This window comes from Dryobates pubescens, chromosome 35, assembly GCF_014839835.1.
Source record: "Dryobates pubescens isolate bDryPub1 chromosome 35, bDryPub1.pri, whole genome shotgun sequence".
NCBI lineage: Eukaryota > Metazoa > Chordata > Aves > Piciformes > Picidae > Dryobates > Dryobates pubescens.
In genome coordinates this window covers 1,250,637-1,385,291 of record NC_071646.1, presented here as the reverse complement: position 1 = coordinate 1,385,291, position 134,655 = coordinate 1,250,637, and the positions used below count along the sequence as shown (strand labels likewise).

The 134,655-nt window shown below is 60.0% G+C and overlaps 3 protein-coding genes across 7 annotated transcripts; all 3 read right to left on the bottom strand.

Annotated features, from left to right (window-relative positions):
* Window positions 1–20,153: 20,153 nt before the first annotated feature.
* SNRPE (small nuclear ribonucleoprotein polypeptide E) lies at window positions 20,154–22,062 on the bottom strand. The gene is made up of 5 exons (XM_054176453.1): window positions 21,948–22,062; window positions 21,721–21,747; window positions 21,044–21,106; window positions 20,769–20,847; window positions 20,154–20,323 (listed from the first exon to the last, which is right to left on the bottom strand). The coding sequence occupies exons 1-5, from the start codon at window positions 21,999–22,001 to the stop codon at window positions 20,268–20,270; spliced, it is 279 nt and encodes a 92-aa protein (XP_054032428.1). The 5' UTR covers window positions 22,002–22,062; the 3' UTR covers window positions 20,154–20,267.
* Window positions 22,063–23,758: 1,696 nt separating this feature from the next.
* ZC3H11A (zinc finger CCCH-type containing 11A) lies at window positions 23,759–36,231 on the bottom strand. Its single transcript, XM_054176471.1, has 16 exons — window positions 36,041–36,231; window positions 35,720–35,839; window positions 34,479–34,602; window positions 33,506–33,709; window positions 32,684–32,800; window positions 31,936–32,016; window positions 31,505–31,615; window positions 30,536–30,598; window positions 29,479–29,574; window positions 29,123–29,188; window positions 28,258–28,758; window positions 27,535–27,608; window positions 26,393–26,723; window positions 25,487–25,656; window positions 25,005–25,072; window positions 23,759–24,587 (listed from the first exon to the last, which is right to left on the bottom strand). Exons 1-16 carry the CDS (start codon window positions 36,092–36,094, stop codon window positions 24,323–24,325), a joined length of 2,445 nt encoding a protein of 814 aa, XP_054032446.1. The 5' UTR covers window positions 36,095–36,231; the 3' UTR covers window positions 23,759–24,322.
* Window positions 36,232–53,361: 17,130 nt separating this feature from the next.
* Window positions 53,362–107,803, bottom strand: ATP2B4 (ATPase plasma membrane Ca2+ transporting 4). 5 transcript variants are annotated; one of them, XM_054176403.1, is made up of 22 exons: window positions 107,679–107,803; window positions 85,422–85,885; window positions 80,515–80,712; window positions 79,351–79,608; window positions 77,963–78,088; window positions 77,710–77,835; window positions 75,742–75,777; window positions 73,872–74,033; window positions 73,553–73,767; window positions 72,872–73,114; window positions 71,856–72,097; window positions 70,817–71,051; window positions 68,736–68,915; window positions 67,646–67,733; window positions 67,410–67,516; window positions 65,898–66,089; window positions 64,919–65,132; window positions 64,020–64,231; window positions 62,596–62,703; window positions 61,503–61,685; window positions 59,256–59,345; window positions 53,362–53,804 (listed from the first exon to the last, which is right to left on the bottom strand). In XM_054176403.1, the coding sequence occupies exons 2-22, from the start codon at window positions 85,615–85,617 to the stop codon at window positions 53,496–53,498; spliced, it is 3,720 nt and encodes a 1,239-aa protein (XP_054032378.1). In that variant the 5' UTR covers window positions 85,618–85,885; window positions 107,679–107,803; the 3' UTR covers window positions 53,362–53,495. The 5 variants fall into 5 exon arrangements, with proteins under 5 accessions (XP_054032378.1, XP_054032375.1, XP_054032374.1 ...); XM_054176401.1 differs by having other exon boundaries at window positions 53,666–53,804; window positions 59,153–59,345; XM_054176399.1 differs by lacking the exon at window positions 59,256–59,345 and having other exon boundaries at window positions 53,363–53,804.
* Between the last annotated feature and the right edge of the window lie 26,852 nt (window positions 107,804–134,655).

Genomic DNA, 134,655 nt, shown 5'->3' with positions numbered 1-134,655 from the left:
ACCACCACGGCTCGGGGGGGGGGGGGGACAATGTTGGCACGGAGCAGCGGTGGGCAGCGCGCAGATGGACAGACAGACAGCCAGCATTCACAGAACTTGGCTGGGAGCTGGGGGGCCATCACCGGAGGAGCGGGAGCCTGGCAGGGTCTTCGCTGCCATCAGGCACTGAGGAGCTGCCCCCTGCGCCCCGCATCCCACCCCGCGGTTCCCGTCGGGAACGCCACCGCCAGCTGGCGAGCGAGGGGGGCGGTTTGGGCAGGCAAATGTTGACAAACAGTCCCTCTCCTTCGTGCGTGTGTGTCATGAAACCGCTCAAACGCTGTGTCAACACCGAAGGAGAGCTGTTTACATTTCCCCGACAGGGATCGTTCCCCTTTGCCTCCGCGCCGCTTCCTCCCCCGCGCCCTCCTTCCCTTCCATGGGAATTGCTTTTGTCCAAACATTGTTTTCACCCAGTCTCGGGAGCAGCAGACAGAAAAGTTCAGGCTCCTGGAGCTTCCCAGAGCTCTCTCACACCCCCACACACCCCCAGCCCACCAGGCACCGAGTGGGGAAATGGGGGCTCTGGCAGAGGTTCGTGCACCCAGCCCCCCTGCCAGCACACAGCCCCTCCTCAGCCTGTCCCCATCCCACAGCAGAGAGCAAAGCCAGGCAAGAAGTTATCTGGGAGGGTTTCCCATCTGGCATCTTCAGCCAGAGGATTAAACTCAAGTCATGGCAGTGTTTGGAAGCCAGAGTGGTGAGTGGGCTGCACCCACAGACCCCAGAACACAAAGCAGCTCAGTGACACAGGTTGCTCCTCCCAGATGGAGAAACTGAGGTCCAGCAAGTCCCAAACACCGAATCATGGAATCTTGTAGCTTGGAAAAGACCTCCAGGATCAGCAAACCCAACCAGCAGCTCTACCAAGGCCACCACTGAGCTGCACCCCCAAGCACCTCAGCTCCACAGCTGAGCACATCCAGGGGTGGGGACTCTGCAGGCAGGAGGCAGAGTCAGCTCCCCCCTGTCTGAGCCCCTCCAGTGCCCCCTCCCCAGTTAGCTGGGACTGGCTGCCCCTTGTATGCCCACCCAGTGCCACCTCCTATATGCCCACCAAAGGCACCAGCCCCTCTTTGCTGGCTGCCAACGCTCTCACCTCCAGCCTGGGAGAAGCCCCCAAGAGGGCACCTGAGGGAGATGGTCAAGCAAGTGCCAAGCTCCCAGAGACCTCCAGCTCCTCCTGGGGCTGCCCCAAGTTCGCCCTCAAGCCCCTCCGGGGGCAGGAGGAGGGGGGAGGCATCCCCCAAACTGGACAGGGAAACAATTAACAAAGGGGCCGAGGACCGGGCCAAAAAGAGAGGGAGCAGGAGCTTTGTTCAGGTCGTCATGGCAACAGCCAGGCCGGAGCGGCAGCCACCGACTTTCACTTTCCTTTCCTTCCTCCCTGTCCCCAGCGGCCGCGGTGGCCGTCCCTGGCCCGTGCCCGGCAGGTTCCACCAGGTGCCGGCCACGTTGTGGTCTCCTGGCTCCAACATCACTTCCCAGATGAGAGCCAGGAGGTGGTGGCCGAACTGCACATCCCCAGGATGTCCCTGTGCCCATCCTGGCTCTGCTCCTCCTCAGGTCCTCCTCTGAGTCACACCAGCTCCACCCACATCTTCCCTCCACCTCACTGCCAGGCATGCCCAGCGTCCATCAGGCATCCCCAGCGTCCATCAGGCACCCCCAGCGTCCATCAGGCACCCCCAGGGTCCATCAGGCATCCCCAGGGTCCATCAGGCACTCCCAGGATGTGCAAGGGGCATCCCCAGGACCTGCTGTGCCTCTCCAGGGCCCAGGAGGGCATCCCCAGGACCACAGGAACAAAGTGTCAGGACGGATGTGATGGCACAGGCACAGCTCCTGCCCTTTCAAGATGGGGTCACACAGGGTCCACTCCACCTCTCCCTACTTGGTTCCCCCTGGGTGAGCAACCAGCTTTGCTCCCCCTCTGCAGTCCCTGCCTTGGCTTTCTGCTTGCCTCAGCAGAAGGAAGCCAGGACAATGGGTGGAGGGAGCAGGAAAGCTGATGGGGGCAAAGATCCTGCTGCTGCCAGCACGAGGGGCAGGGAGGGGGAAGGCAGGGCCAGCATTTGCCTTCCTTTTCCCAAGCCCCCCCACCCTGCAGTGCTGCTGGCCACAGGAGCCTGGGCCTCCTGCTCGGTGCTGGCTGCGAGTCCCAGCCTCACCATCGCAGGATACTGGTGAATGAGTCATGGAAATGGCTCAGACAATGGCTTGGCCCCCTCAGAACTGGCCAGAGGGGGGCAAAGCAGGGAGAACAAATCCAACCTTGCTTCCTGCACGGAAGTGGAGCCATTGTGTGGAAATGGGCAAGTGCTGGGCTCCTCACCTGCCTGGGAAAGCTGCAGAGGAGCAAGGGAGCAAGCAGAGGGGCTCCTGCCAGCTGCCCCCATGGCTGCCAGCTGCCCCCATGGCTGCCAGCTGCCCCCATGGCTGCCAGCTGCCCCCATGGCTCCCTGCTGCCCCCATGGCTGCCTGCTGCATGTGAGAGTCTGGGGAAGGCCCCAGAATCCCAGCCTGGTGGGGACTGAAAGGGGCTGCTGGAGACCATCCAGTCCAACCCCACTGCTAGAGCAGGGGCACCCAGAGTAAACCTCAGGAAGATGGCCAGGTGGAAGCTCTGCAGGGAAGGAGACTCCACAGCCTCTCTGGGCAGCCTGCTCCAGGCCTCCAGCAGCCTCACACCCAAGAGGTTTCTCCTCCTGTGCAGTTGGAAGCTCCTGGGTTAGTGCCCACTGCCCCTTGGTCTGTCCAACCCCACAACTTATCCCACTCATTCCAGAGGCTTTCCCAGCAGCTGGGAGCTCTGTGCTGCCTTCTTCCCTGGCACTGGCAGTGCCCAGCTACTGCAGGGAGCTGGGGCTGTGTGAGAGTCCACCCACAGCGTGCCAGGCTCTGATCTGGGCATTACAAACCCAAGAGTGCTCCACGGGGAGCAGCTCCCTTCTTAGCCATGGCTCTGGGAGAGCTCCTCAGGAAAGTGAAGTTGAGCAATGCAAGGGCTCTGCAGCAAGGCAGAGCTGGGGTGAGCCAGGCTGGGCTTGCAGGAGAGCTCCAGCTGGGCCATGAGCAGAAACAGCTCAGAAGAACACTTGGGAATGTTCCCCATGGCAGGCACAGGATGGACACTGCTGAAAGCCTGCACCCCACTGCCCTGGCCCCCTCCCCACCCAGCCAACAGCCTCTGCCAAGGGCAGTGTGTGGCAGTGGGAGGAGGGTGGCTTTGGCCAGTGCTGCCTGGAGGCAGGACACAGAGGAGATGCCACCACCTGGCCTGGCCCAGAGAAGGTGCTCAGCCAGGGCAGGTGGTAGAGAACAGCCCCAGGATCACAGACTGGCACCTCCAAAAGAGACTGAAATAGAGCCACAGAGTTGTTTGGGCTGGAAAAGGCCTCCAAGATCCAACCCAACACCACCATGGCCATCAAACCACAGCCCCAAGGGCCATGGCCACAGGCATGGGGACTCCACCACCTCCCTGGGCAGCCTGTGCCAGCCCCTGAGCACTCTTGCAGCAAAGAAATTCTTCCTCATCTCCAACCTGAGCCTCCCCTGGCACAATTTCAGGCCATTGCCTCTCCTTCTATCACCTGAGACTAAGGAGCATCACCTGCTGCATCCAAACCCATCACAGCTACCAGCAGCCAGAGCACCCCCAGGTGCCAGCACCCCAGCTCCCAGCCACTGGCACCATCCTCACCCCTCACTGCCTGCTCAGCCCTGGGGGTTCTTGCAGCCTCCCCCCTGGAGAGTCAGCACCTGTAACACAGCCACAGCTCCCTGCCAGGGACTTCCAGCTCCAAAGAGGGATTTAATAGGGAGAGGAAAGAAAAGCAGCACTGCAGCACCTCATCAAACCCTCATCCAGCCTGGTCTTGAGCACTTCTGTGGCCACCTCATCCCTGGAAGTGTTTAAGAGCAGGCTGGAGGAGGCTCTGAGCAACCTGGACTAGTGTGAGGTGTCCCTGCCCATGGCAGGGGGTTGGAACTGGCTGCCCTTTAAGGACCCTTCCAACTCAAACCATTCAAGGATTCCCTGATCTCCAGGACTCTCTCTTCCCACCCTGGCTGCTGCTGTTGGCTTTGATCCAGCTGATGAGAATCTGTCCTCGCCAGGAAGGCTGAACCAAAGTGAGCTACACACACAGGGCACCGGCCCTGGCTCCTCTCGAGGGATTAGCCACAGCCTGGCAAGGATGCAGCCAGCCTGGGAGCACCTCCAGAGGTCCCCACGCCACGGGGTCGGGGTGGGAGGCAGGACAAGGGGCTGGGGAGGCTGTGGTGGAGGGGCGATGCTGAGCAGAGTGTGCTGGGGAGACGGCTGGGGAGGGAGGGAGGCAGGCAGGGAAAGAGGGAGGTGAGAAGGGAGAGATGAAGGGAGGGAAAGAGAGAGGGATGGAGGCAGGGAAAGAGGGAGGTGAGAAGGGAGAGATGAAGGGAGGGAAAGAGGGAGGTGAGAAGGGATAGATGAAGGGAGGGAAAGAGGGAGGTGAGAAGGGAGAGATGAAGGCAGGGAAAGAGGGAGGTGAGAAGGGAGAGATGAAGGCAGGGATAGAGGCAGGGATGGAGGCAGGGATGGAGGGAGGGATGGCCGGACCACACAGCAGGATGGGAGGAGGCCACGGCCGGAGGGCAGGCAGGAGCAAAGCCACATCCCCAGGCTGCTGCCGACCTCCAGGCAGCGCCTGCGACAGCAGAGCACTTGGCGGGGGGGAGGGGGGGAGCGCCGAGCCCATCGCCTCCAATGCAAAGGCCAAACTGGGCTGCCGGGGGTCATCCCTCCCAGGCTCTATCACCCTCCGCCAGCTCGGCTCCGGCGGGGACCCCAGACTCCACCCGTGCCACCCACCCACCCCCCAGCGGGCAGGGACCCCGCAGCTCAGCCCAGCCGAGGGGGCTGCCCTTGTCCCCTGCCTTTGTTTTCTATTTAGTGCTTTTGTTCTCCCCTCTTTGCTCCTTTGTTCCAGCTTGTCCTTTGTTCCGACGCCTTTGGTTTCTCGTCCCTTTGATGCTTTGTCCCTCCCTTCATCTCGGCGCTTTTCTTGCCCCGGGTTTTTGAAGCCGGGGGTTTGGTTTTCTCTGGCGGGCTCTGCGCTTGGCAATTTTTTTTTGGCCTCTTTTCTCCTGCCTGGTCCACTTCTTGGGGTCACATGGAGCCGGCCCAGATTGTCTTCAAATCCCCATTTGTCTTGTTTCGGTGCCTGGGTTTCCCTGCCTTTATGTCCTTTCTTAAGAGACTCTTTAGCGATTTCTTCTCCTCGGCGAAGAAAGTGGTGCCGGGAGGGGACGGGGAGCGAGGGGCGGGGGGTGGGGGGGTGGAGGTCGGAGCTTAATTAATTAGCGAGGGTAATCTTTAGATGGGTGGCACCGCAGGACGTGTGGAGCAGCGTTATTATTGTCATTAGGCTGTTCAGGGTTAGCGAGGGTTTAAATACCAACTAATTGCGACCCAAAGCGGGGGGGAACCAACCCCAAAACCACCCAAAAAAAAACCCTCCCTCCAACTTCACGAAAATCGGCTCAGACAAAAAGAGGCAGATTTGGTTTCTCCCCCAGCAGGGCTCAAGAGAAGAGAGAAATTCCTCACTCAAGGCAGAGAGAGCTGAAGGATGCAGCAGAGGCAGCGCGTCCAGCCCCGGCCCCCTGCAGGCTGGGTGATGGCTGGAAGGGGCTGCGCGGAGCGAGGGAAGTGCTCCCGAGGAAGACCACCGAAGAGCGCCCAGCCTGCCTCTGGGGAGCCGGAATCCAGCGCCCGGTGACTCAGTGGTGCGGCTGAGCCTGCCGGGAGCAGCCGGGGTGGGGGTGGGAGAGCAGAGCTGCTGCCCTGGGGAGGGAGGAGTGAGCTCCAGCCCCTGCGGGCAGCGGTTTCCACTGGTGTCCAGCACGCAGCAGAACCAACTCCCCCCTCTGGGAACGAGGACTTGCAAAGGCTTTGGCCATGCCATAGGCAGAGCAGGATTCACAGATCCACAGAGTCACAGAATGGGTTGGGTTGGAAGGGACCTTCCAGATCAGCCAGCTCCAACCCCCCAGCCATGGGCAGGGACACCTCCCACCAGCCCAGGCTGCTCAGAGCCTCATCCAGCCTGGCCCTGAGCAGGGTGCAGACCATGGAGCTGCCTCTCCAGCAAGCCACAGAAGGTTTGAGGGCTTTAAGCTGGGGAGAGCACGTTTTGGTAGAAGCATTAAAGTAGGGAAGGACCTCTAAGGTCATGCAGCCATGAAGCCAGCCCCACCTCATCCCCAGGTGCCATGGCTGCAGGGTTCTGCACAGCTTCACACCACAGCGGCTCCTGGGCTCACTTGGTGCCTCCAGACAGCTCAGAGCACAAGCTCAGACCACAGCTGAGCAGGATCTCATCTCCCTGAGCAGGACTTTGCTGCTCCTTTGCTTGCATTTAGTGCCCTGAAGGAAAGGGCAGGAGCAGCCCTGCTCACTGCAGCACCTCCAAGGTGTCAAAGAACCCTGGAATGGAAGGGGCCTCAGAGCTCATCTGCTCCTCACTGTGGGCAGGGACAACTCTCAACTAGACTCAGCTGCTCAAGGCCTCATCCAGCCTGGCCTTGAACACCCCCAGGGAGGAGGCATCCAGAAACCCATTCCAGAGCCTCACCACCCTCCTACTGCACAACTTCTTCCTCAGCTCCAGCCTAACCCTGCTCTGCCTCAGCTCCAAACCATTCTCCCTTGGCCTGTCTCCAGACACCCTCATGGAGAGTCCCTCTGCAGCCTTCCTGCAGGATCTTGGTCACCAACAGTCAACCAAAGCCCAGGATCCATTCTGAGGTGCTCCAAACCCCCACTCTGACACCTGCCATCCCCCCCCCCCCCAGTCAACCAAAGCCCAGGATCCATTCTGAGGTGCACCAAACCACCCCCACCCCCCCTCCCCATGCCCTCCCCAGCCCCACCAGGCAGGTTGAGAGCAGCTGTAGCTGCACACCAGCTGTTGATGGGAGGAAGCAGCCAAAGTTAGCAACAGGATGTCCCCTCAGATAACGTGATCAATATCAGGAGGAGGCAGCCTTTTATCAAGTGAGAGCTTCAACCCCTGAGCTAAACCTGGCTGGCTGAGATGGGCACTGATATGGGAAGCCTTTGAGTTGGTCTTCACAACACCCTGACTCCTCCTCTCCCATTTATGGTAGCTGGGTGAGGTGCCCAGGGTGGGATGGCATGAGGAGGGATGCAGGACTAGAGGGGGGAGGGGAAAATAGGCATGAGCAGGGTGGGAGCTGCAGGAAGGGATGGGTGTCTTGTGGGAACAGCACTCCCTGCCCAAATGGACAGATCCAGCTGGATCAGGAAGTGTCTGGGTGCTGCAGCCCCTGGTGCTTTGATAAGGGCAAGGAGGCTGGGGAGGGGTCTGGAGCACAGCCCTGGGAGGAGAGGCTGAGGGAGCTGGGGTTGCTTAGCCTGCAGAAGAGGAGGCTCAGGGGAGACCTCATTGCTCTCTCCAACTCCCTGAAGGGAGGCTGAAGCCAGGTGGGGGTTGGTCTCTTCTCCCAGGGAGGCAGCACCAGAACAAGAGGACTCAGTCTCAAGCTGCACCAGGGGAGGTTCAGGCTGGAGGTGAGGAAGAAATTTGTCACAGAAAGAGAGATTGGCCTTGGGATGTGCTGCCCAGGGAGGTGTTCAGGAAGAGCCTGGATGAGGCACTTGGTGCCATGGTTGAGTTGCTCAGATGGTGCTGGGTGAGAGGTTGGACTTGGTGATCTCAAAGGTCTCTTCCAACCTGGTCAATTCAATTCAATTCAATTCAATTCAACTCAATTCAATTCAACTCAACTCAACTCTATTCAACTCCTATTCTATTCCATTCCATTCCATTCCATTCCATTCCATCCTATAGCACTGCCAGCAAAAGCAGCCCCTTGCTGCTGGTGGTTGGGCTGTGCCCACAGCTGCATCACCCTGGGGTGTACCAGGCAGGGACCAGACATCAGGAGACAGCCAGAAAGGTCCCCAGGGAGAGTTTTGCACACAAAAGCTGGCTGCAGCCTCCACCAGCTCCACTGAAGCCCATGAACCATCACAGCCCCAGCAAGAGAGGCCTCCCCCACGGGCTGGGGAAGCTGTTTGAGGGAGCAGCCAAGCTCCTGCTCCCACAGCACATCCCAAGGGGCTGCCACTGATTGACACCAGCCCAGGGTGGGTACTGGGGACAGCAGGACAGAAAGGGCCCAGAGCAGTGCCCTGCCCTGCCCCAGCCCTGTTAGCCATGGCAAGAGAAAATGAGGGGCAGCTGCCCAGCCTTCCCCTGGCTCCAGGCTGAGCACAGCTTGATGCCTGGCAGGAAGAGGCTGGAGGGGTTGGGAACATCCTCACTCAGAGTGGACAGACTCAGGCTGAGGTAGAGCCATGACCTGCAGCTTAACTCCCTCCACACTGTGCCCACTGGGGCTGGGTGGCTCCCACAGTCACCAAGCAGGGCAGGGGCACAGAGGGATGGGGCACAGAGGGATGCCAGGGAGCCATAACTGGCAGCAGCTCTGCCAGCAGCCAGGGAGGGAGCTCTCAGTCCAGCTGGCACCTCCTTCCCTGCTCTCACACTTCAGAGGTTGAAAACCTGAAGGGCCTGTATCAAAAGCAGGCAGCAAAAGCCTTCCTCCTGCTCTGCCCAGTCCTGGGTTCAGGCCTGCAGCTGCCCTGCTTCAGAGAGCCCTGGACAGGAGGCATGAAACCTTCTGTCCAAGAGCCACCAGCTCCTGCTCAGCCTGGGCTGCTGCTCCCCACAGCCACCAGCTCCTGTTCACCCTGGGGTGCTGCTCCCCACAGCCACCAGCTCCTGCTCAGCCTGGGCTGCTGCTCCCCACAGCCACCAGCTCCTGTTCACCCTGGGGTGCTGCTCCCCACAGCCACCAGCTCCTGTTCACCCTGGGCTGCTGCTCCCCACAGCCACCAGCTCCTGCTCAGCCTGGGCTGCTGCTCCCCACAGCCACCAGCTCCTGCTCAGCCTGGGCTGCTGCTCCCCACAGCCACCAGCTCCTGCTCAGCCTGGGCTGCTGCTCCCCACAGCCACCAGCTCCTGTTCACCCTGGGGTGCTGCTCCCCACAGCCACCAGCTCCTGCTCAGCCTGGGGTGCTGCTCCCCACAGCCACCAGCTCCTGCTCAGCCTGGGCTGCTGCTCCCCACAGCCACCAGCTCCTGTTCACCCTGGGGTGCTGCTCCCCACAGCCACCAGCTCCTGTTCACCCTGGGGTGCTGCTCCCCACAGCCACCAGCTCCTGCTCAGCCTGGGGTGCTGCTCCCCACAGCCACCAGCTCCTGCTCAGCCTGGGCTGCTGCTCCCCACAGCCACCAGCTCCTGCTCACCCTGGGCTGCTGCTCCCCACAGCCACCAGCTCCTGCTCCTGCCAAGCTGCTGGCCCTCAGAGCCACCAGCTCCCCCTCCCCCCGTGGTGCCAGCCCTGCCAGGGCTGCCCAGCAGTGCTGCACTCCCAGCCTGCCCCTTGCAGGAGCTGGCATCGACCTCTGCTCATCCACCAACCAAGCTGCACCACCCCTCCCTGGCATCACCGGCTCTGCTCTGCCAGCCCTGTGCCCACCCACCCAGCTCTGCCCAGCTCTCCAAGGGGCTCAACCTGGTTTATATCACAGAGCTGGCACCGGGAAGGCCACAAAACCAAATGAGAGAGAGAGAGAGATGTTGGGGGGTGGGGGGGAGCAGAAAGAAGCAGCCCCAAGCCCCCCTCATCCATCCCTCTGCAGCCATGCAAGGAATATTGTTCAGCACAGCACAAAAGCATCCCTGAAATAGCAGCGGCAGGGCCAGGGCTGGCAGTGGCTGTGTGAGATAACGTCTGCTCGCAAACACTGCGGCTTTGTGCCGCTGTCACTGTCCCCATTGTTCAGGAGCCTATTGCCTCGGGGATATTGTTCCCTCCTTTTGTCTCAGCCCCGGCTCCTTTTTGTTTGACTTTACTTTACCATTTCATTCCTCTCCTTTGTGCCGGGGCTCTTTTCTTTTGTCTCCCTCTTTCTCTCTCTCTCTCTCTCCCTCTCCCTCTCCCTTTTCTCTGGGTGATTTGTATTTAGCGATTGTTCCCCCGGCCCCGCTGGCAGCACAAAGTGCTCCGCGGCTCTTTTCTCTCCTCCGTTCATTACCTATTCAGGTAGGTTTGGCTGCCCGTAGGTAGCTGGGAGGAGGAGGGGAAGGGGGGGGGGGGGGGTTCTAGGAGCTCCCACGAGGTTGGTGGTGGCCTTTGGGGACGTCAAGGGGGTCCCCAAGCCCAGCGCTGGGTTCCTCTCTCTCTGAAAGATGGACACAGGGGGAAAAAAACCCCCACAGAGCAGAGCCCAGCTTGCTGCTGTCCCACTCCCAGCAGATGAGACAGGGATGTTGGCACAGTGATGGGCACCCTGTGCCAGGGCCACATGCAGAGCTGGGACATGGAAGCACAAAGAAGTGCCCAGGTCCAGCAGGACACAGAGAGGTGCCCAGAGCCAGCAGCTCCTTGAGGCTTCAGGGTGGGCACCCATCCCCTCTGCTGCCAGCCACCAGTGCCCAGGACTGGCAAAGCAGGGAGGGGGATTCACCCCTCTGCTCCAGGACAGCTGCTGAGGATCACAGGCAGGCAAAGAGCAGCTGAGGGCCTCACCCTTGGGAGGGTTGGATGAAGAGAGCAGAGGCACCCAGGAAGGAGCTCAGAGGTCCCTGAGGGTGAGGTTGGCCTCGATGGTCTCAGAGGTCCTTTCCAATCACAATTCTGTGACTCTTTGGGGTGCCTCAGCTCCCTGCAGCATGGTGGAGTCCCCCCACACCCCACTTCCCCCCCAGGACCACCCTCCCATGGAGCATCTTCATAGAATTGTCTTGGCTGGAAAAGGTCTCCAAGAGTCCAGCACCAGCCCAGCACCACCATGGCCACCAACCCCTGGCCCCAAGTGCCATCTCCACACCACCCTTGAGCACCTCCAGGGGTGGAGACTCCCTGGGCAGCCTGTGCCAGTCCCTGACCACTCTTGCAGCAAGGAAATTTCTCCTCACCTCCAACCCAACCCTCCCCTGGTGCCATTCCAGGGCATTTCCTCTCCTTCTCTCACCTGCCACCGGGAGAAGACCCCAGCCCCCACCTCACCACTCCCCCTTTTCACTCTCTGCCGGTGGCCAGGGTGGACACAGCCACTGAGGTGGTTTCTAAGGCCACAAGGAGGAGGAGGAGGAGGAGGAGGAGACATCAGGCAAGCTCCAGGGAGCACCGGGAGGGACGAGTGGCCACCCCCGGAGACAACAAAGCTCTGCTGTTCCCGGGGGCAGGCTCCGCCTGGCCTCCCCCTGGTGAAACCCTGAGGACCACAGCCTGCTAGAAGCCACCACCACCTCCTTCTCCTCTCAGCCACAACCCAGGGGACCCCAGGGGGACACCCCCCCCCCCATCAAGACTCACCTCATGAGCCAGGGATGGGAGCCACGCAGGCAGGGGAGACAAGGAGAGCAGCGGCGGCAGGTCCTGGTCCCCCAAACCTCAGCCAGCCCCGGGGCTGCAGGACAGGGCTGCGAGGGGAGGGGGCTGGGGGTGTGCCTGGGAATAAAGGGAGCAGACTGTGGGCCATTGTTTCATTGTTATGGCTTCAAAGGACAATGGGGCATTGTTGTCTCTGGGGATCCCATTGTTTGCTTTCGCTGCAGATCCCAGCCCAGCCCCGCACTGCGTGGAGGTTTCCCGAGGGCCAGGCAGGCTCCGTGTGTGGGACACTGAGCGAGCAGGCAGGCAGCGTTCCCTGCCCGCCCCCTCCCTGCCCACCCCTCCTAAAAAGGCAGGGCACACACTGCAGCCAGCCTGTGCCCGCACAGCCCAGGGCACGGCCTGGCACAGCGTGGGCACAGGCATGGAGACCACACAGCCGGGCAGGGAGAGCCACACAGACCCCCGGAGGAGATGGGGGGAGAGCAGGGAGGGCTCAGCCTCGGCGGGGGGGTGGGGAGCTGAGGTGGCTCCCTCCACCCCTGTGGACTCCAGGCAGCCTCTGCTAGGCTGGGGGGGCAAAGATGCCCCCTGGCATTTCACAGGGTGGGAGCTGCAGCTGCCAGGAGCAGGAGGGAGGCAGCGTGCTGCCGGCTGGCAGGCCAGGGAGGTGCCAGGCTCCAGCCACGCTGGGGGAGGCTGTGGCCCCTGTTTGCTGCTGCTCCTCTCTCCATAGCCACTGTGGCCACCTTCCAACACCCTCTGCTGCCACCTCTCCTCCCCCAGCACCCCCTAGGGACCATCATCCCCCCCAGAGCAGAGCAAGAGGCACTTGCTGGTGCCCAGCACCAAAGGAGAGGGAGATTTGGGACAGGACAGCACAGCCCTGGGGCCTCCCTCCCCTGTCTGTGCAGCCCCCCCCCCCCAGCTCAGGATTTGTGTGCAGAGCTTCCTGCTCTGTACAAACCAACCTGGGTGCTATGGAAAAGCTGGGGGAGGCAGCAGGGAGCCAGCCCCAGCCCCCAGCTGAGCCCCCCCAGAGCTGCCCCAGCACATCAGGAGGTGCTGGGGGTGGGCTGGGAGAGTGGTGGAACAGGAGTGAGAGAGGCTGCCCCCAGAGACAGCATCAGGCTGCTCACAGCAGCTGGGGAAGGGAGTAACCCATCCAGGAAGCCCAGGCTGAGCCCCAGGAGGGGTCTGGGGCTGGGCAACGCTCAGCTGAGGGAAGGAGGATGACCACCCTCAGCAAATCAGGAGATGAGGCTGGACCTTGGACCCCAGGTGCCTTGAAGACTGATTTCTGGAGGGAAAGAAAAAGAAATCACCAAGGGATTTGTTTGGGGATCAGCAGAAGCTCCCTGGGCAAAAGAGGTGGTGAGAGCTGCTGGATCCTGGCACTGCTGGAGCCTAACCACATCCCTCTGCTGCCTCTGAGGTGCAGCCAGGGGATGTGTGCTCCCCCCAGGAGCTGGGCTGGAGCCTGCAGAGGCCAAGCTCATGGATGCCACAGAATGCACTGGGGGGGAAGGGTCATCCTGCCCAGGGCCATCCCCAACCAGATCAGGTTGCACAGGGCCCCATGGGGCACCAAGGTGCCCATCCTGCTGCTGCTGGGCCTGCTTCTGGCATGAGCCCTGGGGACTTGCTCTCACCCTCTGAAGCTGCCAGCCCAGGGTGGGGTGGCAGTGCTGAGCTCCCCATGGGGGCTGGACCGACCCCAGCCTGGGCACTCAGAGTCCTGGTGGTGTCTGCAGCGTGCCAAGCCCAGTGCAGGAGCTGGCAGTGTCCCTTGCTGGGGACTCTTTCATGCCCCTGGCAAGAGCTAGTCACACAAGTGTGCATGCTCAGCCAGCCAGCCAGATGCTCTCTGCCCCTTGAACAGTGCAGCTTCCTCTCAGATAAGGAGCTCCTACCACAGCCCCCCTTGCCCTCTCCCCCCAGCCTTGTTGCCTGTCTCCTGCACCCACCTCGGAGCCCACCCTGGGCTCTGATCTTATCTCACTTCCCCCAAGTGAATATTAGCTCTGTGGCTGATGGCTGATAAAGGGATGGGCTCCAGAGCAGCCTGCTCTGGGGGGAGGCTCCACTGTGCCCCAGCTGAGAACAAAGCCTCTGCCAGGCAGATGCTGCTGCTGCCTCCTGTGTGCCTCAACAGCTCATCTCCACCAACGCCTGCCTCCCTGTCCCCCCCTCCCCTGACACCTGCAGCTCAGTGCCCCACGGGGTGACAGCAGCTCAGGGGGCAGAGAGCAGCTCTGCAGGTGCCACTGGCACAAACCATGGTGAGGCTGGGGCAGGGCAGGCTTAGGATCACAGAATCCTGGGAAGGGCTGGAAGGGAGCTCCAAAGCTCACCCAGCCCAAGCCCTCTGCACTCAGCAGGGACATCCTCCAGCAGATCAGGTTGCCCAGAGCCCTGCTGAGCCTCACCTTCAGCATCTCCAGGGATGGAGCCTCCACCACCTCCCTGAGCAACCTGCTGCAGTGTTCCAGCAGCCTCCTGGGGCAGAACTTGTTCCTAGATTGGCCCCTTCCAACCTAAGCCATTCTCTGATGACCTTAGGTGTTGGACTCGATGCTCTTGGAGGTCTTTTTCCAACCAGAACAATTCTGTGGGTCTAGGAGGGACAATTTATTCCCCCAAAGGGTTGTCCAGCCCTGGGGCAGGCTGTCCAGGGGCAGAGGTGGAGTCACCATCCCTGGAGGTGCTCACAGAGCCTCAGGACATGGCACTGGGGGCCATGGATTAGTGGGGGCCTGGCAGTTGGACTCAGTGCCCTTAAAGATCCCTTCCAACCACAGCAGCTCAATGGCTCTGTGGCCCTGTGCAGCCAGGACCTTGCAGTCTGGGTCAGAGCCTCAGGGGCTGGGGGCTGCCCAAACCTCTCCTCTGTTCTGCAGCATCTTTCATGTCCAAAGCACCACTGAGGTCCAAAAGAGCCTCTGAGACCCCTCAGCAGCTGGGCCTGGCCTGCTCCTAGCTCAGTTCACAAGATGACAAATGAGCAACTTGAAGGCTCCTTAGCTCCTACCCTGCCCAACAGGGAGCCTGGGCAAGGGCAGAAGTGTCCCCAGAAGACTCAGACTCGCTGGGGAAGCAGCTTGGCTGGCAGCAGGAGAGCTGCAGGCAGCAGGGTGGTTCCACTCAGCTGAGGACATCATCACCACCCCCCCTCCATCAGCCAGCACCCCCCCAGGGGACCATTAGAAGTGGCTCCAATTCGGCAGACAGGAGGCTGAGGAGCAGCAGATAAGGAAAGACTCTGAAGAGCAGCAGCCAGGAGCAGGGCTGCAGCTGCAGGGGAGCTCAGGCTGCTGTGGGAGCTGCAGCCCTTGCAGCACAATCCCTCAGCAGAGCCTGACCTCAACCACCTCCTGTGCTGACAGAGCCTGGAAGGACGTCCTGGGGCTCCATCAGTACCCATCCCAGCAGCCCAGAATGGTTTGGGTGGGAAGAGCTCAAAGCTCATCCATTCCAACCCCCTGCAGCCAGCAGGGCCAGCCCCAAGCAGGGCAGGCTGCTCAGAGCCCCAACCAACCTGGGGCCAGGGAGTGACCATCTCCCTCCTCTCTGGGCAGCCTGGGCCAGGCTCTCCCCAGCCTCAGCATGAAGAGCCTCTTCCTTCCCTGCAGTCTGACTCTCTCCTGCCCAAACAAACACAAAACCAACTGCCCAAGCCTGAAGCCCTCTCCTGCCTTTGTCCTACCAGGTCTGGCAGAGCTGCCACATCCCCACCTCCACCTCTGCCACAGGGCAGCTGGCATCGTGGTGGCACCAGCCCAGAAAGCCTCACCCACCACGGTGCTGTGCTGGGCAGGAGCAAGGCCCAAGGAGAAGTGCAGGGGAACTGAGCTTAAATATGGCAGGGGGAGGGAGAAGACCTAAAGGAGCAGAACTCTGTCCTCTGAGGGGTGGAGGAGGCTGTGACAGGCAGGGAGCAACTGATACCAAGTGAGAGGGGGAGAGGAGATGGCCTCAGGCTGCCCCAGGGGAGGTTGAGGTTGGACACCAGAAGAAACTCCTTCCCTGAAAGGGTTCTCCAAGCCTGGCCCAGGCTGCCCAGGGAGGAGGCAGGGGGCACAGGCAGGGCTGCTGGCTGGGGAGCAGCAGGGGCACAGGGCACGGGGCACAGGCAGGGGCACAGGGCACAGGCAGGGCTGCTGGCTGGGGAGCAGCAGGGGCACAGGGCACAGGCAGGGCTGCTGGCTGGGGAGCAGCAGGGGCACGGGGCACAGGCAGGGGCACAGGGCACAGGCAGAGCTGCTGGCTGGGGAGCAGCAGGGGCACAGGGCACGGGGCACAGGCAGGGGCACGGGGCACAGGCAGCACTGCTGGCTGGGGAGCAGCAGGGGCACAGGGCACGGGGCACAGGCAGGGCTGCTGCTGCTGCTGCTGCTGCTCATGTGGCAGAGCTCCCCTGCCGCGGGCAGGCACCGTGCCTGTGACTCATTTTTCCAAGCGCTGTCACAGACAATGGGAAGGATGCCCCTGGTGGGCTTGAATGTGAAAAGGCCCCGCGGGGGGTGGGGGTAGCCCTGCTGGGCACCTTGTGGGTGGGCTGCCAAGCGAGGGGACTGCCACCACCAGAACCTGCTGCAGCCAGTTCCTTGGCATTGTGTGAGAGAAGCCTTCTGCAGGGTTTTTCGGGGGGGGAGGGGAGAAGAAGAGTTGCCTGGCAAACTCCTCTGCCCACGGCGGCTCTGCTGCTTGTGGTGGGTACCAGCCCCCACCTCCAGCCAGCCTGGGCGTTGGGCTTCACGGTTCAGGGAGAGAAAAGAGCAGAACCGACCCCGAGTGGTTCCATCCCCAAGGTGCGGCTGGAAGAGCAACAGGGAAGGGACTTAGGAGAGCGGCAGAGTGCCTGCAGGCTGCTCTGCTCCAGCTCCTGCCCCTGCCCTCCGCAGGAGCTCTCCGTATTCAGATGCTGCCCTAAGGGGACAGCTTCTAAGCCGCTTGGGAGTCGCTGACCTTCCACTGTTGTCACTTTGATGCCCTTATTTTTAGGCACACAACCCTTAAACCATAGCAGCACTTGAAACAAGCTCCCCAGCAACCTGCCCCAGAGCAGGAGGTGCTGAGGCTGTGGGAGAAAGGAGCTCTGAGGAGGGGAAGGGGGGAGGATGAAGGCTGCAGGCAGAAGGTGAAGGAGGATCTTCCCCTGCACAGCCCCAGCAGCTCCACACTCACTGCTCAGACACTCAGAAGGTTACAGAGCTGAAGAGATCTACTTACAGATGTCCCTGCTCATTGCAGGATGGAATCCCAGAGTGGCTCAGGTTGGAAGGGACCTCAAAAATCATCTCCTCCAACCTCCCCACCCTGCCCAGGGACACCTCTCAACGAGACTCAGCTGCTCATGGACTCACCCAGCCTGGCCCTGAGCACCCCCAGGCAGGAGGCAGCCACAGCCTCCCTGGGCAGCCTGTGCCAGAGCCTCAGCAGCCTCCTACTGCAGAGCTTCTTCCTCAGCTCCACTCTGCCCCTGCTCTGCCTCAGCTCCAAACCCTTCCCCCTTGGCCTGCCTCAGACACCCTGAGGAAAAGTCTCCCTGCAGGGATGAGGACTCCAGCACCTCCCTGGGCAGCCTGCTCCAAACCCTAAGCCCTCTTTGAGCCAAGAAACTCTTCCTACTATCCAAGCTAAACCTCCCCTGGCACAGCTTCACCCCCGTGCTCCCCCCAGCCCCACAACCCCCTCCCTGCACCTCCCAACCCCACACCCCCCTCCCTGCTCCCCCCAGCCCCACACCCCCCTCCCTGCTCCCCCCGACCCCTGCCCCGGGGGAGAAGCAAGTTGCAAAAGCCAAAGGCAGCAGCAAAGCCAAGCCAGGGGAGTCCTCCAAACACAGAAGCCGGCTGGAAACGCTCACTCTACCTTGCTCCTCCTCACTGCCTGTCGCTCAGCACCTTCTACTCCTCATCCCCTCCTGCAGCACCCCAGGGGCTGGCACCAGCCAGGGGAGGTGCTGGCATCCAGGGCATCCGAGCGCCCTGCGCGGCCGCCGCAGCATTTGAGAGCAGCCCGGAGAGCAGCCCGGAGAGCCGCCCGGAGAGCCGCCCGGAGAGCCTCCCGGCCAGCAGCCCGGAGAGCCGCCCGGCCAGCCGCCCGGAGAGCAGCCCGGAGAGCAGCCCGGAGAGCCTCCCGGCCAGCAGCCCGGAGAGCAGCCCGGAGAGCAGCCCGGAGAGCAGCCCGGAGAGCCTCCCGGCCAGCAGCCCGGAGAGCCTCCCGGCCAGCCGCCCGCTTCGCTCTCCTCCAGCTCGCTCAGAAGCCAATAAAGCTGCCGGGGAGCGCCGGGCGCCTGCCGGTGGCAGTCGGCAGCGGCCACTGGCCGAGCCCGCAGCACCCTCTCCTGTCTGCTGCACCCTTCTGCAAGCCGCTTCCAGCCCCAGCCCTGAACCTGCGGCTTGGAGCTCCTCCTGCGACCTGCAGCTCCGGGAAGGCTCAGGAAGCTTGGGAGGGTTTGGGAGTTACAAAGCTGAGGCAGAGTTCAGAGGAGTCAATGCCGTGGGGTTTGGTGAGGAGAGAAAAGTGCTGCGTGGGGAAGGCAGAGCCAGGGGAGGGCACAGCCAGGGGAAGGCAGCTTTGGCACAGCCAGGGGAAGGCAGCTTTGGCACAGCCAGGGTGGTTCTGTGTGCTGGCTATGCCCAGAAGCCCCTGCAGCACAACACTCCAGGAGCTCCTCAGACAATGAGGTTTTGTTTCCTCCTGGACATCCACACACGCCCAGGCTCTCCTCTGGGCTTTCTGCAGCCTTCACAGCTTCCTGCTGGGGAGCTTCTCCTCTTCCTCTGCAACTCCCTCCCTTCCCCCAACATAATTAGTGCCTATTTTGGTACCTTATCATGAGATGCTTCAGAGCTGATTAGCACAGACTTCCTTCCTCCCATCATCAACCTGCCCCAATATCGACATCCATTTGGGCTAATCTGATGGCATCAGGCAGCAGAGCAGCTTCAGGAGGCATTAAGGTGCCTTGAAGAGGACAATCTGGAGCTGGCAGCAGCCCTGCTGATAGCAAGGAGCCATTTCTCCTGATGCCCAGCTCTTCAAGGGCAGCCTCCTGCCAGGCACAGAGGAAGGAGGACAGATCCAGGGAGGCTCCCAGCCAGGTCTGTGTCTGTGGCCCTGGATGAGCCAAGCAAAGGGATGTGACACATCCCCAGCAGGGCAGTGAGGAATTAAGAGGCTGGTTGGACTTGATGAGCTTAAAGGTCTTCTCCAAGCCCAGCTCTATGGAATAAACACAAACTGGCAGTAAAGAAAGGTTGACACTGGGAAAGAAGTCCTGGAATGGGCTGGGCTGGAAGGGACCTCCTGCACCCTGTGCAAGCCCCCTGCAGTCAGCAGGGACATCCTCCCCTAGCTCAGGTTGCTCAGAGCCCTGTCCAGCCTCATTCCTTCCAAGAGAGTCTGATGTTTGGGGAGCCTCAAGGCCCCAACCTGCCTGTGAGAAAGCAGAGATGCAGGCAGGGTGATTCTACAGCCCTGCATCACAACCTCCCTCCCTGCAGCACCTCAGCGAGAGAAACTGGGCCCAGTCCAAGAGGAGGAACCACAGGAGAGAGGCCACAAAGCTGCTGAGGGGCCTGGGGCAGCTCTGTGAGGAGCAAAGGCTGAGAGCCTGGAGAGGAGCAGCCCCAGAGGGGATCTGCTCAGTGCTCAGCCAGGGGTTGGAACTGGAGGGTCCTTAGGGTCCCTTCCAACTCAAACCACTCTGTGGTCCTCTGAGTTCTGCCCTCTGCAGGAATTCTTCCCTTGTTAAGCCACCTGCCCAGCCTGCAGCTCTCCTCCAGAGCTCCTCAGGCCACCACCTTGCTTGAGACAACTGAGTCACTGAGGGCCCTCAGCCCTGCCCTGCCCCAGGCATTGTTTGGAGTCAAGAGAGGTCTGAGCCACCACATTGCAGCTCCTGGCTCAACCCCTTCCCTGTGCTGCTTCTCCCAGCTTCCCCCCTGGGGCTGGAGATGTGACCACAGTGCCCAGGGAGAGAGGAGGCAGAGGAGAAAGCCACCAGAATGTGGTGAGCAGAAGTGATGGAACTTGACAGAAATCATCTTACCCAGCCCAGGAGTCTCCAAGATCTTCCAGCAGTGTGGATGGTTCAGCACCAGCTGGGTGCTCTGCCTGGGAGAGTTCTTTCACCTCATGGAATCCCAGAAGGCCTCAGGTTGGAAGGGACCTCAGAGCTCACCTGCTCCAACCTCCCTGCCATGGGCAGGGACACCTCTCAACTACACTCAAGGCCTCATCCAACCTGGCCCTAAACACCCCCAGACAGGAGGCAGCCACAGCCTCCCTGGGCAGCCTGTGCCAGAGCCTCAGCAGCCTCCTGAGGAACTCTTTCCTGCAGTGACTTCCCTGCACACCTAGCAGTGAGCACTGCAGGTGCTGGAGTGTGGTGGCTGGGCCCCAAGTCCCTCACTAGAGCCACACAGATCAGGGCACTGCTGCTGCAGCACCCTGCCCAAGCTCCCTTCATGCCCCTCAGGGAGCTGTAAGACTGCAGGAGGCACAGGCAGTGATCAGGCACTGCACAGCTCCACGCTGGAAATCCCTCTCCACACCTTCCTGCCCCTGTGGGACTCATCAGAGGCAGATTTTCCCCCTTCCAGGTACCATGGAAAATGTTTATTTGTGAAAGAAATTAATTGTTCCAAACTACAAAACCCTTCCCCCCTCCCCCTCCCCCCTCCCCGCCCTCAGGAACCTGCAGCCTGACCCTGCCACACAAAACTGGCTCTCAGCTGGCTGCTCCTGCTCCCACCAATGCTTTCTTCACTCTGGAGCTGCTGTTCTAAGTGGAGGACAAAGCCTAGTTGGAGACACTCTGGAGGAGGGTGATGTTGTCCCCTTTGAGCATGATCCGACCTGCAACAGAGAAAGCAAAGCAGGCTTGGAGAGGTCCCAGCTCTGGTGACAGCTTTGTGCTCCCCAGAGCCACTCCACAGCTCCCAGGTGCCCATGGAGATGCCCCCATGGCAGCAGGGCACGCTCAGACCACTGAGTCCTTCCCACAGGGGCTGTAAGCCCACCCTGCCAATCCACACTGCAGCAGCTCAGCCACAAACACCACTCCTGTGCTGGGCTGCAGGCACAAGAGAGTGGCCAGCAGGTCAAGGGAGCTTCTCCTGCCCCTCCACTCTGCCCTGCTGAGGTCACAGCAGGAGGATTGTGCCCAGCTCTGGGCTCCCCAGCTCCACAGGGACAGGGAACTGCTGGAGAGAGCCCAGTGGAGGCTACAGAGATGATCAAGGGCCTGGAGCAGCTCTTCCTTGAGGCAGGCAGCACCCAGGTGACAGTCACACAAACCTACCCAGCTGCTTCCTTGACTTTGTTTTGGAGTGAATCTCCTCTGCATCATCCAGCACCAGGTTCATGTATTCATCAAAGCCCTAAAACGCAGCAGCAAAAGCAGGCAGTGAGCTAAGTCTCCAAACCACCATCAGCTGTGCTGGCAGGGGCTGGACAGTGAATTATTTGCAGAGCCCACAGTGATTGATTCTTGGCAGGAAGAAGCAGTTTTAGGCATCTGAAAGGTAACAGTCAGGAGGAGGAGGACAGGGCAGGGCAGGGCATCTTGGTACTCACAATGATGCAGCCTTCTATCCTCATGTTCACCTGCTCATAAAGCCACACCTGGATCCTGGATCTCTGCAGCACAGGAACAGCAACACAGTCACAGCATGGTGGGGGTTGGAAGGGACCTCTGGAGGTCATCCAGTCCAACCCCCTGCACTCAGCAGAGATATCTGCAACCAGAGCAGGCTGCTCAGAGCCCCAAGCAACCTGACCTGAAAGGGTGCCAGGGAGGGGGCATCTCCCACCTCGCTGGTGCAGGCTCTCACCACCCTCAGTGTCAAACACTTCTCCAGTCCAAATCTCCCTCTTTTAGCTTCAAACCATCCCCTCCTTGTCCTGTCACAACAGGCCCTGCTCAGAAGTCTGTCCCCAGCTTTCTTCAGGGCCCCTTCAAGCACTGAAAAGGTCTCCTCAGAGCCTTCTCTTCTCCAGGCTGAACAACCCCAACTCTCAGCCTGGCCTCACAGCAGAGGGCTTCCGCCCCTCGAACCGTTGTTGTGACTGCCCCTGGCCCCTGCCCAGCTGCGGTTCTCCGATTCAGCTGAAACCAGCTCCAAAAGCCGACTTCTGAGCTGGCGAACCCCGGTGCGGTGCCGTGCTCGGTCTCACAGGGGCCCAGGGCCCTGCCCAGCAGGCAGCAGCACATCCCCCGCGGCAGCCCCGACCCTCGGCCCCGCGGTACTCACGTTCTGCAGGTAGCGGAAGATGAGGTTCTGGAGCGGATCGTTAAGGACCCAGCACGGCAACACAGCCCCCGGGGGCCCTTCGGCGCCTCGCCGGCCAGAGCGGCAGCGCCTCCCCGCCTGCCCCCGCCCGCAGCCGGGCCCCGGCCCCCGCCCGCAGCCGGGCCCCGGCCCCCGCCCGCCCTCCCCGCGGCCCCGCTGCGGCCCCCCCGGGCGCACGGGAAGGATACGATGGGCTGCACCATCACCTTCTGCACCTTCTGGCCCTGCCCGCGGTACGCCATGGCTGCCGCTGGCGCTCCCGGCTCACGCTGCCGCCGCCGGAAGCCGCTGCGCACGGCGGGAGCGCGCAAGGCATGCTGGGCGGCCGCGCGGGGCCGCTCTAGGCCGCGGGAGGACCTCCGTCTCTACTGCTCCGCGCAGGGGTAGCCCCCCCGGGGCGTTCTGCTAGCGCCCCCCCAACACGCACACCTCTGGGACCCTCTGTGTTGCCCCTGGCCCCCCTGTTAGCCCCACTCGGGACCCTCTCTGTGCTGCTTGTACCCCCTGGGGACCCCCTGCACCCCTTCCCCACGATCCTCCTCTAGCTCCCCAGGACCTTCTCTGCCCTTTGCCCCCCGAGGTCTTCCTGTATCCCCCTCGAGACTCTCTGTGCCACCCCCAGAGCCTTCTCTGCTCCCCAGCCCCCTCTTGTACCCCACCCCAGGCTCTATTATACCTCCCTCGGGGATGTTATTTATCCCTCCCCACGCCTCTCTTGCACCTCTTTGGGATGCCCTGTGCCACCTCACCCCCTCCACCCTTCCCCTGATCCCCTTACACCCTTCCCCTCGCCCCCTCCACCCTTCCCCTGATCCCCTTACACCCTTCCCCTGGCCCTTGTTGTAGCCCCAGGAGCCCCCCGTGCCCCCCACCCCGCAGACAGAGCAGGCAGAGCCCCCTCTCCTGTGCCAGGTTTATTTCACAGCAGCGCTGAGGCTGTCCCAGGGCACAGCTGAGGGCAGAGGCCAGACCAGGTTGGATACAATCCCTTAAATAATACAAATATAAAATGGAAGAATAAAATATTTACAGGAACCAGGGCCCAGAGCCTGGGCCAGGGGCTGGCAGAGCAGGAGGAGGGAAGCAGCAAGAAGGGAGCCTTCCTCAGCAGGCTCTGCTGTGCTCTTCCCCTGTCCCAGCCTCTCCCAGCTGCTGGCTCAGGGAGGGAAAAAATAGCTTCTTTTTTTTTTTAAGGAGCCACAACTGCAGCTTTCTACCTCCTGGTTTCAAACCTTTGCTCTAAGAACTAAGAGCTGACAGTGGATTTAATCAAAGAGAGAACTATTTACAGCCAACTCCAACCCAACCCCCTTCCCCCTCTGCCAGCAGCCAAGAACCTGAGGGCTTCACCCATCAGAGCAGGGAGAGACTGAAGGAAACAAATCACAACCCAAAGCTGGCAGGGAGAGGGATCAGGGGGGCAGGGCACACAACACACTCCAGGCTCAGCTGACTGCTGTGGAGGCAGCCCAGGCCAACCAGGAGCTCCAACTCCTGCCCCCAGCACAGCCTGCTCTACAAAGGGAGGATGCCCCAGAGGGGCAGCGTGGTTGGGCCTGCAGCAGTCCCAGGTTCCTGGGAACATGCTCCTGCCCTGGCTCAGGGCCACAAAGCTGATGGAGAACACCAGGCCTTGGAGGAGCCAGCAGCTCAGTGGGGGAGAAGCTTGGAACCAGGAGGCACTTAAACCAATTCTTCAGTTACCAACTGACTGCAGGCTGGGAGAGGACTCCTGACCACCCTCCCTGGAATCAGACTCACACTGGCAAGGAGCACCAAACCCTTCCCCCCCAGCCAGGCTTTGGTACAGAGGAGAGGAGAGGGGAGAGAGGGGAGATGCTGGCTGTGCTCAGAGCTGCTGCTTCTCACACCCAGGTTGTGTCATCCCTGATAAGTCAAAGTAAGGCTGGATGGACTTGACCCCAACCACCACCCCCTGGCAGCATGTTTGGTCCAGAAATATGACTTCTCCTGCTCCCCCCCAACCCTCCCCCCAGTACTTTCCATTAAGTTACCCCCCCAAAAAAGGTGACAGTCCAAAAAGGAGAGCAGACATAAATAAAACTCAAGAGTTGACATAGTAACTCCAGGCTTTAGAGAGCAACTGTCCAGGAAATGAAGAACATCAAAGCTTTGAAACGTGCCCAGTGCTGAGTTTTGCCAAGGGCTGAGGGGATGCAGCTTGGGAGTTGAAGCCTTCAGAGCATGGCTCAAGCAGGAGATGGATTTCCCAACCCCCCCAAGTTTAGAGGTGGGCATCTCTCTCTCTCCCAAAATACAGAAGTGCTTTGTCCTCCTCCTCCTCCTCCTCCTGCTGCTGCTGCCAAGAGTCCCAGCAGGATGCAGAAGACCTCAACTCTGAGCAGCAGGGAAATGCAGGACAGCTGAGTGCAGAGGCTGCCAGGTTCAACTGTGCTTTAAGACTCCTTGCAAAACCTCAGGTAGGAAGAGGATCAACCTTCACCTCTGGGTGTCCTTCACCTCTGGGTGTCCAACAAGAGACAGTTTTGATTAAGTTTGTTTACTCTCTCTGTTTTTCTTTCAATCCCCCAGGAGCTGCAGTTCAGCTGTCAATCATCTCAGACAGTTCCAAGAGGAGGTCATCCTCATCTTTGCCAGGGTCCAGGTCAATTTCTGCTTCCAGTTTGCCTCCTGAGATCTCCCAGATCAGCTTCTCAAAGTCATCCTCTACTGACAAAGGAGCTTTCCCAGCCCCTGTGGAGCTCAGCCTGCGAGCCTTGGCTGGGACCTGGGACGAAGCTGAGGTGGAGCTGGAGACCTCTGACTGTGCCATGGAGTCTGCCTGGCTTCCAAGGTGCACTTCAGGACTTGGAAGGACAAGAGAGAGAGAGAGAAATCAGTCTGTGGCATCCCTTAACCAGAGAGATGTGGGCTGCAAAGCAGCTCAGCAAACTGGAGTGAACCTTCCCACCCCTCCACCTCACACAGGCACTGCTGAAAGCCTTTCCAGTGAGACACTGGAACAGGTTGCACAGGGAGGCTGTGGATGTGCCCTCCCTGGAGGTGTCCAAGGCCTGGGTGAGGCTTTGAGCAGCTTGGGCTAGTGGGAGGTGTCCCTGCCCATGGCAGGGGGGTTGGACCTGGATGAGCTTTAAAGGCCCTTTCCAACCCAACCCATTCCATGCCTGTCATTCAGTAAACCTTGGGGCTCCCTGGGGAGAGCAGTGGCTCAGCAGCTGCTGAGAGATGCAGTGACCAAGGAAAAGAACAGGTGTGGCTGGTACCTGGTTTTGGGTTTGTCTCTCACAGGTATGGAGACCAGGCTGTCCTCTGGCAAAGAAGGAACAATGGCCTAGGAAGAAGCAAGATGGTTTTTTAGGAGAGGCAAAAAAAGCTTCCTGCAGAATCTTCCCCTGCTGCCCCTCCCCTGGCACTGCTGAGCCTGACCTCAGCTACACAACCAGGGCACAGCTGAAGGAGAGCTGGGATTGCCTTGAAGGCTGCTCCTGAGCTTGTGTCTTCCAGGACACACCACTAATGGGCAAGACTGCTTTGTGCCACAGAGAAATGGCAGCAGAGGGTGATGCCAACACTGCCATCCAGCTACCAGCAGCAGGCAGCCACCTCCCTGCATGCCACCTCTGGATCTGAAAGGAAACTGAGCTGTGGAACACTTCAGTTTTTCATCTGCTCACCAAGGGGAGAGCAAAACTTGGGCATCACTTTGACCAGGGACCCAACTCCTGCCCTCAGTCCCTGTCCTTACCACAGCTGCTTTCTTAGCTGAAGGCTCCTTGGTGTCCCCACCAGTGGCATTCAAGGGCTTCACAGCTGCCACAGCAGAGGGATGGCTCTCAGCTGCCCTGCGTTTCAGGGTCTGCTTCGTGGGGGAGTTGCCCTTCCCCTCCAGGGGCTTCAGACACACCTTGGGTTTGGCTGGAGGGAAGGAAGGAAGAACTGAGCCAGGCTTGCTCCCAACCAAACAGCTTAGAAGTCCCACAACCACACCTTGAGCACTGGGGTCAGGTTTGGGACCACCACTCCACAATGGACATTGAGGGGCTGGAGTGGGTCCAGGGAAGGAGAAGGGAGCTGGGGAAGGGTCTGGAGAACAGAGCTGGGGAGGAGCAGCTGAGGGAGCTGGGGTGGAGAAAAGGAGGCTGAGGGGAGACCTCTCTACAGCAACCTGAGAGGAGCTTGGAGCCAGGTGGGATTGGGCTCTTCTCCCAAGGAACAAGTGATGGGATGAGAGCAAAGGGCCTCAAGTTGCCCCAGGGGAGGTTTAGTTTGGACATCAGAGGAAACTTCTTCCCTGAAAGGATTCTCCAAGCCTGGCCCAGGCTGCCCAGGGAGGTGGTGGAATCCCCAGCCCTGGAGGTGTTTCAAAGCTGCAGAGAGGTGGTGCAGAGGGATGGTTTAGCCCCAGCCTTGGTGGGGTTAGAGAATGGTTGGACTGGATGACTTTGACCGAAGGAAACAGGTCCATGACTCTGAGCCTTACAGCTGAGCACATCTGGGCAGCACAACTGCTCTGCCACTGCCCAGGGCCCTTTCCATCCAGTTTACCAGAAGGTGTAAAAGAGGAGCACAGAAATCCCAAGGAGGAGGCAGAGATTCACAGTGGAAGTGGGCAGCCTGCTGCCCTCCCCACAGGCCCCTTCTCAAGCCTTACTTTTAGCCCTGCGCTCGGGGAGCTGAGCTGGCTGCTTCCCTGGGGACACAGCAGCATCCTTCCCTGGGCCTTCAGCCCCCTCCTCTTCCACAGCTCTCCCTGTTATCCTCTTCCCACGTTGGCAAGCTGCCCCTGAAACCAGGCTGGACTCAGGACTCCCTGATGCTGGAGCCTTCTCCTTGGTTGCTCTCTCAGCAGGAGCTGATGGCACAGCAGCTGCCTCCTTCTGCAGCTTCTCCTCCTGGCGCTGCTTCAGTTGCCTCTTGCCCCTCATGATCTCTTCCAGGCTCTTCACTTGAACTTTGGAGTTTGTTGTGCCCTGGTCAGAGGACTGGGAGGAAAACAAGAGAGGATGAATAGGATGAAAACTCTCTGGAGGTCTCATGAAGCATTCACTGCCAGCCCCTAGCTCTGGCCTTGTCCATGCCAAGATTCACCTCAGGATTTGCAGGTGTCCTGCAATGGTTTGGGTTGGAAGGGCATTTCCCTGGCCTCTGGACCTGCTCCATCAGCTCCAGATCACAGAATCACCAAGGTTGGAAGAGACCTCAGAGATCATCAAGTCCAAGCTGTCACCACAGACCTCCTGACTAAACCATGGCACCAAGTGCCACATCCAATCCCCTGCTGAACACCTCCAGGGCTGGGGACTCCACCACCTCCCTGGGCAGCACATCCCAGTGGCGAATGACTCTCTCCTTCCTGTGCTGAGGGCTCCAGGGCTGGACACAGCCCTGCAGGGGAGGTCTCCCCAGGGCAGAGCAGAGGGGCAGGATCCACTCTCTCCATCCCTGGCCACGCTGCTTTGCATGCAGCCCAGGCTGCCCTTGGCCTTCTGTGCTGGCTCCTCTCCAGCTCCTCACCCCCCAGCACCCCTAAGTCCTTCTCTGCAGGGCTGCTCTGAATCTCATCATCCCCCAGCCTGGATTGGTATCCAGGAACCCCACAGATTTCATCTGGTGCTAAAAGTTTCCTGTTCACTGTCAGGTGGAAGATGAATGCCTAGATTGATGTGACAATGCTGTCACACAACCTGACAGAGCTTGCCAACAGGGGAAGGGTGGGAGCAGACTCAGCCTGGGAGGGAGTGCTAAGAAAAGCCAGAGCAGAACTTGTGTGCAGAGAACCTCCAAAGGACTCACCTCTGCAGGAGCAGAGACAGCTCTGGGAGAGGTCTTGCTCAGTTCCACAATCTTCTTTTCTTCTCTTCCAGGAGCTTTAAAAGAAGGCATAAAAGCCCAAATCAAATCATTCTGTCAGCAGAAGAAACAAAGCAACCTGCTCACCTCTGCTTCCTTGCTGGGCTCATTTGGGAATGGCTATAGGAAGCCACCCAGGCAGCATCTGAGCTCCCTCTCCCTCAATCACATCATCTCTAATTACAGGGCTCAATGAGGAGCTCTCTCATGCTCTGTCACTTTGGACCCAAACTGCCCTTCCCATCAGGGAGTTGCAAACAGAGAGACACCAACAGCCAAGCTAAACTCTGCCACAGCCCAGTCCCAGAATCCCAGCATGGTGCAGGTGGGGAGGGACCTCTGGGCATCACCCACTCCAACCCCCTGCTCCAGCAGGGCACCCACAGCAGCTTGCCCAGGAGCACAATGGCCAGGGAGGGCTTTGGAAGCTCTGCAGAGAAGGAGACTCCACAACCTCCCTGGGCAGCCTGGGGGTGCTCAAGGCCAGGCTGGACGAGGCCCTGAGCAGCTGAGTCTGCCCACGGTGAGGGGGTTGGAGGAGAGGAGCTCCCAGGTGCCTTCAACCAGAGCCCCTCTGTGATTCCATCACACACAGAAGGCCAAAGCAAAGCAGCTCTGGGCACAGCCAAGCTGAGAGGGGAAGCAGGGCAGGCAGCAGCTCCTTACCCATCAGCTTTGTGACTCGCAGCAGCCTCCTGCCAGCCGGGGCAGGCTCCGGCTGCGCCGCGGCCGCCGCCAGCTTCTCTCCGCTCTGCTGCAGCCGCAGAGCTTTCTCCTTCTTGATCTCTTCCAAGGTTTTAATCCTCACTTCTCCTGCAGCCTTGGCTCTGCCCCCCGGCTCTGCCAGCTGCACCTTGCTGGGCACAGATGGGGACAGGACACTCAGCTTCCTGGGCTCGCCCTCAGCCTTTGTTCTGGCGGGGAACTCCTCCGCCTTGGGCTTCTCCTCCTCCAGCTGCCTCTCGTTCTTCTCGGCCAGGGCTCCCGAGAAGGTTTTGCTGCGGCCTGCAGGGGGAGGCCTTGCCCCTGAGCTGGGATCCTCTGCCTTACAGCGGCCCTCGGCCTGGGCTCTGGCCTGAGGCTCTCCTCGCCTCTGAGTAGCTCTCTCAAGCCGAATCTCCTCCAGTGTTTTGACGTGGATCTCTCCTGCCGGCCTGGCAGCCCTCTCTGCCACAGCCAAAAGAAAAGCACCAACCAGTAAGAGGTTTTTGCTCTTGGGAGGTCCCTTCCAGCCCAAACCATTCTAGGGTTCTGTGCTTCTGTCCCTTCCTCAGACTGTGTCCCTCCATGAGCATCTCAACCTCCTGCTCCTGGCTTCTTGTGCAGGAGCTCACTGCAGCCTCTGGCACTTCCCAGCTGCAGACTGAAATCCTGATGGAGCACCAGTGGAAAACACCTCCCCCCCAGAGCCAGATCTCTGGCAGCAGGGCAGCTGCAGCACTCTTTCACCAGCACTTTTCAAGCTCTTAGGGCTGGATGGAAGCTCATGGAAAGGAGGAGGAGGAAGGTTTATTTACCACCCAGTTCTTACCTGGCTCTGCACTGGGCTGTTCAGAGGACAATCCCAGCCTCTCCTTCAGGGACTTGGGGACTTGAACTGCAAGAGAGAAGAGACCAAGTCAGGGAAGACTGCAGGAACCTCACATTTCAAAGTGAGCCAGAAGACCTCTCCTCTGGGATTCAAAGTTACCTTGAGCCCCCAACCACCCACCAAGGAGCACTGCCAAGGCTCTGAGCAGCCTGATCCAGGGGGGGATGTCCCTGCTGAGCGCAGCGGGGTTGGACTGCAGGATCTCTGGAGGTCCCTTCCAACCCACCCCACCCAAGCAGGGAAGCAGGGCCAAGCAGGGAAGCTGTGGCTCAGCTGCAGATGCTCAGCAGCTGTACCTCTCTTGGGTGCCTTGTCTGCATTCTCCAAGGTGTCAATCTTCTTCCCCAGCCTCTCGGCCAGGTTGCGCTTCAGGGGAAGGACATTTTTGCCAGCTGCAGGGAGAGAGGAGAGAGAGAGAGAGAAGCACAAATGCTTGAAGGGCATTTCTCTGCAGGACAGAAAGTTTGCTTTGCTGCAGGGACAGCTGAGCCAGTTTCACATCATCCTCTGCTGCCTCAGGGGGACTTGGGAGCGTGGCTGGAGGAAGAGGAGGAGCAGCAGCTGTCATTTGGCCACTCAGAACTTTGACTCACTGCACAGATGTGGCAGACAGGGCACAGACCTCACCTGGCAGCTGAACCCAGGAGCTTCCTGTTCCCCACCTCTGATTACAGAACCCCAGCATGGTGTGGGCTGGAAGGGACCTCTGGAGCTCACCCAGTCCAAGCCCCTGCTCCAGCAGGGCACCCACAGCAGCTTGCCCAGGACCACAATGGCCAGGGGGGGTTGGAAGCTCTCCAGAGGAGACTCCACAACCTCCCTGGGCAGCCTGCTCCAGGCCTCCAGCAGCCTCACACCAAACAACTTTCTCCTTAAGTGAAACCTCCTGGTTCCAGTTTGCTCCCAGTGCCCCCTGTCCCATCCCTGGGCACCACTGACAGGAGGCTGGCCTCATGTTCCTGCCCTCCACCCTTCAGCTCTTGCTGGGCATTGCTCAGCTCCCCTCTGGGGCTGCTCTGCTCCAGGCTCTCAGCCTTTGCCCCTCACAGAGCTGCTCCAATCCCCTCAGCATCTTTGCAGCCTCCACTGGATTCTCTCCAGCTGTTCCCTGTCTGGAGGAGGATTTTACAACTCTCAGCCACAACTCTCCATCCCCCCCAGGCAGACTTCCCTGTGTTTGCCTGCAATTGCCAAGAGGATTTGTCAGGGCAGCAGGCAGCAAACACCTCTGCCCAAACCTGCCTCCCCCACGCTGCAAGGATAGCCTCAGATGTGGCCAGGTTTGGGTGAGGAGATCCCAAACCAACCCAAAGCCCAGAAACAGCTCAGGGAAAGGACAGAGAAAGCTCTTACCTGGGGAGGCTTTTCGTTTCCCCAGCCTCTCAGCAAGGTTCAGCCTGATCACTGGCTCCTCCCCTGGGGCAGAGAACAAACTCAGTGCACAGCAAGCAGCAGCCAGGAAAAGCCTTCATGGAATGGTTTGGGTTGGAAGGGGCCTTAAAGATCATCCAGTTCCAACCCCCTGCCACCTCACACATCTCCTGAAGTGAGTCCTGTGTCCAGCTCTGCAGGCCTCAACACAGGAAGAGCATGGAGCTGATGGGGTGGGTCCACAAGAGGCCACAAAGATGATCAAGGGCTGGAGCAGCTCTGCTACCAAGGCTGAGGGAGCTGGGGGTGCTCAGCCTGGAGAAGAGAAGGCTCCAGGGAGACCTTAGAGCAACCTTCCAGTACCTGAAGGGGGCTACAAGGAGGCTGCAGAGGGACTGTGTGCAAAGGCCTGCAGGGACAGGCCCAGGGGCAATGGTTTGAGATGAGAGCAGAGCAGATTGAGACTGGATGTGAGGAACAAGTTCTGCCCCAGGAGGCTGCTGGAACACTGCAGCAGGCTGCCCAGGGAGGTGCTTGAGGCCTCATCCCTAGAGATATTCAGGGTCAGTGTGGCAGTTTAGGCTGGGTCTCTCAAACCAGGACTCTCAGGCTCCACAAGACTCTGGGCAGCCTGCTGCTAGTGGGGGATGTCCCTGCTGACTGCAGGGGGGTTGGACTGGGTGAGCTTTGGAGCTCCCTTCCAACCCAACCCATTCCAGGGTTCTGGGGAAGTGACTGAGAAACCCAGGCCAGCTCAGTTACAGGGATGAGCTGTAAGGAACTGCCTCACTCCATGACCCTGCACACCAGCTCCTCCTTCCTGACACACTCTAGGTGGCAGACTCCTCCATTTCTGTCCTGCAAGGGAGGAGTGCAGGGTGCACATCTTGGCTCCTCCTTGAGCCTTTGGTTTAGGAGCCATGCAATGGCAAGAGCAGCACTGGTGATCACCTTGCTTTGAGGACAGGGTCACTGTCCTCACAACTGTCCTCACATTCTCCTTTTCTGGCACAGGAATGCTCCTGGGCTGGAGTGGATGAACTGAAACTCCTGAAGGACCTTCTGGGTAGAGCAAACAGAAGAGAAGGGTGGTTAGAACACAAAACCAAACACAAAACCCAACCTAAGCCCTCAGCCTACCAAGCCAAGCCACAACTGTCAGACAGGCTAAACTGTTAGTCCTTGACTACTGTCAGACACAGGAGGAGCAGAGCATGGAGTAACAGAGAAGAGCAAATCTCCCTTTGATTTGCCCTTGGAATTCCAAGGCAGAACAGCAGCTCCTTAAGGCAGCAAGCTTCAAGCCCAAGGACAAAAGCAAGCCCCACAGCTGGGAGTGAGCAGAAGGCCAGGGGAGAGGGGAGCTGGGGATAGGAACTCACCACCTTGTTTTTTTGTTTTTTCCTTTAGTTTCTTCAGTTTGATTTCCTCAAGGGTTTTGATTCCAAAATTCAAGTTGTCATCTGAAAACACAAAGAGGGTCCTGGAGCTGGGGGCTGGCAAAGCAGCTGCTGCAGAGCAGCTCCTCAGGCCTCTCCCAGCTCACTCCCAGCATGCCTGGTGCTGCAGCACCCAACTGGGAGCTTTCTTCCCACACACCCTCCCCAGTCCTGCAGGGTTTTACTGTGCCTGAAGCATCTGAATCCCTCCACAGAGGGAGCAGAGGGGCAGGATCCTCTCTCTCCACCTCTGGCCACCCTGCTTTGGATGCAGCCCAGGCTGCCCTTGGCCTTCTGTGCTGCCACTGCCCATTGCTGGCTCCTCTCCAGCTTCTCACCCCCCTGCACCCCAAAGTCCTTCTCTGCAGGGCTGCTCCCAACCTCCTCACCCCCAGCCTGCACTGGTATCTAGGACTGCCCCTACCTAGATGCAGGACCTTGAGCTTTTCCTGACTGAACCTGGTGAGATTCTCCTCAGTGCACCTCTCCAGCCTGCCCAGGTCCCTCTGGATGGCTCCCATCCCATCCTTCAGTCCCACAACTGCACCACTCAGCTTGGTATCATCTGCAACTTGCTGAGGGTGCCTCAGTCTGGCTGCATCATTAGATAGTTAGGTATTAGACCATTAGCTGTTAGACTCCTCTCACTAGCCAGGGCTTCCCAGAGTGCTGGGGAGGACACTCAAGGTACCTTGCTTGGTGTTAGAGTTGGATTTCCTGGTGGAAATGATCCTCAATCCATTATGGGCCTCTGGGGATGGCTGCTGGACAGGGGTTTTAGTTTCTTCTCCCTCTTCAGAGAGCTGATCTGAAAGGCAGACACAGAGCCCTTCACTTACAGAGCAGGGACCAGAGCAGACTGGTCAGGTTTAGGCAGCTCAGACATTTCAGTCCATGGTTTCCATCATCACAGAAGGGTTTGGGTTTGAAGCAACCTTCAAGATCATCTCACCCCAACCCTCCTACAAGGACACCTCCCACCACAGCAGGCTGCTCAAGGCTCCATCCAACCTGGCTTTGGCCATTTCCAGCCTTGGATCCTCCACAGCCTCCCTGGGCAACCTCTCCCAGGGCCTCACCACCCTCAGGGGGGGAAATTTCTGCCCAATAGCTCATCTCCATTCAGCTTCTTCCAGGCTGAGGCCATCAGCCCTCATCCTGTCACTCCATGCCTCTCTAAACAGTCCCTCCCCAGCTCTCCTGCAGCCCCCTTCAGGCACTGGAAGGCTGCTCTAAGGTCTCCCTGGAGCCTTCTCTTCTCCAGGCTGAACAACTTCATTCCAGCTTCTGTTCATGTTCTGAACTACAAAGGGGAGCAGCTGGAATGGGAGTTTTGTGTCCAAGCACCTGAACTGCCTTCACAAACTGCTGTAAGACAGAGAGCTGACAGGGGAAAAGACTTCAGGACTCCAGAGCCTTGTGTGGAGCTTTAACCACTCCACAGCTGAGGGATTCTGTGGTTCAGACACTGCCTGCCAGCAGCAATGTCCTCAAGAAGGCAAGACATACTCACCATCATCATCTTCATCATCATCTGCAGCATTGATTACAACAGGAGGATGGGTTGGACTGGGGACATTCTCAGAGTTCTCCACTTTCATCACCCCCCTCAGCTGTGGGGAGGGATTGGACTGGACAGAAAGTTTGCTTTGCTGCAGGGACAGCTGAGCCAGTTTCACATCATCCTCTGCTGCCTCAGGGGGACTTGGGAGCGTGGCTGGAGGAAGAGGAGGAGCAGCAGCTGTCATTTGGCCACTCAGAACTTTGACTCACTGCACAGATGTGGCAGACAGGGCACAGACCTCACCTGGCAGCTGAACCCAGGAGCTTCCTGTTCCCCACCTCTGATTACAGAACCCCAGCATGGTGTGGGCTGGAAGGGACCTCTGGAGCTCACCCAGTCCAAGCCTCCTGCTCCAGCAGGGCACCCACAGCAGCTTGCCCAGGACCACAATGGCCAGGGGGGGTTGGAAGCTCTCCAGAGGAGACTCCACAACCTCCCTGGGCAGCCTGCTCCAGGCCTCCAGCAGCCTCACACCAAACAACTTTCTCCTTAAGTGAAACCTCCTGGTTCCAGTTTGCTCCCAGTGCCCCCTGTCCCATCCCTGGGCACCACTGACAGGAGGCTGGCCTCATGTTCCTGCCCTCCACCCTTCAGCTTTTGCTGAGCATTGCTCAGCTCCCCTCTGGGGCTGCTCTGCTCCAGGCCCTCAGCCCCAGGGCTCTCAGCCTTTGCCCCTCACAGAGCTGCTCCAAACCCCTCAGCATCTCTGCAGCCTCCACTGGATTCTCTCCAGCTGTTCCCTGTCTGTCTTGAACTGGGGAGTCCAGAACTGGGCACACACTACTCCAGCTGTGGCCTGACTTGGGCAGAGAGGAGGGGGGAAGAGAACCTCCCTGAGCCTGCTGCCCACCCTCCTCTCCACACCCCCCCCCCTCTGATCAATATTGCCAAGCACTGAAGGAGAAGGCTGAGAGCAACTCACTCTTGCTGGGTGGCAGGAAGAGGCCATCCACATAACGTCCTTTGGTGTGGTGGAAAGCACAGTTGGACTTCTGGCAGCCCACTGGTTGGTTCTCCCAGTAGCAAGGGATCTCACTGCGCTTCTTCTGAGGGCAGAAAGGGACAGCACAAGAGCAATGCTTCGAAGCCCAGGGAGGGCAGGGCTGGACTGCAGCTTGGGAAGAAGTTCACCTAAGCCATTCTGTGATGGGAAGGGGAAATGGCCTCAAGCTGCCCCAGGGCACGTGGAGGTTGGACATCACAAGAAACTTCTTCTCTGGCAGGGCTCCCAAAGGCTCTGCAAGGCTGCCTGGGCAGCTGGCTGAATCCCCAGCCCTGGAGGTGTTGCAGAGCCTCACAGATGTGGTGCTGAGGGCCAGGGCTTAGCCCCCAGCCTTGGCAGAGTTACAGAAAGGTTGGACTGGGTGATCACAGAATGGTTTGGGGTGGGAGGGAGCTGTGAAGATCATCCAGCCTTAAAAGATCATCTAGAATAGAATAGAATTAACCAGGCTGGAAAAGACCTCAGAGATCACCAAGTCCAACCTCTCACCCAGCACCATCTGAGCAACTCAACCATGGCACCAAGGGCCTCATCCAGGCTCTTCTTAAACACCTCCAGGGATGGGGACTCCACCACCTCCCTGGGCAGCACATCCCAAGGCCAATCTCTCTTGCTGGGAAGGATTTCTTCCTAACATCCAGCCTGAATCTCCCCTGGCACAGCTTGAGACTGTGTCCTCTTGTTCTGCTGCTGGGGGCCTGCAACAAGAGACCAACCCCCAGCTGGCTCCAACCTCCCTTCAGGGAGTTGCAGAGAGCAAGAAGGTCTCCCCTGAGCCTCCTCTTCTGCAGGCTAAGCAACCCCAGCTCCCTCAGCCTCTCCTCCCAGGGCTGTGCTCCAGACCCCTCCCCAGCTTTGTTGCCCTTCTCTGGACACCTTCAAGTCTCTCAATGTCCTTCTTAAACTGAGGAGCCCAGAACTGGACACAGGACTCCAGGTGTGGCCTGAGCAGTGCTGAGCACAGGGCAGGATGAGCTCCCTGCTCCTGCTGGCCACACTGCTCCTGCCCCAGGCCAGGATGCCCTCGGCCTTCCCGGCCACGATCCAGACCTCGACCTTCAACCTGGATCTTCAAAGCCTTTCCCAGCCTAAGCAAATCTGCTTCTCCAGCAGCGAGAACAAGCACTGGGCAGTGGCTGAGTAGGAGCACAGCTACTCACATCGATTTCCATGTGTCTGAACCTGCAGATATTCCTGAAGCAGCGACCCTCCTGCCAGAGGGTGCAGACGGTCTCGTTGCCCAGGGCGGCCTCGCAGTGGCGGAAGGAGCAGCTGTCCCCCTGCAGCCAGGGAGGGAACCCATCAACCCCCCAGAACACCACCACGAAGGAGCACAGCCTGGAATCACCCAGGCTTTGGCAAGGGGAAGCAGGATCTAGCTGCTTCAGCTCCTAGCAGCTCTCTCCTCCTCCGCCCGCCCTCCCCTCGCCTCTCCTGACGTGCAGAGGGGCAGAGCTGAGGTGAGGCAGCTGCCAACTAACCTTGTTGCAGGTGGAGTAGAAATAGAAGTAGCAGTCATCTCCTTGGTTGGACATGCTGGGCCAATGCTTGGGACAAGCTCTGCTTCCAAAGGCTTGACTCAGCAGGGGCTTCCTCCAGCCTTGGCAAGAGCTGGCCGCACTCTTCCTCGGCCTGAAAGCTTCTACTGCCCTGAGCAGGGCAATCCTCTTTTTAACAGAAAGCCTGCAGAGAGGTTGCAAGAAGGGAAAGGGAGTCAGGAAGCAGCACTTTCAGAGCTGCTGTCCCTTAGAAGTGAATCTTCTGAGGGGGGAAAGGCAGCTTGAACCACCTGCTCCAGTGGAGGCCCCAGGGCAGGGGGCTTGCAGCTAGGGCATCTTTAAGGCTCTTCCCAACCCAAAGCAGGGCAGAGTGGAGGGGGAGGAGAACCTCCTTGGACCTGCTGGCCACACTCTTCTCAATGCACCCCAGGAGCCCATTGGCCTTCTTGGCCAGGAGGGCAAGCAGCACCAGAACAAGAGGACACAGGCTCAGGCTGTGCCAGGGGAGGTTCAGGATGGAGGGGAGGAAGAAATTCTACACAGAGTGATTGCCCTTGGGATGAGCTGCCCAGGGAGGTGGTGGAGTCCCCATCCCTGAGGTGCTCAGGGGGAGACTTGATGGGGAGCTTGGTGCCATGGGTTAGTTATTAGGTGGTGCTGGGTGAGAGGTTGGACACCATGAGCTTGAAGGTCTCTTCCAACCTGCTCTGTTCTATTCTACTCTACTCTTACTCTACTCTCACTCTCTTACTCTACTCTTAAACTCTTCTAACTCTCTTACTCTACTCTTACTCTCTTACTCTACCTCTCTTACTCTACTCTCACACTCTTACTCTTACTCTAACACTCTTACTCTCTCTTACTCTAACACTCTAACACTCTTACCCTCTCTTACTCTACTCTCACACTCTTACTCTACTCTCACACTCTTACTCTACTCTCACTCTAACACTCTAACACTCTTACTCTCTCTTACTCTACTCTCACACTCTTACTCTTACTCTAACACTCTTACTCTCTCTTACTCTACTCTTACACTCTTACTCTTACTCTAACACTTTTACTCTACTCTAACACTCTTACTCTCTCTTACTCTACTCTCACACTCTTACTCTACTCTTACACTTACTCTCTCTTACTCTACTCTTACACTCTTACTCTTACTCTAACACTCTTACTCTCTCTTACTCTACTCTCACACTCTTACTCTTACTCTAACACTTTTACTCTACTCTAACACTCTTACTCTCTCTTACTCTACTCTCACACTCTTACTCTACTCTTACACTCTTACTCTCTCTTACTCTACTCTTACACTCTTACTCTACCTCTTACTCTACTCTACCCTCCCCTCCCCAGGGCTGCTCTCTAGCAGATCACCTCCTGCCCTGCAGTGCTGCAGGCTGACCTCCCTCCTCCCCCTGCACTCACCCTTTCACCCCTTTGGTCCCAGCCTCAGGCAGGCAGCCCTCCCCTCCCCTCCCCTCCCCTCCCCTCCCCCAGGCCCCCTCACCTGGCCAGCTGCAGCCACCTTGGGGATCTTCAAAGCCTTCCAGTTACAACTTCTCCTGTAGGCCGAACCAAGACTGAATCCGTGAGTTAATCAGAGAGGGGCAGAAAGAACTCTGTCTGTTTGTCTGTTTGTCTGTTTGCCTCCTGACAGTGCCAAGGGGACCTCTCTCTCTCTCTCTCTCTCTCTCTCTCTCTCTCTCCTCCACCACTTCAACCAGAGGAGGTGCTGTGTGGCTTTGTTTTAAGGCATCTGACAACTAATGGAGGAAGCAAGTCCATGTGAAAGGCTGCCAGGGCTGGAGACAGCCAGGGTTAGCTTTTGCTGGTTGTTTTTTTTTTTGTGCTTTAAGCTCTTCAAAAACCACCAAAAAAAAAAAAAAAAAAAAAAAAAAAAAAGAGAGAACCAAAAAAAAAAAAAATAATAATAATGGGGGGGAAAAAAAAAAAAAAAGGAAAAAATGAGACCCAGAGCATCTAAAAGATGAATTCAGGATTCAAAGTGGCTGCAAAAATGAAGCTTCCATCTTCCACAGCCAGGCAAGCTTTAAGTGAGCTTTAGTTTGATTCCCTCTGGGGGGGGCTTTTTTTTTGGTGTGTTTTGGGTTGGTTTTTTTTTTTTAACTTAAGAATTCAGTTAAGCTGCAATTGCTGGTCTTCAAGGCTCTTCACCTAGTAGGAAAAAGACACACACAAAAAAAAAAAAGAGAGGCCTTTCCCCACCCCCCACCTCCCCCCCCCCCCCAACCCCCCCCCCCAGCCTCCCAGCTTCATTGCCTGTGGAGTGGGACACAGCCCACAGGCGGTGGGTGCAGGCACACAGGGATGTGGCTCCATGCATGTGCCTCCACACACACCAAGAGGGAGCTGGGAACAAAAGTCAGCCAGAGAGGGGCTCCAAAAACCCCAAAAAGGGGGAATGTGGGGGCTGGCAGCCAGCAGCAGCTGCAGAGGAAGGCTCTGACTGGGAGGGAAGTGGCCAAAAAAAAAAACCCCAAGGAACCTGAGCAGTTCTGCCTCAGGGGTTGGGGACTCTGCCTTCCAAGGCTGCTGCTGCAGGAGTGATGTGGGGGCAGCACACAGGAGGAACGTCTCTAGACACACACAGAGCCTGGAGGGGGGGATACTGGAGCAGGCTGCACAGGGAGGCTGTGGCTGTGCCCTCCCTGGAGGTGTTCAAGGCCAGGCTGGAGGAGGCCCTGAGCAGCCTGGGCTGGGGGAGGGGGCCCTGCCCGTGGCAGGGGGGTGGAACTAAGTGATCTTCAAGGTCCCTTCCAGCCCAAACCCATTCTGGGAATCTGTGAGATCTGCATCCAGACCCACTCTGATCCCTGCTGGGGCACAAGAGGTGGGAGAGCTGCCAGCAGGAAGGCAGCAGACTGAGGGCACAGCAAGCTCAGAGGGGGAGGGAGATGCTCACTCTGCAAGTGGTGTGGCTGCAGGAGCCCAAGGAGTTGGAACTCTTGGGATGCTCAGGAAGGGATTTGGTTCCTTTTCCCAACTTTGCCATCATCTGCTGGTTGCCCAATCCATAAACCCAGCCTTAGCCACTGATCACAGATGGCTCAGCCCCAGTTCCCCAGCTGCTGGTGCTCTGGTGCCAGCAGAGCTGGAGCTGCTTTTAAGGCAGCCACAAGAAACTTGGATGCTTATTTTTAGGGGGGGGGAGGGATGTGAAGTCAGACACTTCCCTTTCTGCTTTGATGCAAGATTCTGCTTTGCTATTAAGAGTTCTACTTCAATAATCCCTTTTGTGTGTGTGTGTGTTTGTTTCCCATGCTCCTTGTTAACTGCTCCATCAGTTAATGCTCCTTAAGGATCCCTTTCTTAATGCTCCATTATTTAATGCTCCCTTTTTTAATGACCCCTTTTTTAATGCTTCCTTTTAAATGCTCCTTTATATATATTTTTGATCCTTGATTTTAGTGCTCCTTTATTTCTCAGTGCTCCATTTTAAATGATCCTTTCCCCTCCCCAAATGATCCTTTCCCCTCCCCAAATGATCCTTTCCCCCTCCCCAAAAGCTCCTTTCCCTATTTATCTATCTATAATCATCCCAAACCCTGCAGCCAGACTGAAAAGTAATTCAAACTCCAATCATCCTGACCCCTGTCACCTCAGCCACTGCACAGTGCCCTGCTGTTTCTGCCTCCGTGGGCCCCAGAACTGATGAATACTCAAAGCCTGGAGCCCTTTGCTCACACAAGGCCATGTGCCAGGGTATGGCTGGGGGGTGTTTGGGGTTTCATTTTTGGCAGGGTATTTGCCCCAACCTCAAACAAAGAGAGGCAAAGTTGGGTGCTCAGATTAGGGATGGTTTGGCTGACTGCTTGATAAGGGGAAGGGGAAAAGAAACCATCAGGAGTTAAGTGCAAGGGGTTTCCCCCTCCCCCCCCTCTTCTCCAGTGTGGATTGGATTATTCCCTTGGGACCCTCAGAACCAGGCTGGGTGTTGGATAAACTCCTCCTTAACAACAGCAGCTCACTGGAGCTCCTTCAGGTAGAAATGTGAGCAGAAAGGTTCAATTCGGTTCTCTTTCCAGGATGATTTGTTCAGGTTGCAGAAGGCAGCACTCAGAGAGAGGGCAGTGAAGGCTCACTGCTGAGCTGAGGCACTCAGACCCAAACCTGCAGGAATCCAGGGCTAGAAAGGGGCATTTGGGGGCTTCCACCCCCACCCTAGGAAGGGAGAACCATCATGACTCTATCCACCACCAGAGGGAACAGCAAGAAATCCCTGCCCCAGGGCTCAGCGTTTTAGCTGCTGCCTTCCCTGCTCCTGGGCAGGCTTCAGGAGCTGTTTACAGAGTGTGAATCGATCTCGTTGAAGGAACAGGGTGGGGAGGCAAAGCTTGAACAAAGCCTCCCAAAGCCCTGCAGGAGCAGCAGGCACTGCCTTTTGTAAGCCCACCTCTCAAGCAGCCTGCTGGGGGTGTACCTGCTGGGCAGCACTGCTCCACAGGCCGAGGGCAGGGTGGGAGGTGTCACAGGAACCACACACCAGGCACAGCCTGGGCCTAACCCTCCTGCCCTGCACGAAATCCTAAAGCTAAGCTGCCCAAAGCTGAAGGAGCCTGCTCCTGGTTCCTACCCTCTACACTTGGGGTAGTCAGTTCCAGCCCCAAGTGCTGCCTGAACCCAGGCTGGGGGCTACAGCAGCCTCCCAGAGCAAGAGCTGTGAGGTTGGCAGCCAAGAAGGTGAAGGTTAAAGCAGATGATCATCTCAGCTTCCTCTGCCACTCAGCTGGGGTCACCTTGCACTGTGATCTGCCAGAGCTGTGAGTGACCTGCAGCAAGGGGCACAGCTGCCCCTGGCTCCTCTGCTGGAGGAGCTGCCACTTGGTGCCCCTGAGCTCAGCCACTCCTTAAAGTGAGAGGCAAATCAGCCTGCCCTGCAAGGGCTGCCTGGTGCTCCTGTAGCTGCACCGAGGCCCTCAGCAGGTCAGACCCTGCACCAGCAGGGATCTGCCTTTAGCCTGACAGCATCAAGAGGCAGAGGGAATTCTTCAGAGCAACCTTTCCAGCAGGGGTCCAGCGAAGGGGGCAAGACAAAAGGCTCAGATCTGAGCACACCGCTCCCCAGAGGATCAGTTTCAAGCCTAAGACGCTTCACCTATCTCCCAGCCCCAGAGCCACAGCGACACCTTTGACCTCAAAGCCTTTCCATCTGCTCTGCAGAGCCAGGATCCTGCACCCATCTGGCAGCAGGGGAAGCCGCTGAGAAGAGCCTCAATCGCCACTGCAGGAGGACAATGCTCCACCTTCTGCCGAAGTTTAGCACATGAAAGGCAGAGAGAAGTTCGCTGAGCAGCTACTTCCTGCCTCCAGTGACCCTTGGCTGGAAGAAACTGCTGGGCTGAGGGACTGACAACAAGTTCTCAGCTGCCCTGGGCTCCCAGTCCTGAAGCACCCATTTTGAACTGAACCAGGGCACCCGGCAGCCTGCTCTGCCTGCACACCGGCAGCGCTGCTGGAAGCTGGAAAACCTCCAGGGCTGAGGGGAATTAAGGGAAAGCCACAACTGAGTTTGGTAGCTTGGTTCTGTAGGACACTTCCTGCTGCTGAGGCTGCAGCCAAGCCAGTGGAAGGGAACTGCTTGGCTCCCAGAAGGGGGCTGGGGCAGTGCTTCAGAAGACATCCTTGGGCTGGCAGTTAGTCCTTGGGTGCTTCAAGGTCCCTGCATCAGCTCTTCCATCTGGATTTCTGTGCTGGCCTTTCCCCAGAGCCATCAAAAGTGTTTCTTCTACAGTCCAATCATGTCAGATAAGGGAGCTGTCTAGTGCCACAGTCTGTAGGAGCTTGGCCTTGGGCAAAACCCCAACTGCCTTCAGCACTCAGCCTTCCAGCAGCTCTCTTTATCTCTTATTTAAGTACATCCTCATGTCTGAGCTTCTTCACAGCAGTATGGAGCTGGCACAGCTTGCCCAGGGCTGTGGTTGAGGCCCCATCCCTGGGGACACTCAAGATGAGACTCAGAGTGGCCCTGGGCAGCCTGAGCTGGCTGCAGGCTTCCCTTCTGACTGCAGGGGACAAGATGACCTCTGAGGGTCCCTTCCAAGCTGAGCCCCACGGGTAAGACTCACATCCCTTCTGCCAGCAGCACCTGCTCAGCAGGCAAAGCTGGAGCAGGATCAGCCAAGCCTGGAGGTGCTGAACCACAACTGCTTCTTGGCCTATGCATTGAAAAGAAAAGGCTCCAGACATCACCTTCATGGGGCAAAAGCTCCTGTGGAACAGGAGGGGCATCCAGAAGTGCTTCCCAAGCTTCAGGTTACCAACAGCACCATCACCTCCAGGCCCCAGCCCAGCATGCAGGGGGGGATGTGGGGGCTGCAGTGGAGGCTCCAAGCTGAGTCCCTGCCCTGCCTGGCACTTTGTGAACGCTGCAAGAAGCGTGCCAGGGATTCTGAGGGTCAGCTGAGCAGCTCCAGACAGCAGCAGCAGGGCAGGGCAACAGAGTGTCCTCATTTCTGGCATCCAAAGGCTTTTAACAGCACTGCTTTCATGGCAGATCCTTCTGTCTTCTCCAGATGCTCCAGGATCCACCACTGCTGCAGCTGTGCAGCCCACACCTGTGGCACATCTCCTTGGCAGCTCTGCCTTCAGCCAGGCACACCTGCAGCCCACTTCTCCTCTTCCAGCTGCAAAAGCAGCCCACTGGCTCTGCCACTCCACCACCAAGAGCTGGGCACACACGAAACCCACGGGCTGGGGGGATGCCTGACAGCAGACACATCACAGGCACCTTCATCTTCCCTCTTCCAGAGCTCACAGCTGTGACTCCTGTAAGCAGCTTGGAGATGTCCCCAGCTGAGCAGCTGGCTTGTCACAGCTGAGGGCTGGTTTGGTTTGTGCTCTGGATGGGGCAGCCCAGCTGAACCACAGACCCAAAGCTCCACACTATGGAGATCTTCACACTCTGCATCCTGCTCAGTGCCACAGGCAGGTGGAGCAGGTCCCAAATCCTTTAAGAAGCTTTTAGGAAGCACCAAGACTCAATGGAGTGGCTTTCCCTTAATGCCCAAGCCCTCCTTCCCTCTATTTTTACTGACTAGGTGTCCTCTGACTTCCTCCCTGCTCCTTCTCAGTGTCCAAGTGGACACAAGGAACCAAGCCCAAGCCAAGGGGACTGCTGAAGCTGCTCCATCTACTCTCAGATGAGATCAGACCTAGTTAAATAAAAGCCACTCATCCCTTTCCTCATTCTTTTCCCTACTCCTCTAATCAGCTCCAGGGGCTGGCAGCCATTTGCTGTGACAATTCACCTTCCAGCCTGAAACGTTTGATGAAAGCTCAGAAAGAGTCAATCTTCCCCTGGCAGGAGGCACTTGGGAAGCTGCCACTGCAGATGAGAAGAGCCAGCAAGAGGAAGCTTCCTCTGGGCAGGTTTGCCTCCTGAAGCACCAACCCCAAGCCTACCTGCTCAGCCTCTCTCACTTTAGCAAGTGTCCACTCCAGCCACGTGCCACAGTGGTGCTTCTGAGAGCATCTCCAAACCCCCCTTGCCCCCCGGGAGCTCTGCTTTTGTGTGTCCCCCACCCCCCCCCTGCTACCCCCAGGCAAATAACACCCACAAAAAACCACCCAACAAAGCCTGGCCCAGAGCTCCAAGTGCTGCAGGCACCCCCAAGGGCCAGCTCTGGGAAGGATCAGCAGGTTCCACAGCCTGAGCCCTGCAAGGTTAAAAAACAAACCAACAAAAAACCCAACCCCCAAAACCCCCCAACCCCAAAATCCATCCCTGGTGCATTCCCCTGCTGAAGGGCACCAGGAAGCCTTTCAGGTCCCATTCTCAAGGGCCAAAAAGAAACGTCCCCCCAAGCGGGATTGTGTTTAAGAGAACCTAAAGGAAGCCTTTGAGATGCCAGCGGGGTGCAGGCAGAGTTAGTCAGATCCTGGAGGCAGCTCCCCGGGGAGGGGGGAAACGGAGGAGCAATTTGTCAGATGACTACATTACAGCACGCCCCTGATACGCATTGCTACAAAAGGAAGGCACACAAGATTTTAACCCCAAAGAAAGGATATGGAGGGAGGCAACCTGCGCTGGGACCTTCGGCTTGCCCGACTGAACCTTTCCGAAGCCCGCCCAGGGACTCCGATTCCCCGGGAAACCACCGGGATGGGGCCGGGGGAGGGTGGGAAGGGGAAAGGGGAAACCCGCAGCCAAGCCCTGCAGAGGGTCTAACAGCCCAGGAAAGGGCAGGGGGTGGGGAAGGGGAGAGCTGCGCCCGGGGCCGCGGCCCTGTCCCCGGGGGCTGAGTGAACCTTGGGCCCGAATCGGGCAGCGGGGAAGCAACTCCTCGCCGCCCCCCCCCCGCGATGTCCCGGGGCGCCGTGGCCTGGCAGAACTTCACCTCCACCACCGTCCCCGGGAGGCTAGCACTGTCCCCGGGGCCCCCGCGGCCTCCCCGCTCCCGCCCCAGCGGCTACCGACGCCCCGGTGGGGAGGGCTCGGGGCCGCGGCCTGGGCCGCTCGCCCCGCCGGCCGCGGGGACGCGGCCTGCTTCCCCCGAGGGGAGCGGAGGGGACCCGGGCCTGGCGAGCAGCCATTCCCCAGCCCCCGGGGGTCTACGAACGGCTGTAGTTACCGGCGAGCAGGGACTTTACCGAACCCCAGGGGACCGCCGCAGCCGCCGCCGTATCGCCTCGATCCGCCGGGGCCGCCGCTCGGGCCGTTGCCTTGCCCGCTGCCAGCCTCAAAGATGGCGCCGAACATACGGGCAACGTCAGCTCGCCCGTTGCTAAGATGGCGGGCGGAGCGGCTTCACCCACTTCCGCCCCTTGAGGCCGGCGCGGGCGGGGCTGCTGGCGGTCGCTGCAGTGACTGACGTGACGCGGACGGGACCTGTAAACAAAGCGAGGCGGGCGGGAGGCTTTTCCCCCGAAGGCTTCCTCCCAAGGGTCACGCCGGCGCCTCTGGCCGCAGACAAAGCTCATGGCTGTGGGACGGGCAAGGGAGAGCTGCCCCTGCTGCGGTGCCCTGCGCCCACCTTCCTGTCAGGGCGTGCCATGGCGCCAAGCCTCAGCCACCAAGGTGGCCATGCCCTCTCTCACCCTGCCAGATGTTGCTCAAGCTTAGGTTTTACAAGCCAAAAGCCGTTCTGTGACTTCAGTCTGGTTTCCTGGGCGGGCAGGTGCTTGCTCTGGGGCCGTGGGACACATCAGGCTGCTCTGCCCCCCAGGGAGGGGTGCTCTGCACCCTGGCTGGGGTGTGCTGGGGCACAGCCATTCCTCTGCTAAGCCTTCGTTGTGCCAGATCACAGCCCTAAGCCTGCCTCCCATTGCTCTCTCTGTCCCAGCGTGCTGTGTCCTGCCTTGCTCGGGAGCAGGAGCAGTGCCTGTCCCCAGGGGCTGCTGCCAGGGGCAGCCCCACTCCTGCCCAGCCCCAGCCATTTCCTCCATTCAGTGTCTCAACCACCTGTGATTTGTTTCTTCCATTGTCTCCAGCCTGCACGAGGTTTACAAATTGCTCAGTCAAGGTCTGGAGGGGTGGAGAATGCTGCTGGCACAGACAGCTCCCCAGGAAAGCAGGCAAAGGAGGGTGACTGCATGGCAAACCTCCTACACCCTGTGTGTGTCACCTGGCAGCAGCTCCAAGGCTCCGGCGCTCAGCTGGGAAGTTTCAGGTTTAACTTTCTCACCCACAGCCTCACCCAGGTCGATCTTATCAGCCTGGCTTGGCCCTGGAGTTGTTACAGACACAGAGAAGCAGCCAGCTCTCCGCTGGAGCCAGCAAGTTAAACAGCTCCAGTGCAATAAACCTGCTTGGAGGGAGAGGATTTCACGGGCTGAGTGCTTTTATGTCCCACTGTCCTCCTTGTCTGGCCAAAGTCCCTCCATGGAGGCAAAACAGGCCCGGTACAGAGGCAGGATGTGGCTTGAAGCCAGTCCCCAGGAGGTGGAGATGACAACCTCGGCCATGCATCACCTTAGAGTCAGCACAGACAGCACTGGGGAGCAGGACAAGGGAGGATCTTTGCTCCGGGGCAGCTGACACACAGCCCAGGAGCATTGGTTTGGGTGGCGTGGGCCAGCCCTGCACTTGGGAGGAGGAAGAAGCTCTGCTTGAGTCATAAAATGCTAGGGGTTGGAAGGGGCCTCCAGAGATCAGAGGTCCAGAGGAAGGCCATGAAGATGATGAGGAGCTGGAGCACCTGCCCTGTGCCGACAGGCTGGGAGCTGGAGCCTGGAGAAGGCTCCAGGGAGACCTCAGAGCAGCCTTCCAGTACCTGGAGAGGGCTACAGGAGAGCTGGGAAGGGACTGCTGACAAGGGCTAGGAGTGACAGGATGAGGAACAATGGCTTTGGACTGGAAGAGAGGAGATTGAGACTGGAGATGAGGGAAAAAAAGTCTTTAGAGTGAGGCTGGGGAGACTCTGGCACAGGTTGCCCGGGGAGGCTGTCCCCCAGACAGCCTCGGCAAAGAGGTGCTGGAGAGGAACAAGCAGGTGCCAAGGAACACCACACTGCCAGGGGGGCAGCCTTGCTGGTCAGGGAGGGGGGATGGAGGAGGAGAGTGACATCTCTGTGCCCCCCGGGGAGAGCTGGGGTTGCAGCAGGAGGTGGTGGGGAGAGAAGGGCAGGGAGGAGAGGTGGTGGGGAGAGAGGAGCAGGGAGGAGAGGCGGTGGGGAGAGAGGGGCAGGGAGGAGAGGCGGTGGGGAGAGAGGGGCAGGGAGGAGCGGTGGGGAAAGCACAGGGAGGAGCGGTGGGGAGAGCACAGGGAGGAGCGGTGGGGAGAGCACAGGGAGGAGCGGTGGGGAGAGCACAGGGAGGAGCGGTGGGGAAAGCACAGGGAGGAGCGGTGGGGAGAGCACAGGGAGGAGCGGTGGCAGGCAAGTCCTTGCGTCCTTCCCCCCCCCGAAAAAGAGGTGCAAAAGCCTGCAGGGACGCCCGGTGGAGGCGCTTGGCAGTGCCTGCAGTCACGGAGCTGGCAGGGAGAGCTTGGAGATGCCCTCCCTGGAGCTGGGTTGGGGCTTTCCCATTCATCCTCCCCCCCGCAGGAGCCTTCCTGGGAGGCGAGCGCCGCAGGACATCTCCTCCTGAGCCGAGGGAAGGAAGCCAAAGGCTGCCCAGGGGTAAAAGTCGGTTTAGTTTTTTTCCCCCCTTTCTCGAGGTTGCCTCCAAAAAAACAACAGAGAACACCAAAGGGCTTATTGCACCCCAAAAAAACCCCTCTGCAAATTACCCTCCCCCCTCCTCTGCAAACCAAAGGAGGGAAGACCACCCCTCCACAGCTGCCTGCACGCAGGACCTGGAGGTGAAGGTGGGGGGGGGGGGGGGGGGGGGGGGGAGGAAAATGTCTTTGGTACCAATCCACCGATTTTATTTCACAGAATAATAATAAGAAAAGAAGAAAACCCAAAGCCCCCCCAGCCCCCCCTCCACTCCCCCCCCAGGGCTGAAGAACCGGATGCAGAAGCATGTTCAGTGTGTTTTAATTAACAAAGCATTCCAAGGGGATTCACGGAGGGGGAAGGGGAAGGGGGGGGGGGGGAGGGAAACGACTTTGGATTCCTGGCTGGCAATGGCACAACTCTGTTTCCCCCCCCTCCCCCCTAACCCTCCCTCCCCCCCCAGCCGTGCTCACTCGTGGCAGTTCAAGCAAAAAATAAAATATATAATATATATAGAGATCGATTTCTATTTATAGACATCTCCCCCTCTTTTTATCCCCCCCCCCCCGCCCCCCGTCCTTCCACCCCCCCTCTCCCTCTCAAGGCATGGCACAGTGTCTCCCCCCCCCCTAAAAGAAAAGTTCATGCTTCCAACCATGCCTTGGGGGGGGGGGGTTGGTTGTTTTCAAGCACCGAATCTCTCCCTCCCCCCCTATCCTTTCCCCCTTCCCCCCCCAAAAAAAAGTTGTTTCGTTTCGTCCTCCAATAATTTAAAGTCAGCTGCAGGTAGAGCACTGAAAAGCAGAGAGAGAGAGAAAGAGAGACACAGGAGAAAGGAAACAAAACACAGCCGGGGAGGGGGAAAGCACTTTACAGAAGAGAGGTACAGACAAGGACCATTTCTACTCCAAGCAACCATCAGTTGAGATAGAGATTTATATTTATATATATATATATGTATATAAAAAACAGTCCCCAACCCCCCCCCGCCCCGAAGTGTGTCCCTCCAGCTCAGGGGCAGTAGAAAGATGGCTCCTCAAAGGAAATAAAGCAGCTGGCCAGAGCCAGCCCGGGGACGAAACAAAGCTCAGTGCCTGCTGCAGACACAGGGCTTGGAAGTTGGTTTTGTTCAGTGTTCCTTTATTCTTCCCTCTCTGGTTCCGTTCCTCCTTCACCCCCAACGCCTATGGCTGACTCCCAAAGCTCCCTGCCTCAGCTCAGGGCAGCTCAAGGGGATTTGGAGCTGAGGTTTATTCATTTGCATAACGGTGAGAGAGATTTTCTTTATTTTCTTTCTTTGCTTTCCCCTCCCTCCTTTCCCTCCCCCCAACCCCCAGTCCCTTCCTGACCTGCCAGAGGAGAACAGCCCAAAAGTGACCTCAGCTAAAGAACCTCCCCAAGAAGCCTTGTGGCAAGCACCTGCCAGGCACAGAGCTCTGGGGGTGACTTTTGAGACCATTTGCATAACACTGAGAGAATTCTCTTTCTCTCTTCCAACCCTCCCTCTCCCCTGTCCCTTCCTAACCTGCCAGAGGAGAACAGCCCAAAAGAGACCTCAGCTGAAGAACCACCCCAAGCAGCCTTGTGGCAAGCACCTGCCAGGCACAGAGCTCTGGGGGTGACTTTTGAGACCATTTACCTAATATTTAGAGAGAATTCTTTCTTCCCCTTCTTTCTTCCTTCCTTTTCCACCTCTCCCTCTCCCCTCTGCCGTGTCCCTTCCTAACCTGGCAGAGGAGAACAGCCCAAAAGAGACCTCAGCTGAAGAACCACCCCAAGCAGCCTTGTGGCAGGCACCTGCCAGGCACAGAGCTCTGGGGGTGACTTTTGAGACCATTTGCATAACACTGAGAGAATTCTTTCTCCTTTCTTTCTTTCCCCTCCTTTCTCCCCCCCCCCCCCCACTAATCCCTTCCTAACCTGCCAGAGGAGAACAACCCAAAAGTGACTTCAGCTAAAGAACCATCCCAAGCAGCCTTGTGGCAAGCACCTGCCAGGCACAGAGCCCTGGGGGTGACTTTTGAGACCATTTCCATACACAGAATTCTCTTTTCTCTTTCCCCTCCCTCCTTTCCCTTCTCCCCTCTCCCCAATCCCTTCCTAACCTGGTAGAGGAGAACAACCCAGAACGAACTCGGCTAAAGAACCATCCCAAGCAGCCTTGTGGCAGGCACCTGCCAGGCACAGAGCCCTGGGGGTGACTTTTGAGACCATTTCCATACACAGAATTCTCTTTTCTCTTTCCCCTCCCTCCTTTCCCTTCTCCCCTCTCCCCAACCCCTTCCTAACCTGGTAGAGGAGAACAACCCAGAACGAACTCAGCTAAAGAACCATCCCAAGCAGCCTCGTGGCAAGCACCTGCCAGGCACAGAGCTCTGGGGGTGACTTTTGAGACCATTTGCATCACATTTAGAGAGAATTCTCTCTTTCCTCTCTTCCTTTTCCACCCCTCCTCTCCCCTGCCCCTTCCTAACCTGCCAGAGGAGAACAGCCCAGAAAGACCTCAGCTAAAGAACCGCCCCAAGCATCCTCGTGGCAAGCACCTGCCAGGCACAGAGCTCTGGGGGTGGCATTGAGAACCCCCAAAGTTGGCTTTGCTTTGTTTGTTGCAGCTTTAACTACTTTTTGCCATTATTTTCCCCCCCTTTTAAAACAGCTCTGAGGTATTAAATAAAAAATTAATAGCTATATATCAAAAAGGAAAACAGAACAAACCCCAAACCACCCCCACTTGGCATGAGTCTGACCCCCAAAAGGACTCAATAAATATTTAAGGGAAGCTTAAAGAACATCAGAACTTTATCCTCTCTCTTTTTGCCCTTTTTGGGGGGCTTTTTTCCCCTTTTCCCCTCCTTTTTTCCCCCCCAGCTTTTGGCTATTTTTCCCCTTCCCCCCCCGCCCTTTTTTTGGCCTTTTTTTTCCTCCTATTTCCCCTCCCCCCCCCAGCCTTTTTTTGCCCCCTTTCCCCCCCCTATTATTTTTCCCCACAGCCTTTTTTTTGCCCCTTTTTCCCCCCTATTTTTCCCCCCCAGCCTTTTTTTCCCCCTATTCCCCAGCCTTTTTTTGTCCTTTTTTTCCCCCCTATTTTTTTCCCCCAGGCCTTTCTTTTGGCCTTTTTTTTGCCCCTTTTTTCCCCTCCTATTTTTTTCCCCCAGCCTTTTTTTCCCCCTATTCCCCAGCCTTTTTTTGTCCTTTTTTTCCCCCCTATTTTTTTTTCCCCCAGGCCTTTCTTTTGGCCTTTTTTTGCTCCTTTTTATCCCCCCAGCCTTTTTTTTTTCCCCTTTTTTTTGCCTTTTTATTGCCCCTTTTTTTTTTCTCCTATTTCCCCCCCCCAGGCCTTTTTTTGCCCTTTTTTTTTTTCCTATTTTCCTCCCCCCCAGCTTTTTTTCCCTTTTTTTTTGCGCCCCCCCCCCCCCCAGCCTTTTCTTTTTCCCCTTTTTGCGTTTTTAGGTTTTTTTGGCCTTTTTCTCTTTTATTTCTTGGCTTTTTTTTTTTTTCCACCTTTTATTTTCTTTTTCTTTTTTTTTTTTTGCAAGTATTTCAAATACAAAACTCGATCACCTCCAGCACAGAACCCAACCCTCCCCTCCCCCCCCCCCCCCCGCCTCATTTAAGCCAAGGAAACGATTCCTCGCCCCCGCCCCGACCTCAGCTCACCCTGGTGGTGCCCAAGGTGTGGTCTCAGCGCCCCGGGCAGAGGGGGAGAGGGAGGGCAGTGATGGTTCGGCTGCGCGGGCAGGGGGCTCGACACGGACTCTGCGATCGAGGTGGGCAGTGGTGGCAACTTCTTCCTTGCTGTTGGCAGTGTACTGAGCCCAGCCTTCACCGCCCCCCCCCCGTGCCAGCACCGAGGCAGGAGACCTTTCCTCAGCTACCTGGGGGAGGTGGTGGTGGCGTTGGGGGGCGGGGGGGACACACACACAGAGGAATGGGATCGCTTCATCCTTCCCTTCTTCCCACCCCCAAGGAACGGAAGAGTGGGCGCCGGGCTCGGGAAGGGAACGAAGACACTTGGTTTGTGTGGTGGTCGTTAAGGAACACTTAAATCGTTGGCAAAGTGGTGGGGCCCGGGGGGGGGCTGCAGGCAGTGCTCGGAGAAGGCACGGGAGAGGCTGCTGTGCGCTCTGAAAGGGAAGGGAAGGGGAAAGCAGACAGCCCCCACCAGCCCCCCAGACCTCTCTGCTGCCGGGGATGGAGGCTGGGCAAAAGGTGAGGACCTCGTACAGCCACACGCTTACGACCAGGCTCTCTCTGCGGCCAAGCGACCCCAAGAGGGTGAAGGAGAGAAGGCAGCAGAGCTCCCCCCAGCCCTGCCTGCCCCCGGGGTGCTCCAGCAAGAGCCCCCAAGGGAGAAACTAAGCCCAAGCAAAGCAAGCTCCTGGCTCCTGCTCAGTCCTGTGGCTTCACAAGAGGAGGAGAGAAGGCAGCAGAGCTTCCCCCAGCCCTGCCTGCCCCCGGGGTGCTCCAGCAAGAGCCCCCAAGGGAGAAACTAAGCCCAAGCAAAGCAAGCTCCTGGCTCCTGCTCAGTCCTGTGGCTTCACCAGAGGGTCAGTTCAGAGCCAGCTTGCTCAGGACACCTGGGGGCCTTCGCTCATTAAAAACCCCAAACCACAAACCAAACAAACACCAAACCCCAGCACAGGACTCTCCCCAAATGGCTACAAGAGCTCAAGGTGAGGCAGGACCCAGTGTGAAGAGATGACCTTCAAGAAAGCAGCAAGTGAGGCAAAGCCTCTGTGCAGCAGCTCCTCTGGGAGGCCAGCAGCCAGCCAAGCTGCCAGCTCTGTGAGGAGCTGCCTCTGCTGGCAAAGCAGCAGCAGAAGTGTCATGGAAACCAAGGGTCCTCCCAAGGATCCTCCCTTCCTGCCACCAGCTGGAGACACAACCTGACTCATCCCTTCCATGGTCTGGGAGCTGACCCTCTGTCCTGTCCACAGCCTGATGCTTGCTCTCCTTGCAGCCTGCTGAGGCGTTGGCAGAGCTGGTGGGCATGGCTGGAGCATCCTCTGGGCTTCCTCAGCAGTTAGCTGAAGTTTGAACTCCAAGGCTGAAGGACAACTTAACCCAACGAGCCACAACAGGGGAAAACCACCCAAAAGTCCTCTGCTCTGGGCGGCAGAAGCCATTAAAGCCCTCCCCAAAGGTTCCAGAGCTGGTCAAAGAGAGCAGAAGAGATTTAAGACTCCCCAGGAAGCAGCCCTGGGTTTTTCCCTTCCCCCACCCTTCCACTGCCACTTCACCTCCACCTTGCTTTGGAGGAGGAGGAGGGAACACCAAAACCAACCAACAACCCCAAAACGTTAATAATTGAGAATCTTTTTCTCTCCAGCAAGGTTGCAGCCAAGTCCCCCCGGGGCCTGACTGGCAAGAGAGAGAGAGAGAGAGGAGTGTGTGCACGGGCAGGAGGAGCTGGCAAGGCTCGGTACCATGTTTCAAGGTGGAAGACTGCTGTACATCCCTGTCTCTAGCAACCTCGGAGTGAAAAGCTTCCCCCTGGCCTGGGCTTTACCTTCAAGCTGTGTGCTGACTCCCCACCGGGAGATGGCAAATCCCAGGAGCAAAGAACAAAAGCCCAACAACAACAACAACAGCAGCAGCAGCGGCGGCGGCAGAAGCCTAAAAACAAACCCCCTCCCCCAAACAAACCCCCCCCCCCACCCCAGGAGGGGCCAAAGAAAGAGAGAAACAAACACCAAAGCCAACAAGTCAAGTCCACAAGTGCAGCCCAGCCCCCTCGGGCCGGGAGCTGGGCAGGTTAAGACTACAACAACTTTTGAGCTTCCCTTTGAACATGCAAGAGTGAAAAAAAAACACAACCCCTCCCCCACAAGAGACCCCCAGGGAGCCCAACTCCGGGAGAGGAAACAACTCAGCTGCTTCAGCTTGGGTGAGTACCACTGGGAAAAGAAAACACAACCCCCCCCGCCCCCCTCCAAAACACACCACTAATAAAACCCCAGGATGGGAGATGCACAAAAGGGCTTCTGGCTTAGCCTCTCTCTCTCTCTCTCTCCCCCTCCCCCCAGCACCGTGGCACTCTGGTTCCCACTGCTTAACCGTGGTAAAAAAAACAACCCCCCCCAAACACACAGCCCCCCAAAACAAACAAGAACCCAACAACAGAAATACAACAAAACACCAAATCCCCCCACCCCCACCCCCAAAAAAATACCAACCCCACCGACCCCCCCCCTCAAAACGCTATAAGGATGAGCAGTCTGGCAGGGGGGGACCGCAGCGTGTGGTGCCAACGTCACACAGGGCCGAGGTGGAGGAGGAGGAGGAGGAGGAGGAGGGTTTCAGAGTTCTAAGGTCAAACTGATGTCTCCAAGCTGTGCAAGAGGCTCTCAGGCTGCGGGCTGCTGAGCTCAGCCTGCTGGCTGCTGTCCACTGCATTGTTGTTCCTGTTGAGGGCTGGAGCCGCGCCCGGGCTGCCCCCACCTCGCTTCGGGAGTCCCTCAGGCTCGGGGTCGTCGTCGGCGCCGTCAAGGAATGGTGTTCGAGGCTCATCTTCCTCCAGGGTGAACTCTGGGTGAGTCATGAAGTTGTGGATGGAGCTTCTGGACTCGGGTTTCTCGAGGCCTTCGTACAGGGAGCTACGGAACGCATTCACCACTTTGATCTGCCCGCGGAGGGGGGACAAAAGGGAGAGCGAGGGTTAGCAGGGGCTAGGAGAGACCCGGAGCTCCCAGGAGAAATCAAATGCATCATTTGCACAACAAAAGGCACAACACAAACCCCCGAAACCACGACAAAAAAAACCAAACAGCCCCAAAGCACAACGGGAACAACAGAACCACAAAGCTACGCCGCCGGGGGAGCTCTACGAGGGCCGGCACGGAGCAGGCTCGGGCTCTGGGTGTGGGGCAGGGAACCAACCAACTATGGGACGGCTTCAGAAGCTGCAAGAAAAGACACAACAGCAAAAAAAAACCCCACCCCCAGCCCCCCCCCCCTCCCCCAAAACCAAAACAAGCCCAAGGAGACCACTTGGGATGCATGGAAGCTCCCCAAGGCATTAGTTGTCCCGACGGGTGCGCAGCCGGGACCGGTGTGCGTGGACGAGGACAAGGAGGTGGAACTACAACTCAAACCAACAACACCAACAACAACAATCAATGGATGGATGGAAGAGGTGAGTTAGACAGGCAGCAGCTTCACTTCCAGGCAACCAACCAACCAACCCACCCACCCACCCCAAAACACAACCACCCCTCAGCTGTGGGAGCCCTCTGTGTTCTAGGGCAGGTTTGGACCCAGGGAAAGGAAGGGGCTTCCAAACGGTGTTGCCAAGGTTGCCCACACCAAGCAGCAGCTCCAAGTGAATGCCATGGCCAGGCCAAACCAGCCCCCAGCTGAACATGCAAGAAGCCAGAGCCCTGTGAGTTTCTCCCCCCACCCAGAGCTGCCACCTGGACCCCAGGCTGGAGCTCTGGCTCCTCTCCTACACAGCTCCGTGCTGCAGGAGCCTCAGTGGCTTCCAAAGGCACCTTCCTTGGGATGCTCTGCATGAAGAACCACCTCAGGCTCTGGGGGCCTGGCCACACACTGCTCCTGTGAGATCCAGGGGCTGGCAGCACCCCCAAAAGCCAGGCTCAACGTGTTACAAGCAGATCCAAAGCCTGGGTTTGGATGACCAAGGGTATGGCTCTGCTCCCTCCGTGGCACTGGAAGGGAGAGGTCTGGAGAGAAGCTGGGGGGTGGCTAGCAGTGCATCCCCTGCTGCCTCCAGCTCCTCTGGAGAGCCAGGCTTCAACTCTCCCAGCTCTCAGCCTCCCCAGCAGCCAAGTCACAGTTGTTTGGTCAGATGGGTGACAAGTGGCAGATCTGGGGAGCCCAGGGGGCTGCAGCAGACCTCTCCACCCCAGTGCAGGTGCTGGCATGCAGGAGACAACCACCATGTGCCCCTCAGGGGAGGCAGAGGGCTGCAGCTCTCACGGGGGACAGGGGGCTCTGACCCCCTGAGAGATGTCCAAAGGCATGGGTGGAAGGAGAGTGATGCAACCTGTGGCCTTCTGAAGCAGAGGCAACAAACTCAGGCAGCTGAAGGTCTCCCCAGGTCCTGGGGGAGCTGCTGGGATCTCTCACATGGCTTTGCCTTCTACTGCACTGCCAAGAGCAACTCCAAACCATCCCTGGGGTGACTCCACTGCAGCCTGCACCAGTGCTCTCCCTGCTGACTTTCTCAGGCCAGAGCCAGCAAGTTGCCTCCCTTCAGAGGTTCCCCCTCCATCCAACACCCTCCTGGGCTGAACTGAGCCATCCCCTCCCTCTGGAGAGGAAGCAGCTACTGACCAAAGCTGTCAGCAGGAACCAAGCATCTTGCCCAAGCTCTGGTGTGCTCTGTGGGAGCAGCAGAAGCCTTTGCTCTGTTCAGCAGAGTTTAGCTGGCACCAGAAGATCTGCTCAGTTCCTCCTCTTTGAAGGAAAGGCTTCCAGACCACCCTGGGCCTTAGTTCAGCAGTGCTGGGTGCACTGGGAAGAAGGTGGCACCTCCCTGTAGCAGTGCCAGCTGCCCCGGGGGCCTCCTGCCCTGTGGAAGCAGCACTGCTGCTCCTGAGCTACCTTCACCTACTCCCAGAGGAATCCACCCCCCACCCCTCTGCCTGCTCTCATGGTGTCCTTGGGGTCTGAAGCTGGATCACAGAAGGGAGGAGAGCCACAGATCCCACAGCAGGGCTGCTCCTGTGCAGCATCCCTGTGCTGCACCCTGCAGAGCCTCCTCAGCACTCAGCTGCTGGCCAAGGGAGCGGAGAGCTGCTGGAGGGAGGAGGATTCAGACATCCCCTGGCCAGCTGACAAGGCAAATACAGACTCCTGTGTTCTGCCACTCCTCTGCCAAGGGGCTGCAGGTCTGCTGAGGGAACAGAGATGCCAATCCTCTTCCTGGGGAGATGAGCTGGGTTCAGCTGTCCACCTGGGGCTGGCACGCAGGCTAGGAGGGAAAGACACCAAGCAGCAAGGGCCTCCTAGGGGGCTTTGGTCTCAGCACTCACAGAACCACAGCAGAGCAGCTGAAGGAGAGTCTTGTGCCTGGAACCCTGGAGATCCTGCCTGCAGGCTGTGGCAGGGCTCCCCTCTCATGAGGGATGCCCTTCTGAGCCCACTCTCCACCTTGTTCAGAAGGATGAGGCAGCAATGGGACACCCTCCTGGCATGGGCTTGGCACATCCCAGCTAGAAACAAAGCCACCAGCTCCTGCACACACACACACACACACACACGAGCTGGATGACACCCATGAGGAGATGAGCATGGACCAAGTCCCCCTCATGGTGCTGGAGCACAGCTGGCCTGCAGAAATGGGAAGTTGATGCAGCTGGGAAGAGAAATTCAGAGCTGTGTCTGCTGCACTAAGGAGCACAGCAAGCTCCTGGCTGGATTCAGTGCTTAGCTGGAATGCACAAGGCCAGAGGAGGCCACCAAGCAGGCCACCAAGCAGGCCACCTGCCAGCAAGGCCCAGCTGGCACATCACCAACACCTTGGCAACAGCCACTGCAAGCACCAGCAAAGCACTGAGCCCTGAAAGGCAGCTTGGAAACCCAACCTAAACCAAGCACCCCCAGGCCAAACCAGCTCAGGAGAGCCAAAGCAACTGGGTGGAGAGGCCAGAGCCAGCTCAGAGGTGGAAGCAGCCTCCTCCCTGCCCCATCCTCTCAAGCACTGCCGAGTCCAAACCCTAGCTACCATATCCCTGCCCTCAGCCCCACCAACAAACTTCTGCTGCAGCCTTCCTCAGCTTTCCTGCCTTTGGTTTGAGCACTGCTGGCAGCAACTGCTGTGAAATTAATTCAGCTGTTCCCTCATCAAAAGGAACTTAGCAGCACAGGAATGTCTTTTGAAGGAGCCAGGCAGAGCAAACAAAGATGAAACCCAGCCCCAGCTGAGCTGAAAGCCTCCTCCCTCCCTGCCCCTGCTCAGGCTCAGGCCTCCTTTCCACCCAAACCCTTCCCCAACCTGCACAAACTCCAGGCCTGGAATTCATTCTCCTTGCACAGCATCACTGCAGCACCACAAGGTGCTGGGCAAACCCCCACTGCTCCCAGACAGAGGTGGAAATGGCCTCTGCAGGAAAGCAGCACCAGCTCCACCGCTGCTTGGCTTTGCCCAGCTCCCTCAACCCCCAGGGAAAAGCCCCCAGGGAGAGCAGCTCAGCTCTGCAAGCCACCTCCTGAGGGCCATTGCTGAGCCCTCTCCCTCTCCTCCATCAGCAGGTGGGGCTGGGAGGAGCAGCCCTGGAGAGCTCATCCCACAGGAGTGTGGGTGGAAGACAGAGGGGCAGCATCGATCTGCATGGAGGGAAGTGGAGCTTTGAGAGAGAGGGAAGGGAGGCAGCAGAGGGGAACAGAGGCAAGTCCAGGCAGAGAAGAGAGAGGGAAGACTTTGAGAGACCTGGCTCAGCTTCTGGTCAAGGCTGCCTGGAAGGGCAGAAGCTCTCCAAGTTATCTGTTCAGGGAATTCATCCTCAGACTGCAAAAAAAAAACCTCCCTCTGTGTTTTGGTTTTGCAGCCCCCAGGCCCACTGCCCTGAGACCCCCTCTGAGCAGTTCTCCTCCCAGTAGCAAGTCTTGGTGGTGCACAGAATGCAGTCAGGAGCAGACCTCAGAAACACTGAGGTTAACCCAGTTCCAATCCAAGCATCAGTGTCAGCTAAAGGAGAGAGAGAGAGAAAACAAAGGCAGCAGAAATTCTCTCTCCTCTCCCACAGGGAGACTGAAAGGTGGTCAGAAAGGCACCCAGAGGAGGAGAGGGGAAATGAGTGTGCAATAAAAAGAGGCCAATGGTCCAGGAGAGCCACACTGCCTCCTCACAGCCCTGCAGAGAGAACTCAGCTCACCTGCTCCTGAGCCCACGCTCAGACAGGGCCTTTTCTGCAGCCTGCCAACCCACAGCCAGATCCAGGACCCAGCTGTGCCCCTGACCTTCAGCAGGGCCAGGGTGCCCACCTCCCTTTGCATGCAGAGAGTGGCATCACCCAGACCTGCTGTGGGCAGGGCAGGAGCTGCTGCAGCTGGGCAGTGATGCTGCAGCCCTGGCTGGGCACCAGCAGAGCCCTGGGGCTGCCCCCACAGCCCTGGCTGGGCAGCAGAGAGCTGGCTCAGCTCTGGCATGCAAGCTTGCAGGTGGGACAGAGGAGGCTGCCTGCCCACAAGCCAGCTCTGACAGCAGAGGCTGAGCTGCAGGTGAGCAGCCCCAAGATGTCACCACCAGCCAGCTGAGCCCCAGTGCCCAGCTGCTCTCCTGCACCACCCAACCAAGGCAGGAGCCAGGAGCCCTTCTCACAGGCGTGCCAGAGGCAGAGGGCCCCCAGGCAGCGTGGCTCAGGCAGCATGGCTCAGCCAGTCCCAGCAGCTCCCTGGGAAGGTCAGAGTGGCTGCTGTGCCTCCAAACAGGCTCACAGCATCGGTCAAGCAACTTCTCTGCCCATCCCCTGCCCTCCTGGGGCACGGTGGGGCTGGGCAGAGCTGAGGCAGCAGGGGGGGAGCAGCTCTGGGGGCAGGGTGCCTGCCTGCCTGCCTGCCTGCAGTGCTTGCAGCTGCTTGTGCACACAGAGCTCTGCTCAGCCAGAGCCACCGCCGGTGGCTCTGGGCACCCCTTGAAGAGGTGGAGTCACAGAGATCAAGCCTGCAGGAGGAGGAGGGGAGGTAAAACACCCCCAAAAACCAAAGCAGAGGAAGCACCAAGGGATGGGGTGGGGAAGGATTTGCCAACTGCTTGCTTAAAGGATTTGTCAACCGCTTGAAGGTGCAACAGCAACAACCTCTCTGCTCCCTGGGCTGGGGGTGGGTTTGGACACCCCCCCACCCTGTCCCACCCCATCCTTCCTCTTGGACATCTTGGTGTGAGTCAGGAGTTGAGAGGGGGGGAGAGAGAGAGAGAGGGAGGGAAGAGAGAAGAGGCTGGGTTAGGGGGGTGCAGGTGCTCTCTGTGGCCATTAGAATCATGCATTGTAAGAGACTATCACTCACTGCCCGCAGGAGGAGATGCAGCAGCAGCAGCAACAGCAGAAGTGGTGGGAGTGGAATTGACGGAGGAAAGAGCTACATGGGTTGGGCTAGAAACATTTTTTACATCGTGGTGCTGGCTCACGATGGAAGGCTGTCTCCTGAGGGCTCCCTGCAAAGAGGAGGCGCCGGTCTGGAATGTGTAAACTACGTCCATCTGCAAAGAACCAGAGAGTGAGATAGCATCGCCCCGGGGCACAGCCAGGAGAGAGGGGGCAGGGCTGGAGGGGAGCAGGGGGGATGGGCAGACACACGCAGGACAGGAAGGAAAGAGGAGGAGAAGGTGGGGAGGGAGAGGGAGGAGAGAGCCCACCCCGCGCTCCCCCACGCCGGGCTGGCTTGGGGCTTGTGGTCAGCTTCCAGCCCCTGCCCTGCTCACCCCGGGGAGGCAGGCAGGGCTCAGCCCACCGCCGAGGCAAGAGGCTGGGGTGGGTGGGAGAGAGAGGAAACCCCTTGGGCTGTGCCAAGGAAGAGAGAGGGCAGAGGGGTGAGCTGCCAGCAGCTGGTCCAGGGTGGGATGCACAGGTCTCTGGGATGCACAGCCCAGGGGGGCTGAATCCTGGGGGGGCACAGCAGGAGCCCTCCAGCAGCCACCTGTGCTGGGACAACCTCCCAGCCTCTGCCAGGCTCCTGGCTCTGCACAGGCCTGGGAGCAGAGCTGGCAGGGCCAGGCAGGGATGCAGCAGGGAAGCAGCCTCCGTGGTGGGCCACAGCTGCCCTGTGGGCATCCACCCCAGGCCAGAGCAGCACCTGGGCCCCCCCCACAGCTCCCCAGACACTTGGCAGCTGGGCTGTCCCCAGTCCTGTGCCAATCAGCCCAAGGCTGGCAGAGGGCACAGCCCTGTGCCTCACCAGCTTGCCCACCTTTGCCATATGGCTCCTGGGGAAGGGCAGCCTCCTCCAGACCCACATGGAGCTCCAGCTCGCCCTGGAGGTGCTTCACACACTGCGTTGGCTCTCCCTCCACTGGGGGGTCCACATGCACCCAGGGCACAGGCTGGCCCCCAGGGGGAAGAGCCTCCTGCTTGAGGGGCACCATGCTGGGGCAGAAGCCCCCAGGTGCTCAGGTTGGACCTGCTCTGGCTGCTCAGCTCTGCTGCCCACAGCCAGGGGAAGTGCTGCTCCAGAGGCTCCAGGATGTGCCAGCACCCAGCAGTGTTCTTCCTGCTGCTGGAGCTTGTCTCAGCCCAGGTCCACCACAAGCCAGTCTCCAGGCTCCAGCCCAGCAGCACAGCTGGTGGCTGCCACTGCAGCCCTCCAGGCCTCCAGCACCTCTGGGACCACTCCCCAGACAGCCCAATGCTCCCAGCACCTCTTCAAGTGGATGACCCAGACCAAGCTGGCAGCACCAGCAGTGCCCTGGGCCCCCAGGAGAGTCCAACCACCGCTCTCAGTGGCCGGGCAGGCAAGGCTGAACCTCACCTTGAAACCATCGAGGCAAGAGCTCAGAGAGGAGAGGCAGAGCTCCCAAGGCACAGCACAGCTGCTGTGCTCACTCCAGCCCCTGGGGCTGGGCCAGTTTGGTTACCTCCATCGGCTGGAGGAGCAGAGGAAGAGGAAGGGAAGGGAACACAGCAGCCCTGCACGCCTGCAGCTTTCCCTCCGGGGGGCAGCTCTGCCCAGGCCCCAAGGAAAGATGAGGAACAGTGACCTGGCTGCAGGGAACTCCTCCTGCCCTGCCCAGCCAGCAGCCTGGGGGAGAACAATCACTGAGAAACCACAGGAAAGCCTGCAGAGCTGCTGTGGCAGCAGGTTGCCAGAGGGCATCTCCTCCCCTGCAGGGCCAAGAGCTCCAGGTGAAGAGCCTGGAGAGCTGGCAGGGAAGAACCCTTGGCCAAAGGGCCACTGAGAAGGACAGGGAGCAGGAAAGGAGCAACACCAGAGAGGGTCTCACCCAGGCAGATCCCTCCTGGGCACATTCCTCACTGGGAGCAGCCTCCCAGCAGTGACCAAGAGCAGCCTCAATGCTGACCTGCTCACTGCCCACCTGGAGAAGAGCCTGGGCAGCTCTCTGCTCCCCCCACCAGCTTCTAAAGCTCCCTTCCTCTGCTGCAGGAGGTGTCCACCACCTGGCCTCAGGCTGCAGGACACTGTGCTCTGCACCACAGCAGAGCAGTGCCTCCCCCACCCCAGACTGCCCACCCAGGGCAGCCCCAGCAAGGCACAGGTGGTGAGAGAGGTCTAGCCCAGAAGGTGATAGCATCCTCCAAGCAGCAGCTGTCACCTCCTTCCAGACAGAGCTCCTGGAGAAAAAGAAAGAGAAAGAAAGAGAGAGGAGGAGGAGCAGCCCCTGGCAGCCCCTGGCAGCCCATACCTGTGTCTGTATCCTGTTGAGGCCTCGGAACCACAGGATCTGCCCACGCCGCAGCTCCATCTCGGCGTGGTCGATCTCGTCCACATCTTCAGGCAGCTCCTCCTCTGGGATCTCCTCCTTGGTGATGCCATGCCCAGCTTCCTTCAGGAACTTCAGGTGGCTGGTTGGGACAGTGCAGATCAGCTGGGGAGAGGCAGGGAGAGAGCAGCTTCTTAGCCTGCAGGCCAGGGCAGCGTGGAGCCCACCACCGGCCTCGACCAAGAGGAGCAGCGAGCTGCCAGCACTCAGCTGGGAGCCAGCAGCAGGCAGCAGAGCTGTGCCCCATGGCAGGCAGCAGAGCTGTGCCCCATGGCAGGCAGCAGAGCTGTGCCCCTGCTGGCTGTACCCCTGCTAGCTGTGCCCCACAGCACACAGCAGAGCTGTGCCCCTGCTGGCTGTGCCCCTGCTAGCTGTGCCCCACAGCACACAGCAGAGCTGTGCCCCTGCTAGCTGTGCCCCACAGCACACAGCAGAGCTGTGCCCCTGCTGGCTGTGCCCCACAGCAGACAGCAGAGCTGTGCCCCATGGCAGGCAGCAGAGCTGTGCCCCTGCTGGCTGTACCCCTGCTAGCTGTGCCCCACAGCACACAGCAGAGCTGTGCCCCTGCTGGCTGTGCCCCACAGCAGGCAGCAGAGCTGTGCCCCACAGCAGGCAGCAGAGCTGTGCCCCTGCTAGCTGTGCCCCACAGCACACAGCAGAGCTGTGCCCCTGCTGGCTGTGCCCCACAGCAGACAGCAGAGCCGTGTCCCGGCTGTGCCCCACAGCAGGCAGCAGAGCTGTGCCCCTGCTGGCTGTGCCCCACAGCAGGCAGCAGAGCTGTGCCCCTGCTGGCTGTGCCCCACAGCAGGCAGCAGAGCTGTGCCCCTGCTGGCTGTGCCCCACAGCAGGCAGTGGGGGGAGGAGGGGGCTGAGGAGCAACCTCAAGGGGCTTCATCCCTTTGCAAGGCTGCTGTGGATGAACAGTAGGGAGAGGAAGGGCAGGGGGAAGGCAGGGGCAGGGCTGTGGGCACACCGTGGCCTGGGGCAACAAGGGGGGGTTCAGACTGGCTCTTACCTGGCCCCAGAGGAGCTCTCCCACTCCAATGAAAATACACCAGAACCACTGGCTCAGGGTGAGCCCAGAGCAGCTGAATGGCTTCCCACCAAACTCCACAATGATGATCTGCAGCACAGGAGACAGCAAGTCACACACTGGGGAGCTCCAAGGGCTGCAAAGGTCACCTACAGGGTGCCCCAGGGAAGGGGGCAGGAGCAGGGACCTCACATCTAGGCTAATGACTTCACAGAGATGTCAGCCCTGGCACCTCCCAGCACACTCTGGACCCCAACACTCAGGTTGTGTGCCACCAAGAAGCTGCTGGAGAAGAACAACAGAACATTGGAGCTGCTGGGGAGGAACAGACTGGAGATTGGGAGGAGATTCCTGACTCTGAGGGTGGGGAGACACTGGCACAGGCTGCCCAGGCAGGCTGTGGCTGCCTCCCTCCTGCAGGTGTTCAAGCCCAGGCTGGATGAGGCCTTGAGCAGCCTGGGCTGGTGGGATCTGCCTGGGTGAGACTGGATGATCTTTAAGGTCCCTTCCAAACCAACCCATTCCAGGACTCTATGAAGGTGACTGAGAAGCCACAACCCCAAACCAGCTGAGCTGAGAGAAGGAACCGTGAGGCACTGCCCCAATCCATGACTGGATGAGCTTGGGAGCTCCCTTCCCACCCATTCCAGGACTCTATGAAGGTGACAGAGATGCCACAATACCCAGGCCAGCTCAGTGAAGAGAAGGAGCTGCAAGGCACTGCCCCAATCCATGGCTGGATGAGCTTGGGAGGGTCCTGCCAAGCCATTCCAGGACTCTCTGGAAGCGACAGAGAAGCCACAATACCCAGGCCAGCTGAGCTAAGAGAAGGAGCTGCAAGGAACTGCCCCAGTCCAGGGGTGGATGAGCTTGGGAGCTCCCTTCCAACCCATTCCAGGACTCTCTAGAAGCAACAGAGGAGCCACAAGCCCAAACCAGCTGCGCTGAGAGAAGGAGCTGTGAGGCACTGCCCCAACCCATGGCTGGATGAGCTTGGGAGCTCCCTTCCAACCCACTCCAGGACTCTCTGGAAGCGACAGAGGAGCCACAAGCCCAAACCAGCTGAGCTGAGAGAAGGAGCTGTGAGGCACTGCCCCAACCCATGGCTGGATGAGCTTGGGAGCTCCCTTCCAACCCACTCCAGGACTCTCTGGAAGCGACAGAGGAGCCACAAGCCCAAACCAGCTGAGCTGAGAGAAGGAGCTGTGAGGCACTGCCCTGACCCATGGCTGGATGAGCTTGGGAGGGTCCTGCCAAGCCACTCCAGGACTCTCTGGAAGCGACAGAGGAGCCACAAGCCCAAACCAGCTGCGCTGAGAGGAGCCGCTTGGCACTGCCCCGGCCCACGAGCGGCCGCCCCCGGGGAGGGGCTGGCAGGCCGGGCAGGGCCCTCGCCGGGGCCTCACCTGCGCCACGAAGGTGCCCAGCACCACGCTGCAGAAGATGGGGTTGCGGTAGATGGCCTCGAAGACGTTGCGCTCGCCGTGGATCTTGCGCGCGTTGATCTCGTTGAAGAGCTGCATCATGACGAAGGTGTTGAAGACGATGGTGTAGTGCTCCGTGGGCGGCGAGTGCAGCGGCGCGTTCCGCCCGCTGTCGATGTCGAAGAACCTCTCCCCTGGGCGCGGGCAGGGAGGGCGCAGAGGGGGAGGGAGGGAGGGAGGGCGCAGAGAAAGGGAGGGAGGGAGGGAGGGAGCAGAGAAAGGGAGGGAGGGAGGGAGGGAGCAGAGAAAGGGAGGGAGGGAGGGAGGGAGGGAGCAGAGAAAGGGAGGGAGGGAGCAGAGAAAGGGAGGGAGGGAGCAGAGAAAGGGAGGGAGGGAGGGAGGGAGGGAGCAGAGAAAGGGAGGGAGGGGGCAGAAGATTAGCAGGGGAAAAGAGAGGAGCTCCTCCTCCTCCCTCCTCTCCTGCAGTGCTGCAGGGAGGATGCCAGCCTCTTCCTGAAGAGCTCCTGGCTCGGATGAAGGCTTCCCCACTGACCCAGCTAGAAGCAGATCCTTCCTCTTGACCCAACTGAAGATGACTCCACCTTGACCCAGATGGAAGACCTCCCTGACCCAGCTAAAAGACCACCCCCAGCTCAACCCACATAAAAGACCACCCCCAACCCAGCTAAACCAAGACCCCCACCCTGACCCACCAACCTCCAGAGCGAGATCCCCTCATCACCCCCTGCCTTCCCATCCGTTATTCAACGAGTTGTGCCCTGGCCAGCGTGAGGTTGCCAAGCTGGGGCCCACCAAGGGTCCTCAACACTTAGGGGAGGCAAGGTGGCCTGAGAGGCAGGGGCTGGGGTCTCAAAGCTCACCTGCAAAGAGCAGGGTGAAGATGATGGTCAGCTGGTAGACAGCATGGCCCAGGATGTTCTTCATCATGGTGCGGGAGATGAGAGGCTTGTTGCGGCCGTAGGGCTTGCGGAGCAGCAGCGACTCGGAGGGAGGCTCCGTGGCCAGGGCTAAGGAGGCGAAGGTGTCCATGATCAGGTTCACCCACAGCATCTGGACAGCCTTCAGAGGAGAGTCCTGCAGAGAGAGAGAGTGGGGAGAACGTGACACACCACCAGAGCCACCCTCTTTCCGTGGTCATGTCACGCTGCTGAGTCTACCTCTGCAGCCCAGCCATCCCATGGCATCTTGGAAAAGACCTCCAAGACCTCAGCATCTGAAGGGGACCTGCAGGAAGGCTGGGGAGGGGCTGTTCAGAAGGCCCTGTGGTGGTAGGACAAGGAGCAATGGTTCAGAACCAGAGCAGGGTAGGTGTAGGTTGGACATCAGGAGGAGGCTCTGCACAGTGAGGGTGGTGAGACACTGGGACAGGCTGCCCAGGCAGGTGGTTGAGGCTCCATCCCTGGAGGCACTGAAGGTCAGACTCAGTGTGGCCCTGGGCAGCCTGCTCCAGCTGGAGGTGTCCCTGCTGACTGCAGGGGTGTTGGACAAGGTAAGTTTTGAGGTTCCCTTTGAACCTGATGCAGTTTGTGAATCATTCAGTCCAACCACCAACCCAACACCTCCGTGGCCCCGAGTGCCACAAGCCTTTTGCCCACCTCCAGGGCTGGGGACTCCACCACCTCCCTGGGCAGCCTGTTCCAATCCCTGACCACTCTTTCAGTCAAGAAATCCTTCCTAACACCCAACCTAAACCTTTGGAGCAGCCTGAGGCCATTTCCTCTTGTCCTGTCATTAGCCACTTGTGAGAAGAGGCCAACACCACCCAACCCACCCTCGTTCCACTCCCTGTTTCGCAGGGCTGCCCCCATCCTCCTGCTGCCAAGCTCAGCAGCCCCATACCTGCGTGATGCAGGCTCCTGTGAAGGCCACAATGACAGCCACAACGTTCACAGTCAGCTGGAACTGCAGGAACTTGGAGATGCTGTCGTAGACATTGCGCCCCCACATCACCGCCTTGACGATGCTGGTGAAGTTGTCGTCCGTCAGGATGATGTCTGAGGCCTCCTTGGCCACATCTGTGCCTGCAATGCCCTTGAGGAGCAGGGAGAAAGCCAGGGGGTGAGGCAGTGTGGCAGCTTTAGGCTATGCCTCTAAAACTGAGCTGCAGATTTCGAGCAGAGAAATATAAATAGAGCAGAATTAACCAGGCTGGAAGAGACCTCAGAGACCATCGAGTCCAACCTCTCACCCAGCACCATCTGAGCAACTCAACCATGGCACTGGGTGCCTCAGCCAGGCTCTTCCTAAACACCTCCAGGGATGGTGACTCCACCACCTCCCTGGGTACTGGGTGTAAAGGAAAGCAAAAGATTGTTCCAAACCAATGCACTGGATGGAGGTCTGGGATAAGAGAAGCTGTATCAGAGCAACTCTTCACATTTCACTTCCTTTCCCCTTCCTTTCCTCTCCTGACCTTGGCTGCTTTGCTTCACCCAGGAGATAGCAGTGCTCCTGCCTGGCTTTGAGATGAGCCAACCCACTGCTGCTCTCTCAGCTCCTCTTTATTCCCCCTCTCTCAGGTACAGGGGGGTCAGTGGAGCAGCTTCCCTGCCCTGCTGGACCAGGGGGGTTTCCATGCTATTTGCTACTGGTAAATATCTGCATAACACTGTGACTCCTGTGTGTTTTGTACAGGTTCACTGCATTCCACTGTGGAGTGTGGGTTTTGCTTGTCAACACAGCTTCATTTGCTCCTGGCTGAAGTTAATGCTGAGGGAAACTTCAACCCACCACAGGCAGGCAGCTCCCTGCTCGCTGCCTGCCCAGCTCTGCTTCTTCCCTCAAAGAGCCCCCAGGAGAAAAAATGTGGTGGGGGCCAGGGGAGCTGGAGCCAGGCCCAGGTTCCACAGCGAGTCCTGCTGCAGCAGCACAGCCCACAGCAGAGGCTCTGAAGCAGTGAAGCCTCCAAAGACAGACAGCAGCTTGGCTCTGAGTCAGTGCAGCTCTTCAGCTCATCGTTGGCTGTGCCCCAAAAGATCACAGAAGTCTCAGCATGGTGGGAAGGGACCTCTGGGGGTCATCCAACTCCAACCCTCCCTGCCCAAAGCAGGATCTGCTCAAGTCAGTCACCCAGGAACACATCCAGGTGGGTTTTGAAACGCCTCCAGAGATGGAGACTCCACCACCTCTCTGGGCAAGCCTGCTCCAGGGCTCTGCCACCCTCAAAGAGAAGAACTTTTCCCCTGACGATGTCTGAAGATCTTTTCTGCTCCTCCCAAGGTCATGAGAACGAAAAGCAAACCTCCAAAGGGCTCCTGCTTCAAAAGGCAAAGAGTTTCCCCAGCCCAGAGACCACCTGAGTGTTGAGAAGGCCCAAGAATGCCACCAGCTTCCCACCCCCCACATCCATACCATGGCAAACCCAACGTCAGCTTTCTTCAGCGCTGGGCCATCGTTGGTCCCATCCCCAGTCACAGCCACCACCTGCCTCTGCTCACCAACAGTGCTGTCAATAATGCCTGAAAGAGAGACAAGCAGCTCAGGGAAAAGCTCAGCAGGCTCCCAGCATGGATGCTGCTGGAAGAGCAGCCAGGCAGGGCAGGCTGAGCCCCCCCTGGGCAGCTGCAGCAGCTGGGGCAGGGGCTCACCTTTCACCAGGGTGTGCTTGTCTGTGGGGGAGGAGCGAGCCAGCACACGCAGCTTGGGCCAGATCTTATCCAGCTGCTCCTGTTCCACCTGCAGGGCAAGGCAAGGAGTCAGAAACCTTCTGCCCCACCAGAAAGCAAGGCCCAGCTGGGAGGGGACAGCAGCCAGACCGCCCCTGGCTGAGGAGGCAAATCATAGAACGCCCTGGGTCAGGAGGGACCCCAAAGACCTAGCCCCAACCCCCCTGCTGTGGTCAGAGACACCTTGCACTGGACCAGGCAGGATGCCAGCTGCAGTTACCGAGGGAGAAGAAGAAGAAGAGAGAAGAAGAAGAGAGAAGAAGAAGAGAGAAGAAGAAGAGAGAAGAAGAAGAGAGAAGAAGAAGAGAGAAGAAGAAGAGAGAAGAAGAAGAGAGAAGAAGAAGAGAGAAGAAGAAGAGAGAAGAAGAAGAGAGAAGAAGAAGAGAGAAGAAGAAGAGAGAAGAAGAAGAGAGAAGAAGAAGAGAGAAGAAGAAGAGAGAAGAAGAAGAGAGAAGAAGAAGAGAGAAGAAGAAGAGAGAAGAAGAAGAGAGAAGAAGAAGAGAGAAGAAGAAGAGAGAAGAAGAAGAGAGAAGAAGAAGAGAGAAGAAGAAGAGAGAAGAAGAAGAGAGAAGAAGAAGAGAGAAGAAGAAGAGAGAAGAAGAAGAGAGAAGAAGAAGAGAGAAGAAGAAGAGAGAAGAAGAAGAGAGAAGAAGAAGAGAGAAGAAGAAGAGAGAAGAAGAAGAGAGAAGAAGAAGAGAGAAGAAGAAGAGAGAAGAAGAAGAGAGAAGAAGAAGAGAGAAGAAGAAGAGAGAAGAAGAAGAGAGAAGAAGAAGAGAGAAGAAGAAGAGAGAAGAAGAAGAGAGAAGACCAGGTTGAAAGAGACCTTCAAGATCATCGTCTCCAACCTATCACCCAACACCACCTTATCAACTAACCCATGGCACCAAGCACCCCATCAAGTCTCCTCCTGAACACCTCCAGTGATGGAGGACATCCCCGCAGGCCTCAGCGCCCTGTGCTGCCCCTGCAGGCAGGGCCGGGGCCGCGCTCCCCCCTCGCCCTGCGCTCCCACCTCGCCCTTCTCGTTGCGGATGAGGCGGTTGAACTCCTTCCCCTCCAGGCACAGGAAGTCCTCCCCGGGCAGCAGGATGCCACACTTGGTGGCAATGGCTCTGGCGGTGTTGATGTTGTCCCCTGTCACCATCCGGACGGTGATGCCGGCACGCTGGCACTTCAGGATGGCGTCTGGCACCTGGGGAAGGACAGGGTCAGGGCTGGGCTGCTCCTGGGAGCCAGGCAGCTGCTCTGCCCTCCTCCCTAGAAGGGATCTGGAAGGGGTCAGGAACCTGCACCCAGCCCTGGCCCAGCTTGGTGCTGACACAGGGGGAGAGAAGTGGATTGAGAACCGGTGCCCAAAAGCAGCTCAGCCTCCTGGGCTGGAGCAGCTCTGAGGCCAGGCTCAGGAAGCAGGCTCCAGGGAGACCTTCTGGGGGCCCTTCAAGGGGCCCACAGAAAGCTGGGGACAGACTTGTTGAGCAGGGCCTGCTGTGACAGGACAAGGGGGGTGGTTTGAAGCTAAAAGGGAGATTCAGACTGTACAGGAGGAGGAATTTTCTGGTTGCAGTGGGAGTGGTGAGATCTTGGCACAGGTTGCCCAGAGGTGGGAGACACTCTGTCTCTGGAACCACTCCAGGTCAGGTTTGGGGCTCTCAGCAACCTGCTCTAGTTGCAGATGTCCCTGCTGACTGCAGGGGGCTTGGACCAGATGAGCTCTGAAGGTCTCTTCCCAGCCAAACCAGTCTGGGATTCCCTGATTGATCCCTGGGGTGCTGGGGGAAGCCCTCAGGGACTGGAGGAGATGGCAGCTCGCTGCTCCTGCCCTCGCCATGGCTCCGGCCACACTCATCTGTGTGCCCAGAGCAGCTCCCCCAGCAGACAGCAGGAGCTCTTCCAGCCCCTGTCCCAAGGGGGAGGCAACCTCCCTGCCTCCTCCCTGGCACCCAGAGGAGCTAGGTGCCAAGGCAGGGCCAGACAGCCCATCCCAAGAGGGGCACTTCACCCCCCCCTCCCTGCCCACTCCAGCAGCAGGTTGTGGCACTAATGGCTGTATCCATTAGGGAGTGGGGGGGGAAGAGGATATTAGTGAGGAATTAGCAAATTGAATCAAGGGCCTCCAGAGCTGGTGCAGACAGGGCATCTGTAATGCAATTCCCAGCCCCAGATACTTGAACATCTAATCAGGGAAGAAGCAGGCAAGGCAGGAGCACGAGGGGCAAGCTCCAAAATGCAATCAAGAATCAGGTAGCAGAGAGTTTATTGCATTAGCCCAGCTGCTGCCCACCACCCCTGTGCAGGGCAGTGAGCTGAGGGAGGAACCACTGACATCAGCCCAGCCTGGCCCCTCTGCAGCACCCCCTGTGTGAGGCCTCCATGCACAGAACCACAGCACAGTGGAAGAGACCTCTGGAGCTCATCCAGTCCAAGCTCCCTGCTCCAGCAGGGCACCCACAGCAGCTTGCCCAGGAGCACAACGGCCAGGGGAAGGTTGGAAGCTCTGCAGAGAAGGAGGTTCCACAACCTCTCTGGGCAGCCTGCTCCAGGCCTCCAGCAGCCTCACACCAAAGAAGTTTCACCTCCTGGGTTCCAGTTTGTGCCTGCTGTCCCTTGTCCTGTCCCTGGGCATCACAGAGAAGAGTCTGGCCCCATCCTTTTGAGCCCCCCCTGAAGTTATTTATAACCAGCAATCAGATCCCCTCCAGCCTTCTCCTCTCCACTGCTCATGGATTCAGGTCTGGCTGCTGCACAGAGCCCTGCTAGCAGGCAAGGGGAGAAGTCCTCATGGAAGCATCTTGCCAGCAAGGTCACCTTGCCCAGGCCTGGGGCAGTGATGCCAGCTGCAGGCAGCTGGTGCTGTGGGTCAAGGGGAGAAGTCCTCATGGAAGCATCCTGCCAGCAAGGTCACCTTGCCCAGGCCTGGGGCAGCGATGCCAGCTGCAGGCAGCTGGTGCTGTGGGTGGCACCGCAGGAATGGCTGCAGAGGAGCTGCTGTGCTTTCAGAAGGGGCTGCTGGTGCTGAGGGGCAGGGAAAGGGCCTCCTGGCCCAGGCAAGGGGCTGGGGTGGAGGAGCAGCAGCGGGGAGCCGAGCTCAGGTACCTCTGGCCGCACAGGATCCTCTATCCCCACCACAGCGATGCAGGTCAGGTCGGACAGGATCTCGTTCTCGCTGTCCCAGTCGGGCTCGGGCTCGGCAGGGAAGTCTCGGAAGGCCAAGCAGATGGTCCTCAGCCCGTGGCAGGCCATGGGCTCTATCACCTTCTTCACCATCTCATCCCTGTCCTTCAGCTTGAACACCCTGGGGTCACCATTCTTGTCCAGGATCTTGGTGCACCTGACGCGGGAGCAGGATGGAGGGTGAGGGAGACCAGGGGTGGTGCCTGCTGCCAGCTCAGCGACCTCCTCCCCACCCCCCCAGCTTCCCCCCACTGCAGAACAGGCACAGCCTCACCCCCAGCTCCCCACAGCTCCACCAAAGCCACTAGAGAGACTGAAACACTCTGCACAGCAGCACCCCCTGACAGCCACCTCCCTGCCACAGCAGCTGGAAACCCTTCACCCTGCAGCTCCCAGAGCAGCTTCGGGGGGGGGCATCAAAACACTAAGTGGCAGGGGCTGGGGAGAGGACTGGCAGAGGGAGGGAGGGTGGTTACCAGGGTAGAGGGGTAGCACAAGGAGGAAAGGCAGGGTGTCACCAGGGCAGAGGGGTGGCAGAGGGCAGGCAGGGGGTCACCAGGGCAGAGGGGTGGCAGAGGGAGGAAAGGCAGGGGGTCACCAGGGCAGAGGGAGGGCACAGGGAGGAAAGGCAGGGGGTCACCAGGGCAGAGGGAGGGCACAGGGAGGAAAGGCAGGGTGTCACCAGGGCAGAGGGGTGGCAGAGGGCAGGCAGGGGGTCACCAGGGCAGAGTGCAGGCAGAGGGCAGGCAGGGGGTCACCAGGGCAGAGGGAGGGCAGAGGGCAGGCAGGGGGTCACCAGGGCAGAGGGATGGCAGAGGGAGGAAAGGCAGGGGGTCACCAGGGCAGAGGGAGGGCACAGGGAGGAAAGGCAGGGTGTCACCAGGGCAGAGGGGTGGCAGAGGGCAGGCAGGGGGTCACCAGGGCAGAGGGCAGGCAGGGGGCAGGCAGGGGCGCCGCTTACTTGCGCAGGATGATCTCGGAGGCTCCCTTGCTGTACATGCGGAAGCCGCCGGAGCCGCTCCTCAGCACGGTGCTCATGGACTTGCGCACAGAGTTGAAGGTGTAGACCTTGTAGAGCTTCTCCTCTGGCACCTCGTTCCTCACAGCCTGGTAGTCCTGCTTGAGGTCCAGCACGAAGCCCAGCAGGGCACACTCGGTCTTGTTCCCCACCTGCCGGGGCAGGCCTCCTTCCTTCTCGGGCGGCTGCAGGAGGGGCAAGAAACTCAGCACCGGAGCTGGGGATGGGAGCTGCAGGGCTGCTCAGGAGGAGGGAGGTGGTGGGAGCCTCATCCCTGGAGGCTTTTAAGGCCAGGCTGGATGTGGCTCTGAGCAACCTGATCTAGCGTGACAGAAGGAGAGGACACAGTCTCAAGCTGTGCCAGGGGAGGTTCAGGCTGGGTGTCAGGAAGAAATTCTTCCCAGACAGAGAGATTGGCCTTGGGATGTGCTGCCCAGGGAGGTGGTGGAGTCACCATCCCTGGAGGTGTTTAGGAAGAGCCTGGATGCGGCACTTGGTGCCATGGTTTAGTTGATCAGGTGGTGTTGGGTGAGAGGTTGATGATCTCAAAGGTCTTTTCCAACCTGGTTAATTCTGGATTCTGTGTCCCTGCCCATGGCAGAGGGGTTGGAACTGGAGGATCCTTGAGGTCCTTTAGAATCACAGAATTGTCAGGGTTGGAAGAGGAGGAAGGCTCAGGGGGAGGGGAGCTGCAGAGCTGCTCAGGAGGGGGAAGGCTCAGGGGGAGGGGAGCTGCAGGGCTGCTCAGGAGGGGGAAGGCTCAGGGGGAGGGGAGCTGCAGGGCTGCTCAGGAGGGGGAAGGCTCAGGGGGAGGGGAGCTGCAGGGCTGCTCAGGAGGGGGAAGGCTCAGGGGGAGGGGAGCTGCAGGGCTGCTCAGGAGGGGGAAGGCTCAGGGGGAGGGGAGCTGCAGGGCTGCTCAGCAGGGGGAAGGCCCAGGGGGTGGTGGTCCTGCAGCTCACCAGGATCTTGGAGGTGTAGGCAGAGTTGATGGCCACTCCGTTGACGATGAGGTCCAGCACCTTGGGCAGGATGGCTTCGGGGTCGGGGATCTGGCGGTAGTGAGTGTCCCCCACGTAGGCCTGCACCACGGTCATGCGGTTCATGGTCAGGGTGCCAGTCTTGTCCGAGCAGATGGCAGTGGCGTTGCCCATGGTCTCACAGGCATCCAGGTGCCTCACCAGGTTGTTGTCCTTCATCATTTTCTGCAGCAGGCATCGAGGCCAGGAGAGGTCAGAGCCAAAAGCCTCAACTCCCTCCTTCCCTCCTCTTGCCCCCCTTGAACTCCCTCCTTGTGCCCCCCTGAATTTTCTCCTCGTGCCCCACCAACTCCCTCCCCCTCGTGCCCCGCTCCAAACTCTCTCCCTCCTCATGCCCCCCTGAATTCCCTCCCTCTCATACCCCCCCAAGCTCTCTCCCTCCTTGTGCCCCCCTGAGTTTTCTCCTCACTCATCCCCAAACTCCCTCTGCCTTGTGCCCCCTGAACTCCCTCCCTCCTCATGGCCCTCTCCAATTTCCTCCTCATGCCCTCCCAAGTCCCTTCCCCTCCTGCCTCCTCCTCTGAACTCCCCCTCAAACTCCCTCCCCCTCCTCCAAGCTCCCTCCCCCTCCCTCGCCCCGCTGGCAGCTCCCTGGCACCTCACCTTGACGGAGTATGCCAGGGAGATGGTGACTGCCAGGGGCAGCCCCTCGGGCACGGCCACCACCAGGACGGTGACGCCGATGATGAAGAACTTGACGAAGTACTGGATGTAGATGGGGGTGCACTCCGCCAGCCAGGGCCGGCCCTGCACCCCGAAGGTGTCGATCACGAAGTACAGCACCAGGATGATGACGGTGATGGCCGACATGATCAGCCCTGGGCAGAGAGGGGGCGGTTGGGAGGGCAGCGGGGGAGGGGGCAGAGCCCCTGCTCCCCACGCCACTGCCGCCCAGAGCCCGTGCCCGGCCGCTGCCGCTCACCTGCCTTCCCGATCTGGACCGCCAGGCGTGTGAGCTTCCCTTGCAGCACAGACTTCTCCTTCTTGGGCACCTTGACCTTCTTCTTCTCCTTCTCCTCGTTTTCCACCCCCTCCTGGCTCTTCAGGGGTTGGATCTCTAAGGCCACACCATCCTGAGTTTTAGCTGCAGCCCAGGGCAAAACAAGACACCACGTGTGAAGAGGAGAGAGACCAGGGGGACCTGGAGGACACCGCTGAGAACGATGGTGGTGGTGGGAGAGAGAGAAACCCCAGCACCAGAGCCACTCCCCAGCACACACACATCCCAGCACACAGAAACCTCCTGCCCTGGGGCCCTGCCACCTCTCTACAGGGCAGCTTGCTGCCATCTCCCCCAGCCCCATGGAGAAAGGATCCTCGGGGCTGACACTGGTGATGTGACCCCTCCACTGCTCACACCTCTAAGACAACACTGCAAGAAACCTTCTGGCCCAGCTCTGGGTCGGAGGCAGGTCCCCTGCGGGCTGCTCTGCACCCTACAGCAGTCACAGCTGACCCCAGTGAGGGCTCCAGTCTCCCCCAGCTCCCTGATCAGCATCCCCACTCCCCCCACCCAGAGCCCTGTGGGCAGCTCAGCAGGAATCACTTGCCAGGGGAGCAGCTGAGGGGGTGAGATGGAGGGGGACAGTTAGAGATTCAGATGGAGATTGAAGAGGAGGGAGCCAGCTCCTTGAATCCCAGCCCTGAGTCATCCAGCACGCTTTGAGAACCTGAGACAGCCAAGCTTTCAGTTGGTTTAGTCCAGCTGAAGGTCTACACCCTGCCTGAGGGCACCCTGGGACCTGTCCCCTCCTCCTCCCAGCTGCTGCCCCTCGATGGCTTGAGACACCCTGGAGCCCACAGCAGCTCCACATGGGACAGCTCCACGGTGACAACAGACCCCAGACGGACACAACAAGCACCCGGACAGGCTGACGGGAAGGAGGCAAACTCAAACTGCTGAGAGGAGAGAGAGAAAGAGAAGGAGGTGGAGAGAGAGGTGCAGAAATGGGCTTCAGAAATGGGCTTCCTCCACAGCCTGCAAAGAACAGTGTGAGAAACACTGGCGAGGAGACGCTCACGGAGTCGAGGCCATGGGGGGAGAGGGTGCAAGCATCACGTCGGCCAGGCCCTGGGGCACCTTCTGTCCCGGGAAGAGCAGCAGAAGAGCCAGGTCCCTGCCCTCAGCCATGCCCAAACACAACCCCTGCAGAGGGGCTGCTTCTGCTGGGCTCCCAAGTGCCGCAGGGCCACCAGCTGGTGGGGGCGGCGGATGGCAGCGCGGGGTTGGAGGAGAGGAAATCGGCAGCGGGAGGTTTGGAATGAGGAAAGGCCTCAAAGCTGAGCCAGGGGAGGCTTAGGTTGGATAGGAGGAAAACATTCTGTCCTGAAAGGGTGGTGAGGCACTGGCACAGGCTGCCCAGGGAGGTGGGGGAGTCTCCATCCCCAGAGGTGCTCCAGAAAGCTGTGGCTGTGGCACCACGGTGGGGCTGGTCTGGATGATCCCAGAAGCCTTTCCCAACCTTGATGATTCCAAGTGTGCCCCAAGAAAGGGAGGCTGTGCCCGTGGTCCAGGCCTCTGGAGGAGCCCCTCTGCTCCCTGCACAAAGGTTTTGCTCCAGACAGGGGCGACGAGGAAAGCTGCCCAGCCCCATGGCAGCTCTGCAGCCCAAGGCCGCAGCAGGGCCGGCAGCCACGGGACCGTTGCACCCTCTCCCAGGACAACGAGGCGAGAGTCCTGCCGCAGCAGCAGAGAGCACAGACTGATGAGGAGAAGAAGGAGGAAGGAAGGAAGGAAGGAGGAATGCTCAGTAGTTAGTGTGGTGCTGGTTCAAAGGATGAGAGCTGGTTACCTTTGTTGCGATTTTCAGGGGCTCCACTTTTTTTACCTGTTCAAAGAGAGAAAGGGTGGAGGGCTGAGCACCTGCAGCCACCACCTTCAGCAGCTGGCTGGTGGGACAGCCCTGCTCCCAGGGGCCAGGCACAGCTCCAGCAGCATCCAACGTGCAGGGCTCAGCACCCTGCTGCCACCAGCACCACCACCTGTGCCTCGGGCCGCGGCGGCGAGGAGGCTCCGGAGCTCCCTGGCTTCCCCAGGCACCCAGGCTCCAGACTTCCCCAGCTGCAAATCCCCTGGCAGGGCTTCCAGTGCTGCCTTAGACCTTCTGAGACAAGAAACCACGGGGCAGAGCTTGACCTCCATGCAGCACATGCCAAGCATGGGTGCCCCTACCTCCTGCTGCCATCAGGTGTGAGCAGATCCCCCCAGGAGGCACAGACCTGTCCTCAGCCGTGGTAGGAGTTGGGGGCTCTGCCCCCCGTGTCTGAGCTGAACACAGTCTGCACATGGGGGGCCCCAACATGCCTCTACAACATGAGCAGCACAGGGATGCTGCAGACCCAACAAGCCTCAAGGGCTAAGGGGTTTCTACACCAGAAAGGACCCAGGTGGGGATTGGGCTCTGCTCCCAAGGAACAAGTGGAAAAGGCCTCAGGTTGCACCAGGGGAGGGTCAGGTTGGCCATGAGGAACAATTTCTTCCCCAAAAGGGTTGTCAAGCCCTGGCCCAGGCTGCCCAGGGCAGTGGTGGAGTCCCCATCCCTGGAGGGGTTTCAAAGCCCTGGAGATGTGGTGCTGAGGGCCGTGGGTCGGTGGTGGCCTGGCAGTGCTGGGGTAAGGCTTGGACTCAGTGATCTTAAAGACCTCTTCCAGCCTAAATGATTCCATGATTCTCCACCATCCCTCAGCACCACATGGAAGCCTCCTGCCCCACTCTGCTCCCATGCTGAGGGTTACAAGGCTCAGAGCTGGGTTTGCCATGGGGCTGAGTGCCAGAGCTGGCTGCAGGCTGCTGCCTGCTGAGCTGCAGCTCAGCTCCCACAGCAGTGCCATTCCCACGTCTCATCCCAGACTCCCACCTCCCAGCTGGCACCCAGATCCTGAGAGCTCCACAGCCACCAAACCCCCTGGGTGAGCAGAGCTGGAGAAACCCAGCACACAGGCAGCCCAGAGTCAGAACTGCTGCCAGGAGAGACCCAGCAAGCCTGGCATCACCTCCTGGAAAGGGCTCTCTGGCACAGCCAGCGATGCCAACCAGCAGCTCCCTCCTGCCAGCTCCCAGAGAGCCCAGAGCTGTGGGGACACGGAGAGCAGGAGCTTCCCAAGCCTGGCAGCACTGCTGCTGTCTTTACAGCTGGCACCAGAGCTGGCACAGAGCAGGGGAACAAGCAGCAAGAGCTGAGACAAGAAAGCTTTCCAGTCCCAGCACGCCCAGGAACACCTCAGCCAGCTCAGCTGCTCTGCCACCCTTCACCACCAGCACACAAACCCTCCTCTCCCTCCTGCCATCCTCTGCACCTCGCCTCCTTCCCCAGGGAGCTCAGGGGATGCCAGCAGAGATCTTCAGCAAAGTCCTGAAGGTTCTGGATGGGCTATGAACATCCTGTGGACGGCCAGGACTCACCTTCCCACCACGGGGTGGGCAAGGAGCAGCGTGGGCATCCACTGCCTTTTCCTCTGATCCTTGACTCCCCCCAGCCCTGCAGCTCCAGGCTGGAGAAGAGAGCTGGAGCCATGTCCACGAGCAGAGGGTGCCTGGGGGACTGTCCTCAGGCAGCAGCACTTCCACACTGCAGGTGAAGGAGCAGCAGGAAGGGAGCCTTCAACCTTGCCACCATGAGAGCTCATTGTACCTGCCTGGACCTCAGGCACTAACCGTGGGGCACAGATATGGGCACAGCTTGTGGCACACCAGTGGATGCTTCCCAGGAGAGGGAGAAAGGCAGGAGGTGAGCAGAAGCAGGTTCAGTGCATCTCCTTACCTTTCTTCACCTTCTTCTCCTCGTCTCCCTCTCCTGCCCCCAAGAGAGTGAAGATGATTCCGGTCTGGGAGTTGATGCCCACAGCAGTCACCACCATCCTGCCAGAGCCCTCCATCACGTGGGTACCTGGCACAGCAGGAAGGCCTCAGTGAGACAAGACCCCACACACAGTTCCCACACCTCCTCCTCGCCACCAGGACCCAGGAGCAACCACCTCCCCAGCCCTGCCCAGCACCCACCAGGGCCCCCTCACCTGACAGCAGCATCGGGTCTTTATCCAGAGACTTCTTGACCTGGTCGGACTCCCCGGTCAGAGAGCTCTCATCTATCTTCAGGTCATTGCCCTGGATCAGGATCCCATCTGCTGGCAAGAGATCACCTAGGAGAGGAGCAAAGAGCATGATCAGCCCCAGCCTGGGCAGTCACAGCCCACCCCTGCCCACCCCACCCCAGCAGAAGGCTTCATGTGACAGCCAAAGGACTCAAATCTCAGCCTCAGCCCAGATCTAGAGGGAAGAGAAGCAACAGATGGGTGGTAGAAGCCAGATGGGCATCTAAAGTGACATCCAATAGCTCCAAAACCTCCTCTGACGTATGCAGCCATTTGCTGGGAGGGCTTTTGCTCCACCAGACAGTGCTTCACCCATCTGCTTCTCCTGAATCAACTCCACATCCCTCCTAAAGCCTCCTGGTAGCACAGAAAATAGACCCAAAAACATTGCATGATGCCACCAGCCACCTGCTGAGGAAGGAAAGAGCCCTGTGTGAAAACAAACACCAGGTTGGACCAAGCTCCTTCCTGGGGGGAGCTGCATGGGATGAGCACAGCCCCTGGTAAACAAGGAGCAGGTCCTGGTTTAGCCCAAGGGCTACATCTCCTCACTGTGTTCAGCAGCAAGGACATCACTCCTGGCCACCATGCACCAGAAAATCACAGAGCCATGAACTGCTTGGCTGGCAAAGGCCTCTGAGCTCATCCCCCTCCAACCATTCTCTGACTCTGCTGAGGCTGGGGCTCAACCCTGGCCCTCAGCACCACAGCTCTGTGGCTTTGAAACACCTCCAGGGCTGGGGATTCTGCCACCTCCCTGGGCAGCCTGGGGCAGGCTTTCAGAACCCATTCAGGGAAGAAGTTTCTTCTAATATCCAACCTAAAGCTCCCCTGGGGCAGCTTGAGGCCATTTCCTCTCATCCTCTCACTTGCTCCTTGGGAGCAGTGACCAAGCCCTACGTGTCCCCAGCCTCCCTTAATGGAGCTGCAGAGAGCAGTGAGGTCTCCCTCAGCCTCCAGGCTCAACCCCCCCAGCTCCCTCAGCTGCTCCTCCCCAGCCCTGATTCTCCAGACCCTCCCCCAGCTTTCTTGCCTTTCTCTGGGCCCACTCCAGCTCCTCAATGTCCTTCTTGGAGCGAGGAGCCCAAACTCGACCCAGTCCTAGCTGTGGGCTCAGCAGTGCTGAGCACAGGGGGTCAGCCTCCGCCCCTGCTGCCCACCCCTGCTGATCCAGGCTGCTGTTGGCTTTCTCGGCCACCAGAGCTCTCAAAGCAGAGCAGCTGGAGGAGCCAGGAAGGCGAAGCAGAGAGGAGGAGAGGAGGGGGAGGCAGGGGGAGGCGCCGGGGCCGGGCGGCAGCCGCCCCACTCACCGTACTTGATCTGGGCGATGTCTCCCACCACGATCTCGGCCACGGGGATCTGGATCACCTGCCCCTTGCGGATGACAGTGAACTTCTGCTCCTGCTCGATGCGGCTCTGCAGCCCCCGGAACTGCTTCTCCTTGCTCCAGTCGTTGAAGGCTGTCACCAGCACCACGATGATCACCGAGAAGAGGATGGCTGCGCCCTCGATCCAGCCGGCCTGCGACTCGCCCTCGTCCTCCACGCCCCCGGTGGACTGGCCACACACTGCAGGAGGAGGAGGAGACCCCTTGGGACCAGCAGACCCCCAGCTCCCTGCACACAGAGCCACCTGGAAGACAGCTTCACCTCCTTCCTCCACCCAAGGGCTTCCCCCCTCCTGCTCTCAGGGGGAAGCTGGTTGGACTTGGTGGTCCTGAGGGTCTTTCCCAACCTGCAGGTCTGTGTGATTCAGGAGGTGGTTTTTCCATCCCTGCAGGCAGCTGGAGTTGGGGTTTGGGGTTTTTATCTCCTCTTACTTCCCCCCTACCCCCTACTTTTCATTCTTGGCAGGGGTTGGGCAGAGCTGGGACAAGTGGCTTTCTGTTTGCAGTTGCAGCACACAGCCCTGCTGCTGCTGCTGCTGCTGTGTGACCCCCCCCAGGGTGAGTCACCATCTCCCTGCACCTCCACACCTCTGCCCCTGCTCAGCTCCTCCAGCGATGCTGAGATCCATCCAGGGCTGGGGAGGAGAAACTCGCCCAGAATCACCACTCAGCCACCAGCAGGGTGCCAGCCCCTGCTCAGGGGCCAGAGGAGCCTTGTCCCTCCACACCTACACAGCCACCCCATGGGGCTTGGGAAGCCACCAGACCCTTCAGCCTTTGAGCAGCTTTTGGTGGGGGGGGGGCACAAGGAGCATGCCACGGTGCCAGCTGCACCCAGACACACCCAGCAGTGCAAGTCCCTGGAGGGGACCACACCAAGGTCCCCCAAGGATGGGAGGAAACCACCACCTAAAGGGTGAGCAGAAGTAACCCCAGCTCCATCTGCACCATGCTGAGGGTGGAGGGGGGAACCCACAGGGTGGCCTTCCAGAGACAGCACCCACGGCACAGCCTCTCTCCCACAGGGCTGGCAGCTCAGCAGGGTGCCACATCGGGCAGGGCAGCACAGGGCCCCCCAGGGACTCACATTCATTGTCCCCCCCCGGGGGGTGGTAGAAGGAGAGGCCCAGGGAGATTATGGCTGCGATTTCCAGGATGATCAGCGTGACGTCCTGCAGGGCCTCCCACACCAGCTGCAGGAAGGTCTTGGACTTCTTGGGAGGGATGAAGTTCTGCCCGAAGACCTGCCGCCTCTTCTCCAGGTCAGTGGGGTTCCCAGACAGGCCTGGAGAGGGCAGAGATGAAGATGAGGACAAACCCCACCGCTAAGCCCCCTCCCAGCACCAGCGGGACCCCTCCCCCCCCCCGAGGAGCTGCTCGTACAGGGTGGGAGGCACGAGGTGCAGGCAGGGCAGGGCTGGGGTCCTGACAGCCATGGGGCAGCAGCTGGTGGGGCAGGGCACTGCTGCAGAGCCTGCTGGGGCAAACCCACCACTGATCAGTGGTGCCCTGGGATGGGATGAAGGGCAACAGACACAGACTGGAACCCAGGAGGCTCCACCTCAACAGGAGGAAAAACTTCTCCGGTGTGAAGGCGACAGAGCCCTGCTGGAGCAGGCTGCCCGGAGAGGCTGTGGAGTCTCCTGCTCTGGACACTTCCAAGATCCATCTGGACACATTCCTGTGTCACCTGCCCTGGCTGATCCTGCTTTGGCCAGAGGGGCTTGAACTCCACTCCCGAGGTCCTTTTCTAACCCCCCCCAAGCACTCTCTGAAAGGCCCTGAGCCACCTCTGCCCAGCGCCGCAGCCTCGCCGAGCGCCCGAGTGCCAGTTAATGCCAGTTGGCACCGGGCAGCTTGTTTACATGCTGCATCAAATTAGCCGTGAATCTGGCACCGCCAGCAGCGCTCCGAGCTGCCGGAGCCACCTGATCCCTCTCCTCCTGCCAGCTCCGAGGAGCGGCAGCCGCCGGCACCGGCAGCCGCCCGGCACCGGCAGCCGCTCCGCGCTGCGGGAGAGTCTCCGAGCCCCGTGCGGCCCCCGCGGGCACCGGCTGGGGGGCGGCGAGGCCAAACCGGCCCCCGAGGGCGGCTGGTGGAGGAGGAACGGGGCTGGTCCTGCCGGAATGGGGGTGGGAAGAGGGAGGAGAGGAGGTGGACAGCCCTGAGGGGCTGCTGCTTCCTGTGGCTGCGCGGAGCAAGGGCAGGGGCTGGGGGGGAGCGAGAGGGAGAAAAGGAAAGGAAGGGAAAAGGGGGGAACAAGAGGAACAAAAGGGAAAAAGAGAGGGGAAAAAAGAAGGGGAAAGGGGGAAAAAGCGAGGGGAAAAGAAAAAGGAAAAAGGGGAAAAAGCGAGGGGAAAAGAGAAGGGAAAAGGGGAAAAAGCGAGGGGAAAAGAGAAGGGAAAAAGGGGAAAAAGCGAGGGGAAAAGAGAAGGGAAAAAGGGGGAAAAGAGAAGGGAAAAGGGGCGCAAGAGGGGAAAAAAAGGTGTGGGGGGAAAGCAAAACCCCCAAACCTAAAAGGGGGAAGCAGAACACCAAGCAAGGGCCTTGGCAGCTCTCCCATCCTGGGACATGAGCCAGGGATGGGAGCTGGGAACTGTCCCCATGGTCTCCCCTGTCACCCCCTGCACCAAAGCCGTTCTAAAGCTGAGGGGGTGTCCCCCCCACCTCTCAGCACCCCCGTGCCCAGCCCCACGCTCAGCACCCCAGTTCTCCACCTTAAGATGGGCTGTGGGGCTCTGCCAGCTCCCGAGATGCACCGGGCAGGCAGCACCAACACCCAGCCCTGGCCACATCCCGGTGCCTGGAGCAGCCTGGCAGCGATGCCCTCCTGAGGGGGCCAAGCGCTGGCGCTCGTGGGACACCTCCCCACCAGCTCCCTCCGATCCCAGCCAGGAAGCAGCCGCAGGATGAATCCCATTCCGCCCCCCGCCCCGCCGCGACTGCAGCCCGGGGCCGCAGGGAGGGGAGGTCGGCAGCGCAGCCAGGCTGTCCCCACCCAGCCGTGACGAGGCAGCAGGATCCTGGGATCTCCCAGCCCCGATTCCCGCCCAGTGCATGGAAAAAACGCCTAAAAGCACCTCGGCCTGACTCATGGCAGCGTGGGGAGGGCAGGCTGGCACGGCCCGGGCCAGGGGCAGGCATGCCAGGCACACACATGCTCCACAGGGGGATGCAGGATGCTGCCACGGGGCGTGAGCTGGCTCCTCCAAACCCCACATCCCAGCCGTGGGCATGACCCCAGAGCTGCCCCCCAACCTTCCTGGGGCAGCTGGGAAAGGTGAAGGGAGAGGGTTCAGGTTCCCTGGGGTGACACGGGGGGGGTGCAGAGAGCAGAAGCTGTGGGCACACAGCCCAGGCACCTACCATGGCTCTGGGCTGCTGCCACTTGCAGGGGGTGTTAGTGGAGGGGGGTGGGTGAGGAAGCCTGGATGGAGGCCACAAGTGACACAGCAGCAGAAAGCCCTCTGCAGTCACCAGTCCTTGATGAGGCAGAGGAACTGCAGGCTGGGAGAGCTGCTTCTGGGGGGACAAAGCCTTCAGGCAAGGAGCCCCCAGGGCAGGCTCCTCACAGCCACTCCAGCAGGCAGTGAGTCAGGGTGGTGTTTGCTGACACTGTCACCCAAGGGACACCAGGAAGGGAGACTCTCTAATGGGTGACTCATCCAAGCTCCACCACCCTGCTCCACTCCTCACCCTGCCTGACCCAGCTGGGCAACAGGACTGATGGAGGTGGTGGAAAGCCAGCCCCCAGCACCAACCCCCTCTGGAAGAAGCCCAAAGGAGCTGAGGTCCAATGGCATCTTTCAGGGCAAGAGCCAGGGCAGCAGGTCCCAGCAGATCCCCAGCCCTGGTGAGGATCTCTGTGTGTGGAGATCCAACCACCTCAGCCCTGAGGTGCAGGCATCACCACCAGGGCAACCCCCCCCAGGTGCCCTTCAGGGACAAGGCAGCCCCTGAGGGGGACCAGCATCTGTCCTGTGAGGACAATGCCAGGCTTGACCCAGGACAATGCCAGGGCTGCAGCACAGAGGGAGATGGCAGCACCAAGGGGCAGGTGGAACTGGCTTTGGTGACACCAGGAAGAGGACAAAGCCAAATGGTCCCTGCCCACAGGTGGCCAGAGCTGTGACCCCATCCCAGTGGCACAATGAGCAGAGGGATGGGCACAAACATCTGCCCAGGGCTGCCTGCTGCAACCCAGAGCTGGGCATGCTCCCAGTGCCCAGAGAAGGTCCCAGGCTTTGGCCAGGCTGTGCCAGCTTGGGATGGGGCTGCAGGCTCAGGTTAGGCCACGGACACATCAAGGCAGAGGACAAGCTCCCAGCTTGCCAACCTGCCAGGGCTTCCCTCAGCCTGGCACAGCAAGAGCCAAGTGCCCTGCCCCAGGGGGATCAGGCAGAGGTGCCACAGGGCTGTCACTCCTCCTGAAGCTCCCAGCTGGTAGGAAGTGTCCTTTTATTTTTGCTCTCAGGGCTCAACAGAAGAGGGTTTGGGACAGGCAGCAAAGCTCCCCTCCATCCCAAGAGGATGAGGCAGGGATAGACTGCAGGAGGAAGCTGCAGCCCCCAGCAGTGCCCGGGATGGAAGGGCAGCTCCTTGCCCCCTGCCTCCAGCAAGAGCCACGGGGCCAAGGCAGAGCCTTTCGGGTTCACTTCCCACCCCCCTTCTCCTCCTCCCACCCCCCTGCAGCTCACTCCCACTTTGGCAGGGTCCAACCACATTGTTTTGTGACCTGGACTTGGTATTTCCACCGGGGCTGCCCCCCCTCTAATGACATCCCGAGATTGTCTCCCTTCCCGCCGCCGCTCCCAGCTGGGAGCCCAGCGAGCCCCAGGCTCCCCAGCCCAGCCACAGCCCCCACCCCAGGCAGCCCCCACAGGGCTGCATCCTGCCCTCCAGCACTGTAAGCAGGGGCTCTCACCCCACCATCCCCCTTTAAAGGCCAAGGCAGGGGCACAAAGGCACCCAAGGGCACTCTACACCATCAGCCCCCTGCTCACCGATAAGGGGGACCCCAAAGAGCCAGCTCAGACCCTGAGGAGGAGAGGTGACCTCCTTCCACCACAGCAAGGCCCTCACAGGCAAGCAGCATGGCCACTGCTCAAGCTCATGGTGCTCAGAAGCAGCCAGCCAGGGTGGGTGCCCAACAGGTCAAGGGGGCACCTGCATGCAGCCCCCCCCAGCAGCGATGCCCCTTGGGGACATGCTGCCTGTCACTTGCTTGGGATGCTGACACCCAGCAAAGGGGCCCCAGGCAGCCTGGCCACCTCTCCAGCACTCTCCAACCTTTACACTCTCCTTCCCCCAACCCCTGCAGCAGGTCAATCATTAAACAGGGCACAAGCTGCTGCTGACCAGCAGGGAGGAGAGCTGAGCTGGAAAGGATCCCCCCCCAGCCATGCCCCCCTGATGCCCCACCAGCTCCTCACCCCTGCCCACAGCCCACTTCAGCTCCAGCATCCCATGGGATGCAGGAACCTCCCCAAGATGTTTCTCTCTTTCTTTCTCCTCCTCCTCTTCCTCAAATCAGCTTTTTACTGGGAGGCAGCCAGCTCCCACCAGGCTCTCCAAGGATGCCCAGGGCAATGGGACCACCCTTTGAGCCCACCTCAGACCCTGCAGGCTCCAGGCCAGAGGCACCAGCCAGTGCCACCTCACAGACCACAGGATGGTTTGGGTTGGAAGGGACCTCTAAGGCTCCTCCAGTCCAGCTCCCTCTGCAGCAGGCAGGGACATCCTCCACTAGGGTCACAGAACTGTCAGGGCCGGAAGGGACCTCAAGGGTCACCCAGCTCCAACCCCGCTGCCACGGGCAGGGACACCTCACACCCAATCAGGCTGCTCAGAGCCACATCCAGCCTGGCCTTAAACACCTCCAGGGATCACAGAATGGGCTGGGCTGGAAGGGACCCCCAAAGGTCACCTAAGTCTTGACCTCCCCGCAGCCAGCCCAGGGCCCGGACCACCCGCCAGGGTCGGACGGCCGCTTACCTTCAACCGGCGACGTCTTCAACCTCTTGCAGACGTTCTGCACTCCACCGTAGGAGTCACTGAGCCTGGCCACTGCCTCAGCACTCCTCAGCTCCATCAGGTTCCTGAGCTCCACCATGGAGCACCCAAAGTCCCCTTCATGGTTGCCTTCAGCAACCGAGTTGGCGGGGTGGTGGTCGGCCACGTTGTTGGTCATGCTGCCGGCTGGGGGGCGGCGGCGCCGGCTGGCAGCTCCCGCAGAGAGCCTTCCTTGGGGGGGAGGGGTCCTGCTGCCGAGGGGCTGCTCGCTGGGGGCGCTGCCCCGGGGGGCTGCCCAGGTGAAGTGGTGCCTCTAGCCGAGCCCAACTTCTCCGGCTGAAGGTGTAAACAGGATGTGCATGTTACCGCGGAGGCGACCTTAGCAACGACCGGCGTGCATCTCCCGCAGAAGGAGGAGGGCTCCCTGGATACCACAGCAACTGGAGCTGCAGAAACAGGAATGGGGAACAGAAAGAAAACCAAACCCCAATGAGATCAGCCTCAGGAGGCCTGCTGGCGGGCACAGGCTGCCCCAGGGCCCGAGGTCGGGCGCTCGCCCGCCCGAAGCAGGAGGGCTTGGAGGCAGCGGCTGGATCCACCAGCCCTGAGGATCAGCACGGTCAGAGCTTCAGGGAATGGGTTGGGTTGGAAGGGATCTTAAGGAGCAGCCAGTTCCAAGCCCCTGCCACGGGCAGGGACACCTCCCACCAGCCCAGGCTGCTCAAGGTCCCATCCAACCTGGCCCTGAACACCTCCAAGGAGGGGATAGCCACAGCCTCCCTGGGCAACCTGTGCCAGAGTCTCCCCAGCCTCACTGCCAAGAACCTCTTCCTCATCTCCAGTCTCAATCTCCTCTCTTCCAGCTTCCATCCATTCCCCCTCATCCTATCACTCCCAGCCCTGGTCAAAAGCCCCTCCCTGGCTTTCTTGTAGCCTCTTTGGGTACTGGAAGGCTGCTCTAAGGTCTCCCCAGAGCCTTCTCTCTTCTCCAGGCTGACCAGCCCCAACTCTTGCAGCCTGCTGAGCAGCAGAAGCTGCCTTAGGAGGGAGCTCAGCCAGGCCCAGCAGGGACCCAGGGCTGCTCATGGCCGCAGGCAGCGGCTCCGGGGCCGGGCAGGAAGGGCTCCCAGGTGGTTCTTCACTCAGCCTCCAGCTGCCCAGCCCAGAGCAATGCTCCCATTCACTTGGGGTTAAAAATACATCTCAGCAGTGGAAAACAGCTGCTTCCTCCACGGGCTGCTGGCCCAGGCTCTCCACACTGCCAGCAGGTAAGGAGAAGCATCCCACCGAGCCTGCCAGCCCCGACGGAGAGAGGCTCACAGCACCCAGCAGGCTTTCAATCAGAGAGGAGGCTCACAAGGAAGCAGGGAAGCTACTGAACCCTGTGTGTTGCTCTACAAATCAGACAATCCTAGACCTGCTCCAGCTGGAAAAGGCCTCCAGGGTCACCCAGTCCAACCAGCAACCCAAGCCCAGCATGGCCACTGAACCAAGCCACAGGTTCCTTGAACCCCTCCAGGCATGGGGACTCCACCACCTCCCTGGGCAGCCTCTGCCAGGCCCTGACCACTGCTGCAGTCAGGAAATTGTTCCCAATGTCCAACCTAAACCTCCCCTGGTGCAACTTGAAGCAGTTTCCTCTCATCCTAATCACTTGTTACTAGGGAGGAGAACTCAGCACCCCCCTGGCTCCGACCTCCTTCCAGGGAGTTGCAGGGAGGCCAAAGCTCTCCCCTCAGCCTCCTCTTCTCCAGGCTGAACTCAGCTGCTCCTCACCAGAGCTCTTCTCCAGACCCTTCCCCAGCTTCATTGCCCTCCTCTGGGCCTGCTCCAGCCCTCAATGTCCTCCTCAGACCGAAGGCCTCTGTGAGGCTTTTGCTTTAAGGACCCTTTCAGAGCAGGTCTCAGCTGTGTGTTCTGCTTCCCAGCTCTCACCATCCCCTCAAAGGCAGCCTGCAGGCTCTCAGCCTTGGCTCTCACAGCCCCACACTGCTGCCAGCCAGGTTGCATCCCAGCCCTGCCAGCCGAGCCCCAGAGCTGCAGCCATGCAGAGCTGCACCCTGCAGCTCCCCCCTGCTCCAGGGGCATGGGTCTGGGGTCCTCCACTGGCATCCCAGGCTGAGAAGATGGGCTCCAGGGACAGCAAGGGACACAGAGGGAGCAGCATGGAGCAAAGGGCTTTCTCTCAACCCAGGCACCTTCTGGCTCTGCTCCCACGCTCAGATGCCAGCAGCGATGCTGCCAGACACCTCTGCAGCACTAGAGGTGAAGAGCCTGCAAGAGAGGCTCTTCATGGAGAGGAAATAAAGCCTCAAGCAGTAGAAGTCATTGAGAAAAGGAGAATGGTGGCCATTAGGGCAGCATCAGCACTGAGACAGAGGTCCAGAGGTGGCAGAGCAAGAGGCCAAAGAAGCCAAGCAGCCAGGCAAGAAGGGGAGGAAGGAGGGGAAGTGGCCACCAGCTGCTTCCCAGGAGCACAAGGCATGTGCCAGCCCTCACAAACCCAGCAGATGGGCACCAGACCACGGTGGGGCTGTCTCAGCACCACCTCAGTCCCATCCCAGGTCACCTCAGCCTTGCAATCCCTGAGGCAGCAAGATCCTCTCCCTGCACACCCAGCCCAGGGCCTGGCCCCTGCAGGCAGCTCCCCTCCCCACCACTAACCCCCAGGGAGGCTCTTGGTGTTATCAGGAGGCAGCAGGCACCAACTGAACCTCAGGGACACCACTGATGCCACCACCCCCAGGAGGGTCCTGTCCACCAAGTGCAGGCAGCCAGGGCACAGGGAGCACAGGGAAGTGCTTCCCCCAGCCCTGCACTGCCGCCCCTGGAGCAGCCAAGCTTGCACCCTCGGGGCAGAGCTTTGCTGCTGTTCCATGAAGCAGAGCTGAGCAGCAGCAGCAGCCTTGGCCATGCCCAGCCCTGGTCACTTCATGGCTCCTCACCAAGCTCATCTATCATTTAAAGGCAGGAAAGCTGCTGGCAGCAGGAGGCAGGAGATGGCAGCTCCAATTAGCCAGACTCCTGCTGATCAAGAGGGGGAGAAAAATAAGGCTCATTCCCCCCCACTTCCACACTCTGAAGGTTTTTTTTCCCCTCTTTCACAGCAACTAACAGCTTCTGAGGAGAGCTCAGAGGTTAAGTGAAAGACAGTTAATTAGCACTGTAACGACCTAGTCCCTAATTATCCCTGAAGGAACCCATGTGGCTCAGATCATCACCAGCTCGTGCCCAGCCACAGGGCTCCTTCCCTCCAGCACTGCCAGCCCCAGGAACTCTCTCTGCTGGTCAAGAAGAAAGGAGGAATTGTGGCAGGGAAAAGCTCTTGCTGCCTGCTTTGGGCATCCTCCTCCAGCCCCAGAGCACCAGCTGGGTCAGAGCCCCATTCCTGGCCCACCTCTGCCCCATCCTGCTGGCACAGACCTGGCTCCCTCTCTCCTTGGCCAGGCCGGGAAGGATCCATCCCCAGCAGCTCCTAATGCCTCCAGCAGCTCTCAGCAGACTTCCCTAACTCTACACATTCACTCCCAGGGCCCCCAGGCACTGGAGAGCAGGAACTGCTCCCTGAGACTTGCCTTGGCACACCAGGCAGGAACACACAGCCCAGGCAGCAGAGCCTGAGAAGGAGCCCAGCTGTCCCACCCTGCATGGGAGGGGGCTGCAGGGAACCCCCAGGCTGCTGCAGCACCTCCCAGGGAGGGCAAGGAGCAGCCTGGGGGTGGCAGCAGCGAAGGAGACGAACCTTCTCCCCCCATGGGCTGGGCTGTGAGCTGGGGGAAGGAGGCTGCAGGCTCCAGGAAGGAGGCAGAGGCTGGGGAGGAGCGGAGGAGCCAGAGCGGTGCTGCAGCCAGACCTGCCCAGAATAATAAACGGGTGGCTGGCACCTCTGGCCTGGCAGGGGACAGTGCCCTGGGCCAGCACCACAGCAGCCTCTGCCCCCCCCTGGCACGGGGAAGGGCACCTGCTGGCTGTGAAGCTGAGGGCAGAGTGGGCTGCTGAGGGAGGGCCAGCACTGGCAGCAGCAGCTGGGCACCTCCCGGGGGGTGCCCTCAGCCAAGCCGGCGGCACGGCCCCTGGCATCGACGGCCTGGCACAGGCCAGCCTGCGGCTGCCGCCTCAGCACTTGCTGCTGGGCCCCTGGGCAAGAGCCTGAAGCCTCCCTGGGCAGCTTGGCACACTCAGGTCAGGCCTGGCAGCAGATGTGAGCTGTCCACCCCCCAGGGACGGAGCCAGCCCAGACCCGGCTCAGGTGGAGGCTGCTGAGCCACGAGGGTGAGGGAAGTCCACAGCACATCTCCCCCAGCAGCACCCCAAGGAACAGCACCCCCAGGGCAGCTCAGCCAGGCAGGATCAGCCCCCCCTGAGCATTTGGATCGGAGTTTGTCACCTTCCCCAAGGCCCTGCCCAGCTGCACTGGCACAGAGGCCACCCCCGTGCCAGCCCCACACTCTGTCCCTCGCTCAGGGGCTGTCCTGCCCCTCAGGCAGCACCCAGTGGGCTTCATCTCCTCTCCCACTTCAGGGCTGGGGTGTTGGAAAGCCTCAGCTGCTGGAGGTTGCCATGGCAAACTCAATGTAAAGCTGCCAGGGATGCTGCTTTATGTTGTAGAGTGGGGGGGGGTGGGGAGAAAATATCCCCCAACCCCCCCAAATGACCTTTCCTGGCCTGGGCTGAAGGCTTCTCCCTTTGGAAGTGCAAAGCTGAGCTCCATCCCCAGGGGAGGCTGTGCTGAGCCCCCCAGCAGGGGCACCCAAGGCTCTCCAGACAGACACCGAGCTCCAAAGCAGCCAATTAAAGGAGGAAGCCCCCAGCCTGGAGCACCTTCCACTGCCTGCTCACCAGGGACTGCCCTGGGAGAGACCCTGCAGCCCTCCCAGCTCTGCTTCCCAGCACCCCGAGCCCAGCACCCCGCAGCACCCACCCTGGCAGCTGCGGTCCCCCACGGAAGCAGTGCATCCTCCCACCCCAGTGCCAAGCTGGGGGTCATGCCCTGAGCAGGGAAGGGTGGAGGGGCCCAAGGCCAGCCTGAAAGAGCCCAGGCAGACCTCTGAGGGCACCAGCTGCGCTCACAGCACCCTGTGCCAGCACCCTGTGCAGCGGGGGAGCAGGATCTGCCCCTCTCCCCTCAGTAACGCTGGTGCCCCCCTCTCACTGCTCCTTCCCCGGGCCCCTGTGTGCCAAGAGCAAGCAGTGCCCAGGCTGGAGCTCCCCCGGGGGCACTCCTGCAAGGCCCCCAGGAGGCTGCCCACGAGAGGTTACCTCCTGGGCACCCAGGAGGCCAAGCCCCCTCCCCCCCGTGGCACATTACCTCCTCGCCGCAGCCTCCTCCCACCGGGGCAGCCACTTCCTTCAGCAGAGCACGCTGGGTGGTGGCCCAGGGGAGGGGACAGTGGCATTTCCCTCCCCCCCCCCCACGTGGGGCCACCCCACTGCCTGCCAGGGGGAACCCCCCAGCAGCACCCAGGGCCAGCTGCTGCCCAGGAGGGCAAAGCACGGAGCCGAAACCCTGCCACGGAGGAGACCCCCAAGGACTGCAGCTCCTCTTGCCAGGGGGGGAGGGCACAGCACATGGGGAGGATGTGTGGCCATGGCACCTGGGGACACGGCTCAGGGGCCATGGTGGTGCTGGGCTGAAGGCTGGACTCGACCTCAGAGGTCTCTCCCAAACAAAACAACCCCCAGGCTTCACATCTCAGGGGTTGGGAGGGGTCCAGGTGTGTGTGCCCCCAGCCCCTGCGAGGCACTGCAGCAGCAAAGGAGCCCACAGGAAGTGCTGGGGCCTGGCACAGCCCTGGCAGAGCTTAGCAGCAGGGGAAACTGAGTCACGCTGCAGATCCTTGGTTCAGAGCACAGAGCTGATGCTGCAGCCCAGGAACACCAACTCCAGGGGAAACTGGGGAGCAGGAGGAGCTCTGAGCTTCTCCTACACCAAACTCAGCAGCAGCCCCCTGGGCAAGGCAGCATCTGCTCCTCCTGCATCCCCACAGCAGAGCTGCCAGCCCCACGGCATTCCCCGAGCCCCCTGCAGCCCCTCTGTGCCTGGGGCCCTGGAGGTGACTCAGAGGGACAGAGAAAAGCTCCTGGTGACTGCAGGCCACAGGGTCACAGAATGGCCTGGTTGGAAAAGACCTCAAGAGGATGGAAAGCCCAAGCACAGCCCAACACCTGCCTGTACACAGCTGTCAGAGCACAGCCCTCAGCTCCTCGTCCAAACAGCTTGGGAACTCCTCCAGCACAACATCCTCCACCACACCACCCTCCCCTCCTGCCCCTGGCCAGGCAGGGTCAGCATCACACCACCCTCCCCTCCTGCCCCTGGCCAGGCAGGGTCAGCATCACACCACCCTCCCCTCCTGCCCCTGGCCAGGCAGGGTCAGCATCACACCACCCTCCCCTCCTGCCCCTGGCCAGGCAGGGTCAGCATCACACCACCCTCCCCTCCTGCCCCTGGCCAGGCAAGGTCAGCATCACACCACCCTCCCCTCCTGCCCCTGGCCAGGCAGGGTCAGCATCACTCCATCCTCCCCTCCTGCCCCTGGCCAGGCAGGGTCAGCATCACACCATCCTCCCCTCCTGCCCCTGGCCAGGCAGGGTCAGCATCACACCATCCTCCCCTCCTGCCCCTGGCCAGGCAGGGTCAGCATCACACCATCCTCCTCTCCTGCCCCTGGCCAGGCTGGAGGGACCAAGAGCAAGGATGGCAGCCCAAAGCCATGCTCCAGGAGCCAAAGCCAAGGGCAAGCACAAGCAGAAGGCAGGCAGAGGTGAGCTTCTCCACAGACCCCTCTCTCTTTGCAGGCCACCCCACAGAGGAGCTGAGTGGCTGCCATCAGCCCACTAATTGCAGCTGCCTTGGCTCAGGCTTTCCTCCCTATTCTACCTCCTGCTAATGAAGGTAGGAAACTGTTCGGTTGGTTGTTTGGTTTTGTTTTGTTGTTTTTTCCTTCCTTTTGCCTGCCCAAGGCAGCAATTAACTCTTGCAGAAAGCAGGGGAGAGGCTGGAGACAGGAGAGCAGCAGGCACACTGCGGAGGCGAGGAACCAGCCCAGCTCCCTGACGTGTGGCTCCCCCAAAACCTGCTGCCCCCAGCTGGCTGCCAGCCCAAGGGGCAGGCAGGGCAGCCCAGGGGCTCACAGGGCAGCCCCCAGCTCCTGCTGCCCAAGCCCTGGCTGCATCCACGTGGCAAAGCCACTGGGGCAGCTGCTGGGGGGCTCAGGAATCTGCTCACACCCCCTGGGGCTTCCCCAAGCAGCAGTCCAGGAATTTCAAAGGGGGTGAGGGAAAAGGGAGAGAGAAAGAAAGGAGGCTCCAGGCAAGCTGTCAAGGGGAATGTTTCCATCTAAGGCCTTGGTATTCCTCTGCGGCGCCTGCACTAAATCACCCCAGCTCCTCTCATTATTCTTTTGTGCTTTACAAGGTAGCACAGCCCGGGGAGGAATGCAGGAGGACGGCAAAAGCAACCCCCCTCTGCACCAGCAAATACCTGCAGCCCTCCAGCCCTCAGCCTCCAGAGGGGCACAGCCTCCAGCAGCCCCCTCCTGCCCCCCGCCCCGTGCCAGCGGCGGTGCCCGGCGAGCTTGGCGTGGCACAGCCCCAAGGTACCAGAGTGGGGCTGTGCTGGACCCCAGCATGAGGCTTCATCCACCCCTTCTGCTTCCCACTTGGTGTTGGGAAACAGCCTGGGAGCAGCACAAGGGGCACCCAGCAGCAGGGCATCAGCTGGCACAGGTTGGGCAATGCTTTGCTCCAGCTCCTCTCCTCCCCTCCAGCTGAACCTGTTTGGCATTGCTCTGGTGGGAGGTGCCCAGGTCAGACAGCTGCCACCACGCCGAGCCTCGTGGCCTCCAAAGGTCTGACCTCTCCTCTCACACCCCAGCCCCACCACAGACCTGCTCCTGGCTTTGTCTGAGTGCTGCTCCACAGCCCAGAGCAGCCCAGGGAAAGAGCTTTGGGACTCAGGCAGCTTCCAAAGCGAGCAGCAAGGCTGCAAACCAGGCTCAGGACTCCGGGGCTCACACTGCTCTTGCAGCAGCGCTCAGAGCACTGAGCCACTCCCAGCAGGGATGTCGAGCAGTGGTCACAGCCCAGCCCTGCACCCAGGCTGACCTGGATCCTCCCGGGTCAGGGCACGCCTGCGTGCCTGCCGGGCTTGGCACCCCGCTGCAGAAGGGAGAGCAGCCCCCCTCACCCCGCTGGGGTGGGCAGCTGGAGGTCCCAACCCCAGGCACAGCTCTGCCTGGCTCCCACCCAGCACATGGATGCTGCTGGGGCTCTCCCAGCAGGTCCCTGCGGAGCAGAAGTGCTGAGCATGGCTGGGAGCAGCTGTCTGCAAGTGGGGGAGAGGCCACGGGGGCAGGATGACAACCAAGGACTCCAGACAGAGGGAGCCGAGGGCCTGAGCACTCTGCCCCAGAGTGGTTCCAGAGGCACAGCCAGAGGACAGGGGAACTTTGGCAGGAGCTCAGGCTGCTGCTCATGGAGGCAAGAGGCAGGGATGCTGCATGCAGCCCAGCCCAGCCTCAGAGCACTCAGCCATCCCCAGAGCTCCTGAGGGTGCCCATCAGATGGCACAACCCAGGAGCACTGAGTGGGAGCAGGGCTCAGCTCCCCACACAGCCCTCCACCTTCGATGGGGAAACTGAGGCAGCACCACACCTGAGCACAGCATCAGCCCTCTGGCAGCCCCTGAGCAGGGAGGAGAGGCCAGCAGCCCCAGCTCCCACCTGAGCACAGCATCAGCCCTCTAGCAGCCCCTGAGCAGGGAGGAGAGGCCAGCAGCCCCAGCTCCCACCTGAGCACAGCATCAGCCCTCTGGCAGCCCCTGAGCAGGGAGGAGAGGCCAGCAGCCCCAGCTCCCACCTGAGCACAGCATCAGCCCTCTGGCAGCCCCTGAGCAGGGAGGAGAGGCCAGCAGCCCCAGCTCCCACCTCTCTCCATCCACTCAGGAAGCAGAGGAACAGCTCAGCTTGCAGCCAAGGGAAAAAACCAGCAGGCAAGACCCAGCCTGGAGAGCACAAAGGAGTCTCACAAGCAAAACACCCCCAGAGAAGCAGAGAGGCAGGGGCCAGGACACACGGGTACAGCCCTGGTATTTTTAGCAGGATTACACAGGGACAGGGGATTCCTACCCCGAAGATCCCCCGGGGGCTTAAAATAGGTCCAGCCACTTCCTCCCTGCAGCGGCTGGGAGAAGCATCTGCTGCTTCTGGAAGCCAGCAGGAGAGGCTGAGCACCCCCGGGGCTCGGGGAGCCACAGGGCACCCCGAGATGCAGGGAGGCAGCAGGGCAAGCACGGCACTGACCTTGTCTGCTGGAGCACCACGAGGAGCTGCTGCCTCCCGCCCAGCTCGCCGGGGACAGCCCCGCGGGGAAACCGAGGCAGCAGCAAGAGGCAGAAAGCCTCCCCCCGGCTCCGAGCAAGGGAAACTGAGGCGGGGGAGGGTTGGACTCGATGCTCTCTGGAGGTCCCTTCCAACTTCTAAGGTACTGTGGAAGCAGAACTCGCTCGAGCGGCGCAGGGCAAGTCAGTGGCCGCCGAGCGGGAGGTGCCCCCCGAAAGCAGGGATGCGCCAGAGGGGACCCCCAGCAAGTCCAGTCACCCCCCCCAGCCCAGCAGCACGCAGGAGCAGGCTGGGCCGGCAGGAGGAGGGAGCCCAAGGCTCAGACCCTGCCCCCCACCCCCCCAGGCTGGCAGCAGCCCTGGAGACAGGCGGAGCAGGGCCGGGCAGGAGGAGCTCCTGCGGCCGCCCGAGCGGGGGGGCAGGAGCCGGCACCCCCCAGCTGCCGACTGCTGCCCCGCGGCCCCACCTGCGGCTCACGGCCCCGCGGGACGCAGCGCCGGGCGCCCCGCGGCCCCACCTGCGGCTCACGGCCCCGCGGGACGCAGCGCCGGGCGCCCCGCGGCTCCTCCTGCGGCTCACGGGCCCCGCGGGACGCAGCGCCGGGCGCCCCGCGGCTCCTCCTGCGGCTCACGGCCCCGCGGGACGCAGCGCCGGGCGCCCCGCGGCTCCTCCTGCGGCTCACGGCCCCGCGGGACGCAGCGCCGGGCGCCCCGCGGCTCCTCCTGCGGCTCACGGCCCCGCGGGACGCAGCGCCGGGCGCCCCGCGGCTCCTCCTGCGGCTCACGGCCCCGCGGGACGCAGCGCCGGGCGCCCCGCGGTCCCACCTGCGGCTCACGGCCCCGCGGGACGCAGCGCCGGGCGCCCCGCGGCTCCTCCTGCGGCTCACGGCCCCGCGGGACGCAGCGCCGGGCGCCCCGCGGCTCCTCCTGCGGCCCCGGCCGCCGAGCGTCCCCCTCGCCGGATCACGCGGGCGCCACCGCCAGCGCTTCCCATGTGCCGCTTCCAAGCGGACGGAAAGGAGAGGCTGGGGGGGTGCGGGGGGTGGGGGTTCTTTTTTCCAGGCCAAGGAAAGGGGAAGCAACAAGTTGGGGGGGGGGAAGGAAAGGAAAGGAGAGCTGTGGGTCGTCCCCCCCACCCCACCCCAGCCCTCTTTGTCTGCCCCAAAGGGTTAAAGGAGAAGCAGGCTGGCAGGAGCGGGGCTGCGATAGGAAAAACACACGCGGCGCTCCCAGGGAGCTCTGCCGGCTGCTCCCCTGCTTCCCTTCCCGACATGCCCTGCTCCTGGGAAAGTGTAGGCTGTTTTCCATATATAACTGCAAACTGTTCCATGCAGTAAGAAGTCTAATTAAAGGGAGGGAAGGAGGGAGAGAGGGAGAGAGAGAGAGAGAGGGAGGGAGGGAGAAACAGAAGAGCGAAAGGCAATATTTATACGGAGGAGAGGAAGAAAGGCAAAAGCCAAACCTCCTCCCGCCAGCCCGGGCACCAAATGAGAGCCTTTGCAAAGAGCAGAGAAGCCAGGGGAGGCCATCAGGAGAGCACAAAAATCTGGGCAGAGCAGCAGAGGGAAAGGGGAGGGGAGGGAGGGGGGGGAAAAAATCCCAACAACCCAGAAGAAAAATCAGAGCCTGGAAAATATGTACCAATAAATAAGAGGAGAGTGCCAGATGGGCCAGGAGAGCGCGGGGAGGGGCAGGGGAAAGGCGACTCTGAGCCTGGGAGAAGGCTGCAGGAGGGTGGCACAGACACCCCAGCCCCACAGACAGCCTTCTGGGGTCCCCACTCCTTGTCCCCCTGCCACCCCCCCACCCTGTGGCTCAGCAAACAGCAGGAATCTGCTTGGAGAAGAAGGAGTGAAGCGAAGCTGCATGAGCAGCAAGAGCAGTGGGGAGGGGGTGTGAAATGCCAGGGAGGAGGGTGGCACAGGGGTACAGGGCAGGAGGTGCTGTGGTGGGAGGGGAAGAGGCTGTGGGGCAGAGATTCATAGAATGGTTTAGGTTGGAAGGGACCTTAAAGATCATCCAGCTCGTGGGGCACCCATGCTGGGCACCCACCCAGCCCTCACTCCAGCCATGGCTCTGCCACCCACGAGCAGCTACATCCTACCACCCCAGCACCCACAGAATTGCTTCAGCTGGAAGAGACCTCCAAGATCATCCAGTCCAGCCAGCAGCCAACACCACCATGGCCACTGAACCCTGGCCCCAGGTGCCACAGCCACAGGCTCCTTGAACCCCTCCAGGCATGGGGACTCCACCACCTCCCTGGGCAGCCTCTGCCAGTCCCTGCCCAATGACGCTTTGGGGTCACCTCCTTTCCAGTATCCCCAGGTTCAGCCAAGGCAGGAGGGATGCAGGGGGAAGTATTTTGGGCTGGAGTAGGAAAACACACACCAGGATCTGCTCCTCAAAGCCTCTTTGTTAGAGCTGCTCATCCCACAGGCGCCAGCCACAGCCCCAAGGTAATCCACAGCCAGCTGACACCTCCCTGGTGCCACCAGGCCCTGCACCAGGCACTTGGAAGCCCTTAAGGTCCCTCAGTGAAGATCCGTTTGACAGCTGCCCTCCCTACACCGAGCCCTGGGAGAGGCTGGGGTAGGGGCTGCCCAGGGGCTTTGCTGCACCACTCAGTGCCACCCTCCTGGGCACTGCCTGCTCCACTCCCCATAGACCACCCCCCCCCCCCCGCACCCCAACCCCAGACCTGCTGCCACACCACTGCCACCTTCATCTGCCCCAGCGTGCTGGGCACTGCCACGCCTGGCACAGCCCTGCCTCCACCCCCACACACACCCTTGTGCCACAGGCACCTGGCACTGCCCTGCCATCCTGTTTGTGCAGCGTCAGGAGCCCCACACGCTCCCTGCCCTGCAGGCAACGCCCCAGCAGCTCCCAGCTGCACCAGTAACCCACAGCAACTGGGACAGCCCTCTCCTCAAGGGCCAGTGCCAAGGCACCAGCCAGGCTCCCGCATTCCAGGTGGGATGGTAACTTCCAGCCCCTCCAGCGCCCACCCAGGCCTTGCCCCTGCACGTGTCCTTCGTGCCCATCAGTTGCCCCTCGTGGTGCTGGGGGTGGGCAGCCTGCAGGTTGCCCCCAAAACAAACCCCCCCAAACCTCCTGCTGAACCTGCAACGATGCCAAGAGTCCCAACCTTGGCTTGAGCTCTGCTTCAGGGAGAGGGGCTCGCTGGACAAGGTGCAGTGGGGACAAGGCCAGAGGGTGGAAAGGGGAGACCACAGCACCTGGCAGCTCCACACTGCCTACTGCTAGCACAGAGCCAGCCCCAAAGCTCCGAAGCCTCAACCCAGCCTGCAAGCAAGAGGAAGAAACCAGCCCTGCGTGGCACGACCCAGCCTGGCATGGCCCTGGGGTCACCCGAGGTGACTGTGGGACACCAGCCACTTTGTACTGGCTGGACCTGGTGTGGCAGGGGCTGTGGGAGGCTTTAGAACCGTCCCTGCCTATCCCCAGCACTTACACAGGTGGGTATCTAAGCACCAGAGCTAAGCTGGGGATAATGGCAGCTTTAGCAGCGATAGGGCAGAGATTACTGCTGCAAGCCGGCTGTTAGGGGCACTGCCTTGGCAGCCAGATCCCCAGGGAAGGAAGTGAGTGGCCAGCAGGGGCTCCTGGCACCTGCCCAGGGACAGCCAAGCCCAGCACCAGGCTGGGGCTGGGGTACAGGGGCGCAGGCACCTCGGCCCGTGCCAGGGGCATGTGGTGCCTGTGGTGAGTCTGATTCTTACCCAGCTGGGAAAAGGCAAAGCCCACCTGGAGCAACCCAAAGCCCACCCACAGTGCTGAGTTTTCACGTGGGCAACGTTTCCCCTGCTCTGCCTCCTGCCCTCAGCATCCTCATCGTGCTCCAGTCCCCTCCGCACCCAAGGCTCTGGCTCCTCTCCTCTGCCCCCATACGTGGGGGGTCCTTCATCATCCTCCCCATCAGCCTTTTGCACCATCCTCTGACCCCAGAGGGCCCTGGGTTTGCTCTCTGTGTAACAAGGAGAGCAGGCATGCAAAAAAACCAAGGGGAGCTGGCTTGGTTCAGGGCTCCCCAGCACCACCCAGGGTCCTCCCCAGCACCACCTGGCCTTGTCCTGCCCAGGGACCACCCTGCTCCCAAGCAGCCCCTCGAGGTGAGGCAGCCAGGCAGAGGCTGAGATTTGGGGAATCCCTTCCCCTCTCTGCCTGCTTTGCTGGGTCCCTTTCTGGCAATGCTGTGCCCAAAAGGAATCCTCTGGAGTGGGGCTGGAGCACAGCGAGGCCTCGGGGCTGGGGAACGGCAAAGCTGGGTCTGCACAGGCAGCTGCGTCCGGGGGAGCGGGAGGAGGAAGGGAGGATCCCTTATTGTCCTTTGCAAAGGGAAAAGGGACAGTCCCCTGAATGGAAGTGCCAGGCAGGGCAGGAAACACCTCCAGCCTCCTTACTCCAGGCTGCATCTGCCCGTGGCGAGCAGAGGACACCTGCATGCAGCGCGAGTCCCCCTCCGTGCTGCAGAAGCATGATCTGCAGCATCTTGCAGGGATTTGATGCATTTCACGTTCAACTGCAGGAGCCAGAGGATCCCCTGGCTGCTGCCCTGCAGAGAAACACCCAGATGCTGCGGGGAGGGGAAGGGAGAGGAGGAGGAAGGGCCAATCCTGCCCCCACCCCCGGGTAGAAGCGGCGCAGGATGCCCGAGGTGATGCCGAGCGAGGGGAGAGCCAGGCACACGGGAGAGAAGTGTGGCCACAGATGGCAGACACAGGCAGGGAGGGATGGGAAGAGTGGGAAAAGGACACCAGGAAGGGAAGCAACAACTGGAAAGAGATGAAAGGCAAACGGGTCAGGAGTCAGCACAGCAGAATCCAGCAGCGGATACGGAGCTGGAGCAGGCTCACCAGAGCCTGGCCCACGGCTGCAACCAGCCCTGGCATTCTCTGGGTGCCAGGGTGGCCACCTCTCCATCACCCCTGGATGAACAGCCCCTCAAAACAGGCACCTGAAGAGCAACACCTGACCCCCAGCTCCTGCCTCCTGCCCCGGCAGCTGGGAGCTGCAAGGGACTGCTTGGCACCCAGCACACACAGAGCTGCCCCCGCGGAGAGCAGCCCCAGGCCATAGCCCACAGGGCCAGCTCCAGGGGTTGCAGGGCATCCCGGGGGGGCTGCTGCAGCAGGTAGCAGGATGAGGTTGTCCCCCCTGGGGAGCTGAGTCTTGATTAATTGCTTTTGCCTTCCCCCAGGAGCTGGGGAAACCCCCGGGGGTGCCTCGCAGCTCTCCGAGGAGGAAACGCTGCCCAAACCCAATCTGCTTCGGTCCTTCCCTTCAGCTGTGGGCAGTCCAGGCAGGGTCAGATTGAAAAGCCAGTTTGCCACTTGGGAAATAACAGCACTTCAGGCCTCCTCCCTCAAAGAAACCTCAAAAGACATCATTTAGGCAAGCTTAATTTGGACGACTAAAAATAGCCAGCGCCAGTCACACACTGGAACACGCAGGCTGTGGGGCTTCACACTTCCCAGCTCCAGCTGGGACACAAGGGTGTCCTGGCTCTGGGAAAGGTCCCCTCGGCTCCACAGCCGTGCCCCTGGGTGATAAGCACAACCCTGCTCCGTGGGGTCCGTGCTCGGCACGGCAGGGCCCTGCAGGGACCCATCCCGCGGGGCCGCCCCCGCCCCGCGCAGCTGCTCCGAGGAAAGTTTCGGGTCCCCCCCACTTTCCCCAGGCAGGATGTGGTGACTCACGGCCACGGCTGCACCAGGACACCCAGCAGAGCTCAGCCACACTTGCAGCTTCTCCACAGCCAAGCCAGGCTGCTGGTCCCAGCTCCCCGTGGCTGAGGCAGCCCTGCTCCCCCCAGCACCCCCCGAGGCGCCAGGCGCCGTGGAGGGGCAGGCTGTGGCGACAGCTTCCCTGCCAGTCTGGAGCAGCCAGGGTGTCCCAAGTGAGGTGACCCTCACGAGGCACCCATGGAGCCTTGCCTGGCAGCCCAGCCCACCACCACAGCTCAGGCTCTTCCACCGCCAGCCTGGCACTGCTGGCATCACCAAACAGCCTCCAGCTGAGCCACGAAGCCAGGCCTGCCCTCGCTTCCCTGCAGTCCCCCTCCCTGCACCGACCTCCATCTTGCTCCAATCTCCTCCTTGCACTCATCTCCCCCTTTCCTTGCATCAATTTCTCTTCCCTCCTGCACTCCTCTCTCCTCCTCCCTGCACGAATCTCCCCCCTCTTGTACCCTCTTCTCCCCTCCCTCCTGCACCCACCTCTCTCCCACCCCCCTCTTTACTCCCTCCCCTCCTCGTCCCCCTCCTGCACCCATCCTGTCCCCCCTGCTCCAGAGGCAGGAACATTTCATTCCAGCCCACACCAGAGCACCACCTCCATCCCACCCTGGGTCACCCCTGGGCCGTCTCCATCACCAGAGCCACGCTAGATCCACGCTCCTGGCACAGCCACGTGCCCAGAGAGATGCCAGTGCCAGCAGGAAGCCCCCGTGGAGCGGGCGAGGCTGCGCTGGGAAGCCCGGGGAACGCCGCTGCCAGCTGCAGCGATGTCACAGCACCCTTTGTAGGCAGCAGGCACGGAGCCCAGCACCAGGCTGTACAGGTGCCACGCTGAGCTGGGAGCCTCAGGACACCCTGTGCTGAATTTCACGCCTGGAGCCATCCTCCTCCTCCTCACCCAGCCTGGCCCAGCCTGCAGAGCCAACAAAGATGCCCAAGGGCAGAGCCATCTTCTCACTTGTCCCTGCGTCCCTTCACTGCCTGCAGCAGTGGCAACCTGTGAGATGGCACAGCAAGGAAGCAGCCTTCCCAGCTCGAGTTCCAAAGCATCCCTGCAGCAGCCAAGCACTCAAGCAGCTCAGGGTTGGTTTTAAGTAGCTGAGGAGAAGGTTGGAAGAGAGCTGAAGCGCAGCGATGCTGTGCCACAGAACCTCTGGCAGGGCAGAAGTGGAGAGATGAAGCATCAGAGCCTCTGAGCAAGAACAAAGGGCAAGGAGGGGAAAGTGCAGGACACGCCACGGGGCTGGCTGGGGCCATCATCACCTCCCAGGCAAGCCAGGGGTGGAGAAGGGACAGTAAAGCTCTCGCTGCTGCAGCCGGGTCCTTAATTAGCATCGTGGGAAACGGTGCTGAAAATCAGACACCTTCTGTCCGAAATCTGAGCCCCGACCTGCAAATCTGATCACTGGATCCGATGCTCAAAGAGCAAAGGTCACCTCCAGACCCAGGCAGGTCCCAGGCTGAGTTCCACCATGCTCTCCTGTGGTCCCCAGCCGAGTTCCACCATGGTCCCCTCCAGCCCAGCCTCACCCCCCCCCCGCCCCCCCCCCAACCCCCCCCCGCCGGTGGGAGCAGAGGCAGCAGGGCGAGGGCCAGAGGCTTATTTTTAGCCTGGGGAAGGAGCCCAGCGCTGCCCTCCTGGCTCTGGCCCTTGGCACAGGGCTCGCTGCCCTCACCACTGGCACCGCTGAAGAGAATGCCTCAGGCCTCAGCCCACCCTGCCACCCCCCGGGCTCTGCAGCACCGGGCTCAGCCCCCGGCTGGCACCGCTGCCCGACCCCTCCCCTGGCACCAATCCTTCCTCTGCCCAGGGAGGAAGAGGAGGATGCTGGGACCAGCCCAGGAGCAGACAGCTCTGCCTTATTTACGGCTCCCTAACGGAGCGTGGCCGAGCTCGGCGGGGGCTGACCTTTGTGTGCCGGAGACAAAGAGATGGCAGCGGCGGCGCAGGAGCCGCAGGATCGCCGCGGAGCCTCTCCGCTGCCCGCCGGGATGGAGCAGGAGGCCGCAGGGGGCTCGGGGACGGGGAGCCGGCCCAGGCCCCGGGAAGCGAAGCGCGCTGGGATCCCAGCCTGGGAAAAGGAGGGATCGGATTCCTCCCGCCCCGGCCCCGCCGGACAAACTCTTCCGGGTGGGGACTCCTCCAGGCAGCTCGCAGCTGCCCGCACCCCCCCCGGCTGCTGCCCGCCCCCCACCCCCGGCTGCCGCCCCCCGCACACCCCCCCGGCTGCCGCGGCAGGGAGGGGACTGCCGAGATGTTGCCCCAAAATCGGGAGAGGGGAGGGGGCGGGGGGCGGGATGGAGACCTGCCCCCAGCACCCCGGCAGCGCTCGGCTCCTCTGGCTGCCGGCGTCTCGGCTCAGCCCAGCTGCCGACTCATCCCTGCCATGGAAGCGCAGCAAAAGTTTCGCTGTCAGCACAAAACGCAGCCGAGCGGCCAAGCCCTTCCCTGGGCTTCTGCCACCCTGCCGAGGACTCCCCAGCCCGGGGACTCGCCGTGTGCCAGCCTCAGATGCCTGCGGAGGGAAGGGCGCAGGGGACTGCCGTGTCCCCCACGGGGAGGGTTTGCTGGGACCAGGAGCATTCCCGAGCCAGCCCCTGGCACTGCCCAAGGGGATCAACCCTTCCCTCCCTCCGAAGCGAGCTGCCCGCAGGATTTTGGCGGGGGGTCGTGCGCAGGGCTGGTGTCACAGCCTGGCACCTCCCGGTCCCCGCAGCACTTAGGACCGGATGCCACCGTGCAGGAGCACAGATGTCCCAGGGAGCCAGCTCAGGAGGACTCAGCATCCCACCTCACGCCCACGCCAGGGTCCCCACGTCCCTCTCCATCTGCCAGGGCAGCTGTGGCTGGCAAGATTGGAGCCAAGCTCTCACTTGGCAGGCAGAGAGATGCTCCTGAGCAAGACCCCACGAGCCTGGCCCCTGACTCCCCGGGGGCACACCGGCTTGCATCAGCTTCCCAGCGTGAAATCCAAGACCCCTCCCAGAAGCTCACAAACGCGGGAGGACACCAAACTCATCTGTTACTCACAGACAACTCTCCCAGGATCTAAGTCACTTAATTAGTGCTTTTAAAAGCGTTGCCATCCAGGTGGGTGACACAGCAGCAGGTTGTCATGTGCTCTGCACAGCTCAAGCATTTGCTTTCTTCCTTTCTCTTGCTTTGGGGTTTTGTTGGGTTTTTTTCCCCCCCTCTTTTCCTTTCTCTAATGAACAAATAGAGGGCCAGGTTTTATAAGTCCTAGGAAACTCTATTATCCCTCCACATTAAAGCCAAAAGCAACTAATTAAAACATCAAAGTCAGAGGTTTCATTAGTTTGGCCTCTGAAAGCACTGGCAGGAGGTGGCAGGGAACGTGGCTCCGAGGGCTGGCTGCACTGAGGGACCCCAAAACACAAACCCTGTCCCAGGCCCACCAGGAACCCCAGCAGGGAGCTCTGGGCTGGTCACCACCGGGCAGAGGCAGAGTGCTGTCACCTGCCTGTCCCTCTTCCAAAGCCAGTCAAAGCCCATGGCAAGAGGCCTTGGCATAGATTGATTTTGAGAGGACGGTAGCTGGAGAGAGGTGACCACCCTCTATCAAAGCCACTTCCCCCAGGAGCATCACCAGCACCACAGGATGGGTCCTTATCCCCACCCTGGGCACAGCAGAAGGGTGAGCAGGATGGGTTCAAATTCCCAGCTCACCCAAACCCTTTTCTTTCCTCTTCCACACTCCGATTTCTCCACTTCTATGACAGGAAGGACATCGCTGCCTCCATCCACCCCAACCAGGAGGGCTGCAGCCAGCCCACAGCCATCAGCCCTCACCCTGCCTGGATCTGCTCCCAGAAATCCCCAACAAGACAGAGGAGCTGGGGAGCCATCCAGGGAGGTGGCAGCTCTCTGCTCTGCAGCACATCTAAGGATTTGCATCCCACTGCCGTGGTCACACCGAGCATCTGCATCCCGAGCTGCCCAGCCCCGGTTCCCTGCCGCAGCAAGCACATCATGCACGGCACAGCAGCACCCCGAGCCCAGCAGGGTGCCCACCCCACACCTTGCCAAGGAGTTTAACCCCGGATTTTTCTCCCCCGGCTCCCAGAGAGCAGCAGTGATTTGCCAAGCCCAGCGCAGCCTTTCCTGGTGGGGAGGAGCCCTGGGCAAGGAGGAAGCTCAGAGCAGCGGCCGCCGCCGCCAGCCCTTCCTTGGGCAGCAACAGATACAGGGAGCACCAGCAAAGAGGCATCGGGGGCAAGTCCCTGCTGCAGAGCTGCTGCTCAGCACCGTCCCCCCAAACCCCTGCGGGCTCCTGTCGGCGCTGCTGCAACAGGCGTGTGCCACCACTGCGGGCAAACTCTGCTCATGGTCTGGCGAAGGGAGGAAAAGCACACACAAAAACGGGGGGTGGGGGGAAGCACCCCAACCCAAGAGAGGAGAAGGGAGCCTGAAGGGAATAGAGAGTCCTGCGAGACGCAGGCAGGGAAGGAGCAGACTCCTCTGCCAGCCGGGGAAGGCCTCGTGAAGAGGGGGAACTCCAAGCGCAGCTCCACCCCGGCGCTTTCGACTGCAAAACAATAGCGGAGAGGAGCAGCAGTCCCGCCCTGCTCTTACTCACCCTGCCCAAGGACGCGGGGCAGGCACCCTGCGGCTCACCCTTCCCTGCCCTGTCCTCCGCACCGGGCAGCCACGGCCGGCGCCGTGGATCCAGGCTCCCTGCGCGCAAGGGCTCGGTGCCACTCACTCCCTCCCGGGCTCGGTGCCACTCCCGAGGCTCTCGGTGCCGCTCCGCCCGGCAGCGGCTCCCGGTAACGGCGAGAGCTGCTCCGCACGCAGCGCACGGCGAGAGCCCGACCCACAGCGCCGGCGTGACGAGCAAGACGCAGGGAATTCCCTCCGTCACCATCTCTACCGAGAGCAAAATACAACAGCAACCGCCACCCCCCAGCACCCTGCGCCCTCTCAAGCCTCTACCTGCCAGCGCTTGCACCACCTCCCCGCTGCCAGCCAGCTCTCTCTCCTGCCAAGGCTTTGCAGCGGTTCCCTGCGTGCCCAGGGCAGCACCCACGGCCCCACCGCCGGCGAGGGTGGGAGGATGGAGGCTGCACCCCGAGGGGTTGGGCTCTGGAGGTATGGGGAAGCTCTGCCTCGCTGGGCGCCGGTGCTGGGCGCCCTGGGTGCTTCCCAGCTCTGCTCACACAGTTACCACCGTGTCCTGGCATGGGCACCTCCACCACCGCACTGGTGCAACACCCACCCTGGGGCAGGAAAATCCCAAAGCCGACTCAGCCTCCGAGCGGCTTTGGGCAACCAAAGGCTTTGGGAGGCCACCAAACCCAAGTCGGCTCCCTCCATTTAGACTGGGAGGAGAACCTCCACCACCCGAGGAAGGAGGGGGGCACCTCCAGCACCCCCCGACCATCCCAAAGGGAGGAGTGGGATTTCCTGGGGAGGGGCCCCGCGGGGCCGGCTTGCAGGACACCCGTGAGCCGTGGGAAGGGAACCCCACGCCGCTGCGGGGTGGGGCCGGCGGAGCGCGGGGGCGGCAGCTTCTCTCGCTCATGATTAAATAATTGAGGTGCGTTTCAGTGCTCAAGGAAGCGAAAGATTGAGGGCACTGTCTGGAGCCTGGCACAGCGCTGGCAGCTGGCACAAGCCCTGCCCGCCCGAGCAACCGACAGCAGCGGCATCGTTCCTCTTTAGGGCATGGGACGAAGAATGGTGTCCCCCAGCCCCAGGACATCTCTGATGCCACCCCCACCCCCACGCCCGCTTAAGTAGGTCTAGGCACTCACCTGCCCCCCAACTCGCTGCCCCTAGGTCCCAGTCCACAGCTGCCCATCCACGGGCAGAAACTGGCTGCACTGGTTTGAGATTTGCAATCCAAACCCCCACCCAACCTCAGGTCTCCAGAGATAAGAGCACAATAACCTATTGTCCCTCTTCCACTCCCTCCCCTCTCAACATCTCCCCTTGCCTCCAGGCAGGGAGGGACCACCCGGCTCCATACATTCCCCCCCCCCCCCGTAGTCCGGGGGCGGCGGGGGGCGTTCATCTGGACCCCACGAGGGGCACGACCTGCCCAGGCTGGGCAGCCCTAGGGGATGCTCAGAGGCTCCGGGGAGAGGATGCAGGCAGGGTGCAGGAGGTGGAAGAGGCTGCTGCCTGTTGGCCATGTGGGCCACAGCCTGGCGGCTTCGCTGCTTTAGTTCTTTATTTATTCCCCCCCCGTCTTTATTCCCCCCCTCCCCACTCCTGTTTTCTGCTGTGGATTTGATCCACTGGATTGGCGCAGGAAGGAGGATGGGGAGGTGTGGGACGTGACCGTGGTGTTGGCAAACACCAGGCAGCCTTCCCCCGCCGCCCCCAAACCCCTCCCCGGCTCTGCCATCCCACCCTTGGGTCTAGCCCCACGCAACACCCTGCCCGGGTCACCCTCCCCACTCCAGACACACCTCACCCAGTTCCAGACTGGGAGCAGCACCCATCCTAACCCAGGGATGAGGAAAACCACCCACGCAGCACCTTCCCCGCTCTGTCCTTGGGCTGCCGCAAGCTCCCCCTCCCCAGCTCCCCCTCCCCGTCTCTGCCCTTCCCTCTGGCACCGGTGCCAAGCTGCAGCGTGGACTGGGATGGATGGCAGCCCGACCCACGGCGGTCGCATCCTGCTTCCCCCCCCCCTCGCCCCCCAATCCTCTCTGCAATGCCACAAGACGCTGCCCACCAAAACCACAGCCCCACGCCCACCCCCCCTCCACCCCCTTCTCAAGGGCAGGCAACAAGTTGCAGGACACAACCCAGAGCTGCTTCCCACCCACCCCTCGTACTGGGGGGGGGGGAAGCTCCACACCTCCCCATGAAAAACAGTGGAGGAACCGTGGGCATCGCACTCACCTCCAGAGACACCCCCGCCCCAGGACCGGGAAGCCCCAGAATGGGGGCACAAACCACACCAAGCCCTCCCCCCAGCCCCCCACCCCCAAACTCTTCCATCCCACCTGCTGCACCTGGGTGTAGGACCCCAGCTCGCGTACTGGGAGGGACTGGGAAGGCGGTGGGAGCGGCGCCGTCACCCCCCCAGCACCGAAAAAACAACCTAGCACCAACTGTACCCCCCCCAGCCCCACCGCCCCCCCCCGCGTCCCCCCTGCACTCACCGGCTCAGCTCCCACGACGGTGCCGGGCTGGCCATGGGATGGTGGAGGGGGACTGGAAGGGAATGGGGTGGGGGGGGTGGGGGGTGGGTGGAGGAGCGGTCCCGGAGCTAGCGGGAGAAAATGCTTGTCATGGCAACCCGTGCAGAGCCGAGCCGAGCCGTGCCGAGCTGGGGAGGGCTCACCCCAGCCCGCCGGGGGAGGGGCTCTCTTAAGGTGGCGGCCCGCCCCGTCGGCTGCTTAAGGGGGACGGGAGAAAAGCGGAGAGAGCGGGAGGGGTCGGTACGGGTCGGTACGGGTCGGTACCTCCTCCAGGGCAGAACCGCGTGTGTACCCCGGGAAGTGTGGGGACACCCCCACGGGCGGAAACGTGCCTGCACCACGGGGCGATGTGGAGGGACTCCCCCTCGTAAAACTCTACCTGCACACCCAAGCAGTGCAGAGACCCCCGTGCCCCCCTCAGAACCCTGCGTGCACCCCCCGATAATGTGGGAATCCCTTCAGGCGGGCTGAGGACCCCCGGGCAAAACCGGATGCGTACCCCCTGGTAATGCGGGGACCCCCTGGGGCAGTCTGGCGACCCCCCAAGCACAACTGGGTGTGCAACCCCTGGTGATGTGGGGATCCCCAGGCAGTGTGGCAGCCTCCTGGGCAGAACTTGTGCATGCACCCCCGGCAGCGTGGGACACCCACCCCCCGCCCCCCGGAGCAGCACAAGGACCCCCAGGGCAGTGTGGTCCATGCATGCACAGGCAGCACGGGGACCCCCGTGCCTGCACCCCTTAGCCCCCCCCCCCCAATCCCATGGGTACCTCTCCATGGCAGTGATGTTCATGCACCCCCCAGGCAGCAGGGACCCCCCCAACAAGGCAGTGCAGGTACCCCATGAAGTGGGGGTGTCACAAAGCCCTCCCCACGTGGGACACGAAGGCAGAGCTCTGCAGCACTGTGGAGTGGGACACAACTGGGGCTCCTCGTGGGTTTAAGATTCCTCACGGGCACTGTGGTTGGTCACCAGGGGCTGGCATGTGCCAGCTGGGCTGTGCCCAGCCCTGCAAACCACCTGTGATCCCCTGAGTGTCACTGTCCCCTTGGGTGGCAGCATCCCCTGGGAGGAGCACATCCCCCCCAGGAGCTGCAGAGTGCTGATGGTAACCACCGATCCCACCCCCCCCTCCTTGGCCCGGGCAGGTCCAACCCTCACCCTTGGATTTTAGGAGCAGGAAGGTGGAAAACCCTTCCCTGGGAAGGGCCCCGAAGGGCCTGAGCCAGCGCAGCCAGTGCCAGGAGCTCAGCCTGACCTGGGCACAGCCAGGCTGGGTGTAGGCAACCTTAAGTCGGCGTTCGTCCTGCCGCAGCCCCACGCTGGGGCACGCAGCCCGGTTCAGGTTCAACCAGTGGAACATCTGTGCAGGCACAAGCCCTAATTAGAGCTCCTAACGTTGATTTTTTTTCCCCCCTTGAGGGCCTGCACCTCGATAGCTTTTGCATTCCTGAGCAGTCCCAAGGCGGCAGTGGTGCAGCAGCAGGCAGGTTCCACCAGGTGAGCCGAGCCCTGCTCCGGCCCTCTGCCCTGGCTCTCGGCCAGGAGTTCCTCCCGGGGCTGCTGGAGCCGTTATCCAGAGCTGTGTGCCGGTGGAACTGCTTCCATCCAGCTCCCAGGGAAGGCATCTGCCCTCTTGGGCCAGCTGGTCACGGGGCACTGCTGCTGCAGAGGCAGATTGGGTGCTCAGGTTGTTATCTGAGGTCAGCTGAATGGCTTCTGAGCTGCCAGGGTTGGCATCATGAAGTCTCTGCCACCGTTCAGTAGTTGGCAGCACAGAAGGCATCAGCCTGCTCTTCTGATCTGGAGAAGAAGGAAGAAAAGAGGCCTGGGGGTGGTCACTCCTTGGTCATCTTCAGCAGTGGGGTCCTTGGCATTTTCCTGGGCAGTTAGGTGGAGTTATTCCTGCTCAGGGTGAAAGAAATCCAACCTCAGTGTGAGCAAAGACCTCCTTAGAGTGAGGCTGCTGGAGCCCTGGAGCAGGCTGCCCAGAGGGGTTGTGGAGTCTCCTTCTCTGGAGACCTTCCAAACCCACCTGGATGCATTCCTGCCCTGCTTTGCAGGGGGGTTGGACTCAATGATCTCTGGAGGTCCCTTCCACCCCCTACCAGCCTGTGGTTCCACGACTCCAGGGCTGGAAGCTCTCACAGCCAGGGCAAACCTTCTCACCAAGCAAGCTCAGGCATCTTCCATTCCTTGTCTCCACAGCTCACCCACAACAGAGGGTGGGAATGAACACGTGGGGCCCAGCTCCCCCTCCACCAAAGCAGGAGCAGAGGAGATGTCCTCAGGTTGCAGCAGGGAAGGTTTAGGTTGGGTACTTGGAACAATTCCTCTCCTGCAAGGGTGGTCAGGGGCTGGAACAGGCTGCCTGGGGGGGTGGTGGAGTCACCATGCCTGGAGGGGCTCAAGAAATATGTGGCCACTTAGGGACAGGGTTGAGTGGCTGTGGTGGTGCTGGGTTGATGTTTGGTCTGGATGCCCTTAAAGGTCTTTTCCAACCTTGATGATTGTAAAAGAGCAAAGCAGATGGCAGTGACCACCCCAGGCCTGGGCTCTGACCTTTTGCAACAGCTTGAGTGTGAGGTGGTGCAGCCATCAGGCAGTGCTTCCAGAGGGCTGGGAGGCAGAGCAGCTATGGAGACAGAATGGCCTTTTAAAAGAGGGTTTTGTAGCTTGGAAGGAATCTCTGACCATCTGGATTTGGACTCCTGGAAGGAAATCAGCCTTCCTGCCTCGGGGAACCTGTTGTTAACAGGGCAATTCACGCTCCCACAAACGGCAGAGAATTTGCAGCCTGCTTGGACCTGGACCTGGGCTGAGCTGTGGAGAGGCAGATTTGACACCCTGGGCACTTGCTGCTGCAGGACCCCAGCCAAAACCCATTGGAATCCACGAGCTTCCCATCCAGGGGCAGCCTGCAGTCACAGAGCTGGTGCTTAGCAGCTCCTGCCTGGTGGGTTTCCATTACAGCAAGAGCCACCATAAACACTGAGCCTGAAAGCCCCTTCCAGCTTCACAGGCAAGGAAAAGCACGTGGAGAAGCCAAAAGCCTGGCTGGAGCAGGAGCAGGAGCAGGAGCAGGAGCAGGAGCTGGAGCAGGAGCAGGAGCATGGCCCCAGAACAAGCAGCTCACCCAAACACGTCCCCAGGCACCACAGCCTAGTGAGAGCTTCCTTCCTGCAGTGTTTTGGGGTCCTGGCTGAAGCTGCTCTGTAGCTCCTGCCCCTGCTTGCCATGGATCTGGTGCTTGCTGGTGCCACCCCCCCTGCTCCATCCCCTTCAGTCCCAGGGCCACCTGCTCTCCTGCTGCTGGGAGGCAGGAGGCTCTGCCAGCCCTGGGGAGGTGGCAGGGGTGCAGGGTGGCACAGATGACACTTTGCAGTCCTGCACTCCCAGAAGAAGAGGGAGAAGGAAGCAAATCTTCAGCCTCCCAGCTTGGCCAGCCCTGAGCTGCAGGAAGGGACCTCCCAGGCTTAGCTGCTGCAGCCATGGGGGTGGCAGCTGGGGACAGGCTGCTTCTCGTTTGGCTCTTGGCAGGAACTCACAGGCAAGCTCCAAGGGAGATGCTGGATCCTGCTGGTGAGACCCTGCAGGGCTGCTTGTGCCTTTGGCCTCCTCCTTTGCCATTTGCTCCCTTGTGCTCTCCCAGAACCAGCTCTGGCCACGTGTGCAGGGGCAGCTCCGTGTCCAGCACCTGGCTGTGGGCACCACATCAGCTTTCATGAGCAGAAGTCACACTCTGAGGGGTGCAGAGCCCCAGTGCTCCTCACTGCTCTCCTCTCCTTGCTGGGAAAGGAGCAGGATCCCCATCCTAGCCCAGGAGGCATCTTCCTCCTCCTCCCCCCTTTCCACAGGCAATTTCTGCTGCTTTGGAACAGGAGCAGAGACTCCCACAGCGACCAGCAGCACTCAAGTCCACCCTCAGGGGCCCTGCTGTGCTGGGAACCTCAGCTCCCATCCCTGGTTTGCTCTCTCTTTCCTTTCCCAAATGCTTTTCTGCTGGGTGCTCTGCAGCAGCAGCCCTTGGCCTGAGCGCTGTCTGGCCTGAGAGAGACCAAGAGTGACATCAAATCATCCCATTTCAGCATCAGTTAGGGTGGGAAAGACCTCAGCAGGCAACCCCCGAGGAGGAAAGCTGACTCCAGCAGGACCTCCAGCAGGGCTTCACCGACGGTTTCCCTTTAAAAGCAGCTCCAAACTTCCTCATCCTTTGCCTTTAACATCTCCCAGGCTGGGAACTTGTAGGTGGAGTTTTTTCAGCCCCAAAATGTATTGAATCAGCCAAGTTGTATCAGCCAAGTTACAAACCCATCAAAACCCCAGGCCAGCTCCTGAGCTCATCCCCGCGGGGATGAATCCAGCGCTGCCGCTGGAATCAGCGGGGAGGAATTTCTGTCACGGTGCCGGCGTGCAGGGGGAGCAGGATTGGACCCGCAGGGTTTCTCATGGAAACACTGAGTGAGTCTTGAGCACAAGGCAGAGCTGGGTGTCTGTGAAACCTCTCTCCATTCAAGGGCTAAATATAGGGAGAGAGGAGCGCCCGGCGCTTGGGTTTGCAGCTCGCGGGGAGAAGCAAAGCTCCGCTCGCTGCGGCGGGAGAGGCTCTGCTGGAAGTGCCAGGGGCTGGCAGGGGGAGGGGTCCTCTGCTCCCACTCCCCCCTCCAGCGGGGCAAGAGTGGCTGAGGTGCTCCCAAGTGGTGCAGGAAGGGCCTGGCTTGGTTGTTTGGGTCTTTTCATTTTAGTGCCTTTCCCTCCCTTGCTCTCTCTCTCTGCTCAGCCCTGAGCTGCTGCTGAGCCTCAGCGCCCACAGGCTGCCTGCTTGCGAGGCTCAGGCTTGTGCTCAGAGCAGGAACAGGCTGGGTGCTGCTGCTGGGAAGGGTCCCAGCACAGCCACACCACTTTCATCAGGTTGGGTTGGAAGGGACCTTAAAGCTCATCCAGTCCCACCCCCCCCTGCCACGGGCAGGGACACCTCCCACCAGCCCAGGCTGCTCAAGGCCTCATCCAGCCTGGTCTGAAACACTTCCAGGGATGAGGCATCCACAACTTCCCTGAGCAACCCCTTCCAGGAAGAACTTCTTCCTAATGTCCAATCTAAATGCCCCCTGCTCTGCTTTCAATCCATTCCCTCTCATCCTGTCACTCCCAGCCCTTGTCTGAAGTCCCTCTCCAGCTCTCCTGCTGCCCCTCCAGGTACTGGAAGCTGCTTTAAGGTCTACCTGGAGCCTTCTCTTCCCCATGCTGAACAACCTCAGCCTGTCCTCGTAGGAGAGGTTCTCCAGCCCTCTGAGCATCTTTGTGGCCACCTCTGGACCCTCTCCAACAGTTCCAGGTCCTTCTTCTTGTGCTGGGGGGCTCCAGAGCTGGATGCAGTGGGACCTCACCAGAGCAGAGCAGAGGGCAGAATCCCTCCCCTTGGCCCGGTGGCCACACATCCTTTGCCTGCAGCCCAGGACATGGTTGGCTTTTAGAATAGAATAGAAAAAACCAGGTTGGAAGAGACCCTCAAGATCATCATGTCCAACCTATCATCCAACACCACCCAATCAACTAACCCATGGCACCAAGCATCCTGTCAAGCTTCGCCCTGAACACCCCCAGCGACGGCGACCCCACCACCTCCTCGGGCACCACCTCCTTGGGGCTGCCAGCACACGTGGGTGGCACATGGGCAGCTCCTCACCCACCAGCACCCCAAGTCCTTCTCTGCAGAGCTGCTCTCAATCCACACCTCACCCAGCCTGGATTTGTGCCAAGCCAGCTGCCTTTTGCCTGCTTTGTCTCACTTGGTCCTGGGCTTTCCCCTCGCTCCAGAGCAGCTCCCCACGGCTTTTCAGCCCCAGAAGGATCCCCCAGCCCTGGCTTTGCTAATCAACCCATCCCTACTGCTAATAAACCTCTCCTAGACTGTTTCTGCTCTCAATTACCCAAACATCTCTGTTCAGTTCCAATTAAGCAGCTGCTTCATTGGGAAGGGGGAAGGGGAGGGGGGGCTGTGTTTGGAAATAAAAAGCTAAAGAGAAGAGGAGGGATTTGGGCCCAGTTTTTGCTTTATGGATGTAATTAGGAGACAAAATTGTTCACTCACCTAAGGAATTCATCCCCAAGCTGCCTGGGAGCTGACAGACAATGCTGTGTTTTCCCTGTGACTGACAGCTCCTTTCCTTTCCCCACCCCTGCACATTCCCATTTGGAGCTGGAGCCACCACAGCCTCTTGCTGCCTGCTATTAAACCCCTAATATTTGCAGCAGCCAAGGAGGAGCCTCTGAGCTGCTGCTTCCCAAGCACCCACAGGCAGAGCTCCTGTGTCACAGGGAGGTGATCACCCACAGAATCATTAGGGTTGGGAAGGGCCTCTTAAGGTCTTCAAGTCCAGCCACCAGCCCAGCACCCCCATGGCCACCAAACCACGTCCCCAGCTCTCAGGTCTGCATGGTCTGGAAGCCTCGCCAGCGCTGCTGGCACGGTGGAGCTGCTGCCTTCTCCATGGAGCATACCACAGGAGCATCCTGAGAGCAGGGCAAGGCACAAGGCCCCACTTTGAGACATGGGGAACCCCCTCCTCCCCCCAGGCCCCTCCCAAGGAAGTCAGAGGGAAGCTGCTAGCTCACAGAGTCACAGAATGCATTGGGTTGGAAGGGACTCCCAAAGGGCATCAGGTCCAATTCCCCCTGCAGTCAGCAGGGACATCCCCAACTGGAGCAGGTTGCTCAGGTTCCCATCAAGTCTGACACTTTGAATGTCTCCAGGGATGGAGCCTCAACCCCATCCCTGTTCCAGTGCCTCCTCAGCCCCACTGCACAGAGCTCCCTCCTGATGTCCAACCTGACTCTGCCCTGCTGCAGTTCCAAACCACTGCCCCTCCTCCTATCACTCCAAACCCTCCTAAACAGCCCTTCCCCAGCAGGTCTGCTCCAGATATTGAACTGCAGCCCTGAGGTCCCCCCTGGAGCCTCCTCTTCCCCAGCCTGAGCAGCCCCAGCAGCTCCTCAGCTCCGTCTCAAAATGAACATTTTCTTTCCCTCCCCGCTCCAACCTCGTTTCATTCCTCACATCAAGGAGGAACCTTGTCCTCGGTGTCTGCATCACAGTAACAGCTCCAGGACCTTAGTGGGACTGAGGAAAGTCCCTGCTGCTGGGAGTGACAACGGGGTGGGTAGTGCTGAAAGGGAGGAGAGGGAAGTGACAGCGCGGGAGAGCCTCTCGCCCGGCGCTCGCAAGCTGTCAGGCCCCGAGCTGGGGAGGCGGAGGAGCACCCAGGCTCCTGAGCCCTACTTTGGTGCCTGCCTTTCAGAGAGGATGGAATCACAGAACTGCCTGCTGGGAAAAGAGCTGAAGATCAGGGAGCCTAACAGTAACCTGGCATGGAAGTGCTGGAGCGAGGCCAGAGGAGGCCACCGAGATGAGCAGAGGGCTGGAGAGCCTCCCCTGTGGGAGACCTTAGAGCAGCCTCCCAGTACCTGGAGGGGCTCCAGAGCAGCTAGGGAGGGACTTTGGACAAGGGCTGGGAGTGACAGGATGAGAGGGAATGGATTGGAGCTTAAGGAGGGCAGATTGAGATGAGGAAGAAATTCTGGGCAGTGAGGGTGGGGAGGCTCTGGAGCAGGCTGCCCAGGGAGGCTGTGGCTGTCTCCTCTCTGGAGGTGTTCAAGGCCAGGTTGGAAGAGTCCTTGAGCAGCCTGGGCTGGTGGGAGGTGTCCCTGCCCATGGCAGGGGGCTTGGAACTGGATGATCTTGGAGGTCCCTTCCAACCCAACCCATTCCACACACCTCTGACTCATGAAGGGACGCTGCTGCTGCTGCTTTGCTGGCATTGATGCCACAGGGCAAAGCTGGGGCAAAATCAGCCTCTGCCAACAGCCATGCTGAGAGGTGGTGCAGGTGGGTTGGGAAAGGGGGAGAAGAGAAGTTGACCTCTTCCTGAGGTGGAGAGCAGAGAGGAAAGGGAGAGGAGAGGAACCCACGAGACGCTGCCAACAGCATCCGGGGGGGGGGGGGGGGGGGGGGGGGGGATAAGATAAAGGGAAAGGAAAGGACTATTTTATTTGAATAATAACCATCACTAATGCATTGCTGAGGAGCTGCAGATGACTGCAATTAAAAAAAGAGGCATTGCATTCCCTGAGCAGAAGCTAAATTATTCCTCACAGCTTCCCCCTGCTCGCTGAGAGAGAGCAAAATGAAGCAGCTCCTGGTGCAGCAGAGCTCCGCAGGGCTGGGCAGCCCGGCTGCAAGGCATGAAAGGAGGGAAAGGAAAGAAAGAAAGGAGGGGGAAAAAAACAACCCCAAAACAACCCCAAAAAAGGGTGAGGAGAAAGAAGAAGAAGAAGAAGAGGAGCCCTGATGTAGGGGGTTATAAATATTTCACAGCTGAAGGAGGAGTGGGGAGCCAGGGATATAGATGGGACTGCAGGCGGCCGTGGTGGGAGGCAGGAATTAATCACAGCAAGGGAGGAGAAACTTTGCTTGAGCAGCACAAAGAAACATGGAAGTGTTTGGGTTGGAAAAGCCCTCCAGGAGCATCCAGCCCAACCACTCTCTAACTCTGTCAAGGCTCAACCATGGCCCTCAGCACCACATCCAGCTGGTGCTGAAGCACCTCCAGGGATGGGGATTGAGCCAAACCCCCCCTTGGGCAGCCTGGGCCAGGCTTTGAGAACCCTTGCAGGGAAGGAGTTTCTTCTGATCACAGAATGGTTTCAGGTGGAAAAGTGTTCTGGGATCATCCAGTCCAACCATCAACACACCACCACCATGGCCACTAAACCCTGGCCCCAAGAGCCATGGCCACAGGTTTCTTGAACACCTCCAGGGACGGGGACTCCACCACCTCCCTGGGCAGCCTCTGCCAATCCCTCTTGCAGCAAAGAAATTGTTCCTCATGTCCAACCTAAACCTTCCCTGATGCAACTTGAGGCCATTTCCTTTCATCCTGTTCCTAGGGAGCTAGGGAGAAGAGACCAACTGCCCACATCCATGGGCAAAAGGCCCCTGGAGGCTCCCTGGCAGCTGGAGTTGGGCACTTGTAGGTTTGTTCCAGAGGCTGCAAATGCACCTTGGTGATTGTGACCTCCTGTGCCAGGTGCCATGGGCAGGCTGCCAGCTCTGGGGCAGGCACTGCCAATTCCTTTGGAGACACAGAGTGCAAATATTTACTGGGAAAGCCCCAAGGAAGCCTGCAAGTGGAGCAGGAAGCATTCCCTGTGCCAGGGCTGTGCTTTACAGCTCCTCTTGTGCAGGGTCCTGCCTCCCATGGCCCCAGGAACTGTAGAATCCCAGGGGGGTTGGGCTCGGGGGGGGACTCTTCAAGCTCATCCATTCCAACCCCCTGCAGCCAGCAGGGACCTCCCCAACCAGAGCAGGCTGCTCAGAGCCCCAAACAACCTGAGCTGCAATGGTGCCAGGCATGGGGCAGCTCCTTCCTCTCTGAGCAACCTGGGCCAGGCTCTCACCACCCTCAGTGTCAAACATTTCTTTCTAGTCTCTAGTCTGAATTTCCCCTCTTTGAGTTTCAACCCATCCTCCCTTGTCCTGTCACAAGAGAGAGAACAACCCCAAGGTTCCCTTCCTTGCTTCAGTCTCCAATTCTCCCCCAGAAGCCTCTGAGCTGCTCATTCCCAGCCCCCTGCCCAGGCTCTCTGCTGCAGGAGCTCGGGCACAGCCTGCCAAGGGCTGCAGGACAGGGTGAGCTGTGCCCAGCCAAGTCACCCAGGCCTGCTGCACCCCCAGAATCTCTTTTCCCAGCTGCCACCTGGCATAATCCTGGTGCAGGAGAGACCTGGAGCAGGGTGAGACCTCTGCACCTCACTCCCTGACATTCACAAAGCCAACAGGAAGAGCAAACAGCAGCTGGAAGCCCTCCCCTGGCTGTGCAAACAGCAGCTCCGTTATCCAAAGAGCAGCAAACAGGCTCAGGTGCAGGGCTGGCTGCAGCTCAGCCCCTCCCTCACCTGCTGCTCCTCCTCACCTGCTGTGGGCAGGGAGCAGGGAAAAACCAGCCCTGGTCACCCCTCGGTGGGGACAGCAAACCTGCTGTGTCCCTGGCAGAAAGGCAAAGCTGAGGCAGCTTCGTCTCCTCCCCAGGAGAGCATCAGCAGGGCTGGAGCTGAGCAAGGTCAAGGCCTTGCTGGAGCCTTTCCCCACCCTCCACAAACCTCCCTGCAGCTGCCCAGAGCCAGCGTGGGAGGTTGTGGCTCATCCCAAACTGCAAAGCCTGGCAGGGCCCTGGGAACCCTCCCAAAGCCAAAATGTTTTCTCTTGCCCTCACAGCTCTCAGTCAGTGCTCCCCAGCCACCCCAGGCACTCTGCCACGGACATCTCCATCCCTTCTCCCTCCTCCCCCTGTGGGAGCAGCCCTGCAGGCAGCATGGGACCCCTCTTCCCAGGCTGGAGTTCCCAGCTCCAACCCTGGTCTCCATCTGCTGTGTGTCTGTCTCAGGGTGGTCCTGGGAGCAGCTGGGGTGCTGCTCAGAGCCACCAGCCCCAGCCACCCCTCCTGGCCACACTGCCTGGGGAAGCTCAGTGGGACCTGCTGGGAGGCTCTGCAGGTATCAAACCCTCTGCACCCAAGAGAGCCTCTTTAAAAATTAAATCCTGAGTGAGAAAGAAATGAGTCATGAGAGGGGGAGAGGGAGCTCAGGGCAGCTGCACATCACTGAAGAAGGCAGAGCCAGGAGCAGGGCTGGGGCTGGCTGGAGCTGTGACCATCTCTGCTGCACTGGGTGGAAGGATGGAGAGCAGCCAAGGCCTGGCACACCCCATGGGGAGTGCTGCAGGGGTGGCTGCTTGGGTGATGCCCAAGGTGAGGACACCTTCCCTGGCCCTGTCTCAGGCTGAGAGCAGAACTCTCCAGCCCTGCAGACACCAAGCCTTGGCTTGGCATCCAGCCACACAGGGCACACCTGCCCTGCCCCAGCAGGGTCCCCCAGGGCAGGTCACACAGGAACATGTCCAGAAGGCTCTTGAGAGTCTCCACAACCTCTCTGGGCAGCCTGCTCCAGGGCTCCAGCAGCCTGACACCAAAGAAGTTTTTCCTCCTGTGGAGAGAGGACTTCCTGGGTTCCAGTTTGTGTTTGTTGGAGCCTGGCTCCTTCTTGCCACCCACCTCAGATCCCCTCTCAGGCTACCCTTCTCCAGGCTCTCACAAGAGAGATACCTCAGTCCCTGCAGCATCCTTGTAGCATCCATCAGCCTCTCTCTAGCCTCTCCCTGTCCCTCTTAGCTTTCTACAAAGTGCAGGACCCCACAGCTCAGCAAGGCCAGAGGACAGCCCTGGGACTCTCAGGAGTGGAGAAGAGAAGACTGAGAGGGGATTTAATCAATGTTTATCGGTATCTGAGGGCTGAGTGTCGAGAGGGAAGGGACAGCCATTGCACCCTGGGATAGGGCAAGGGGCAATGGATATAAACTGCAGCCCAGGAGGTTCCACCTCAACACCAGGAGGAACTTCTGCCCTGTGAGGGTCCCAGAGCCCTGGAGCAGGCTGCCCAGAGAGGTTGTGGAGTCTCCTTCTCTGAAGCCTTTCCAGCCCCCTCTGGATGAGTTCCTGTGTGACCTGTGCTGGATTCTATGCTCCTGCTCTAGCAGGGGGCTTGGACTGGATGATCTTGGAAGGTCCCTTCCAACCCCTCACATCCTCTGGTCCTCTGCTGCTATAGAGTGGAACAACCCCAAAGGCTGCAGTGCCTGCTGCCAAGGCTGGAGGAGCTGGGCTGGCTGCTGCTGCAGGCATGGCACAGATGTAGCTGCTCTGCAAATGTGCCTCACAGCACCACTGACGCCAGCAACTTATTTCCCTGCTGACTGCTGAGGCTGCTGAGCTGCTCCTCTGCTGTGACGTCTGAGCCTGCCCTTGATTTCCACTGCCACCAACAGCTTTCCCTCCTCCTTCCCTGGGTTCTTCCCCTTTCCTTTGCTTCTTTTTTCCTTTGCTTTTTTTTCTTTCTTTTTATTTCTTTTTCCTTTTCTTTTTATTCTTTTTCCTTTTCTTTTTCCTTTTCCCTTTTTATTTCTTTTTAATTTTCTTCTTTTCCTTTTTCTTCTTCCATTTTATTTCTTTTTCCTTTTCTTTTTTCTTTTTCCTTTTCTTTTTATTATTTTTCTCTTCATTTTCCCTTTTCTTTTAATTTATTTTCCCTTTTCTTTTTCCTTTTTCACTATTTTTCCTTTTCTTTTTCCCTTTTTCCCTTCTTTTTCCTTTTCTTATTTCTTTCCCCTTTCTTTTTATTTTTTCCTTTTCTTTTTTATTTCTATTTCTTTTTCCCTTTCCTTTTACCTCTTTTTCCTTTTCTTTTTCCTTTTCTTTATTTTCCCCTTTCTTTTTATTTCTTTTTCCTTTTCTTGTTCCTCTTCTATTTTCCTTTTTCTTTCCTTTTTCCTTTTCTTTTTCCTTTTCTTTTTATTTCTTTTTCCTTTTCTTTTTCCTTTTCTTTTTCTTTTTATTTCTTTCCTTTTCTTTTTCCTTTTCTTTTTTTTCTTTTAATTTTTCTTTTGAATTTTCTTTCCTTTTCCTTTCCTTTTTCTTCCTTTTTCCTTTTTTTTTTTGTTTTCCTTTTTCCTTTTTTCCCCCCCTTTTTCTTTCTTTCTTCCCCCCAACTCCTCCCCCCCACCCCTGTACTCTGCCAGCCCCAGATTGCTTCATGTAGGACATGGCAGTGATAAAGCACCCTGAGTGATGCTGGGAGGCCCAAAGGCTGGCAAGTCCTAAGCTCCTGAGAAGCAATTAGCTAAGAGAGGCCAAGGGCTGGGTTGGCCTTGCCAGCCAGCAGCAGGCCTGGCAGCTGCATGGTGAGCCCAGGCCAGGCATGACACAGAGCATGCAGGAGGGATGGGGATGGAGAAAGCTCCCAGCAGAAAAAAGTAAGATAAAAAATGAATCAACCTTAGCTTTGGAGAGGGAAACCAGGAGAGTGTTTGAACATCTCCTGCCCAGCCAAGGGCCTATTGCAGCAGATCTTAGAGTCCCAGCAAGGGTGGAGGCTGGAAGGGACCTCTGGAGATCATCCACTCCAACCCCATTGCTCCAGCAGGGCACCCACAGCAGCTTGCCCAGGGTGGGTTGGAAGCTCTGCAGAGAAGGAGACTCCACAACTCCTCTGGGCAGCCTGCTGCAGGCCTCCAGCAGCCTCACACCAAGCAAGTTTCTCCTCCTGTCTGGGTGGAACCTTCTGGGTTCCAGTTTGTGCCCTTTGCCCCTTTTGCAGTCCCTGGGCACCACTGACAAGAGCCCAGCCCCAGCCTCTTGCCCCCCAGGCTTTAGTTCTTGCTGAGCATTACTCAGATCCCCTCTGGGGCTGCTCTTCTCCAGGCTCTCAGCCCTAAGGCCCTCAGCCTTTGCTCCTCACAGAGCTGCTCCAGGGCTCTCAGCATCTTCATTGCCCTTTGTTGGAGACTTTTATCCATTAGTTCCCTAGGGCAGAGTAGAGGTGGAGGAGAAGCTCCAACCTGCTGGCCACACTCTTCTTGATGCACCCCAGGACACCCTGGCTTTCTTGGCCACGAGAGCACATTGCTGGAACTTCTCCACCAGTGCTCCCAGGTCCTCCTCCTGGAGTGCTGGCAGACAAGAAGTTCACTGTGAGCCAGCAAGGAGCCCTGGACAGGGAAGGGATGCAGCTGCCGCATCCCTGCAGCTCTAGGATGCTGTTCAAGGTGGCCAGAGGCAGGGACACCAGCCCATGGCTGGGATGCTTTGTGCTGGGCTGCCTGGTGCAGCAGCTGCCAGGGCTGTGTGCTGTGTGGTCTGGCAGCTGTGGAGCTTCCTAAGAGTGTTTGTAAATACTCTAAGCCCACAGCTTGCAGAGCAAGACCCGAGCCAAGCACCTGCAGCCGTCCACACGGGAGCATAACCTCCGGGAGTGAAGCCTCTGCTCTTCACTGAGCTCAACAGCCAGGATCCTGCTGAGCTGGAGGTTGGCTGCAGGTACCACCAGCCAGCACCTGGGCTGGGAGGTGGTGAAATCTCCATCTCTGCAGCCATTCCAAACCTGCCTGGATGCCATCCTGTGCAACCTGCCCTGGGTGACCCTGCTCTGGCAGGGGGGCTGCACTGGGTGATCTCCAGAGGAGGCTTCCAGCCCCCAGCATCCTGTGAGTCTGTAATGGATTCTCTCTCCTTTCACTCAGGAGCTGTGGGCAACTCCAAGAGCAGATGGGGAGGAGGAAGAGGCCTGATGTGGTCCCTGGAGTCCCCCACAGCAGCAGGCTTGGGCTCAGCTTTCCCTCTGCAAACTCAGCCCAGGAGGAAACCAGGCAAGGAGATGTCTGCAGCAGGGAGAGGAGGCAAAGCTGCTGCCCCAAGGAGGGGCTGGGGAGCCCTCCAGCCCTGCAGGACTCACAGCTCCATCACATATCCATTGTCCCAGTCCTTTGCCTAATATCCTTCCTCCCTTTCACCCTGCACTCCTGCTCCCATCCCAGCCTCCATTCCCTCCTGACAAGGGATTGGGAATCCCAACCCCAGAGCAAACCAAGAGGAGACAAGGAGGGACTGGTTTGTAGCTGAGGCAGAGCAGGGTCAGAGTGGAGCTGAGGAAGAAGTTCTGCAGCAGGAGGCTGCTGAGCCTCTGGCACAGGCTGCCCAGGGAGGCTGTGGCTGCCTCCTGCCTGGGGGTGTTCAAGGCCAGGCTGGGTGAGGTTGAGCAGCTCAGCAAGGGGGGTTGGAGTAAATGATTCCCACCTGAGCCATTCTGTGATTCTGTGGCCCCAGACAAGTGCCTGCAGCAGCCCAGGAGCTGTGTCCAGCTCTTGGCCAGGTCAGATGCTTTGTGTCCTTGGCCATCAGCTGAGAGCCAGCAGCGTGGGGCAGCGGAGCCAGGGCAGGAGCAGCCTCCTGGGCAGCGTGATTCAGGAGATGCCTTTAAAGGGAAAGGGCTCTGGAGGGGCCCCTGGAGCAGGCAGCAGGATCTGCCCACGATGACTAAACTCCCTCCTGCACACACCCTCTGCTCCAGGGCTGTGACAGGAACCACTATCAGAAAGCAGAAGCTGCTTCCTTCCCTCTTGCTCCCCACTAAGATTTTCCAGTGCCCGATGGTTCTGCAGCGCTAAGGGAAACTTGCTGCTCCCTGGACACCTCTGAGGTGCTTGTTTGGGGCTCTTGAGGTCGAGTTTGGGTTTGTTTTTTTCCCCCCTCAGCTGTCTCTTAGCATCCTCTGCCCTGAACTCACCACCCGTGGAGGATGAGCATCAGCTCTGCCAGGGCAGCATTGCCTCCAAGCAGAGCCCTTGCCTGGCTCTGCTCTGGGCACAGGAGAGCCACAAGGACAAGAGCTGAGGGCCATGGGCTGAGAGCTGTGTGCAGGGAGATGTCAGCTTCTGCATGGACTCCAGGATCTCAAGGGGTTTTTTCCCAGCCAGGCAAGTCTGTGGTTTTCATTCCCCTGCACCCAGCTCCAAGGAGGCTCAAGCAGGGTGCCCAGCAGCCAGCCCTGGGCACAGCACAGTGCAGATCACAGCCCTGGGCACAGCACAATGCAAATCACTGCCCACCATAGCAGCAGGGGCTGGCTCCAGTGTTCCTGGGCACAGCTCTGCTGAGCACAGGCTCCAGAGATGGAGCAGAAGAGCATCCAAGGAGCTGGGAGGGAGATGGGAGCAGAAAATCCCTTCCTGCCCTGGCAGGTGTTAGGGGCAGCCAGAAGCAGCAGTGTGAGCTGTGGAGGAGGAGAAGCTGCCACCAAAGGGGACAGGCAGACCCCCAGCACCCAGCCTGAAGCACCCTCACACCCCCAAGGGTCAGACCCATTGCACCCCCAGGTACCAGCCTGCTAAGGCAGGGAAAGATTCCTTCCAGCACAGCCTGGGAGCCTGAAAAGCAGCTGGCAAAAGCCTCACCCCCAGGTGCTGGGGAGCTTTGCTCCCCCTACCCATCAGAGCCAGGCACCTCACAGCTCCTGGCCACCTTCTCACCTTCTCTGGCAGCAAAAGGGCTCCCAGGCAGGCTGGCTCCAGCCTGGCTCCCCAGCAGCACACAAAGCACAGCAGCATCCCCAGCTCCACAGCTCGCCCAGCCTGTGTCCTCCAAGTGCACTAAACTCAGCCTTAATCAGCTCCTCAATTACCAATTAAACCGCCCCCCAGACCCTAATCCCCAGCCCAGGCTCAAGCAGAGGCAGCCCCAGAGCCAAAGAGCTCTCCTAGTGCTCATTCCCTAAATCTGTTGCTAATTAGCAGTGGACTTACCCCTGCAATTAATTCTGGATTCATTCATTAGCTGTCACAGATGATCTGCTTGCAAAAGGAGGCAGCAGAGTGGCTTCATCAGGAGCTGAGGGCTGTGGCACTGCCTCTGTACCTGGCCAGGGGACAGCAGAGGTTGGAGATCTGCAGCAGAGAGCTCCTGGCTTGGGAGCAGCTGCGGTCTGGGGGCTCTGGGGCTTTGCTTTGGGGTTTTGTTGTTGTTGCTGTGGGGTTGTTTTTTAAGCCTGAGTCTGGGAGTGCTGCAAAGATGATTTTCAGGATGCTGCCAGCCCCAGGGGCTGTCACTGCAGGCTGAGGAGCTGCTGGAGGAGCTGCACCCAGCGTGATGCAGAGGCAGTGTCCCCACTCACCCCAGCCCCGTGTCCCCAGCCGCCCGGCCCGAGCCCCGAGGGGAGCTGGGACTGCAAGAGCCCTTCCAAAGCAATTACTCTGAACTGGTTGGCTTGACTCCTCTCCAGGCATCAGGCATGGGACCACACTCCCTAGGGCCAGCACTGGGGTGCAGGACCCCCACTTTCTCCCAGGCTCCCCACTGGGCACAGGGAAATCATCTGGATCAGCTCCTGGCACCCGGCAAGGGCAGGGAACGTCCTCCAGCACGTGGCACCACCAGCCTTGCAGGAGACAGCAGGGTGGCACAGGCTGCAGGGAGAGCACAAAGCCTTTCCCTAAGCCCTGCTTAAAGTGGGGTAAGGCTTTCTGTGCCTCAGTTTCCCCAGGTGCCCCCCACCCTCCCCTCCCGTGCCGCAGGGTGCAGGAGGAGGCACGGGAAGCCTGTTGGCTGCGGTCCCTGCTGAAGGCACTGCTGCTATTCTTAGCTTGAAGGGAAGTGAAAGTGTGTCTGTGCCTCAGCTCTCAGTTTTCCCTCTTTGTACAATCTGCACAGGAACAAATTCACCTCCCTGCCTCCAGCACCCCCCTCCCAGCCCCGGGACATCCCCAGCCTGCAGGTGGAGAAGCCACAAGGTCACTCCCCAGGGCTGGGCAGCAGCAGCTGAGGGCTCCCAGAGGGTGAAGGGTGCTGGCTTTGAGCAGCTTGCCCACCAGCAGCCTGCTTGGGGGGTGCACAACCTGCGTGGTGTCTCCAGCAGGGCCAGGTCAGGGCTGAGGGGCTGGAGCCCTGCCTGCCAGGGCTGCTCCATCGCTTCTCAGGGGAAGATGGTTAGGATAAAACCAACCAACCAGCCCCAAGCCAGCCCTGTGCTGAGGGGCAGTGGTGCTGAGCTGTGTCCTGAGCCAATGGCTGGTGAAATGACATTAAAAAAATGGAGCAAAGCAAATCCTGGAAGGGAGCTGGATGGAAGCAGCCAGAGAAACTGGGACACAACTTCTAAGCCAGGAGAGCTGTTTGTGGCTGGTTGACAGGGGGGGAAGCTCAGGTGACTCATGCTGGGGATGTCAGACCGGTTCCAGCTCTCCTGGGGACTGACTAACTGGTGACCAGCTCCCTGCTGATGGGCTCTGTGACAAGGACCTGGTGGCTCCTGGCCCTGCTTTCAGTGGGGGCAGATTGCTGGGGGAGGCAGCTCAACACATCCTGGGCTGCAGCAAGGGAAGCAGAGCCAGCAGGGCCAGGGAGGAGATTCTGCCCCTCTGCTCTGCTCTGCTCAGACCCCTCCTGGAGCACTGCATCCAGCTCTGGAGCCTCTGTGCCAGGAAGGACCTGGAGGTGCTGGAAGGTGTCCAGAGAAGGGCCAGGAGGATGAGCAGAGGGCTGGAGCTGCTCTGCTATGGAGACAGACTGAGAGAGTTGGGGTTGTGCAGGCTGGAGAAGAGAAGGCTCTGAGGAGACCTCATTGTGGCCTTCCAGGATCTGCAGGGGGCTCCAAGAAAGCTGGGGAGGGACTGTTGAGGGTGTCAGGGAGGGATAGGACTGGGGGGGATGGAGCAAAACTGGAAGGGGGGAGATTCAGATTGGATGCTAGGAAGAAGTTGTTGCCCAGGAGGGTGGTGAGAGCCTGGCACAGGTTGCCCAGGGAGGTGGTGGAAGCCTTAGCCCTGGAGGTGTTTGCAGCCAGGCTGGAGGTGGCTGTGAGCAACCTGCTGTGGTGTGAGGTGTCCCTGGCCATGGCTGGGGGGTTGGAGCTGGCTGAGCCTCGAGGTCCCTTCCAGCCCTGACAATTCTATGACTCTGTAACACACAGCCCTGGAAGAGCCTCATGCTTGCCTGCTGGCCACCAGGAGCCAGGATGGTGCTGAGCCCATTGCCTCGGGGCAGATGGGCTGTGCACTCCGTCACTGAGTGCTCAGGGAAGCTCCAAAGGAAGGTTATCTGCTGCTTCAGTTTGGCAGCTGAGGAAGCAGCTGAGGACAATGAGGACACCCTGGGGAAAGCTCAGGGGAGCTTCAGCCAGGGAAGTGGTGTCCCCCAAACATCCCCTTGGGCCCTAAGGCAGCACCTGGGCAGGAGGAGTGATGTGAGGGGGAAATAGATGCAGGTGGAGGGGAGAAGGAGGCACAGGGGCACGGAGGCAAGAGGCACAAGGGCTGGTAGCACCTCAGGAGGAGCCCCACCGGCTGAGCAGCACTGATGGCTGCTGGTGAGGAACAAGGAGTGAGGCTCAGGCAGGCTCGCAGGGGCTGAGGCAGTGAGGGCTGCTGCAGCCCCGAGGGCACCAGGACATTAACCTGCTCTGGCAGCCGGCTTCTAACGACACCCAGCGCTTCCGAGCACCCCCTGCAGCCCGGCCGGGAAGAGCTGGGGGGTGGCAGAGCCCGGAGCTTGCACCCGAGCAAGGGCAGAGCTCAGGACTCATCCCAGCTCGGTGCCAGGACTCCAGAGGAGCTCCAAGCTCTGCTTGCTATCCGTGCACCCCCAAACCTGCCTTGTCTTCCCCATCCTCTCCCTACTGCTGCCTTCCCAGCGCTTCTGGGAAGTGCTCTGAGCGCTGGCTTCTCCTCCTCCCCCTGGCTGGGACAATGCCACGACCTGCTGCTGGCTGTCAGAGGGAGGCAGTCTGGTGTGTGTCTCCCAGAGCCTCTGCTCCGGCTGTGAGGCTTTCTCCTTCCTTCCCTTTGATTTGCAGCCTCAGCTGAGCTCCTCCTAGGAGCAACAGATCCCTGGGAGAGGAAGGCAGGCACCCAGGGAATGGACCCTGACGCAAGGAAGCATCCGTCCCTCACCCCCCGTGCCCAGCGCAGCCCTCGCCTGCCGCGCAGGGCCGCCCGTGCCCGGCCCCGGCAGCCTCCAAGGGGAACTTGGCAGCAGGTGCCCTGCTCCTCACCGATTTAATCCTGCTCCCTGCCACCAGCCAAAGGCTGACAGGAATAAACAGCCCCAGCAGCCTGCTCCTCTCAAAATGCCTTTCCATAAGGGGAGCGAACCTGCCGGCCCCGCGCTGCCGGCCGAGGTGCTGCTGCCTCCCGGCTCGCCGCCAGCCCCGGGGGTCACCGGGGGCCAGCCAGGGAAGAGGCAGCGGCTGCTGCTGCTGCAGAGCCTGAAGCCTGCTGTCTGCTGCCCACCCCGCGCAGGCTGCCGAGGGGGACAGCCCTCCCGCAGCCCCCATCCTCCCACGGCATCTCCCCCCCGCTCAGCACCTCCGCTCCGCTCAGCACCATCGGGGCGGAGCGACCCTGCCCACGCCGACCGCTCCTGCTGGCCACAGCCCCCTCCGGGGTGGATGCAGAGAGGCCGGGGAAGGAATTCGTTAAGGAGAGCGTTAATTAGAGTTGAGAAAGCTCTGGGAGAGCAGGTGGGAGGCAGAGGAGCTGCCTGCCCTGAGCACCCCCAGCAGAAGGGGGACCCCATCCTGGGCTGCTCTCAGGACCGGGTGGGTCCGTGGCAGGGGCACAGTGGGGACACAGCAGGAGGTGGTTGGAATTCCTGGGTGCCACAGAGGGGTCCAGGTGCCACCTCAGCCACCAAGAGGGAGGCCCCTGCAGAGAGTGTCCCAAGCATCACTTCCAGCCCCATCTGTTTTGCCATCCTGCCACGGAGATGCAGGCCACCAGGAGCAACCTTTCTTATCTCTGTGCCATCACTGCTGCTGGCTTTGGAGGCTCCAGGCCTCTGAGCCATCCTCACCACCTCCTGCTTGGCAGCCCAGCAGAAAAGTGATCAACCTGCCTGCATCTGGCCTGCCCTGGCACCCAGCCTCGTGCCATGGCTGTGCCAGCACTGGAAGGGGCTGCACCCAGCCACCAGTGGCATCTGGGTGACTCCAAGGGGATCCCAGAGCGTCCTGGGATGGCCCTGAACCAGGAACAAGGGACAAGGACTGAACTGAAGTGGCTGAGTTCATGCAATGTCCTCCCTGGGGCAGAGCAGAGGGAGGGGGTGAGCATGGGGTGGTGGCACCACCACACTCAGATGCCTTCAGAGCCCTCCCTGCCCAGCAAGGAGAGGCCCAGCCCTGGGGCAGCCCCTGCCCAGGCCAGCTGCCCAGGGAACCATGGCATCAAACAGTTCCTGATCCTTTGCAGCTCCTTTTGACCACAGCACCCCCTCCTTGGTGCCCTCTCCATGCCTCCCAGCTGCCTTTTCTCCAGCCCTGTCAGACAGCTAAGATGACAGCTTTAAAAGGGTGAATTTTTGATGAACAAGCCATTAAATATTTGTGGCCATTGCCTGAGCTTTCAATTATTCAGCCTGAAAGTGCAGGCAAGGTGAAGGCAGCTCTGGCAGCAGCGTCCTGGGCTCTCCCCATGGCAGCAAGGGACACAGTGGCTGCCTGGGGAGCATGGGCAGAGCCAGCCAGAGAGCCTCCAGCCCACACTGAGGGGCAAAACCCTGCAGAGGTGAAGCCACTGCCCCAGCAGAATCATTTCAGTGCCCATGAAAACCCTCCCAGAGGCCTCCTGAGGCCAGGCAAAGCCTCCCTGGGCTGGAGGCAATGCTGGGACACCTCCCTGGGTCCCACACTTACCTCTTCCACTGCTCCTTGGGTTTGCTGCTTTGGCCATGGGGTTGCTGCAGGCAGCACAGCCTCAGGCTGGTGGTGTCCCCTCATTCCCAAGGCTTGCTTTGAGTGGGGTCTGCAGGGGCACCAGGGGCTGGGACACCGGTCCTGGAACGCTGGCAGAGGAGAAGGTTTCCATTGCTCTCATCTCTGGGCACAGAGCTGGGCAGGGGTCTGAGCTGTCTGCAAGGAGAGGGCCTCTGAGGAGCTGTCTGTGATGATCTCTGCTCATCTCCTGCCAGAGGGAGTTTTGGGAAAGGCAGGGGAAGTGGTGAGCTGCCAGGCTCTTGGAGGGTGCTCACCATGTGCCAGATGCCCAAGGCCCTGCCCACCAGGGAGCAGCTCAGCTGCTGCAGCCTCAGGCATGCTCCAGACTGGGTGCTTCTCATCTCCCTGCTGCAGCTGCTGCTTGTTTCATTCCCCTCCTGTGCAGCAGCACCACTGAAGGATGTTTCACAGCTGCTGGGGCTCAACCCTCCCCTCCCTCTTTCTAGCTTCTGGCAGAAGGCTGGCAGCATCCATGGGGATCATCCCAAATCCATCCCATGGTCCCAAGGATCCATCCCATGAGACCCAAGTCTGGGTGCTGTGGAGGGAGCTCCTGGTTGCACCTGAGGATCCATCCAGGTGCTGGCCCTTGAGCCCCCCCTGACTGCAGGGACCCCACCCAAACCTTCCCCCCACCGAGCTCAGCCGTGGGGCTGCCCCTGCTCAACGCTTCCCAGCCCTGGAACATACCTGGGGGAAGCAGCCAAGAGGAATACAATCCCTGCTGAGCCTCTGCCAGCCAGAGCAGCAGCAATTAAAGCAGGGTGATTAATCATCAACAGTGAGTGGCTATAAAACTTTCCAGTAATAGGAGTGAGAGTGGGACAAGGAGCTCGGGAGCTGGAGGGGCTCTGGCCTGCAGCAGGGGAGCAGTGCTGGGTTTCCAGCAGGCTCTGGGGGCTCCCCCCAAGGGGAGGAATGGTTCCTGGTTGCTCACAAAGAGCTGAGTTCCCTTTTGGCTTCAGAAAGAGGTGAGCTGCTGGGCTGGAGCCCTTCCCTTGGCCAGGAGACTGCAATGCTCCTCAGCACAGTGCCCACAGCCCTGCCAGCTCCTGAGGGAGCTGCTCTCATTCAGCTGGGGTGAGGGGGGGAGGCCAGGGGCAGGGTTTGACCAGGGGCTGGTTCCACCAGCAGCAGATGCTTGGGCAGGGAGGAGTTTGGATCACGGTTCCCCAAGCTTCACCTTGGCTGCAGCACCCTCAAGGTGCATCCCTGTGCAGGAGCCAGACCACAGCACGCAGCAGCTTGGAGGTCAGCCTGGCCGAGCCCCCTGCAGGCAGCAGGGACACCTCCCGCTGGAGCAGGCTGCTCCCGGGGGGAGGGCTGACCCTGGAACCCCGTCCAGCTGGGGCTGCCATCACCACATGGCCATGGGGAGCAGAAGCCAGGTGCTCTCCCCCTCCCCCAGATGGAAACCCAAGGATTAGCCAGGCTCCTCCATTGCCATGACAACCCTAAAACACTTAGCACAGATAATTGCCGAGGGGCCTGATCCTGCTCTGGGCCCCACTCTGCAGCACGCTGCCCAACTGTCCTCCTGTCTTTGAACCCTGCACCTTCACAGCAGTTGTTCCATCTGAACCCGAGGAGGAACTTCTTGATTCAAGGCTGCTGGAGCTCTGGAGCAGGCTGCACAGAGAGGCTGTGGAGTCTCCACCTCTGGAGAGATTCCAGAGCCACCTGGATGTGCTCCTGTGTGGCCTCCTCTAGGTGACCCTGCCTTGAAGATCTCCAGAGATCAATCCCTGCCCACCTGTGATGCTGTGAGCTGAGCTCCCAGCTGCCATCCCAGTGCAGCCATGCTGGAAGCTGCAGGCAGAGGATGGGGACACTGCTGCCGACAGCTTCTGCCCCCAGCACGTTCTGGAGGGGCAGGGCAGGGCTCCTGAAGGGAGGATACCCTAGGAGGGTCAGGCACCCTCCTGAGAGCCTGCCCACAGCAGCCACAGAATGGGTTGGGTTGGAAGGGACCTTAAAGCTCAGCCAGCTCCAAGCCCCTGCCATGGGCAGGGACAGCTCCACCAGCCCAGGCTGCTCAGGGCCTCATCCAGCCTGGCCTGAAACACCTCCAGGCAGGAGGCAGCCACAGCCTCTCTGGGCAAGCTGTGCCAGAGTCTCCCCTCCCTCACTCTCATGAACTTCTTCCTCACCTCCAGTCTCAACCTCCCCTCCTCAAGCTTCAGTCCACTCCCCCTTGCCCTGTCCCTCCCAGCCCTTGTCCCCCCTGAGCTGCCTGGCTGTGGCAGGCAGGAGAATCCATTTCCAACACTTCATTATTCTTATTAATAATGATTTTGAAGGTTGCCTCAGAATGGTGCTGCTGACCTTGGCACAGAGCATGCCTGGGACTCAGCACCACTTGGGGCAAATGGGATTTTTGGATTCATCTCAAGTCATTAACTCCTCTGAGGCTGTTATTAATCCCCAGGAAATGCCCTGTGACTTGGATCATCGCTGCTTAATTAATAGCAGCTCCCATCCCTGGGAGCCCAGGGCCAAATCCTGAAGTCATTCTGTGCAGAACTTCCCCTTTGGCTTGCAGGAGCTGCTCCTCAAGCCTGTGGCTCTCTGTGGTGCCAGCAGGAGAAGAGACCACGCAGAGAGGTGTGGGTGCTGCGGGGTGTGGAGGATGCAGGATGTAGGTGCTGGTGGATGAGGGTGCTGTGGGCTGCAGGTGCTGTGGGCTACAGAGTCTGTGGGCTGAGGATGCTGTGGGATGCAGATGCTGCAGGATGCAGACTCTTTGGGATGAGGATGCTGTGGGCTGCAGGTGCTGTGGGCTGAGGATGCTGTGGGATGCAGATGCTGCAGATGCTGCAGGATGCAGATTCTGTGGGCTGAGGATGCTGTGGGATGCAGATGCTGCAGGATGCAGACTCCTTGGGATGAGGATGCTGTGGGCTGCAGGTGCTGTGGGCTGAGGATGCTGTGGGATGCAGATGCTGCGGGATGCAGACTCTTTGGGATGAGGATGCTGTGGGATGCAGATGCTGCAGGATGCAGACTCTTTGGGATGAGGATGCTGTGGGCTGCAGGTGCTGTGGGCTGAGGATGCTGTGGGATGCAGATGCTGCAGGATGCAGACTCCTTGGGATGAGGATGCTGTGGGCTGCAGGTGCTGTGGGCTGCAGGCTGTGCAGGATGTGGGTGCTGCAGGTGCTGGCCCAGCAGGATACGACCCACAGCTCGGAGCCACACTTCGTTGTGGGCTTGCACCACACCAAGCACCACACGGTGGCCAGGACAACCTCTCTGAGGCAGGAGCAGGACCCCCCAGCAGTGCACCACATCCTCCTAAGAGCTCGGAGCCAGGCAGGAAGCCTTCACCCAGGCTGCCGCTCCCTCCGGCCCCAGCAAGGGCTACGCAGCCAGCGCTCATTTCCTTCCCCTCTCCCTTCCAGCAGCTCTCACGCAATTAGCTTCATCCCCTTAACGTGTCAGAAACAGCAAAGGCCACTCCTCCTCTTCGCCCCTCTCCCCTGCCCTGGTCTTTCATGGTCCTTCTTCTTAAGAGAGAGCTAAAAGCACATTCATCACAGCAACGATTTCCATTCCCCGGTGATCTATGGAGCTCTTCCCCGCAGCCTCTCTCCTGCAGCAGGAAGAGGTGGATGGGTTCAAGGGGTGGGCTGGGGGCGCCAGGCTGCTAGGAAAGGGAGGTCTCCCCCCAGCCACCAGCCTGGATCCAGCCCTGGGTGCCACAGGGCTGCAGGAGCACCATGGGCAGGGGAGGTGGCAGGGCAGGGCTGGGCAGCATCGCCCAACCCTGCTGGCATTTGAAGCCATGGTGAGGAATGAGCCTGAGTGCTGCAGGGCCAGGAATCCCCTCCCCCAGCTCGAAGTGGGAGCTGTGCAGAGCACACCCAGGACGGTCACACTGCCTGGGGCTCCCCACTGGGGTGGGCAGAGGCTTGAAGAGCAGCAGGATTTGGCTCAGGGAGCAGTCGTGGGGCTGGGCAGAAGGGCAAAATCCCACCGGTGCCAGCCCACAATCAGCCCCCTGCCAGCTCCATCCCCTGGGGGATTGGAAGCCTCTTGGAAAGGCTCTTCAGAGTCTGGTTTGGGTGGGAAGGGACCTTTAAAGCTCCCCTAGTCCAGCAGGGACATCTGCAACCAGAGCAGGTTGCTCAGAGCCCCAAACACCCTGCCCTGGAATGGTGGTGGGGATGGAGCAGCTCCTACCTCCCCTGGGCACCCTCAGGGTAAAGAAATTTCTTCCTTCTCTCCAGTCTGAATCTCTCTCTTTTCATTTCAAACCATCCCCCACCCTGTCCTGCCACGACAGCCCCTGCTGAAGCCTGCCCCCAGCTTTCTGATCAGCTCCTTTGGGCCCTGAAAGGCCACCAAAAGCTCTCCCTGGAGCCTTCTCCTCTTTCCTTCCTTACCAGCCTCCCAGCCCAGACCCTTCCCACAGCCCCTGCTCTCCCTGCAGATTCAGGTTGCCTGGGGAGTTATTTTTGTCTGCTTGATTTGCCTGTATCTCCTTCCCCCCCCCCCCCTCTCTCCTCTCTCTCTGTTTGTCTGAAGTTATGGCTCAATTTCAGGACTTAAAGAAAACTCAGTTTATAAATAGTTAGCTCAAAGCTTTGCCTCCCAGAAACGACAGAAAGCAGCTCCCAGGCAGTGCTGCTTCCCCTGGGGAGGGTCTCCTCGAGGGGAAGGGGATGCTCATCCTCCCCACATCACAGCCTGCATGGGGTTGGGAGGGACCCTCCGAGGTCATCCCCCTCCAGCGAGCCAGGGGCATCCCCAGACATCATCCCAGCAAACATCAACCCCCCCTGAGGATGCCTGCAGGGTTTGGGTGGCTGCTCCCTGCTGCTGGTGTCCCAGCCAGCATGTCTCCCTGCCCTGGGCGTGCTGGCAGGGCTGTGGTGGCTGTGGATGGCTCCACACAGGTCACATCACCCTGCCTGGAGCACAGGAGCTGTCCCCAGGCCAGGATGTGATGGTGGCACTGGGTCAGAGCTGCTGAAGGGAGGGAATTCTTGGGAACTGCTGTTGTTGGAGTGTCCCTGCTTCCCCTCCCAGCCTGGAGCTCCCCCTGAGCCCCAGCTGCTCACACAAGAGCCAGGTTGCTGCTCTTGTCACCCCTTTTAAGGCTGTTGCTGCTGTCCCCAGAGCTGCAGGGCTGGGATCTGCTCCAGGAGGAGGGCCAGGAGCCAATGTGCCGTGCTGTCCCCAGCCACAGCAGCTCCAAAGCCTCCCCTTGGCCCAGTGAGGCTGAACCCCTCCCAGGAGAGCAGGCAGGGGGGCAGGAGCCCAGCCTGCTGCCACCTGCACCCCAAGCTGGTCCCTTGCAGAGGGCAAGGACTGAGGCAGCCAGGTAGGAACCTTCATGGGAGACAGGGGCTTGGAAGCCAGACTCTCATGACACAATGTGCTGCTTCCTGAAGGGTTCAGCCCCAGGAGGCTGGGATCCAACCCCTCTGCCTGCATGAGGTATTCAGGCAGGGCCACCCAGCTCCTGGAGCCCTTGGGGCCAAGCCAGGAGAGACGTGGCTGCTCTTACCCTGGGTTGTCCCTTTCCCCCTTCCCAGGCTGAGCCTCAAAAGCAGGAGTGACCCTTCCCAACTCCTGGGAGCAGGGGAGGGGGTCGAGGAAAAAGTCAGATCCTCTGGATGGGGATTTAAAGGCAGGAATCCTGAGGGCCAGGAGGAGCTGATGAGAAGCTTTGTGAGAGCAGAGTTTGTGTCAGGGTGACTAATGGCAGCAATAAGCAGAGTGTTTGGGATGAATCACTTTGCAGAAGCAGGACAGAGGGCACTGCTGGTGGGAGGAACCTGC

Coding starts and splice junctions, on each gene's coding strand:
- SNRPE (XM_054176453.1), bottom strand. CDS start 22,001: ATGGCGTACCGCGGGCAGGGCCAGAAGGTGCAGAAGGTGATGGTGCAG. Junction 21,107..21,720: donor TCTTCCGCTACCTGCAGAAC/GTGAGTACCGCG, acceptor CCTGTGCTGCAG/AGATCCAGGATCCAGGTGTG. Junction 20,848..21,043: donor GGATAGAAGGCTGCATCATT/GTGAGTACCAAG, acceptor GCTGCGTTTTAG/GGCTTTGATGAATACATGAA.
- ZC3H11A (XM_054176471.1), bottom strand. CDS start 36,094: ATGTCCAACCAAGGAGATGACTGCTACTTCTATTTCTACTCCACCTGC. Junction 33,710..34,478: donor CTTCCTGCCACCCAGCAAGA/GTGAGTTGCTCT, acceptor CTCTTCCTCCAG/CCACGCTCCCAAGTCCCCCT. Junction 32,801..33,505: donor TGATGATGAAGATGATGATG/GTGAGTATGTCT, acceptor TCTGCCTTTCAG/ATCAGCTCTCTGAAGAGGGA.
- ATP2B4 (XM_054176403.1), bottom strand. CDS start 85,617: ATGACCAACAACGTGGCCGACCACCACCCCGCCAACTCGGTTGCTGAA. Junction 72,098..72,871: donor CCTACACCTCCAAGATCCTG/GTGAGCTGCAGG, acceptor CCCCTCCTGCAG/CCGCCCGAGAAGGAAGGAGG. Junction 61,686..62,595: donor GAGAGCTCCTCTGGGGCCAG/GTAAGAGCCAGT, acceptor GCCTCTCCCCAG/CTGATCTGCACTGTCCCAAC.